Source organism: Mauremys mutica, chromosome 2, assembly GCF_020497125.1.
Source record: "Mauremys mutica isolate MM-2020 ecotype Southern chromosome 2, ASM2049712v1, whole genome shotgun sequence".
NCBI lineage: Eukaryota > Metazoa > Chordata > Testudines > Geoemydidae > Mauremys > Mauremys mutica.
This window is the reverse complement of record NC_059073.1, coordinates 237,117,416-237,261,594: the sequence shown is the minus strand read 5'-3', so window position 1 is coordinate 237,261,594 and position 144,179 is coordinate 237,117,416. Positions and strand designations below refer to the sequence as shown.

At 46.0% G+C, this 144,179-nt stretch overlaps 2 protein-coding genes and 1 long non-coding RNA gene across 3 annotated transcripts; 2 read left to right on the top strand and 1 right to left on the bottom strand.

Annotated features, from left to right (window-relative positions):
• The first annotated feature begins 43,193 nt into the window (after positions 1 to 43,193).
• Positions 43,194 to 47,377, top strand: LOC123363277 (phosphatidylcholine translocator ABCB4-like). The gene is made up of 6 exons (XM_045004145.1): positions 43,194 to 43,294; positions 44,718 to 44,805; positions 44,896 to 44,944; positions 45,801 to 45,954; positions 46,922 to 46,988; positions 47,182 to 47,377. Exons 1-6 carry the CDS (start codon positions 43,246 to 43,248, stop codon positions 47,375 to 47,377), a joined length of 603 nt encoding a protein of 200 aa, XP_044860080.1. The 5' UTR covers positions 43,194 to 43,245.
• A 429-nt stretch (positions 47,378 to 47,806) lies between these two features.
• On the top strand, positions 47,807 to 110,956 carry LOC123363276 (ATP-dependent translocase ABCB1-like). Its single transcript, XM_045004144.1, has 23 exons — positions 47,807 to 47,828; positions 48,535 to 48,629; positions 49,355 to 49,479; positions 51,610 to 51,787; positions 53,687 to 53,800; positions 56,216 to 56,326; positions 58,739 to 58,864; positions 65,772 to 65,975; positions 79,299 to 79,469; positions 82,786 to 82,947; positions 83,871 to 84,110; positions 85,573 to 85,719; positions 86,674 to 86,778; positions 87,699 to 87,776; positions 88,812 to 88,895; positions 92,424 to 92,627; positions 101,526 to 101,626; positions 103,526 to 103,666; positions 104,169 to 104,325; positions 106,564 to 106,761; positions 107,639 to 107,845; positions 108,772 to 108,918; positions 110,414 to 110,956. Exons 1-23 carry the CDS (start codon positions 47,807 to 47,809, stop codon positions 110,609 to 110,611), a joined length of 3,315 nt encoding a protein of 1,104 aa, XP_044860079.1. The 3' UTR covers positions 110,612 to 110,956.
• A 1,148-nt stretch (positions 110,957 to 112,104) lies between these two features.
• Positions 112,105 to 116,397, bottom strand: LOC123364003. Its single transcript, XR_006576966.1, has 3 exons — positions 116,280 to 116,397; positions 114,718 to 114,752; positions 112,105 to 112,465 (listed from the first exon to the last, which is right to left on the bottom strand). It is a non-coding gene; the product is annotated as an uncharacterized LOC123364003 (long non-coding RNA).
• Positions 116,398 to 144,179: the final 27,782 nt, after the last annotated feature.

Below are 144,179 nucleotides of genomic sequence, written 5' to 3'. Positions count from 1 at the left end.
AATTTGCACCCACATTCTCCCCATTTTTGTTTAATATTTATTGAACTATTTCTTTGTGCCACTGAAATTTGAAGATGTTGTTAAACCTCACAACAGAATTCTGTCACACCTACTGACAGTACACCAGTCTATCCTGAGATGTCATTTATTATGTTAGTGCCAAAATAATATGTGCTGTACAACACACAGAGAAAGACATTGTCCCTTCTCTGAGGAGCATAAAATATCAAATAAGAAAAGATACCATGTATAGGATAACAAACAGTAGATGGTGAAGGGGGAAGGAAAGATGAGGATTATAATAGTAAGGTCACACAGGTACTCCATTTAGTTACACACTCATCTTGGTGTTTGAATTCAAAGGTGGCTTTTAAAGACAATACTCAGTATTTGTTATAATTGACTCACGGATTGGGGGATCATTCTTTCATTGTTCATTTACAAAACCTTTTCAGTTCACCCTTAAAAGGCCCCGGGTGCTCCAACTGTGCTGACTGGAGAGGAAAGAGACATTGCCTAAAATTAAAATAAAATGCCTGTGTTTGAAAAAGGGACAGCAGGGAAGTAATCAGAATCGCATTCATCTCAAGTTGTCTAGAATCAACCCAAATCAAATGGGCAAAGTATGAGAAATTGTATTTAGTATTATGTGAAGCATGCTTCATCTTAGAGAAATAATGGTTTAGATTTTAAAATAATATATATTGTTATAGTAGCACATATTGAATCCTGTGGATTTAGTTAACAGTTAATTAAGGCCCCCGATTTAATTCCCCTTTAAGTCTGGGCATCTTTCCATTGGTTTTGATGGGAGTTGAATTGGGTCCCAAAAGAAGGTATGTTTTCTGAGTGACCTTTAAATGAAGGAAACTGGATGGCTGATGCTATGACTTGTGACTTTTTGCCTAACATAATATTTCTCCAGTTAACATTCCTGCTCAGTAAATACCATGAGGTAGATTTTCAAAAGCAGCTAAAGGATTTAGAAGACCAGTTGCTTTTGAATATCTCCTTCACAGCTTTATTAACCAGGAGTAACTGTGTGGGACTCTGAATAGGATTTAGGCTCCTGCATTGCTTAGACGTGTTTGAAAATTTTACCAAGTCCCAGTGGAATTTGAGCTCCTAAATGTCCTATTTTTTGAAAATCTCCCCATGTAGTTTAGTGAGCACCTGGGTGAGCAGGAACCCAGCTATCCCCAAGAGGTGGTGGGACTCGTTGCAGAGAGGGGGCAGCATGAGGACATCTTCACTGCTAACTTGGACAGTGTCTGGGTGGCCTTCTAACAGAGTCGGCTCTAGACATTTCGCCGCCCCAAGCAGGGCGGCATGCCGCGAGAGGCGCTCTGCCGGTCACTGGTCCCGTGGCTCCGGTGGACCTCCCGCAGACGTGCCTGCGGAGGGTGTACTGGTCCCGCGCGGCCACCGAAGCCGCACGGGACGAGCGGACCCTCCACAGGCACGCCTGCGGGAGGTCCACCGGAGCCGCCTGCCGCCCTCCCAGCGACGGGCAGAGCGCCCCCCGCGGCATGCCGCCCCAAGCACGCACTTGGCGTGCTTGGGTCTGGAGCCGCCCCTGCCTTCTAACATCATCCCCATGAGCAACAATAGCTCTGTGTGATTTATGAGCTGGCAAGGCCTACGAAGTTTAGTTTCTAACCATTGCAGCCTGGCTGCCCTAGATATTGAATGGCGCTTGGGGAAAAGATTAGGTAGGTTGATGGAGTGATGTAGGTGAAAATCAAAGGCAAGTTTCATAGGGACTGAGGGTATGAAAGAAGGATGGAACACCCACCGTGTGGTCAGCAATGACATCACAGATCTCACAGATTCTCTAAACTGATATGTTTATTAAGAATTATGTATTCAGTGAGAGATGGTGCAGGGAGCATGGTCTGTTTCCTGGTAGGAAGTATGGTAGTTGGGGCATTAGCCTGAACCTCTACAGACAGGGATTCAATTCTCTGCTCCACCACAAATTTCCTGTCTCACCTTGGGCAAGTCACTTGGTCTCCCTGTGCTGCTGTTCCCTCTCTGTAAAATATGGATCTCAGCTCTTCCCTACCTCACAGGTGTATTGTGAGGATAAATTGAAGGGTAAAATCCTTGTGCATTTTATATAACAACCTGGTATATGGATTCTGCCAGCTCTTTTGCAGACCCAAAGTTCAGAGTTTGGTCAAGGGACCAGAGGCCTAGCAAATAGTGATTAGCTAAGAGAAAGCAGAATAAACAAGATAACATTGCCTTTGCTAAGATATGCTTGGTCAGTAGAAATGCCAGATGTTGAAGCAATAACTGAATAATTATGTTTCATCCAATGTTTCAAATTGAACAAAGAATCCCTGATCCTATTGTGTTCGTTTCTTCTGTAGGGAGATGTTCTTCCCTCAGATCCAACCCTGAGTTTATGAAAGGTTGGCACATGTCAGTATAAGGCATCCTCCCACCTCCCTTTCCCAGGGACCAATGCCTGCCTTAAAACACAAAGGAGACCATCTTTATTGTCATATACTCTCACTGCTTCTTTGTTTTAACCCCTAGGAATGTACCTGTTGGACAATCAGAGGAGGTACTCCATTCCTATGGACTCCAAATCAGAATTCAACATATATATTTTATCCTAATAACATTCTGTCAAAGTATTAATTAAATGTTAACTTGCTAACTTCAGCGGAGACATTATGTAACCTGTTAACCATTGGTTAATATGCTATCTTGTCTTGCGGCTAGATCTATCCCGGGATGTCGAACTGCCTACCCCGTCACTTTCCCCCGCCTATAGAAAATCCATATATTCCATTGTAATCAATTGATTGACAGTGTCTCTGAGCCTGATAAGCAAGGTGACATTCCACCAGCGCTGTGTGTAATAAACTCCTATGCTTGAACCTCTACACTGTGTGGATTTATGTTCCTTCATAAATGAATTAGACTCATAGACTTTAAGGTTAGAAGGACACATCATGATCTCCTAGCATGACCTCCTGCACACTAGAGGCCACAGAACCTCACCCACCCATTCCTGTAATAGACCCTGAACCTCTGCTCAGTTACTGAAACCATAATTTAAAGACTTCAAGTTACAGAGAATTCACCATTTACACTAGTTTAAACCTGCAAGTGACCCGTGCCCCAGCCTGCAGAGGAAGGCAAAAAAACATAGGGTCTCTGCCAATCTGATTCAGGAGGGAATTCCTACCTGACCCCAAATATGGCCATCAGTTAGACCCTGAGCATGTGGACAAGACCCAGCAGCCAGACTCCTGGGAAAGAATTCTCTGTAGTAACTCTAGCTCTCCCCATCTAGTGTCCCATCTCTAGCCTTTGGAGATATTTGCTGCTAGCAGTCGCAAATCAGCTACATGTTATCGTAGACAGTCTCATACTATCCCCATTGAAGACTATGAGGTGATCAGATGTAGTGGTACATTGTATGTACCTTAGATTGCGACAATGGCTCAGTAGTTCTGCGTATGAGTGAAAAGAAAGCAATGTTGCTATTCCACATTTCTAACTGGCTGTAGCCAAAAGCCTTTCAAAACAACTACAGGCTGGAGTTGAAGAACAATAGCATTCATTGGAGGCAGATTTTCAGTGAGGTCTGTACGTACCGCTCTAGCATATCTCATTGGCTTTATGTAATGTATTGAGTCTGCAGGTCTCATCCAATGAAGTTTCTCCTTCTTTTTTTGCCTTTCTAGAGCCAGCTGTCATTGCAGGCAAAACGCTCAGAGTTGTAAATGCAACAAAATTCGTATTAGTTAGAGAGCTTGATTCACTCTTGTATTAGTCTAGTTTACATGGGTCTAACCCAGTAAAGCATATTGAGACCTCTGCGCCATGGTATTTTATGTGTATTTGCTACAAAACTGCACTGTGTGGAGGTATCCCTGCCCCCACACCCCCACCCCACACACATAGCGGAAGGCAGAACAGTTGAGTCTGACCCTTCAGGAGAATTATCTTTACCTGGCTGAAATGATTTATCTTTTGGCTTGCCACATCAGAGTGTCTAGATAAAGTGAAATGTAAAATGTTGTCTATAGTGTTCTGTCTGTAGTGTCATGTTGTCAGTAGTATTGTTTCCTGGCTCTGACTGCTATGTGGCATAGTGTTTGCAAAACACTATGAAACCAATTGCTCTTCAAAATGAATTGCTCTAACAATCTGTGTGGTGAATGCCAATGGTACAATGCCTACGGTAGCTGTGTCTCATTAGGCACAAGTAATGACTGCACATGAATTGAGACCCTTATTCACACAACTTTAAAAGCTGATGGTAAGGGCATGAATATTTGAAGATGACAGCACATTTACTGACATTTCCTCGCTGGAGCTGTGCCTGTCTGGCGTTACTTCATTTTTGCTCACCATTTGAGGGTACAGTAATATCATTTTTCCTTCTTTGTAGTATAGTAACTCCTCGCTTAACATCGTAGATATGTTCCTGAAAAATGCGACTTAAAGTGAAACGATGTTAAGCGAATCCAATTTCACCATAAGAATAAATGTACATTAGGTTCCAGGGAATTTTTTTTTCACCAGACAAAAAATTATATATTATATAGATATACACACAGTATACGTTTTAAACAATTTAATACTGTTCACAGCTATGATGACTGTGAAGCTTAGTTGAGGTGGTGAAGTTAGAGGGTAGAAGAGGGAGGGATATTTCACAGGGAATGCCTTGCTGCTAAATGATGAACTAGCACTCAGCTGAGCCCTCAAGGGTTAACACATTGTTGTTAATGTAGCCTCTCACACAAGGCAGCAGAAACAGGAGGGAGGGGAGACAGCATAGCAGACAGAGACAGATACACACCTTGTGTGTGGGAGAGAGAGAGAGACGCACACTGCCTCCTTAAGTATGCTGACCCACTCTTAAGTGCATTGTCTTTTTAAGTGGATCAGGAAGTTGAGACAGCAGCTGCTGCCCCCAGCTCTCTCTGTCTCTCTCCGTCTGTGTTCCCTCCCTACTTTATATGGAGAAGGGGTAAGCGGGGTGCAGGAGCAGGGGGGCAGGGGACACCCTGACATTAGCCCCTCTCTTCCCCCCCTCAGCTGAACTGCTGATTGATCACCTGCTGGGCGGTTGCAGCACAGGGAACTTAGTGGAGCAGGGAGCTGATGGGGGAGTTAATGGGGGGCTGCCGGTCCACCCTCGTTACAAGCCCCCACTAGCTAGCTGCAACGGGCTGCTCATCGTGCAAGCTGTTGAGAAAGCAGGCGGCTGCCAAACAATGTTAGCAGGGAGCATTGCACAACTTTAAATGAGCATGTTCTCTAACTGATCAGCAACATAACAACGAAACAATGTTAACCGGGACGACTTTAAGGGAGGAGTTACTGTATTGTAGTTCCATTTCTCATTATGTTTTCCAAGTTAGTCGCTTAGGCCTAAGAGTCCATTAGCTAATTGTCAGCATTAATAAGTCAGCTTTTTGAAACAAGGGGTTAGTTTAGCAAGTCTTCAGTGTTATGTTTCATAAAAAAAAATACGATGGATGCAGCTAAAAGTCCCTTTCCAGTTCCAATTAAGTTAAAGTGATTAGAAAAAAACTTGGGAATGGGATTTTTTTCCCAAGTTCTTTTTAGTGTTTGTTTATCTAGAAATATTTCAGTCTCAATTACTATACCTAATGGACTCCTCGTTTCTCATTATGATAACCAGGGAGGGAGGCAATGCTACTAGACAAGCAAATTTACATTAAGGGTAGTCATGGAAAGTGTTTACGTTATTCACAACTGACCTGACATAACTCAGCCATAATCTCATGCTCAATGACCTACTTCAGGAAATTTTATATTAGGATTTCGAACTATTTCCAAAACTGATTGATGATTCTCCTCCTCCTGTGTTGATAGCATATAGTTTGACAGAGAAGAGAAAAGGCCAAGCAAACAAACTACAGAACATTAAAAACATGTGTAATCTTAAAGTAAATAACCTTTCATATGCTATACAAAGCGTAACCTTTCGTTGGTTTGCTGGTATTATAAAGAGACAATAAAAATTTCCAACAGGCGTCCCTTCTCTGACAACAATATTGGACATCCTATGCTTTAGCAAGTAGATTGCAGGTCTTTTCATACAATGAAATATTGAGCACACCAGCTGTTCAGCCCTTGGTATTTTATGTTTGCTCATGGGCTAAAAAACAAAAAAAGGTTTAGCATTCCTCTCTTCACCCTGGTCTACTCCAGGCAGCGGGGGACACAGTTGCAGGTGGATATACCCCCAGTCGTAAAGGTGACGAGCAATTAAAAAAACCCTTAAAAATCCCCACTCCAAGCAACAACAAAAAATCCTTGGTGCATACATCCTCAGCTGTAGCATAACTAAGCATAAAGAAGAACTTAGGGTTTCTTGCTCTGCCCGGGAAGGGTTTTGTATTTGATGTATGGACCCTTGGTGGTAGTCGGCCAAGTAATACAGGGGAAGGCTTAACGTTTCTCCCTCTGGCCCAGGCTGGGTTAACATTGTAAGCCCCGGTGCCGGCATGGGCAACGTAAAATCTCAAGTAACTAAAAAAAACCTTAAAAGTTGTACTGATGAATTGTGACAATATGTTCAGGAAACAGAAGGGTACAAGAGCAGACTTGAAAGTTCCGCATTCGTGTGTGATGGCATCAACAATGGGTTCAAGGCTGGACGGACGGGCATTAGGGAGCTCAGACATGGGAGTCCCGCTGCCTGGCTTGCTGGTGTCATGGGAGGCTGGTGGACTTGAAGCCCGAGCCATGGAAAGGGCGACAAGAAGGGATGGGACTTTGTTACCTCTTTCAAAGGGGGGGTAAGAACCTCAGCAAGGTGGGATACAATCCCTGGGGTTCCATGGCAAAGTTTCAAAAAAGCGTCTATACATGGCACAATTTGTTAAACCTGTATGCCAAGTATGAAAGGCAGAAGGGTGAAAATTTAGAGGCAGTTATGGGATTGATATAAACTGCAGTGGCCATGTGGTACCAAATGTTGTCAAAATAAAAAAAAAAGTTGGAGAAAAGTGAAGAAATGTGTACCCAGAAGCTGGTAAAAATTAAGCCACTAAAAGCGCAAATTACTACCCAGGCGGCAACCCAAGGTGGCAAGGCAATGTGCCCATGAAAAGGGACAGTTCACCACCACCACCACCAACAACAAATTGGCCCCAAACAAGCAGGCAGGCAACAAATAAAAATAAATAAATAAATAAATAACAGGTTGGACGCCCTGAGGGCATAGTGGCAGGAGTAAGGAAAAGAGTAAGTGCAGACATGGAAAATTCAAATCCCTAAAATAGTACTTAAAATGGTAACATCTAAGTTAGGTAAGGTATCATTTTAAAAAATAAGCAAGTAATTATTAAAAAAAAAGTAAAACGTGAACTCTGCAAAGGTTAAAAAAAGTAAGTGGTTAAACTTTGTAAAAATGTTTTTTTTAAAGAGTTATTAAAAAAATTCTTGGTTTCTTTGCAGCCATTCTGAAGAAAAATAGGCCCTTTTACCAAAAAAAAAAATGTTTTGGGTAATATCAAAAAATACTAAGGTTTTAATACACTTGCTAAAGCAGAAAAAAAAAATTTAAAAAAATCACTGTTTAATACTTATCAATACAAATAAATGCAGTATGTTTCTAGCATAGTAAGGCCAAACCTTTTAATTAAAAAAATTGTTATTAAAAATGCACACCAAGCTCTAAAAGCAAAAATATAAAAAGTTAGCCCACGCCGTATATGGCACATAAAATCCTTCTGGCTACCCCAAACCTTGAGCCAGTGGGCTGGGGAGGGAGGGAAACTGATGAACATCAGAGATTGTACCAAGTAAACTTCTCAAAAGTGGGTGTGCTTGTCCTTGCTTGTTGCTCCAAAGCCCTATATTAAAAACATTTTAGTAAAATCGTATATATAAAATAAATTAAATAATAAAACCAAAGTACTGTATAATGGGCAATGTGTATGTGTTAATTCTTAAAAAAAAGTGTTTTTAAAAAATAAAAGTGTTAGCAACCCGCTAGCAAACAAATGTAAATGTAATGTAAATACTGTGTTTACCAATCATCACATTTACTGTTTGCCACAACCAAAAAAGACTCAGCTTTGCAAAGTTAAAAAAAAAATCTATGTAAAACCCTCTAAAGCCGTAACGGCCACTTTAAATCCTGGTCTTCATCTGCTCATGGGATTATCTGGATAATTATATTTATGAGGAGGGAAAGTACCTCCAAAGGCTCTCCCTGGTTCAAGCAACTGATGGGGCCCAAGCCACAGTCTGGCGTAAGGCTGGAGGGAGGAGCCATAAAGGCAATGCATAGTCCAAACAAACACAGCAGGGCCACAGCAAAATACCTGGTGGGTGGCCCCGGACCTCCCATGGACCCCCAAGGGGCAGACCCTGTTCCTCATGTGGTGGCCTGAAGCAAAATAAAAGGCCTTTTGGTGGGTAATAGCAAGTATTAATCCCTAAATGCAATATCATTGTAGTGACCTCCTACACCAGGCAAACAACATCCATAACGGAAGCCAGGGTGGGCTGTAACAGGACAACTAATGACTTAAAAAGTTTTTGTATGTGTCTCAGTTTTCCCAATAGGTGCATTTACATTGTCCTTTTTCTTTCCTTTGCTTTGTTAACAGAACAGGCAGTAATAGTGAAAGCCCAGGAACACCCCAAACAAAAATGGTAAAACTGCTCTTGCTGCTTCAAGACTTCAAAATCCTTCACTGTAATACAATGTATCTATGGTGGCATATTTTTATAAAATTCCTTGGGTTTCTGATGTTTTTGTCCTCCTTTGTTAATTTTACCATTATCCAAAATTTTCCATGGTAAAAATAAAAGGTCTATTGTCCATTGGCAAGGGGGCAGTTGCAGCGCGTCATCCTGGAAGTGTGGCACCATGTATTACCTGGGCGTTTTTCCAGGGACGGCCCCCTGCTGAGAGCCCCAGGTCCCCTGGCCCTGTGTCTCCCTCCCTAGTTGGGTCCCAGATGGGGTTAACCCCAAAAATGCCAAACCCCACAAAATAGAACCACCCAAACCAATATTGCGTCCCATCTCCCTTCAAGCCTCCCTCCCAAAAAGTGTGTTTCGACCTGGGAACAATGGCCCCTACCTTTAAAAAAAAAATCTCTATCCATACTGCCAGCACTTGTGGTTCCACCAAAAAAAATGAAAAATCTAAAAGCAATGGCTCAAGTAAACCACTGATGGGAGGGTACATGGGGAGGTTTTCAATGTCACAAAAAAGTTCAGTATTAAAAGCTGGCATCGGGATGTAGATGCAGTGTTGGTCCCCGGATGGAGTAGGGTTCAATCTAACCCCTGGAGTTCCAAATGTTAGTATATCACATATATCACCCACTCATCCACACACACAGCCCACCAGTGTAAAAAGGTAAATATTACATGCCACAAACAATTTCCAGCATCCCTTTTAAATTGTAGCCTCCTCCGCTTAGCTCTGCAAAAATAACTCTAAGAAAGCACCTCCACATCTCCCCTCACCAGCTCGGCATACTTGACATAATTGATGGTAAATGTTACCAGCCACCAAACACAAAGCAGCCACTCAAAGCTAAATCCTCCTCAATGCCACCTTAAAAGCTTTAAACATTCACCTGCTCCAGACACGCTTCCAGGGCCCAGCCTTCCCCCCAAACTTGCCCTCCTTACACAGACGTTGTCCTTGCCCCCCCCCAAAAGGTAAACCTTAGTAAGCTCCTTGTGGGATGGGGCCGATTCAGTGGCTAGTATTTAAAATATTCAGCAAGGGGACATAAAAACAAACAGTTAAAACAGTTAAAAAAGGCTATGGGGCTGGTCACAAGCGGGGCTCTTATCCACCTTACAGTGGCCACCTCCGCACTCAAACATACGGTTAAATTGGCCTTCCACACACGGGACACCTTGTGGGAACTGATTAAAACCATAATGGAGGCCAAGGACCAACTAGCGTGGGATTTGGTGTGTCCCAGCTCCAACAATAGTTAACCCAACAAGGCCATAGCAGCCATAAGGATGTGCTCCATGGAGCCTGGCCTGGGAAAATCCATTCCCACTCAGGGATTCCCCAAAGCAATGGCCTTTTCGCTATTCCTGGAGGCTCACTAACTGGGAGTGCACAGACATAGCCTGCTCCTGCCCGGCCTTTGGTCCTATAAAATGAGTGTGGGCCCCCGCTATAAAAATCTAACCGGGCCTTTGGGAAGGCTGCCTCTGGGACTGGGTGGTCCATCGCGACGTGTGGAAGGTGGCACCCCCCCCCCCCAATGATATGGCTAAGCGGTATGTGCTGACAACATCTTCTGACTATCAGCACATATGAATTGCAAAGGGCAACACCTGGCAGCTATGGCCCATAAACCCCCCTCAAATAATGTGTAAATAAAAAGCAATACCAGGTCGCTTTTATGAGGTGGGTCAACACATCTGCTGAAAACAGAAGGAATCGGGATATGCCCCCACTAAGGCACATATGTTTACCAATACCACCGCGTGTTTTTTAAGGACCACCTACCTCAGGGTGCCCCTTGATTTGCTGTTATACTCTTAAGTGCAAAATTTTTCAGTGCACTCGCCTGCAATTATGCCAAGTATGGTTAATATTTCTAACTATATTGTGTTTAATTTTTCATGGATTACGCCCAAAGTTTTTCTCCCGTTGACACACGTCCGGGAGCAACTCGGTGTATTCCAGACAAATGCCTCCTTCTCTACAGTGTTGCAGCATACCTTCAATGTGGAGAAAGCTGCCTTTGCCACCGCCATTTGGATGGGGCATCTATGTCAACAAGGGAATGTGTTATGCTGTGTTACTAAAGCCAGAAGCCATTACTGACTTGTGTGTGCAATTGTTGCTGCCCTAATAATTTTGTTTGGGTTATATTGCTGCTTGTGTAGGAGGCCAATGATAACACTGGCCCTGGTGTTGAAGGGAGGGTGGAAAACTAAGTGATGACCCCCTCAAAACATAATGTTGATTCAGGGTCAAGGGGGGAAATGTCACAATAAAATTGCCACCCCAAGGGGTCCCCTGGGTAAGCACCAGCTTTGTATATTGCTAATGCTTTTACACGCATTGGAAAGGATTTTGGGAATGGTTGGAGGTGTGAGTGTGGAGTGAAAGTTTCCTTCACAGATTGCGAGAGGCCAAAGGGGGAGGAAGGGAGAAAGGAATGGGTTAACTCAACGATTCAGCTAGGCTCGAAGCTAAGGAGCAAAACTGTCGCTGAATCCCAACACACACAAACAAGCTCCCTGCTGCCAAACAGCCAAAAACCTGTGGGAAAGGAGAAATGAACCAAACAGACCTGTAAAACAGGAAAGATTGTGAAGGCCAGTGAGTTAAAAAAACGACAGGCTTGCGACCCTGAAGCCAGTGTGTTTTGGAGAAGCTAAGGGAGCCACAGAAGGCCAGTTTGGACTGGTACAGAAAGCAGGATCCCTGGACGAAAACACCCCTGGAAAAACCCAGAGCTTAAAAACCCTCCCGAGAGCTGAAGCAAGTCAGAGATCAACAGCGGACGCTGGACGGCCTGTGCACAGGACAGAACTCTTGTCCACTCTCCACCCTCTTATTCTTATGTTACACCCAGGCATGGCCAGACTTGGGTTGTGCGTGTGTGAGTATGAAAGCAGGTGAGGGTTTGGGCATTAACACTTTCTTCCTTCCTTTGAGTGATGTGGGAAAAACCCAGAACTCACCACTGTTATTTAATTAATAAAGCTTTAAAATTAGTCACTTGGTGTGCTCCTTCATCTCCTCCCCTAACAATCCTGTGGCCTCAACCTAATCACCTAACGCCTCAAATAGACTGGTAACAAAAATATGTCATTATATGGGGAACACTTTAGAGTTCTCTACAATTTACACTCCCATAGGCACAGGGGCGGCTCTAGCAATTTCGCCGCCCCAAGCACGGCGGCACTCTGCGGGGGGCGCTCCGCTGGTCGGCGGGAGGGCGGCAGGCGGCTCCGGTGGACCTCCTGCAGACGTGCCTGCGGAGGGTCTGCTGATCCCGCGGCTCCAGTGGAGCATCCGCAGGCACGCCTGCGGGAGGTCCACCGGAGCCGCCTGCCGCCCTCCCGCCGACCAGCAGAGCGCCCCCCGCGGCATGTCACCCCAAGCACACGATTGGCGTGCTGGGGCCTGGAGCCAGCCCTGCATAGACAGGACTGTGGTGCCATGTAGTCAAGCGTTGAGATTTCTTTCCTCTCATTTTTAAGTGCTGTGGATACAGGACCGTCCTTAGGATTTATGGGGCCCTACGCAGTATAATTAAACTGGTGCCCCTATGCGTGACGGCAGCCTGGGCTCATAGTGTGGTGCGGGGGTGGACAAGGCAGAAAAGGATAGCGAGACGCCCAGCCCACCTCATGGTGGTGGGGAGTCACAGTTCCACGCAGAGACCCCCGTACCCTCTCCCTCATGCAGAATGGACATGCAGAAGATACGTAATTAAAAGCACTAAACTTGGGAATAAAAAATGTCACTGACAGGTTTTTTTATATGCCCTGAAATTTGTCAGACATTTCTTTGCAAAAACTTTGTAGTAAGGTCGAGTCAACTGTCTTCCTGAATACACCATTAAATATTATGGAATAGATGACACAGCACTTAACATAAGAACATAAGAACATAAGAAAGGCCGTACCGGGTCAGAACAAAGGTCCAGCTAGCCCAGTATCTGTCTACCGACAGTGGCCAATGCCAGGTGCCCCTGAGGGAGTGAACCTAACAGGCAATGATCAAGTGATCTCTCTCCTGCCATCCATCTCCATCCTCTGACGAACAGAGGCTAGGGACACCATTCTGTTATGTCCTTGGGGCAGCCGGTGTAGGAAGCAATCACTTGAGGCCAGAGAGCAGGCAGCTAACCAAAACCTCCATTTTATTTACAGAGACAGAGAGCTCACCCAGCCGGTTGAAACCGGCTGAGCTAACCCATAATAATCTAACTCAGTTGCCATAGCAACAAAAACCATGACAACCAAATACACAACATATTCCTCCCCCCCTAATAAGAACATCCCCTAAATAAACACACACTAGACTAGAGAAGGAGGGTAGACTGCCTCCATTCCCGGCTAAACCCTGGGGATTATTTTGCCCCAAAACCGTGGGTTCGCCCTAGCTAAAGATCCAGCCGATGAGGAGGCCTTCTGTCTCTAGGTGGATTACGGCGAACTTCTGGTGTTATTGCACCCGAAAGCACTAGGGGCTCAGGGTCCGCAGCACGAACAGGTGAGGAGGTGGTATCAGCTCGTGCTGGGCAAAGGGGTATCTCAGCCGCTGGCAGTAATGGAGGAGAACAGTCAGAAACAGGTGACTCGTGATTCGGTCCCTCACCAGAAGAGGTGAAGTCAGACCCCTCAACTGCAGATGGGTCCTGAGGACTGGCATGACCTGGCAACAGCTGATCTACATGTCGCCGCCAGGTAAGATTCTCTGCAGTCCGGACTGTGTAGGAAACAGGTCCTGTTTGAGTGATGACTGTGGCCGGAACCCATTTAGCTCTGGAAGTATAATTCCGAGCCAAAACTGGCTGTCCCGGGCTAAAGGTTCGGTCTTTTGCTCTGGGTGCCCATCTGATGACTTGATATTGCTGCTGATGTTGCACAATTTGTCGGGGTTCAGAAGGTTTCAGCAGATCAAAGCAAGTGCGCAGCTGTCGTTCCATCATTAGAAAGGCCGGAGATGCGTGGGTCGTAGCATGAGGTGTGTTTCTGTAGGAAAGTAAAAAGGTATCCAGACGCTTTTGAATGGAGTGTTGTCCCCTTGCTGATTTCAAAGCGTTTTTCATTGTCTGCACAAATCTTTCAGCTAATCCGTTGGTGGACGGATGATATGGTGCTGACGTGATGTGGTGTATCCCATTTGCCTTCATAAAATTTTGAAACTCCTGAGAAACGAACTGCGGTCCGTTGTCGCTCACAAGTTGTTCTGGCAGACCAAAACGACTAAAGAGTCCTCATAGTTTTTGGATAGTACTCTCTGCAGAAGTGGACTGCATTATAGAGACTTCTGGCCATTTAGAATGGGCATCTATTGCTACCAAGAACATGCTTCCTTCAAGGGGGCCAGCAAAGTCAACGTGAATACGTTGCCACGGGTTTTCAGGCCAGTCCCATGGGTGTAGGGGTGCCCATTGGGGTGCATTCCTCACACCCTGACATGACATACAAGCTTTTGCCTTCTCTTCAATAGCGCTGTCCAGTCCAGGCCACCAAAAATAGCTTCATGCAATTTCCTTCATGCGCACTATTCCACAGTGACCGGAATGTAGCTGTTCTAACATCTGTGATCTCAGTGGTGGTGGAATAATGACACGTCTCCCCCACAACAAACAACCAGATTGGACCGATAACTCCGTCCGCTTGGACATGTAGGGAACAAGGTCGGATGAGACCTGAGAGGTTTGTCGAGATTTTCCATGCATCACCAGGTCCATAACGTGAGACAATACTGGGTCAACGCGAGTTGCCTTCTTTATCTGAGTAGCAGTGATGGGTGTATTCTCTACCTGTTCAAAGTAGAAGATTTCCTTTTGGGCACTATCTTGGTGTTTGACCGGCAAAGGCAACCTTGAGAGGCCATCTGCATTGCCGTGCAGAGTGGATTTCCGATATTTGATTTCATATGTGTGTGCTGAAAGTAACAATGCCCAACGTTGCATACGACTAGCAGCTAATGGGGGAATGCCTGTGTAGGGTCCAAAAATTGATGTCAGAGGTCGATGGTCTGTGAGAAGAGTAAATTTTCACCCAAACAGGTACTGATGAAACTTCCGAATTCCAAAAACAATTCCTAATGCCTCACGTTCGATTTGGGCATAGTTAGTTTCTGATTTGCTTAGAGTGCGTGAAGCAAAAGCAATAGGTCTCTCTTCTCCTGAAGGCATAATATGTGACACGACTGCTCCCACTCCATAAGGGGAAGCATCGCAGGCCAATTGCAGGGGTAAGGATGGATCAAAGTGCGTTAGAACTTCAGAATTTAGCAATGCATCCTTAGCTTTGTTAAACGCAACATCACAGGCTTCAGTCCACTTCCAGGCCTTGTTCTGCCCAAGGAGCTCATGAAGTGGTTTTAGCAGTGTGGCTAACTGTGAGATGAACTTCCCATAATAGTTCAGGAGTCCTAGAAACGAGCGCAGCTGGCTTACATTTCGAGGTGGGGGAGCCTCCACAATAGCTTTAACTTTTGCAGGGGCCTTATGAAGACCTGCAGAATCAATGATGTGTCCCAAATATTCAACAGAGGGCTTGAAGAATTCACACTTGTCTTTGCGAACTCGTAGGCCATACTCTTCCAGTCTTTGTAGGGTAGCCTCTAAATTCTTTAAGTGATCCTCTTCATTTCTTCCAGTGACCAGGATATCATCCAGATAGCACTGAACTCCTGACAAGCCACACAAGATCTGGTCCATAGCCCTCTGGAACAGGGCGGGAGCTGATGTTATTCCGAAGGGTAGGCGACAGTATCGATAAAGCCCCTTATGAGTCACAATAGTCAACAGCTCTTGGGACTTTTCATCGACGTGCATCTGTAAATATGCTTGACTCAGATCAATCTTACTGAACTTTTGTCCCCCAGCCAGGCCTGCGAAGAGGTCATCGATGCGGGGAAGCGGGTATTGCTCTGCACACAACACTGGGTTGACAGTGACTTTAAAATTACCGCAAATCCGGAGAGAGCCATCTTTCTTCACGATTGGAACGATAGGAGTGGCCCATGAGCTATGGGTAACTGGTATTAGGACTCCATTGGTGACCAGGCGCTCCAGGTCTGCTTCAACTTTTGGCCTGATGGCATATGGCACAGTTCGGGCTTTCAGATATTTTGGTGGACTGTCAGGTTTAATGTTCAATGTCACAGTGATTCCCTTCATACTTCCCAAATCATCTCCAAAAAACAGCAGCATGTTTCCTTAGTATAGGGGTTAGACTGGTTTCTTCTTTAGTCATCCGGTGCACTTCTGCCCAGTTCAGCTGAATCTTCCCAAGCCAAGACCTACCCATTAAGGCTGGGTAGTTACCTCTCACCACAAACAGTGGCAATTTAGCCGCCTGTCCATTGAGCTCCACCTTAACATCAATAGTGCCCAACATGGGCACAGCTTCACCTGTATACGTCTTCAGAACAGTTTTTGTTGCCTTAAGCGGAAGATGCTGTGCTTTTCCTTATACACAGTCTCAGGAACCAGCGAGACAGCTGCACCGGTGTCTAGTTCCATGCGTATAGGTTTGCCCTCCAATAAGGGGGTTACCCAGTAGTCATGTGAGCCCGCTGCCAAAGACAAAACATGCAGTGGCACTTCCTCTTGTGATGAGGTGTCTCCTTGATCATCCTGGGTCTGCTCTAGAGTATGCAAGGTTCCTCTTTTTGTCGGCCAGACCACAGGCCTCTTTTTCTTTTGTTTACAGGCATACTCAATGTGTCCCTTTTTGCCACAGTGTCGACACACCAGGTCCTTACACCAGCATTCTGATGCCTGGTGTCCTGGCTTACCACAGCGGTAACATTCTTGACTCTGCACCATTTTGTGGGTCGGTTCTTGTGACACTTTTTGCACCCTAGGGGGTGCACCGATGTATTGTGCCTCCCTTGTAGCCAGTTCCATGGAGACAGCAATATCAACAGCCTTCTGTAAGGTAAGCTGAGCCTCTGTCAGTAGGCGCTTCCGTATAGCTTCACTGTACAGGCCACACACTAACCTGTCACGCAGGGCATCATTTAACATTTCTTTAAATTCACAGTGTTCTGCTAGCATTTTTAGAATGGCTACAAATTGTACAACTGTTTCATCTTCCTTTTGGTCTCTTTTGTGGAACCTATATCTTTCAGCAATTACCAGTGGTTTTGGGGAGAAATGAGACCCCAGGATTTCCACAATGTCACTGTAAGATTTAGTCTCAGGCATAACAGGGTGTAGTAAGCTGCGTAGCAGGGAGTAGGTTTTAGCCCCTACAACAGTTAAGAATATTGGCACCTTCTTCGCTTCTGTAATGTCATTTGCAATACCAAAAAGCTCAAAACGCTCAGTATACACATGCCACTGCTCTGTATTCTCATCAAAAGGCTCCAGGGGCCTGGTCAGAGTAGCCATGATTTTAGTTTCACTTTCACAGTCAGTGCAAACAAGCAGCTTTTTTTGTTTGTTTGTTCTTTACTTTAACTTCTACTTCCTTCTGTTACTGGAGCAGCACCGGAATCCCATCCTCGTCGCCAGTGTTATGTCCTTGGGGCAGCCGGTGTAGGAAGCAATCACTTGAGGCCAGAGAGCAGGCAGCTAACCAAAACCTCCATTTTATTTACAGAGACAGAGAGCTCACCCAGCCGGTTGAAACCGGCTGAGCTAACCCATAATAATCTAACTCAGTTGCCATAGCAACAAAAACCATGACAACCAAATACACAACACATTCTTACCCATCCTGGCTAATAGCCATTTATGGACTTAGCCACCATGAATTTATCCAGTCCCCTTTTAAACATTGTTATAGTCCTAGCCTTCACAACCTCCTCAGGTAAGGAGTTCCACAAGTTGACTGTGCGCTGCGTGAAGAAGAACTTCCTTTTATTTGTTTTAAACATGCTGCCTATTAATTTCATTTGGTGACCCCTAGTTCTTGTATTATGGGAATAAGTAAATAACTTTTCCTTATCCACTTTCTCAACATCACTCATGATTTTATATACCTCTATCATGTCCCCCCTTAGTCTTCTCTTTTCCAAACTGAAGAGTCCTAGCCTCTTTAATCTTTCCTCATATGGGACCCTCTCTAAACTCCTAATCATTTTAGTTGCTCTTTTCTGAACCTTTTCTAGTGCTAGAACATCTTTTTTGAGGTGAGGAGACCACATCTGTACACAGTATTCGAGATGTGGGCGTACCATGGATTTATATAAGGGCAATAATATATTCTCAGTCTTATTCTCTATCCTCTTTTTAATGATTCCTAACATCCTGTTTGCTTTTTTGACCGCCTCTGCACACTGCGTGGACATCTTCAGAGAACTATCCACGATAACTCCAAGATCTTTTTCCTGACTCGTTGTAGCTAAATTAGCCCCCATCATGTTGTATGTATAGTTGGGGTTATTTTTTCCAATGTGCATTACTTTACATTTATCCACATTAAATTTCATTTGCCATTTTGTTGCCCAATCACTTAGTTTTGTGAGATCTTTTTGAAGTTCTTCACAATCTGCTTTGGTCTTAACTATCTTGAGTAGTTTAGTGTCATCTGCAAACTTTGCCACCTCACTGTTTACCCCCTTCTCCAGATCATTTATGAATAAATTGAATAGGATTGGTCCTAGGACTGACCCTTGGGGAACACCACTAGTTACCCCTCTCCATTCTGAGAATTTACCATTAATTCCTACCCTTTGTTCCCTGTCCTTTAACCAGTTCTCAATCCATGAAAGGACCTTTCCTTTTATCCCATGACAGCTTAATTTACGTAAGAGCCTTTGGTGAGGGACCTTGTCAAAGGCTTTCTGGAAATCTAAGTACACTATGTCCACCGGATCCCCCTTGTCCACATGTTTGTTGACCCCTTCAAAGAACTCTAATAGATTAGTAAGACACGATTTCCCTTTACAGAAACCATGTTGACTATTGCTCAAGAGTTTATGTTTTTCTATGTGTCTGACAATTTTATTCTTTACTATTGTTTCAACTAATTTGCCCGGTACCGACGTTAGACTTACCGGTCTATAAACTTCTCTGCTTTACATTTTCTTAATCAGTATTTCTAAGCTGATTTTATATTTTAAATGTACTCTTACGCTTTCATAAAGTAATCATTCCAGATTATTATATATTCAATTTACTGAAACAAAGACATTATTTTAAATTAATCAGGCACAGAGGTTGTGTGTTCATAACAATGCTTATTGCTTTTAGAAAAAGGGAACACTAATTTACTTTGTGTGATCTCCCTAACAATAGACACGTTTATGAAATTTCACCAACTTTAAAAAGTATATTTCCAAAGATTTTAGATATAACAAAGGATTTTATATCTTACTAAAGTACTGATTTTTCTGGAGGGTTCTCTTAAAACTAGTTCATCAGATACTCAGAAGTAAAGAAAGGAAAACTCTTTGTACAGCTATCTGGAAGGAAAGGGGTGTTGTCCCTTTTAGGGCTCTCTTCAACTTGGGGGCAGGGGAGGTGAAGGGAAAAAGGGATGAACAGAGAGGACTTTGGAAGCAAGTATTTTTTAATATAGTAATTAAAATTAAAATGTGTATTTTTGATAAAGGTGGTGTTTTGAAAGATTTGTTTAAAAAACTATCTGTCTGAAGATCCAAACATTTAAGGCTAAAGATGATTGTGCATCTAAAAATCTAGGCAAGGATTTTTTAAAGATGTAATTTAATACCAACTCACTAATGACATTTTTTTTAAATCAAATTTTAAACTAAGGTTCTGTAGACTAACATGTTCTGAGTAAATATTACAGTAATACACACCTGTTTTTGTCAGTAAATTCAGAAACTGACAGTATATACCTGGGGGTTGGAAAATGCCTGTTAAAGGCTTCATTACCCCTTGAATGGTTCTTTAACAGTTTCAATGTTGTGCTAATAGGTCTGGCAGGCTGGAGGCTTTTTCACTTTTAACTTACTAGATCCCCTCCAGAGTGAGAGTGACCAGGCTGCAGCAGCCAGCTGTGGGAGCCTGCAGGTTCAGAATAGGGATAGGAAAGCTCAGGCAGGGCCGTCTTTAGGATTTATGGTGCCCTAGGCGGGATTATTAAACTGGTGCCCCTGTGCCTGTCTTGCTCTTAGCAACAGAAACATAAGCTTACACTACTTGAAAACTTGCCACATGCATGTTATTAAAACCAGTTTAACTTAATTAAGGACACTGTAATGCTGATGGACTAGCACTATAGAAAAAATTCTGATTTTTCAACAAATTACGAGAATGATGCAAATAATATAATTTTTTTAATTTGTCAACATTTTATTGGAAATTTCTATGAAGAGGTATTGAAACAAGGATTTGTTTTTAATTAAAAGTAATCTTTCTGGCTTTTTTGGCTGCAAAATCAGTAAGAATGTCATCGTATGACAAAGACAAAGTGATGTCTTGTTTGATTGCAAGAATAGCAAGACCAATCAAGTGTTCCTGACTCCTTGTAGGGTGGAGATAGTTTTTAATGAGCTTTAGTTTTGTGAAACTCCGTTCTCCTGATGCTACTGTTACAGGAATTGTCAGTAGAATACGAGTGGCAACGTACACATTAGGATATATGTCAACAAGTTTGCTGGTATGAGTAAACTGTACAATGTCCATCATCGATTTTGCATGTGGCAACATTGATGACAATGTACTCAATTCTTTGTACAGTTCAAGTCCATTTAAATCAAAACAATCGCCGTGCTTCAGGAGGCTCTCTAGGTCAGGGGTCCCCAACGCGGTGCCCATGGGTGGCTCAGTGCACCTGAGTACTGGCTGGCAGACAAGCATCCGCCGAAATGCCACCAAAATTTGGCGGCATTTCGGCGCCGATGCCTCTGATGACACTGCTTGCCGCCGATAAGCAGCGTCATCCAGAGGCATCGCCACTGAAATGCTGCCGAATTTAAGCGGCATTTCGGCGGATGCTCGTCCACCGCCACGGTCCTTCGTCTGGCGCCCGCCAGACAAAAAAAGTTGGGGACCACTGCTTTATGTTCTTGCAGTTTATCATTAGTTGTTCTTGTTTTCCTATTTCGTTGAATTTAGTCCTGCTCAGCCCACCTACCAGCTGAGTGAATGGAACCCCAGGCCGACAGCGGGTTGAGTGGCTCAGCCAGGGTTTCAGCCACCAGCCTGCTCAGCTTGCTGCCAGCCTGGGGTTTCTTGGGGGTCCCCAGGCCAGCAGTGGGTGCTGAATGGGGCCGGCGGCCAGGACTCTGTGTGGCAATGGGGCAGCAGCCGGAACCCCAGAGCAGCGGCGGGCTGAGCCGCTCAGCCCACCGCCGCATGCCATCAAAAATCAGCTCACGTGCCACCTTTGGCACATGTGCCATAGGTTGCCAACCCCTGCTCTGTACATTAGTAAGGAGATGAGCATATTACAGTTGTTGGAGGGCTTTGTTTAGCAGTAACAGGCCTATAGGAAAGTCAGTCAACATTTTTTGTTTCTCTGATGAAAACTGGCCCACTCCCTTCCCCATACCAAACTTGTCACAAATAATTGTCAACAAATTAATTTTCTGTTTTTGGTTCAGATATTGGTTTTTTTTAAAAAAAATATTGAAATTAAATTCAGGATTGTTAACAAGCTCTTTTGGTGAACAAATTTGTTAAATGACAATCTAAATGGCAACGCAGTACTGCTTTCATGCTTGGCTCACCCCTCAGCCTGCTGGTCCAACAGCTGCAGTAAAGGAGGAGATAGGTGGAAAACTGCAGGACCCCAAAATCCACCTCTTGGGGTGCAGAGTGGCAACAGCAGCAGTAAACCCTCAGATCTGATCACACACCAATGGGCACCATTGCCAGCCCAACAGACCATGGTGAAGTTAGCACAGCATCTGATCTCAGGGACAGGGCACCCATGGAGCCACAGCAGCTCATCCTGCCCTGTGCAGCTCCACGCGTGGGAGAGATGCGCTCCCCAGCTAGGATGACCAGATCCAGATGTCCTGATTCTATAGGGCCAGTCCCGATATTTGGGGCTTTGTCTTATATAGGCACCAATTACCCCCACCTAGGGTGACCATGTGAAAAATCGGGATGGGGGTGGGGGGGGAATAGGAGCCTATATAAGAAAAAGACCCAAAAATCGGGACTGTCCCTATAAAATCGGGACATCTGGTCACCCTACAGGTGAGTTCCTTCCCCCACCCCTTCCCAGAGACCCCAGCCGCCAATCCCCTTCCTCAGACCGTGCTGCATTCACCTCTCTCTAGGACCCAGCAGCCCTGCTCTTACATGCTCCACTGCTTCCCATCTGTCCGGGCTCCCAGCAGAGCGGTGCCCCCAGACCTAGTAGTGCCCTAGGCGGCTGCCTGTTCTGCCTATTGCTAAGGACAGCCCTGAGCTTGGGGGTTGGACACTAAAACCCAGTGGTGCCCCAAATTTTCAGGTGCCCTACGCAGCTGCGTATTTTGAGTATGCCTAAGGATGGCCCTGTGTGGATGCTTTGATGTTAGGTCTGAAGTGGGGCCTGTTCTGTATCTAAAACCTGTTGGGAACATGATTCTCTTTCTACCTTCATTTTTCTACTTTTTCTAGTTGCGTTCATAAACAGGGCTAGTGTTCATTGTATGTGTTCTTTTAACATCAAGCAGACTCATTGTGCACCTCTGTGTCTTGAAAAGCCCCAAATGGTACATGTTGTCAGTACTTAAAGATTCTCTACATGATAAAACAAATAAGAAATACACTTTTATAGACCCTATCCTGCAAATCTTCTGCATAAGGAAGTACCATTGAGTACAATAGGAGTTGAACACAGAGGTTTTGCAGAATCTGCATACATTTTAAAGATGGAGTTTAGTTTGGTTTCCTTTTATGGCAAGAGGATAACTGAGAAAACTCTCTCACATTCCTAAGTTAATCATAATGTCTCATCTCATCACACACTCCCTCCTTAGGCACCAACTCTTTGAGCGCTCCGGGTCTGGAGCACGGACAGGGAAAAATTGGTGGGTGCTTTGCATCCACCGGCAGCTACTCACCCTGCCCCTCCACCCCAGCTCACCTTCACCTCCACTTTCTCCCCGAGCGCGCCTTCCCTGCTTCTCCCCCTAGCTCTCAGTGCTTGCTGTTTTGTGGCGGCAAGAGCTGGCAGGAAGGGGGGAAAAGGAGGAATGCGGTGCGCTAGGGGAAGAGGCGGGGTCGGGCGGGGATTTGGGGAAGGGGTCCAATAGAGGCAGGGAGGGGGCGGAGTTGGGGGGGGACTTTGGGCAGGGGTTGGAGTGGGGGCGGGCAGGGCCAGGAGGAGGCAAGGCAGGGGTGGAGTCGGGGCAGGGCCAAGGCAAGGTTGGGGGGTTGAGCACCCACCGGCACTGGGAAAAGTTGGCACCTATGGGGGAGGGGAAAGTTGAAGCATAGTCACAAAATGCTGACTGCTAAATTCAGATGACAGCATTTAAGCAATGAGTATATCAGCTGTATAGCTCCCTTCGCTCCAAGAATGTTCCCTACCAATAATAATGGACCTAACATGGGCAATACCTTGTTGAGAATTGGCCCTTAATTAATCCATGCTGTAGGAATCGAAAATTGATTGCATGGGGTAGAAGGCCAATAGTTAATTATTTTCACATTCCTGAGTCACCTAAAATTGAAAAGGAAATATTATTATATTTATTACATATTATAAGCAAGAGGAAAACCAAGGACAGGATAGGCCCATTACTCAGTAAGGAGGGGAAAACAGTAATAGTAAATGTGGAAATGGCAGAAGTGCTAAATGACTCTTTTTGTTTCAGTTTTCACCGAAAAGGTTAGTAATGATGGGACATCTAACATAGTGAATGCCAGTGAAAATGAGGTAAGATCAGAGGCTAAAATGGGGAAAGAACAAGTTAAAAATTACTGAAACAATTTAGATGTCTTCAAGTCACAAGACCCTGATGAACTACACCCTAGAATACTCAAGGAGCTGACTGAGGAGATATCAGAGACATTCGTGATTATCTTTGAAAAGTCATGGAAGACGGGAGAGATTCGAGAGGACTGGAAAAGGGCAAATAGAGTGCCAATCTATAAAAAAAAAAATAAAGACAGCCCAGGGAATTATAGACCAGTCCACTTAACTTCAGTACCCAGAAAGATAATAGAGCAAATAATTAAGCAATCAATTTGCAAATAGCCAGAATATAAAGGGTGATATGTACCAGTCAGCATGGATTTGTCAAGGACAAATTGCATCAAACCAACCTAATAGATTTCTTTGACAGAGTAACAAGCCTTGTGGATAGGGGGTAAGTGGTAGATGTGGTATATCTTGACTTTATAAGGGTTTTGATACCGTCTCGCATAAAAAAGCTCGGGAAATACAACTTAGATGGAGCTACTAGAATGTGGGTGCATAACTTGTTGCAAAATCATTCCCAGAGAGTAGTTATCAGTGGTTCACAGTCAAGCTGGAAGGGCATAACGAGGTGGGTTGTGCAGGGATCAATTCTGAGTCCGGTTCTGTTCAATAGCTTCATCAATGATTTAGATAATGGCATAGAGAGTACACTTATAAAGTTTGCGGATGATACCAAACTGAGAGGGGTTGCAAGTGCTTTGGAGGAGAGGATTGTAATTCTAAATTATCTGGACAAACTGGAGAAATGATCTGAAATTAATAGGATGAAATTCAATAAGGACAAATGCAAAGTACTCCATTTAGGAGAAACAATTAGTTGCACACATACAAAATGGGAAATGACTGCCAAGGAAAAGATATGGGGGTCATAGTGAATTGCAAGCTAAATAGGAGTCAACAGGGTAACACTGGTGCAAAAAAAGCAAATATAATTCTGGATTGTACTTGTAGGAGTGTTGTAAGCAAGACATGAGAAGTAACTCTTCCGCTCTACTCCATGCTGATTAGGAACTGGAGTATTGTATCCAGGAAAGTATTCTTTTCAGGAAAGATGTGGACAATTTGGAGAAAGTCCAGAGAAGCGCAACAAAAATGATTAAAGGTCTAGAAAACATGACCTAGGAGGGAAGATTGAAAAACCTGGGTTTGTTTAATCTGGAGAAGAGAAGAATGGGAAGAGTGGGGGACTGTGATACAGCATGGCCAGAAGGCAGCAGGAGAGTGTTACAAGGGAGCCTCATTCCCTGTAAGGGGAAGAAAGTTTGCTATAGATTAACTAGAGCACCTGAAACCAATTAGAGTACCTGCAGTCAGTCACATGATAAAAAACCCCTGCTTCAATCAGAAAGTGTGGGAGTTGGAGCAGAAAGGATTGGTATTGGAGCAAAGAACAGTTTGAAGGAGTCGGAGCAAAGAACAGTTTGAAGAGAAAGCAGAGGAAAGTTTGGAGGAGTGCTGCGGTGGGCTAAGAAGTCCAAGACCCTAGGTAAGGGGCACCTGGCTTGTGCAGAGGGAGGGCAGGAAGCCCCCCCCCCCCCACAAGCTGAAGGGCAGGAGAGGGAAGTAGCCCAGGGGAAGGAACCGCCAGTTCAAGTGGTTCACCACTATCCTCAGGGCCTCTGGGCTGGGATCTGGAGTAGAGGGTGGGCCCAGGTCCCTCCCTCTCCACTCCCCTCCTCAAAGACACTAGTGGGGCAATTAATATTCCAATTCAGGGGCAAGAAATAGTGCCCTGAACCCCCCGCAAAGAAAAGAAAGCGCGAGACTCATCATAATAGTGCCGGCAATTTGCCACAGGGACATAACAGTTTTAAAGTACATAAAGATTGTTACAAGAAGGGAGGAAAATTGTTCTCATTAACCTGAGGATAGGACAAGAAGGAATGGACTGAAATTGTATAAGGGCAATTTAGGTTGGCCATTAGGAAAAACTTCCTGTTGGGTAGTCCTCCATGGCTCATCGTGTGGTGCCCGCCAGACGAAAAAGGTTAGGGACCACTGGTCTAGATAATACTTAGTCCTGTCATGAGTGCAGGGGACTGGACTAAATGACCTCTGGAGGTCCTTTCCAGTCCTATGATTCTATGCTTATTATGTACTGGGGGAATTGAGGTGTGTGTAGTGGCACTATGTTAAGGATGAAATTTATTGATAAGATATTGGATTGGATTGTAACTGCAGTGGATGAAGTGGAGTTCTTGAATTCAAGTCAGAAAACTTGGTCAATTTTCTTTTTACCAACGAAATAAGAATCTGCACCTCAGTGAATTGAACTCATGTCTGTATGTATAGTGATCTTTTAACCATATTGTCTCTTTTGTTTTTTAATAAATTTTAGTTTAGTTAATAAGAATTGTCTGTAGCGTGTAATTGAGTAAGATATGAAACATTCATTAACCTGGGTGCTAATGTGTCTGATCCTTTGGGATTAGTAGAACTTTTTCTTTTATTTGATGAAATAAGATTTACGGAAATTTTCATCATATTTGATGTGGGTACCTGGATGGAGGCCTGAGGCTGAATCACTTTAAGGGAACTGGTATGTTTGGACTTCCGAGTAACCAGTAAGGTAATAAAGAAGCTGTTTTATGCTGGCTGAGTAAATCTAAGACAGAGGTGGGCAAACTACAGCGGACCATGGGCCGTTTTTATCCAGCCCACAAGCTCTGCCCGGGGGAGTGGGAGCGGTTGCTTGCCGCACTCCACCTAGCGCTCCAGCCGGGGGAGCGGGACCAGGGAGTTTGCTGATCTTCGCCTGGGGCTCCAAGGGAGGGGGATTGGGGGCTTGCTGCGCTCTGCCCAGCGCTCCCAGTCCAGCCTCAGTGATGAGCAGTTCATTTTGAGCACCATCCTCGGGGAAGATTCTGCATGCAAAACGCCACATTGCGCAAGTATGACCTCACCACCAGTATGCTGCAGCGTGCCAAATCCCCTCCTGGTTTCCTATGGCCCCACCCTCGAGAGCCTCGAGTGGAGGGAAACTGCCCAGGGCTGCAGCTGCTCCCATCTGGGTTCCTCTGCCCGTGGCACAACTGCCTTGGTGTCACACTGTAAGCAGGGACCCTAGGAGTCACTGGTACAACCCTGTGAAGCCCCTGTATGCCACACCTCATAAGTCCTCTTGCCACACCGTGGTAACATCCCTTATTATATACAAACTTTTAATGAACACAACAGTGCAAACAGAACATTGGTGGGGGGAGGCTGGGGCATAAAGTTACAGGTGAGTTTACACCTGCATCTTCTTGTCCACATGGATTCTGGGATAGAGTGCAATTGCTCAAAATTGTCAGGACCACTCAGGGCCGTCCTTAGGATTTATGGGGCCCTATGCAGTATTATTAAACTGGTATATCTATGCCCGACGGCAGTCTGAGCTCACAGCTGGTGTGGGAGGGGCAGAAGGGATGAGACAGCAAAGGATAACGGGAAGCCTGGCCTGCTCATGGTGGCGGAGAGTTACAGTTCCCCACAGAGACCCCCATACCCTCTCCCTCATGCAGAATGGACATGAAGAAGATACCTAATTAAAAGCACTAAAACTTGGGAATAAAAAATGTCAGTCACAGGTTTTTGATATGCGCTGAAGTTTGTCAGATTTATTTGCAAAAACTTTGTAGTAAGGGTGAGTCAACTGTCCTGCTGAATACAACATTACATATAATGGAATATCAGGCCTGCACAACTCGTAAAGCAGCGAGGGCCATATTACTCCAAAGAAAACAGCTGAGGGCCAAATCCCCCCGCCCCCCCGAAACACCTCCCCAGCACTGCCCAATTCCCCCAAAATGCCCCCCCCACACCAGCACCTCCCAGCCCCATGAAAACAACCCCCTCCAGCGCTGCCAGCCCCCTGGAAACAAACCTTCCTTCCCCAGCGCCGCCCCACCGAAACAGCGGTATTGAACCTTGGTAATATGTTATAGCAGGCCCCTAAGGTGGTATAATTAAGGTAAAAGAAAAATGACTTTTTGCTAGAAGTAGAATAAGATCTTCCCCCCACTTTGTAATCAATTGCCCTGTTGAATGAATGAGGTGTGAATGAAGAAGGTGTGGAAGGCAGGCACCTCCAGACAGCTGCAAACCTTGGAGAGAGGATGGGAGCCAGACCTTGATCAATCAAACTTGCCAAGTGGGCTGACTAGAGAAGAGCAGACATAGTGATGGCCTCAGGGGTTAGAAGCAAGCACCTTCTTTTGGGAACACCCTCTTTTCAGCATTGGGACAACCCAAGCCCAGAGAAAAGCAGCAAAAAGGACCAATTTTTATGAGAGACAAGATCAGTAAAACAGGTCAGCCACCGACTATATGTCTGAAGATCCAAGCATTTAAGGCTAAAGATGAATGTGTATCTAAAAGTCTATGCAAGGATTTTTTTAGACATGTGATTTTATAATCTTCACCAACTCACTAACGAAATATTTGTAAAGCAAATTTTAAACTAAAGTCTTGTAGACTGACATGTTGTGAGTAAATGTTACATTAATGCACAACTGTTTTTGTCAGTAAACTCAGAAACTGACAGTACATAAATTTATTTGGACATAAGCTTTCATGGGCATCTGACAAAGTGGGTTCTAGCCCATGAAACCTTATGCCCAAATAAATTTGTTAGTCTCTAAGGTGCCACAAGGACTCGTCCTTGTTTTTGCTGAAACAGACTAACAGGGCTACCACTCTGAAACCTGTCAGTATATACCTGGGGGTTGGCAAATGCCTGTTAAATGGCTTCATTACCCCTGGAATGGCTCTTTAAAAGTTTCAGTGTTGTGCTAATAGATCTGGCAGGCTGGAGGCTTTTTCACTTTTAACTACTAGATTCCCTCCTAAGGAAAACTCACCAGGCTGAAGCAGCCAGCTGTGGGAGCCTGCAGGAAGGGTCAGAACAGGGATAGGAAACCAGGAGGGTGGATGCTAAGACCCAGTGGTGCCTCAAATTTTCAGGTGCCTATGCAGCTGCCTATGTTGACTATGCCTAAGGATGGCCCTGGGGGCACTGACACCCGACAAATCCAGTATAGAGGGAGCACCCAGTTTTTTCACAGTGCATGCCATCTTGTAAAACAGCAGTTTGAAATCATAAAATATGAGGGTTGGAAGGGACCCCAGGAGGTCATCTAGTCCAACCCCCTGCTCAATGCAGGACCAACCAACCGCCAGACAGATTTTTACCCCAGTTCCCTATATGGCCCCCTCAAGGATTGAACTCATAATGTAAGGCCAGTAATATGCATACGCGAGGCTGAGAAATGTGTTGTTGTCCCAGGGTAAGCCAATGTGTGGCTTAGGTCAGATCTATTGAATTGAGGGATTGTGATAACACCCTGAAATAATAACACAGGTGTGTTCAGTCCGGACAAAGGGGTTGTGGTGATGCCTCAGGTTTTGAAAAAAAAAAAAAAAAAGGAGAGGAAAAAACCCAATGCATTGTGGTAAAAATTTCCTATACATTAAAAAAGCCCTCCACCCCAAAAAACCCAAAACAAGCTCCCCCCCCCAAAAAAAACCCCAAACCAAAACAAAAAAACGATAGCTAGCAAGCTCAGTCCAAAAATAAAACGCTGGCCCTGTTCAAAGATGCTGCTCACAGATAAAACTTGGCTGAGAACCAAAAAAAAAAAAAGGATTTAAATATACCCAAGCAGCTGTAAAATCTGCAAAACACTGCCAAGCATTAATAAAATGTGTTAGGTTTCTTTTCTCACAAATAAAATAGCACTACCCAAAAACCCTAGCAGCCCTGCCATTCCTTAAAACCAAAACATTGGATCTACGTAAAGGTCCACCAACAAAAAACTGCTTTGGCTCCATGCTAAAAAGGCCCTTATCAAGTCTTGCTAACTACCAACACCGCGGTAAAGTGCCCAAAACGAACTGCCTGGACCCATGCTTCTCACTGCAAAAAAAACCCCTCCGCCTCAAAATAATTCCACTCCTACTATTAATACGCCTGTCTCTCCTTCTAGTATTTCTTTTCCTCCTTCTAAAAGCAAAAGAAAAAAAAACCAAGGTAATGTGCTAGTAACCTCTCCCTTGTCCACTGACAAAGCTAACCTGAATTCAGTATTTGCTACAAAAACCAAAGCACTACAGGTTAATGTGCTGGTAACCTCTCCTCGGTATAATGCTAAGCCACAATTCATTCCAAAAAACCCCAAAAAAGAAGAACAAAAAAACCCCTCGCTCTGCTAAAATTGCCGAAGTCCAAAAATTCCTAACTACAAAAAATATTAACTAACCCTAATGAAAAAAAAACAAAAAAAATTATACACTGGGGAAAAAAAATACTTGTAAAACTCATGCTTGAGAATGTGGTATTCATTAAATTTTGGGGTTTATTCTACAGGCTGCGCCCTGTGTTTTTAAATAAGTACCTTCAGCATGTATTGCCCTCCTTAATTAAATTTTAAATAACAAATACCAAAGGCACCTGGTAGCCACTGCCCCCGCCATCTCCTCCAATACACTATTACCCCTGTAATACATCCAAATGCAAACAATGCCATATATCTAATAAAACCCAATGGCCAAAGCCTTCACACTTTAGTAATTTATTTAAATATTGTTTTAAAAAATTATTTTTAAAGTTCAAAATATCCCATATAAGCAAACAATTAAATAAAAAAAAACTAATAAAAACAAATAAAAATATATAACATCACTACAAATAAGCTTCAAAAATTTAAAATTTAAGTTGTATAATGGGGTTAATATAATGGCCAAACCAAAAGTCTATAGTATATATATTTTTTAAAAAGTCCTTATTGTTTTGGTTACCCAATTAATAAATAATCAAACCCATACTCAAAGACTATGTTCTGCTACTAAAAATTTTACTTGTACTAAAATAATCCCATTAACTAATAATTTAACCTGTACCATATTACAATATACCCCTTCCTATGCTATTAATGTTAATGCCTCTCAAAAGTACCTACAAATATTTAAACAGTATATATAATATATATATAATATAATGCTATCCCCCGAAAAAATATACTAAAATATCAAACAATAATTACTGTAAAATTTACATTAAAACTGTAAAATTTACCCTGCCCCTATCCAGCTTTCAAATCACTCTCATGTATCCAAATTGCTCAAAAGGGTTGCTATTTGGCTAGCATAGCAAAAAGCACAGGCCTCCTCTTTAAAAAAAAAAAAAAGGCTTAGCAAAACACTTATAAAATGGTGCAAATAGTGCAGCAAAGCAATTTGAAATATTCTTAAGGGCCAATAACATCATACAAAATTAAAGCAACTAAAAAAAGCCACTGGTCTTATTACTAAAGGAGAGCTAACCCAAGTGCAAACTAAAGTTGGTAAATTACATGTTATTTCTGCCCTTAGTTTAATAACCCAAAAGCTGTTAACAAAAATAATATTAAAAATCACTAAGGCAAAAAAAAATTGCAATAAATCTAGCATGTTCAAAAATTCAAAATTTCCTAAATGACCAACTACTGGGCATTCAAAATAATCTCAAGCATCAAGCATGGCCCACTGCCCTTACTAGTGCTTCAAAAATGCCATCTAATTTGGGGCCATAAAAACATACTTAAAATTTTTCAGAATAAATGTGCAAGTACTCGCAGTGCTCCTTCCAAGCATATGGGCCGATAGGAGAGGTGTGGGCTCCCACATACCAAATCCTGCCAAGCCCATAAAAAAAATGCATGTACAATTAAATAATTCACTGTAATATCTAAAAAATTAAACCACCTAGTAATGCCTAGCCAATTTGTTATTAGTGCTCCTCAAATAACATCTAATATTTAAATTGCAATAAAAAATCAGTAAACATTTTGGCCCTTAAAACCCCTTCAGCTTTAATATGTAAAAAAAATTAAAGCAAAAAAAAAGGTATTAAAAAAAAATAAAACAAAAACTTCCCTAACAAAATAATTACTGTTCCAAGCTAATAATTGCTGCATATACATTAAGGCCAAATCTTTGCTAAATATGCATTTTAATTTCACCATAACTGCAAAAAATCACATTATTTATTGGCTTGCAAACAAGTCCTACAATCAAACCTTAGGTATCAAATTCTTTTAACTGAACCACTTTAATACCTAACCAATTTCAAAATTTGCGCTTACTCCTACCAAAGGTTCAAAACATTTCTAACTTACAGGGTCAAATCCATGTGCTTCAGAATATACCGGTATATTAAATTAAAAAGCATGCTTTTCATACAGCCTATAAAGTGTCTATGTACTAATTATAATGTAATGTGCTATATAACTAAGGTAGTAAAACAATCCCAGCATATTATTACAATAAAACATTAATGCTTTTATTGCTTTTATTTAGTCTAAAAATACGTTGTTGTTGTTCTTGTAATAAATGTAATAACAAAAATGCCTTTCATGTTCATACTCATCATGCATTATTGCTATAGCCAGTTAAAACTTATAAGGCTAATTGTAATCCTCCTAAAATAAAAACAAAAATACAAAGCTTAATGCAATTAAAAATTTAAAAATGTTAGTTATGCTAAAAAAAGCACAAAAGGGGAGTGTAAAAGCAAAAAAAAAACGGTTTAATTTGCCATTTAAGTATCAAAACCAAAGCAACTGTTAAGCTAAGTCTTAGCCTAATGCTGTGGAACCTATAAAAGCAAAGCTCACATCACAAGCAAATAAAAACAGCAAAATAGTCAATGTGACCCAGCCTTAAAATAGCAATATTTAAAAACAAAAATGAAAATTAGAAAAATATGCAAAACATAACATAAACAAACTACAAATGTTTTTAATTAATACATGCCACTAAAATATATAAATGCTTGTGTAATATTGTTTGTTCTTTAAAAAAAAACCAAAACAAAAATGCTCTCTGTCAGCTATGTTCTTCCCTTACAATTGCATGTCCTCAATAAAGCTGTCTTTAATTTTATTGCTTCCAACCCAAAAATAAAGTTTGTTTCTTCCACAACAGTTAAATACTGAAGCTTTATTTATAAGCTTATGTCCGTTCTAGTTACCATTGCATTTATTTCAATCCACTACTATCCGTTCTGTTCAACTTTTAAATAATTGTGGGCATCTTTTACTTATAAAGGAGGTTTTAAAAAATAATGCAATTTGCTTTGACTTCCCCTGGTCTTCTACCAAGTGGGGCCCTTATATCTCACCAGGTTACTGAAGGAAATATTTGCCAACTCTTGCCTTTCTCCTCCTCTCACTTTCACTTTGCTTCCCTGGTTTTTACTTTTTAAAGTTGCTTATTAACATTACAGCTGGTCAAAATTTTTCAGAGAGAACATTTTCCCCTCATAAAATGCCATTTCATCAAAAGTTAAACTTTCTGTGGGACTGTGTCAACCATGACAACATTTTATTTTGGAGGGGAAAAGCATTTTGATAATGCTGAACAATGTGTATTTACAATGCTTAGCACAATGTGGCTCCAGTCTTGGTTGGGGCTTCTACAAAAAGAGCAGAACCTCTGTTTTACAAACTAATTGGGGACTGAGGAGTTCATAACACTGAAAAGTTCATAAAATTGAATATCTCGAAATGACAATAGGTACAGTGCAAGTTGCACATGGTGCACTGAATCACTTTCTTCTTGTCCTTCAGATAGGGTGACCAGATGTCCCGATTTTATAGGGACAGTCCTGATTTTTGGGTCTTTTTCTTATATAGGCTCCTATTGCCCCCCACCTAAACCCAATTTTTCACATTTGCTGTCTGGTCACCCCACCTTCAAACCATAGCAAAACATTTTCCAATACACTGAAGGCCTCAAAATGTGAAGGGATGTCAACTTGATCTTCATCAGATCACATTCATGCTGTGATTTTCTACTTCCTCCCTGCAGTTGCGGAGGGGCATGATTCCTGTAACTGGTTGTTCATCAGACTGGTGGTCATAAAATCAAGGTTCTACTGTAATAGTAAAATGGCCTGATTTTCTGATGTGCCAAGCACCCAGCAACTCCTCGAGATTTCAAATAAGAGTTGTGGGTGCTTAGCATCTTCAAACTTCTGGTCAAGCCTTTCCTATTCAATTCTGCTTATATTCTTAGATAGCATTCCTTGCTATGGTATCTGAGATCAACCACGACTACCACTAAACCTATGGCCAGGTCAACTCTTGAAAAGTCTTTGCCAGTAAATCTATACCAGTCTACTACACCAGCAAAATGCTCCTAGTGTGGATGCAGGAGTTGTTCCTGTTCCCACTGAAATGGCAAAAATCCCATTGACTCCATTGGGATTAACACAGCTTGGGGCTTGGGACAATCATGTATTTGTGCTTCTCACCTTTCTCCCCTGCTAATCTACAGACACAGACTTCTGAGCTATGGAAGCCAAGGAGTTTATAAACTCTTAGGAAGAGTTAGTCCCTGTCCCAATGTGTTTTGTACAATGCCTAGCATAATGGGGACTGAAGTTGAGTCCTGTAATAAATTTGACAACAAAAAATAATGTAATGGTAATGAGAGCGTGGGGCCCTAGAAATAAACAGACTTGCGGTGTAGAGTTTTGAGCAATATCGAAGTCCAGCTGTAAAGTAAAAGGTAGTGGTTGGCGGTGTGAAGAAAGTGATGGGAAACGTTGCCTTTTCTTTCAAAGGGAATTATATCATTTTACCCTGAACCTTGGAGGTTGGGGGGTGGGGGGATGAAAAGAAGAATCATCACACAGGGCCCAGGCCTGAACTCCTTAATCAGGCAAAACTACCACTGCTTTCTCTGACTTTCCAAAACCCTTGGGCACTGAGTCCAGCATGATGAGGATGATATCAGCACCCAGATGGAGGGGAAGATAATTATGGGATTTTCTTTTTGCACAGTGGAAAGGGGTGGGGAGCCACATGGTCCTGTAAAGTCTGCATAAGTTTTCCCAGAGTAACTGAGGGTACGTCTACACTACGGGATTATTCCGATTTTACATAAACCGGTTTAGCAAAACAGATTGTATAAAATCGAGTGCGCGCGGCCACACTAAACACATTAAATCGGTGGTGTGCGTCCACGGTCCGAGGCTAGCGTCGACTTCTGGAGCGTTGCACTGTGGGTAGCTATTCCGTAGCTATCCCATAGTTCCCGCAGCCTCCCCCGCCCCTTGGAATTTCCGGGTTGAGATCCCAGTGTCTGATGGGGCAAATATCATTGTCGCGGGTGGTTCTGGGTAAATGTCGTCAGTCACTCCTTCCTCTGGGAAAGCAACGGCAGACAAGCATTTCGCGGCTTTTTTCCCTGGATTGCCCTGGCAGATGCCATAGCATGGCAATCATGGAGCCTGTTTTGCCTTTTGTGACTGTCACCGTATGTGTACTAGATGCCGCTGACAGAGGCGATTCAGCAGCGCTACACAGCAGCATGCTTTTGCTTTTGCATAACAGCAGACAGGGTTACTAGCCATACTGTACCATCTACCATACCATAAATTGGTAATAAGATGATCATGGTTACCAGTCCTTTTGCACTGCACCATTTGCTGCTGTCCTAAGTGCCCCTGGCTGATCTCAGCCAGGGGCGCAAAAGCCAAAATTGGGAATGACTGCCTGAGTCAATTCCTCCTTTTTGGTATCTAAAAATAGAATCAGTCCTGCCTAGAATATGGGCAAGTGTACTAGAGAACCACTGTATCATAGAACCAGAGAGCACAGCTGCTCTGTGTCAGATCCAGCAGAAATTATGAGCTGTATGCTATTCACAGGGGGTGCTCCTGCAACAACCGCACCTGTTGATTCCATTCTTCCCCCAGCCTTCCTGGGCTACCGTAGCAGTGTCCCCCCACTTGTGTGATGAAGTAATAAAGAATGTAATAAGTAATAAGACACAGTGACTTGTTAGTGAGAAATGAGTGGAAGGAAGCCTCCAGCTGCTATGATAGTCCAGACAGGACATTAAGCAGTGTGGAGGAGAGGAGCCCAGCATCCCGCTGCTAATCCAGGGACAATTGAATCTTTTATTTACACATGAAGGGTGGAGGCTGATGGAGCTCAGCCCCCTGTTGCTATGATGAAGACGGTTACCAGCCATACTGCACCATCTACCAGGAAAAATCAGGAGCTTTTTACACAGGCGCCCATGATTGACCTCACTGAATGCTAGTCGGCACGGTTACCAGTCTTTTTGCACTGCCCCATGTGCCAATAGGCTGATGATGACGATGGATATCAGCCATATTGTACCATCAACCACCCATGGCGGGGGGGAGGGGAGCAAGGATGTTGGTGTTGACTGCTGCAGCATCGCATCTATCTGCAGCATTCAGTAAAGATAGGGTGACATGTAAAAGAGTCAAGAGAGGATTGTTTTCCATTTCTCTTCTGGGGGTGGGTGGGGGTGTGCGTAAATTGCCGAGCTATGCCCTGAACCACCGCGGACACTGTGTTTGACCCTAGAAGCATTTGGAGCTCAGCCAAGAATGCAAATGCTTTTCGGAGACAGCAGGCACTGTGGGATAGCTTGAGTCCTCCAGTCCCCGCTCCAGTCTCCCCTCCATGAGCGTCCATTTGATTCTTTGGCTTTCCGTTACGCTTGTCACGCAGCAGTGCGCTGAGTCCCTGCTATGGCGTCTGTGTGGAGATTTTTTAAAAATGATTTTGAATTTCGTCTTCTGTAACGGAGCGCTGATAGAACAGTTTTGCCTGCCCTTACTGCGATCACATCCGCATGGTTCATGCTGGAGCTCTTTTTTTATTTTGATTTCGGACTGCATCGCCACCCGTGCTGATCGGAGCTCCACGCTGTGCAAACAGGAAATATTCAAAAGTTCGCGGGGCTTTTCCTGTCTACCTGGCCACTGCATCCGAGTTCAGATTGCTGTCCAGAGCGGTCAGTGGTGCACGGTGGGATACCACCCGGAGGCCAATACCGTCCATCTGCGGCCACACTAATCCTAATCCGATATGGTAATTCTGATCCTAGTGCTACTCCTCTCGTTAGGGAGGAGTACAGAAACCGGTTTAAAGAGCCCATTATATCGATATAAAGGGCCTCTTAGTGTGGACGGGTGTGGCGTTAAATCGGTTTTACGCTCCTTAAACCGGTTTAAACGCGTAGTGTAGACCAGGCCTGAGAGACGTCCCTACAAGTGTGGTGAAGAATCTGAGCTTCGGTGTGTTTTTCGGAATCAACCCTCTGAACTTCTTAGGAGACATTTAAACTCATTTACGCAGGAAAGAACCACAATGGGAGGCTTTAGTCCTTTTACCCATTTCTGGTCCCCACAGCAGCACGTCTTCACCAGAAATGGTTTTCTTGCTTTGGGCGGGGGTACCTGTGGGGAAGGAGTCACTGCCAGGAGATGTGGAAAGGGGGCCCCAGAGCGTTACCTTGAAACCTGATCCCCCGGGATGTGGCGGAAGGGAAACAAGGTAGCTGAAAAGTGGGCGGCCGGCAGCAGCCTGCTGTTTATAAGGGGCAGGGGGAAGCGGGCACGGAGGTTTAGGCAGAGCAGCGTCTGGGACACACCACAGCGGGGAGGCTGCCTGGGGCAGGGAGCGGAGGCAGGTGCGGGCGCTCCGCAGTCACCGCCGGGCTGGGAGCAGCGCAGGGAGCAGCGGGCAGGTGAGGCTCAGAACCGCTGGGACGGGGCCAGTCTCCTGCTGAGGAATCTCTCCCAGCCCCGAGCCCGGCTTCCCCTACCTGCCCCCCCCCCCCGCCCCGGGCAGGAGGCCGCCGGGGCTCGGCCCAGGGCTGAGCGATGGGGACGCTCCAGCCCCCCTGGCGCCAGCGGCGTGTCCGAGCGACCCCCTGGCCCAGCCCCTCCCCGCTCCCCGCTCCCCTCCCGCGGGGGCTCAGCGGCGCACGCGGGCAGCGGGGCCCCTTCCCCGGCAGGAGCGGGGCCGCGTCTCTGGGGGCTGCTCGCTCCGTGGCCAATGGCAGCTCGGCGTGACCCGCGCCAGGGGAGCCCTGCCTGCCGCCGGGACTGACAGCAAAGGGCTCGCGGGCACTGCGGGGGGGCGGAGGGGACAGTCAGCGGGTCCGAGCCCGGCGGCACCAGGCGGGTGTAGTGTGTTAAAGTGCTCTGGGCAGGAATGTGCTACTGGCAGCAGTTACCGGTACCTAATGTGAGAAACTGCTATTGGAGTAAACTGCTCCCGGCTGTAGCAGATGCCTACAGGTAGCAGTTTCATGCACTACTGTCCACGTGAAATTGCTACGTGTAGAAATGTGCTACCTGTAGCAATCGTTTATAGTGTAGATTGTAAGAAACAGCTTTTGTAAAAAGATGCTGCTTCTCTCATAGGTCATGTTCTAGACCTTATGTTTTTTCTCTTCTCTGGACTCTCTTCAACTTGACCACATCTATCCTGAAATGTGGCACCCAGAACTGGACACAGTGGCTGTCCAGTTTCAGCGGTAATTTGGCGGGGGGCGTCCTGGTTTGAGCATTGGCCTGCTAAACCAGGGGTTGTGAGTTCAATCCTTGATGGGACCCTTTAGGGATTAGGGGATTGGTTCTGCTTTGAGCAGGGGGTTGGACTAGATGATCTCCTGAGGTCCCTTCCAACCCTGATAACCTATGATTCTATGATCATGGGAGACTGTATCAAAAGCCTTACTAAAGGCAAGATAGACCATGTCGACCACTTCCCTACCATCCACAAGCCTTGTTACACTGTTAAAGAAAGCTATCTGTTTGGTTTTACATGTGAGACTACTTGAATTAGCTATATCAGGCCTTTTTTAGCATAGTAGAACTTGTCGCTGCTGTAGGTAGCCCAGTCCTACAGCTTGCAGTTTCTTACGTGTGTGTGTGTGTGAGAGAGAGAGAAAATGCAATGTGTAGGGATGTGCTACCTGTAACACTGCAATCTGATGAAGCTAATTCCTACAGATAGCAGTTTCTCACACCCTAGATATGTGAGACTGCTATCTGTAGCAGTTAGCTATGTCAGATTGCCCTTTTTAGCATAGTAGGATATGTCGCTGCTGAAGGTAGCCCAGTCCGACTGGTAGCATTTTCTCACCCACTGCACTCTGTAGGGATGTGCTACCCAGCGTACACTGCCAAACCAAAGCTTCCCAAAATACAGTGGGATATCTATTCATGGTGCACCTCACTCTAAATCTGTACAAGTGCTTCTGGTGAGTACCCGGAGTGCTGAGACAAGGAGTCCAGGAGGCATGCACACAAGTGGCATAGTGACTCTATGCTGACATAAGTTGAGTTAACCCACACATAAAGTGTAGATATGGCCCTAGGCATATGAAATGTTTGGGAGAGGTAACAGGAACTGTATGAGTGTAGTCTAAGAGTCATTCAGGGGTTTAGGCTCAAGGCATTGGAACTGGCCTTACTGCACCCTACAGGCTCAGGAACAAAGAGGCACATAAAAAAATCATTTATTTATTAAAATTTCTTGACTCAAGGGTGTATAACTCATGTTTCACTGAAGTAAATCTCAAGGATTATCTACACTGGCAAGTTAAAGTGCTCTAACTTGCTGGCTCAGGGGTGTGAAATATCACACACACACACACACACACACATCGCAGCAAGTTTGAGTGCTTTAAAGCACTATTGTGGACAGGCTCGGCCAGGGGTGGCTCCAAGCACCAGCCCACCAAACGCATGCCAGGGGCAGCAAGCCGTGGGGGATGGCCTGCTGGTCGCTGTGAGGACAGCAGTCAAGCTGCCTTCAGTGGCATTTCTGCAGGAGGTCCGATGGTCCCCTGGCTTCGGCGGCAATTTGGCAGCAGGTACGCCGAAGGCGCAGGACCAGCAGACCTCCCACAGGCATGCCGCCAAAGGCTGCCTCACTGCCGTGCTTGGGGCGGCAAAATACACACAGCTGCCCCTGGGCTCGGCTTCCAGTGCTTGGAGCTAATCCCCTCATTGAGGTGGATTACCAGGAGCACAGGCACCCACGGCAGCGCTTTGAACTTTGTAGTGTAGACATGGCCTTAGTAGGTTAGATCAGACAAAGAAGAGTTGCATTGACTAGGCATGGGAATGCTTGTGCCTTTAAGAACCCAGCCTTGTGCTTGTTCCTTTAAGAACCCAGCCCTGGGAAGCGGATGCTGAGAGGTGCTCTCTGTGAGAGAAGAAATTTAAAAAAGCCCCTTTGCCCCCCACCATTTTTGCAAACACAGGTGTCTCAATGCCACTGGGGTAACTGTTACCCCCTGTGCCCAGGGCCGGCTCCAGCTTTTTTGCCATCCCAAGTGGCGGGAAAAGAAAAAAAAAGAAAGAAAAACCTGGTTGAGCTGCTGCCAAAGTGCCGCTGAAGAGGAAGACGGAGTGAAGGACCCACTGCCGAATTGCTGCCGAACACTGAAGCTGACCGAGTGAGCTGCCGCTGAACTGCCACCGCTGACCTGGATGTGCCGCCCCAACAATGGATGGTCTGCCTCCCCTTTCTCTAGGCCACCCGAGGCACCTGCTTCCTTTGCTGGTGCCTGGAGCCAGCCCTGCCTGTGCCCCTGCCTGTGGCAGGTTTTGCCGTCTGTCATCCTCTGCCAGCACCTCACCTTGAGCTTAACTCCTGCTCACCCCCTAGCCCTGATTTTGCCCTTTAGCCTAGTGCTGCCTCCAGCTTCTTGACCTCCGAACCAGTCAATTTCCGCCCCCTGCTCAGACCCTGGCCACACTACCCCCCCACCCAGCTCCAATTTGCGGCCTTTGCCCCCTTTTAACCCCTGCAGATAGCAGTCAGCAGATTTATGCGGCTAATAAGGGCAGGGTGAAGGGCAGTGGCTTCAGCAGATGTTACTGAGCATGCTCAGTTCATGTGACCATACAAGAAAGCCACTTTGCCCAAATAAAAAAGCCTCTTGTCCCCTCAACAAGCTATTTTTTGCAAACACTGGTGTCTCAGTGCCACTGGGATAACTTCTACCCCCTCTGCCCCTGCTTGTGCCAGGGCTTTGCCCTCTGTCACCCTCTGCCAATGCCTCACTCCTGGGCTTAACTCCACCTCCTCCCCCCCATCCCTGATTTTTCTCTTTAGCCCCTCTCCTAATGATGCCTCCAGCTGATTGACCCCCCCCGACCAGTAAATTTCCACCCCCGCTCAGACCCTCCTCTTCCAATTTGCCCCCTTTGCCACTTTTTAACCCCTGTCAAAAGCAGTCTGTAGGATCCTGTGGCTAATAAAGGCACGGTGAAGTGCAGTGACTTCAGCAGATTAACTGAGCATAAGTAGGACATTACTACGGAGAGCACTTTATTACACTACACTCGCAGCGGGGCTCAGGCAGTGATTTAAAGGGCCCTGGGCAGTAGCAGTGGGCAGCCAGGAGCCACTGGCCCTTTAATTCACCCCAGGAGACCTGGGAAAGCAGGCGGTAGGCTATGAATAGATTGGCTTTCCCACTATGTGAGAGAGACCAGTTGGGAAGCAGAGGGGAGAGCAGGGCTGCCTGCAGTCTGCCAGCACAGCACTTCCAGGCCCAGCAACTGGCCTAACTTGTAACCCCAGCCTGCAGAAAAGCCCCAGGAGAGGACAATCCACCTGTCGCTGCATGCCAGCAACCAGAGGAGATGGCAGGAGAGACAGGCTTTCACTGCTTCCAGCCTGTCTGCCCTGCAGCCAGCCCACACCAGATCTGGGGTTTTAGAACCCAGGGGTTCCAAGCTTTAAAGACTGTCAGCACTGTTTCAGAAGGGAGTGGGCGGTTAGTCCATTTCCAGTGATCGCTAGGCAGGACCTGCTTGCCCGAATCAGTCTCCTGACCACTCAGCCAGAAATAGAACCTGAGGGAGTATCCGGCATTAGGACATGGCTACACTTGCAGATGTAGAGAGCTTTGAATTAAACCAGCCTTCAGAGAGCGCAGCAGGGAAAGTGCTGCATTCTGTCCACACTGACAGCTTCAAGCGCACGGGCGTGGCCACATTTGCAGCACTTGCAGCAACACTGGGAGCAGCTATCCCAGCATGCAAGTGACTGCAACGTGCTTTTCAAATTGGGGTGTGTGGAGTGGAGTGTGAGAGGGAGAGTGTTGTGTGTATGTGTTGGGGGAGGCAGAGAGTGGGTTTTTGGGGGGCTGAGAGCATGTCAACATGTTATCTTGTGCATTCAGACCGCAGCAGATCCCCACCCGCAGCATTCTGCAGTAATGGTTGCTTTGTCTCAGAGCAGATAAGAATGCCGGTTGTCAGAAATGGAGCTTTGAAAGGGCATATCCGCATTCATGCAGTGATTCCAAAACAATGACAAGAGCGGCCACTTGACTTAAGGGGATTATGGGATGTTTCTGCAGGCCGATCAGAGCGCAGTAATGCAACACCCTGTTCACACTGGTGCTGCAGCGCTCCAGCGGGGGCACATCAAACGTTATTCCACAAGCCGAGGTGGAGTACCAGGTCTAGTTGCGGAGTCAGAGCGCTCTACGTGCCTTGCCAGTGGGGACAAGTAGTGAGCTAAGGCACCCGTGCCTGGTTTCATGCACTCTAACTCACAAGTGTAGCCAAGCCCTTAGAGTTATATGGGCAGTTAGGTTGTAATTTTGCACCATGAAGGCACATTGCATCTGCAGAAGGATTTTCATCTACCTGGATCATCAAGACCCGCACTGCCAATTCCCAGTATAATAAAGTGTGTTTCTAACAGCATTTTCTTACCGGCCTGCAACATGTCTCCACATGCACCACCTGAGATGCAGGGAACAGACAGAACTGGGGGTGGGAGTGGGAAGAGACACTTTAGTTTAGGAACATTCAGAGAGTATGTGGTCACGTGACCTAGCATGTCTCTTGGCAGAGCCTTTAGTAATTACAAAGCATTATTGATCTCCAATCATTTTAATCATTTAATATTTTCACTGATTGTCTATTTCTCTTTGGTCATGTCCTTATATAAAGTTTATAGTTATTTTTTATAATGTGTTTGCTTATGTGAGTTTGAATTATTTGTGAGTTCAAGTGCTGTAGCCACAACCTTAGTGTGGTTATCCCTTGTCTTACTGGAAGCATCACCAAGTAGCTTGATCCTTTAGCATGCCAGGAGCGGGAGGCAGGCACCTACCAGCAGCACACACAACTGAGCCCAGGGTGACCAAAACTTTGGAACTGTCCAAAAACTGTGAGGTACCCCTCTCCTGTTTGCACTGCATTCACGTACTAAGCCAGCACTGACAGGGGGGTTACATCTCTACTTTGTTAAATAAACTTTTGCTCGTTTTCACTATAAACGTATCTAAGTGTCGTGTGTTAAGCAAAGAGGTGATCTGAGCTGGAACTGGTAAGCTGGGGTGTGCTGTTCCTTTCCAAACAGCAAATCTGTAAATACTGTGAGTTTGCAGTGGAGCAGGGAGATGCTCAGAGAGCTCAGGGGTTGGAATGTGCCTATCGCTAACCTGTAAAGAGACAGCAGGGCCTGCCTAGGCCTAAAGGGGAGTGCTTGTGTTGCCTGTGGCCACTGGAGTTGAGGAGCTGACCCCCATCAGGCACAGACAAGACTTTCTCGTGCTAAGGGCAGGTGGCCACAGCCCTGGGTATCCCCAGGAAGCAGGCCACATTGTTGTTCTAATTTTTAAAAATGAACATAGTACTTTAGAAAAGTAATTTACCCTGATGTAAAAATAGTATGTAATGATAATATTTTTTCTTCCCTGGGAAAAGTTGTTGAAAGGAAACAAATAATTAATAAAGAAACATAAACATATCTTAATGTGAACTCTTTGAATGGCTATTGTCTCTGAAAGGTTGTGCTGTTTTCTTGTGTATGCAGATTTTACACAAAGTGATCTACTTCTGCAAGTCTAATAACCATACAACAGAATAACACAATGAAGGATGACTTCATACATTACACAGAAAAGGAACCACTTAGTCCCAGTAAGTTTTTCGGTTAGTTGTTTCTTCTTTTGAATGTTAGGCTAGTTGTTGGAAGGATGTACTCCATTGCCACGAAACTAAACCACATGTTGAATCTTGTCTGGTAGCCATGAGGGATTTCTATGGAAAAACACATCAGCCCTCCCATCGTCCTCCACAAATCATGCTGCCCTGGCTATTAAGCTTTCTTCTGTGGTGTCTTTACCCAGCAAGTATGGACCCTTCTTGGGGATCTGTGTGGAGGAAACAGCATTCAGAAAATATTCATAGCAAGCACTGAATACACGTATTATCTTTTAACTTAATCACAGCACTGGCTGGGCGTAGCTCTGTGTGGCCTTTCTACCAACTTAAGTGACCCTGGTGTACCTAGAGAGTCACTCTAGTTTGAAAATAACTAAGGCTCCCATCCTGCGAGCATTTATGCACATGAGTAGTCCCATTGAGTTTCAATGTGGCCGTTCACATGCATAAAGTTATTGACATGCATCAGCAATGGGGTCTAAGTGTGCAAATGCTCCACTATGTGAGTCAGGAACCAGTTTACTGCATTTGAAGTATTTTATATAATCATAACAAAAACAATAGTGTCCTGTAAGTCTCTACAAAGATGTTCTAAAAACTAGTGATGGAAAACACAGTAGTTATAGTTCACGTTGAGAGAGGATAGACAGCTGGTGTGATGTGACCATCTTTTATCCAGTAGTTCACAGTCACCTCGCTATTCTGTTCTGATTCCTCTGCCTGTTTCTTTCATCCACTTGTTATTTCTCATCTTATTCCTTGATTATAAACTCTTTTGGGTGGAGATCCTCTTTTTTTGCTTGTGTTTGTGCAGCCATAGCACAGTAGGGTTGAGGCCTGTAGGTACTACTGAAATGCCAACAAATATGTCTGCCTGTTCCACTCTAAGGCCCCAATCCTGCAAAGACAAAGGCCTGGTCTACACCTAAAAGTTAAGTCCACCTAGCTACATTTCTCAGAGGTGTGAAAAATTCATGCTCTTGCGAGACATAGGTAAGCCGGCCTAAGCCCCAATGTAGGCACCATTAGTTTGACAGAAGAACTCTTCCAGCAACGTAGCAGGTGGATTCACTAATCCCTTCAACCATTGTAGTAAGTGTATATGCTACAGAGAGCATAGCTGCAGCTGTGCCACTGTCGCATTTCTAGTGTAGACATACACTTAGGCATTCCCTCAGTTTTTGCAAGGCTGAGGCCCAAGTTAATCTTTAATGACTTCCCTAAAAATTATTTTTTTGAGCTGAAAATAATGTTTGTTCTCAGCTTGGATGTGATCTTTGGGGAGGAAAAAATTGAAAGTTACTGACCTGTTTCAAGAGCATGAGACAAATGTGGTTTTCCTGCTTTAAAAAAAAGACCTTACTATTTGTGAAAGCAAAACCTACTTTCCCCTCCACAGAATCTGCAAGTAATGGCTATTACAATCCTGCTTTCCAACATGATGAAATACCAGAGCAGAATAGCGAGTTACAGAAGAACAAGAAAAAGTAGGGGTTCCTTGATCTTAATATGCTGTTAAATTTCTTGCCTTGCCTTTCAAGAAAGGATCTGGATTAATTTTTCATTAATCTTTTTAGAAAGAAAAATGAGGAGTCAAAGGAAAAGATGGTTGGCATTTTGAAATTGGTTAGTGCATAGTTTACTGGTTTGATTTATAGTTCTCATTGTTCCTTTTCTTTGCCTGTTGTACGTTATGTTGACAGACGAATGTGCATCCACAATACTGCATTTCGAAAGGGAAGAAAGAGGTCTGTGCAAAACTTAGTATTGCCGCACAGCCATTTTGTGCATTGATCTCAGGTCCACTCTTTAAAAATACGGCCTGTTGTGCAAAGTTCCCCCCACAGCTAACTGCCAGTGCTTGACGATATTTCAGCACTAGCACCATGACGGAGTGAAATTCACCCATGTTAAGGACTGAAGTGAAGCATGTGCGGTAAGTAGGGCCTTGCCCTGGGTCTCTCAACTGGAGATAATTTTACCATTCGTGCACAATGTCTTATGAATTATCCAGGGAAACAAGTGCCCTGTTTTTCTTAAATGTGATAACTGCTACATACCCATTTCTGTTGGTAGGCAGCAGCCAAATGTTTGTTACTTACCTGTGCTTGTTTACATTTTCAATGCACTGAGTAAATATGTGCTGTAGTAGAATGCACCCAGGGAGGCAGTGAGTTGCACAGGTGATGTTAGATACATTCTTTTTTCTGCAGATTAGGGGATTCATCCTGCCATCGTGTCCTAACTCTCTCAATAAAAACTGGCCTAAAATGGTGTGTAAGCTTTTTCTAAGTGTATCCCATGTGTTGTGTTTGCCTTCAGACTATCTAATTCATTGCTTCATAAAGTGCTTTGGGATACCCAAATTGCAAATGGTGCTATGTAAAAACAAATCCTATTCTGTGTGTCTTAGTAGGATATTGTCACAATTATGTGAATTTGTCAACCTTCAATTAATTCCTTTTTCTTTATATTCATGTAGTTTGCGTATGCCGATTGGCTGGATATCATTTTGATGATAATAGGCTTGATTGCAGCTGTTGCAAATGGAACAGGGCTGCCACTTATTTTTGTTGTCATTGGAAAGATGACAAACAGATTTGTGACGATTGGCCAAGCAGTAAATATGTCTTCAGGTAAATAAAATTTGTTCAACTTCTGAAAATATTTGGTAGGGTCTCTTATTTACTGGATTGGCAGAGGTTCAGGATGGAGTGCTGCTGTGGTGTTAAAAAACCATGAAGAGCAGAGTGAATTCTGAGCAGTCTTTCCTTTTTACCCTGCTGTATAGTACAGTAGCAAAACAGACACTTGATAAATTACAGAGCAGTACATTTGATAACTGTAAAACTATTTACTACTTTCTATCGCTTATAGTTAATCCATGGAATTCACTGCCCAACGAGGTCACAAAATCAAATTCTGTGATCGGATTTTTAAAACAACAAAATATGACCGTTAATTCTATTTTTCCTCTATATGAGCTAAGCTTATGAGAAGGGCAATCATAACTTACCCTAAAATATATGTGCTGACACCTGGAAGGGGTCTGCTATTTCTCCCAGGTCTGAAAAGTTCTGCACATTCAGTTAGGTGCATTAGTAGTGAAATTTACCCTTTTTGCAGACAGCCAGCAAAACGCTGAGCCACCACTTGGACCCTATTTGGGTCCAGTTTTGAGGCTTGGGTGGAACCTAAGTGGTGCATAAAAGTCAGCCTTATGGTGTCTGCGTGGATGAATTTTGCCTTGTGTGAGGTACAAGGGGGAGTTATCAACTTCTGAAAAATCAGATATTGGCCACTGTTGGAATCTGAAGGTCAGATCAGATGAAGCTATGATCTGACCAGTGCCCTTTGCGTAGTGAGCTAAACCTATGACATCACTCTACAGTAACCCTCTGAGCTGACTCAGAAGTTTGCCCTGTTTAATCTTCCACTGGAAGGATGATGGCCACCATGAAAGTTATAAAACTACAGAGCTGTTGCAGGGAGTGTAGCGTCATACAAAACACCCATAAGATTATGGCCTAAAACCGCCATGATTTCTTTTATGCCTGTTCTAATAAAACTGAATATTTTTCTTTGTTATAATTAATCTTTCAGCTGTGATGAATAGTAGCTCTACTTGTCCAGTAATGCCAGGTTTGGATATAGAAGCTGAAATGACCAGGTAAGAACCTCTGCAATTATTTTCATAAGAATAGCACAGTGTAGTTTCTATATTTTTTTGTCCATTAGACTGTAAGCCAAATTTGGCCCTCAATTACATCCCATTGGCTTCAGCAGGGTTGAATGTGACCTGATGTGTCTAACTTATCTTGCAAGATGCAATTGGCCTTATGGACTTTTACTATTTACTATAGGTTTGCCTACTACTATGTGGGTATTGGCTTTGCTGTAGTGATACTGAGCACCATCCAAGTCTGGACATTTCTGACCTCAGCTGCAAGACAGACAGCAAGAATCCGACAAAAGTTTTTTTATGCAGTACTTCACCAGGAAATAGCTTGGTTTGATATCAGCAAGATTGGAACGTTGAACACCCGACTGACGGAGTGAGAAGGGTTTATTTATCTATGCACCAGAAACCTGAGCCAAAAAGAAGTCTGATGTTTACCTTTATAGAATTAGCTACAGGGAATTTCCAGGAAACCTTTTTAACTAAGACCCAAAATATTTCTTCTATGTGAGGGAGGAATTCGTTTCCAGTTTTCACTTCACTTTCAGGGTTTCAGTGACATTTCCACTGCGAGGGCTTATGCTGTGAAATGCAATATCTTACTCCTCTGACATTGGCTTGGTAGTGTCTATGAGCTATTTTGCAAATTACTGTAGATAAACAGTTCTGCTGTCTCCAGCTAGTTTACAAACACTGAAAACCCTGACATTGTATGAAATGAAACTGCACTCATAGTTATAGGCACTGTTATCATTTTGAACCTGATCCAAAACCAGTTAAAATCATTAGGAATCTTTGTATCAGGTCCCATGTGCAGAGATTCAGAGGAAGGTATGATCAGGGTATGCAGAGTTTCTCCAGATTTAATGTTTGCAGGGAGGGATATGCCCAGTTTTTGGAAGATGTGAATCCTGAAGAGAATGAGAGAGGCTTGAATTTCACTAATCCTAGTTCCCACATATATAAATAACAAGAGAAAATTAGCATGACATACAATGATTTTTCAATTAATAATTTACTAACACTGTACTTGTCACTATATAGGATGGAAAAAGGAGATATTTCTTGCCTCAAAGATCGTAAAATCTAATAACAAAATTGAAGATGATCGGATACATAGGGGAACTTAGAGGAAAAAGTAATGCAAAGGTTTTGGGATGATTTTTTTTAATGGATTATTCCTTTTGGCTATTGCATGAATGAATTGGGTCACGTGTGAATGAGCAGGGGTAGCAATGGCAGAAGTCTATCTGGAGGTTACATCACAAACAATGAGTTGTACTCTGCTAGTTCCTAGCCCCACAAAGAGCCATTGCTGCTGTTCAGTATCCACGTCCAAAATTCCTACTACCCAATGATTTGAACAGTTAAACTTCTGACAAGCTTCTCTCCAGCAAAACAGAAAAATGTGTGAGGAGGAGGCATTCATCAATGTTAACAAATCTCTTTTTAATTAACAGTGACATTAACACCATCCACGAAGGCATTGGAGACAAGTTCTGTATATTTGTACAATTCTTTTCCACGTTTTTGACAGGGATTGTTATAGGATTCGTCTACGGATGGAAACTGACTTTGGTGATTTTTTCAGTTAGCCCTCTCCTTGTTGCAGCAGCAGCAGTTGGATCATTTGTAAGTGCTGAGGAAAAACAAATAAGAATTTTACCTCTAAAAACAGAGGGAATGACCCCCAAAGCAATATGACCCCAAAGTTTGGAGAGCATGGAAAGCAGCCCTTCTCCTACTCCACTGGCTCCTGCCCCAAAATTTGCAGAGCTCTGTCTACACTGAGCATGAGCGGGCAGGCATTAGCATGCCATGGAGGCCTGGACTGCTTCCAGTTAACACCACTCACCACATGGGAAGAGGATGATCAGCATTCATCAACTGTGAGCACATTAGTAGATATTGCTTGTAATGCACAGAAAAATTTACAAAATGTTTCCATGTATAGATTGTGTTGGTTTTTGCTCCCTCTTTCCCCCACCTAAGCACTGAAAATGGTGGAGGAAGAAACAGGATTGTGACCTGTAATTAAGATAGCTAAGTTATTTACATGGCCTCCATTACTATAGTTTCTGAGTGCCACACAAGCTTCATCATGTTTAGCCTCACAACACCATGCAAGAGAGGGGATTCTCATGTTACACATGGAGAAGTGAAAAACGGAGAAAAATTACTTACCCAAAGTTGCCCAGGAAAAGTGTATTGGAGTGGGGACTTGAACCCAGGTTTGCTAAATTCTAGGCTCATTTGCTAACTGTTTGATCACCCTTTGTATCAGTACATAATTTACACCATTTAAATAGATTTTCATAAAATACTTTCCCCTTCCCCCCACCCTCCCAATTTTCCAGTTCCTGGCATCATTCACTACAAAAGAGCTGACTGCTTATGCTAGAGCAGGAGCTGTGGCGGAAGAAATTTTGACTTCTATCAGAACAGTTGTTGCTTTCAATGGAGAGATGAAGGCATTAGCAAAGTGAGTTTTTTTTAACTAATTATTGATTGTACATAATATTTGGGAAAGTGATGTGGTTATTTAAAAAAAAATCAAAGATGATCAGTCAGTTTATCCCCCAGACAGCTGAGAAATTCAGATGAAGATAAATATGAGCATATGGAAGGAGATGTTTTCTGTCACTCATGAATATTTGCAATCACTCAATTGACCTACATTATGGAGGGACATTGTAAGGCCCAATTTCCCTCTGACACTAACCTGAACTTGAATTTGGAAGCTGAGGCTACAGAAAATGCAATCTTCTCTAAGGCTCCAGTCCAACAAAGCACTTATGCAAATACTTTAAGCACATGCACACTCCCACTGAAATCATCGATTAAAGTGTTTACAGTTAAGTTCATGCTTTACTGGATCATGAGCTTAGGTAAGATTTCCTATCACTTTCCTATGTCATCGACTTCAAGGGGGCTACCCACATGCTTAAAGTTAAGTATGTGCTTAGTGCTTTGCAAATAATCCTCCTCTTGATCTAATCTGAACAGCACCAATGATATCCCAGCATTATATGTGGAAGAAATTAATTGCACATCATTTTAGGATCCTTTCACTACTGCGTAAACTGTGCCATTCATTTTGGGCCTTCCCACTTTTGATCAGGGCATTTTTGTACATAATGTATGTGTCGAGAGGTTCCTACAAAGCTTCTGAGCATGTCATTGAACAATAAAATGATATGCATGTCCTCCTGAAATGTTCTGGGAACATTGCTGGGCTGAGTGGTGCTTTCTATAATGCCCTTCAGAAGCTAAAGGGGATTAGATAGCTAATGAGTGAACAGAAGCTGCTATTGATTGATGGAAAACCATAAGCTTGTAAAGGATCACAAGCAAAAAGTTATACTTTTGGCCTGGCAATGAGTTGTTGACTGCATTATGTGAAGAAGTACTTCATTCTGTAAGTTTTAAACCTACTACCTATTAATTTCATTGGGTAACCCTGGTTCTTATATTACATGAAGGGGTAAATAAGAATTTCCTATTCACTTTCCCTTCATTCATTTTCTAGACCTCTATCATATCCTCTCTTAGTCATCTCTTTTCTAAGATGAACAGTCCAGTCTTTTTAATCTCTCCTCAGATGGAAGTTGTTCCAAACCACTAATAATTTTCGTTGCCCTTCTCTGTACCTTTTCTAATTCTAGTATATCTTATTTGAGATGGAGCAACCAGAACTGCACACATTATCTGAGGTGTGGGCATATCATGGATTTACACAGTGGCATTATGATATTTTCGCTCTTATTAGCGATCCCTTTCCTAATGGTTCCTAACATTCTGTTAGCTTTTTAGACAGCTGCTGGACATTGAGCAAATGTTTTCAGAGAATTGTCCATGATGTCTACAAGATCTTTCTTTAATTGTATCAGTTAAACTAGGCCCGATCGTTCTTTATGTATAGTTGGGATTGTTTTCCAATGTGCATTACTTTGCATTTATCAACATTGAATTTCATCTGCCATTTTGTTGCCCAGTCACACAGTTTTGTGAGATGCCTTTGTAGCTCTTTGCAGTCAGCTCTGGACTTAACTATGTTGAATAATTTTGTATCATTTGTAATTTTTGCACCTCATTGTTCACCCTCTTTTTTCATATAATTTATGAATATGTGAACAGCACAGGTCTCTGTACAGGGTCCCCAAAGGATCTATAATTTTTCTCTCCCTGCTGTGAAAACTGACCATTTATTCCTACCCTTTGTTTCCTATCATTCTTATCCCAAGTCTTTGCTTAAGAGCCTTTGTTTAGGACCTTGGTGTGGACTTTCTGAACTGGATCACCCATGTCCACACGCTTGCTGAAACTCTCAAAGAATTTTAATAGATTGGTGAGGCACAATTTCCATTTACAAAGTTGTGTTGACTGTTCCCCAACATATCATGTTTATCTGTGTGCCTGATAATTCACTCAGAGCAGCCATGGGCCAGATCCTCTGTTGATGTAAAATCAATGAAGCTGTGTTGATTCACACCATCTAAGAATCTGGATAATTGATTTTTATGGCAGAAAACCCTGGAAGCATGAGAGGAAGCTAGGGAACTGAATGTCATCTGGGAACATACCAAATTTAACATTTATCATCTGTTTTCAGATATGATGTTAACCTGGAGAATGCTAGGAAAGTTGGAGTAAAAAAATCCATTACCACATACACATCTTTGGGTTTCACAGAGTTTATTTCATTTGGAGCCTTTGCTCTTGCATTTTGGTACGGAATCAAACTCACAGTGGAGGAGAAAGAGAATTATGACATCGGACATGTGCTAATTGTAAGTACAGCACAGTATAGTCTGATTAACTGAGGCAAACTTTTTAAAAATGGTCTATAAATTCAGTACTGCATAAAAAGATCTATAATTTCTGCTGAGGCACAACCTACCTATCAGACTAAGTCTTAAAACATGTTTTAATATAAATCAACAGAAATGTTGAATCTACATACTTAAGACCTCAAAGTTCCTAAACAAATATCTCATTTGGTCACTGTCATGCTGTCTGGAGTGATTCACGACCATGAGTGCCTACCTCAGGGCAGGCTGTCAGAAAACAGGGTAGACACCCTAAACTGGTGCTGTGTTCTATAATTAGATTTCACCAAGCCAGTAACAAATGTGATTTCCTGGATCATTACAGCAGTCTTACCATGGAGTCACAGACAGACTATCCAGTCTATCTTGCCATACAGACAAACCCGACTTTGTGATAAAAGGTCATTTACACCAAAAATCACACCACATTCAGGTTGCTTCCAGTCCCAGAGACTAATGACTTACCCCAGATCAATTGGTATCCTAGATTTTATACCAAAGACAATGCTGGTAGACAATTCTGTAGTAAACTAACTAAAGATTTATTAGCTAAAAAAAGGTAATACGAGTTATTGAGAGATTAAAGCAGATAAAATATATGTACAGATGAGTCAGTCTATAATTTCAAATGATAGCAGAAATGTAGTGATCTGCCAGTTTTGCAAAAGTCTCTCAGTGTTCAGGGAATCTCCATCTCTATGTTCATTTATTTTGCCCTGTTAGAATCCAAACAGTGCAGAGATGAAGGATTTTTCCCTGAATCCATACTCATAGTTTTCTTCCCAAAGAAAACAAGCTGACAGGGTCAATACCCATGTGGGCTTTTCCTTTGATGGCAGAGAGTGAGGAATACATTTGGAGTCTTTGACCTTTGATCATCACACACAATGACCACTTGCTTTGAAATTAACACTTTTCTGTTAAATTCTTCATTTGCATTCCACAAGACTTCTTTCTTATTTGATGGGTTGTTTGCTGACAGGGGCATACACTATGTGAATGTTTGCTACAGCATTATAACGGGATCCAGATAAGTGTTTAACTAATGCATTGTTTTCAGTGCATTAACATCCCATTAGTTTTCATGAAGTTTAAACACCAAATACATTCTTATACATGTAACAATAACTTTGCTCTATACTAATACACATGTGAATTGGCCTGGCTTCCAGCTATGCATCTGTAATCACTGAGTGAGGTCTGGGGTTTTGGCATGAGCTGGCGCCTGATCTGCTAGTGTCACAGCCATGGGACCATCTTTCATTTTTTTAAATCCCTGCAAGGGATTTTTGTACTTTATCAAAATTTTTAGATTATTTTTCCTTTGGAAAGGAATAAGGCCCTGATCCTGCAAAGACTTAGGTATGTGTGTTATGCACTGTGAGTAGCCCCACTGACTTCTGATGAGAACTTGACTTCAATGGAACTAGTCACAAGGCATAATGTTACGTGTGCACTTTGAAGGATTGGGGCCTCAGGAAACTGTGGATTAACTCTCTTTGAGGACGCTGAGGTTTTTATTATTGCAAAGAGATGGAGAGATGTCTAATTTCACTATTTATTCTCTTAATGGGAGTTAATGAAAAGAGGAGCAATAAAAAAAGCTAATCCAACTGTTAAAGGGCATGTGGGTGCACACAATAGCTACATTCACCACGTCCTGTGTCAAATCCAGCGAAAGAATAAAAACTGGGGGAGCTGGAAAAATGCAACCTGAAATCGTAGTTTTGATTTTCTTTTTTATATTTTTTTTTCTGGAAAAGCTCTTACAGAACCACCAGGATTACCATGACATTTAACACTAAGGAAACTGCAGGTCTGGAACCACTGTACACTAGCTCCTGTTTTGTTTCCCTGTAGGTATTATTCTCTGTGCTCCGTGGCGCATTCTACCTCATCCAGGGCTCCCCACACTTGGAATGTGTTGCCAATGCTCGAGGTGCTGCCTATGAAGTGTACAAGGTCATCAGTAAGGTACTGTGACAGACCCAGACCAGTGGGGTACAAGAGTCTGGTAGAGGGCAAATATACCGGCCACTGGATGAACAATTTTCTATTCCCTGAGTGACCAGAGCAGGGGCTTCCCTAGAGCAATCAGGAACCTGCTAGAACTAAATAAGACCAGCAAGCTAATCAGGACACCTGGAGCCAATTAAGAACTTTCTAGAATCAATTATGGCAGGCGGGCTAATCAGGACACCTGCTTTAAAGAGGACCTCCCATCAGTTAGTAGGGGTGTGTGCAAGGACCAGGGAGTGAGAAGCCATGCTGCTGGAGGAGTGAAGAGTTCAAGCGTGATCAGGCTTCAGGAGGAAGATCCTGCAGTGAGGATAAAGAAGGTGCTGGGGAAGGCCATGAGGAAGTAGCCAAGGGAGTTGTAGCTGTCATGCAGCTGATACAGGGACCATTATAGACAGCTGCTATCCATAGGGCCCTGGGCTTGAACCCCGTGTAGAGGGTGGGCCTGGGTTTCCCCCATCCCCCCAATTCCTGATAGGACACAGGAGGAGTTGACTTGGTCTGTGAGAAACACCAGAAGGGAAGGTCTAAATTGGAAAGGGATCTGGCCTGTCCCCAAGCCACTAGGTTTCCCCCATGCTGGCCACTGGTGAGGTTAGGTGAGTGGACAGCAGGTTTGAGCACTATCAAAAGTAGCCAGACTGAGGGCTGCCATGAATCTCTGAGGCAAGCAAATCCACCTGTAAGTGCAGGACCCACCAAGACAGATGAGGAACTTTGTCATTTAATGTCACTTTTCTAGCAGTCTGAAATTTCTGATTTATTTCTCAAAAAATTCAAAAAGTGAATGAACTGCATAGACTCAGACCACTGAAAACAAAAGTAAGATGACATTTCTCTTCATATTAAGGAGAGACGAGCCTTAACCAAAGCCCTAAATGAGCTTATTTCAAACTTGGGGGAAACTCAGATCTATAGCTCAACTTTACAGATTGGGGCCCTCGTTCCTGTTAGGTTTGTCACTCCCTCATTTATTTATTTTTTTAGAGTAAGTGGTGAAGAGCTAAGTGAAATGACATTGCTCTTTAAAACACAAGTATGTGGAGTGGACATGATTTCAGTTCAACTGCTTTTGATTTGGTGATTAACAGTACTGTTGAAGTATCAGAGGGGTAGCCGTGTTAGTCTGTATCTGTAAAAGCAGCAAAGAGTCCTGTGGCACCTTATAGATTAACAGACGTTTTGGAGCATGAGCATTCGTGGGTGAATACCCACTTTGTCAGATGCATGACAATGCATGCTGTTGAAAGCTCTGGTAATACTGTTGCTGGGGAAGAGGGATGCCACACTTTCAGTAACTAACTCTTAGAATTTTGTATAGCAGTTTGTTATATATCTGAAGTCCCAGGTTCATATTAGGTTAGAACAAAGGGCTGAATTTTGTCCTCTGTTATGGCAATAAATGCTGATGGGTGTCAGTGAGGTTGTGTGAATATAACAAAGGGTGGAATTTTGCCCAGAGAAACTGAATTAAGGGTGATCAAACTCTGTGTTAGTTGTTCCTGACCTATTACACTAAGCAAGTCATTAGGGGACTCACCTCAGACTACAGCAACAATGGCTATAGAGACTCAGAACTCTGTTTCCCAGATTGTCTAGAATCCTGGATGGAGATAGAACAAGCTGGAAGCTACTACCAGAAAACAGAACTCTGAGACAAAGGGTTTGGTTTTATTTTTGGTTTTACTGGTCTTAGAGTGGAGCAGAGAGAGCCTACGGGGTCCCCTTTAAACTTCCCATTTCTACTCCAAAGAGAAATTTTGAACTCTGCTGGTGGTTACTGGGTCATTGAAAAGTGTCAGTCCAGCAGAGATCAGCAACATGGGAAGTGGAGGAGCAATTGCAGGTCAGGCTATTTAGCGCCAGGCTAATTTTCCATTGGACTTCAGACCAGGGAGCCTCAGGATGATGGTATCTTTTTTAAGAGATGAAGACTTTGTAATAAATCCCCAGTTTGTTTATTTTGCTTGTGCATTTTAAGCCAACCAACAATTACAGGCAGCATCACTCCTCCAAGAACTGATTCTCAACCCACATTCTGCCTAGGCAGATGCTGGGAGGGAGCTAAGGGATTTGGGCCCATTGTAAATGTTGAGAGATGGATGATTTAAGGTATAATAGATGATTTATTATTCTAGTTACTCCTGTTCTTTCCTTGTCCCGTATCCCAAAATGCTTTGCAGGGTATACACAAGGATTGTATTTCACTGATAGGCAGAATCCTCTGGGGTGAAATACAGCAACCATTGATCAGTTAAACTGCTATGTAGTGTTGCAGTGTTTCTTTTTTCTGTCCTAAACAACTTATCTATCAAGACACAACTGTAAAATCACAGAAATGTGTAATACCTTTTCAAAATCTCTCTCCAGCACCGTCTTCTAGATAGCAGTGCCAAGGAAGGATACAGACCAGACAAGCTCAAAGGAGAAATTGAATTCAAAAACATCCATTTCAGTTACCCATCCAGACCTGATATTAAAGTAAGTGATCTTTTAAAATTCATCTTTGCAATGAAGAGCTGCTGCCATTATCTGTGTGACCAAAAAGAAAACTGATATTTTATCAATTTAATGTATTTGTTTTAAAACAGTATTTTTTAAAGTGCCCATCCTGTACTCTGGGTATTTATGTAGCACAGTGTAGTCTAGTTGAAAGAACATTGGGTGAGGACTCAAGAAACCAGGATTCTATTCCCAGCTCTGCCATTGTCCTGCAAAGTAACACTTGGCAAGTCACTTCACCTCTCTCTTCCTCCATTTTCCCCATCTGTAAAATGGGGATAGTAATACTGACCGCCTCTTTAAAGTGCTTTGAGATATATGGATGAAAAGTACTATGTAAGAGCTAAATGTTATTATACTAGTTATAAAAATACAACAATAAAGAAGGATGAATGTCCTCCCAAAACTAAAGCTTTGTCTTCATCCCCATCATCCACTTTTTCTTCATTTTCACTTGCTGGAAAAAGTAAGGGAGAACAAATGGGGCTTACAGCATAACCTGAAGGTGAGTAAATTTGGCCTCCGGTGAATTGAATCAGAAGCAAATTCTTCATTCAAGCTCACTCACCAACAATGCCTCACCTCCAGCCCTCATGTGGTTAAACCCAGAAAGCTGTTTGTGTCCGCGCTTCAGAAGATCTCAGCTGCTGTGATATCCCATGTGGGGAGAGGTAATCTTGGAGATAGCCAGGACTCAACCTATTTTAAGGCTTATTGGTTAAAGCCATTATTCTAAATCACTCCAGACAATGAAATGGAAGCCAGTGCAGATCACAGAGCATGGAGGCAAGATTCTCCCTACAGAAAATGCCCTCTAAGAAACAGACTGCCATGCTCTCCACCGGCTGAAGTTTGTGAGGGGAGGCATCTTGTTGTACAGTCCCATGTATGGTATTTTGCAGTAATCCAATATTTCTCTCTGAATTGACATCTGTACCGGAACTGAAAGTTCAGAACCTTTTGGCCAAGTGTAAAATACAAACAAAATGCTATTAGCCGCTACTGCTTCCTGCGTGCAAAAGCAGCTCTGGATCCAACAGGTTACGAACTCACTTGAGTGTGCTGCTGTTAGCTCTACCATTTCTTCTGATGGGTTCCTCCAACCTACAACCATAAACTCAGTCATCTCTGAGGTGAGTCACAACTGACTTGCCTGCCTCAAACCCACCCTGTAACTTGCTGGCTAAGCCAGTCAACTTCTCCCAGCTGGGTCTGATGAAACAGAGACCTAGAGCTATATTATCTGAATACTGAAGTCAGCGTAGTCTGTAATGTCTCACTGTCTTCCCCTAATGATCTTGCATACAAATTGAGCAGGAGGGTGACAAGACAGAATCCCACATCACTCTACACAAGAGAAATCCTGGGCCGGATGAGCCACAGTTTGGGGCTGTGGCTGGAATGGGATGGAGCCATTTCAGAATGATTCCATCCATCCCTTCCAGACTCCACCCTGTTTCAGCAGTGGCTCATTATCAATGGTATCAGAGGTAGCTGGCAAAGCTAAAAGAATCATCCTGGATACCTGGTTCTCATCAATCACCAGCCAGAGATGATCAACAGACCAGATCAAGGCAATGTCCATTTAGTACCTAAATTTGGAATGAACCGGGTCAGAGAGAGCTGAAGACTCTAGTTATTATCAGCATTACCTTGACATGCCCTTTCCTGCCTTACCTAAAAAGGGAGATTAGAGCTGGGATGGTCGTGATGAGAAATGATGTTAAAGGGGTGGAGAATGATGGTCAAGCAAACACCAAAGCTTATCCACTATTAGCTTACTGGAAAACTGGAGCTCTTCTGGTATAGTATAAGGAGACAAGAACAATATTACTGTTTTTATCTTCTATTACAAAAAAATGTGTAGTCATAAATCAGCCTAAATATACATAAGAGTTCCCATAGAAGACAAATATTTGGTCACTAACAATATTAGATATTCATAAGATGGGATAAACAGACTGAAGTAAAATGTTCCTAAATGTGAACATAGCAACAAAAGTGTCATTACTCCATAACTAATTCCTCCCTAGTAAATTCCAGAGATTGTCGAATCCTGACCCTTCATTCCATTGGGGATATTACAACACCCATTTTGTTTTCAGAGCCAAAGGGTTTTTCTTAGGGCAGTCTTTATAGAATAAGAATAGAACAAAGCAAGATTGTTATTAATAATAAAAACTTTTTCTTGTCATCTTCAAAGTGCTTTCCAACCCGGATTGGAACAAAGGACTGAAAGCAGGCCTGGGAGTTAAATACACTGTTAGACCACACCTCTCATTATTGGCTTGATCATGATGCCAAGCATCTTAATAGACCTTTTTCTAAACAAACCATTTATTTAAGCAGCTCTATATTTATTGGACTAACATATAAAGATGATATTTCCAGATTCTCAAGGGCCTGAACCTGAAAGTTCAATCGGGGAAGACCATCGCTCTGGTTGGCTCCAGTGGCTGTGGCAAAAGTACTGCTATTCAGCTGCTACAGAGATTCTATGATCCAGTCCAAGGAGAGGTTAGTTTGGATGAACTGTCGATATTCCAGGCTACTAGGATGAAGATTAATTTCCTGACTAGATTACACCTATACTTTAAAAGGATATTACACCAAACTGGATTCTTAAAATAACAAAAGATCAGGGAAGGCTCCAGGCCCCAGCACGCCAAGCACGTGCTTGGGGCGGAATGCCGCGGGGGGGTGCTCTGCCGGTCGCCGGGAGGGCAGCAGGCAGGCAGCCTTCGGCGGCATGCCTGCAGAGGATCCGCTGGTCCCGCGGCTCCAGTGGACCTCCCGCAGGCGTGCCTGCTGAGGGTCCGCTGGTCCTGCGGTTCCACTGAATCCGTGGGACCAGCGGACCCTCCACAGGCACGCCTGCGGGAGGTCCACCGGACCAGCGGGACCGGTGACCGGCAGAGCGCCCCCTGTGGCATGCCGCCGTGCTTAGGGCGGCGAAATGTGTAGAGCCGCCCCTGCAAAAGATACGTAGCATCCAAAGAAATTCTAAAACAGATTTTTCATTACTTGTATGCCATGAGAATGAGAATATTGTAAAAACTTAGATAGGACTTTACTGACATTAAGGGAAGTCAAAATTTGTATTTAAATATTCAGGGAGAAAAGGCAAATGCGTCACATTTATTGAAAATACAACAGTTAGCATATGCTTTTTAGTATCTCTCTCTCACACACACTCTCTCTGTCTCTCTCTCTCTCTCTCCTGCCAGTTGATGTTTATAGTTACCAGTTTGTTGTAGCTCGAGTCAATCTAACGGCCAGTTAGATTGAGCATGAGTCTCGATCCGATGCTCCCAGGCTTTGCAGGACTGAACCCAGAATTCTGTGGCACAACAACCCAGCTTTGTAGTTGTAAATTCCTATTTGAGTCCATGCATTTTGCAATGTCATCCTGTCCTTAAGTGGTGTTAATCCTGGGGTTTTCTGCTATTATCATTTGATGGTTATTGTCAGGCTTCCCATTGTTATCTCCTATTTGTTGTCTCACTTTTTGAGGTGTCTGCCTCACCTTAGAGGTTGTCAATGCTGCTAACATGTTTAGCATTGGATACAATGGATGTTTTCTGATTGTCTCCTGGTCTTTCCAAGTCTCTCACTTTTTCTTGACCATCTGGACCTTTGTGATGGCTTTCTTTGACACCTTATCTTTTCCTGATGCATGCATTCCTCATTCACGCAAACAATCTCTTACAGAAACCTTCAAAGGTATAGAGAAGCAGTATTTTATATTCAGCAGAATACATTATAAATCAAGCCTAGCTAAATCTTATAACTTAAACAATTCCCATTGGTGCTTCAGGCCCTCAACATCTCTCTAATCTCCTTAACATAGGCCTGGTCTACACTAGGACTTTAATTCGAATTTAGCAGCGTTAATTCGAACTAACCGCTCAACCGTCCACACCAGGAAGCCATTTAATTCGAACTAGAGGGCTCTTTAGTTCGAATTTGGTACTCCACCCCGACAGGTGGAGTAACGCTAAATTCGATATGGCTAGCTCGAATTAGGCTAGGTGTGGATGCAAATCGAACTTAGTAGCTCCGGGAGCTATCCCACAGTGCACCACTCTGTTGACGCTCTAGACAGCAGTCCGAGCTTCGATGCTCTGACCAGCCACACAGGAAACGACCCGGGAAAATTTGAATTCCTTTTCCTGTCTGGACAGTTAGAATCTCATTTCGTGGTTGGACATCGGGGCGAGCTCAGCAGCACCGGCAGCAATGCAGAGCTCTCCAGCAGAGGAGTTCATGTAATCTCTGAATAGAAAGAGGGACCCGGCATAGACTGACCGGGAACTCTTGGATCTGATCAGTGTGTGGGGCGAGGAGTCTGTGCTTTTGGAGCTGCGCTCCAACAAACGGAATGCAAAGACCTACGAGAAGGTCTCCAAAGCCATGATCCAGACAGAGGATACAGCCGTCATGCAATGCATCGCCGCGTGAAAACCAAGGACCCCAGACAAGGCTACCAAAAAATCAAAGCGGCAAACGGACACTACGGAGCCTGCCACCACTGCCCCACCAGTGACCATGGACTCTGATGATGGGACAGTGTCGACGGACAGTTCCTCGACGATGTTCACGGACGGGGAAGTTGAGGAAGTGTTTGTGGAGGACGAGGCAGGCGAGAGCGCTTACAACGCTGGTTTCCCCGACAGCCAGGATCTATTCATCACCGTCACGGAGATCCCCTACCAACCCTCCCCGGCCATGAACCCGGATCCTGAATCAGGGGAAGGAGCAGTCGGTAAGTGCTTTAACCATGTTAACTTTTATTCTTAATATAACAGGAATCTGAAGTGTGTGAGAAGGAGGTCTCTCTATATATGGTGATAGAACAGAAATCCTCCTGGGAGAGCTCCACAAAGCTCTCCTTCCGTTAATCGATAAGCATCAGCAGGAGGTTCCTGGGGAGAGCTGCCTTATTGGGTGCTCCGTGATAGCACCCTTTTCCGCGCGAGGCTTTCATGCGGTATTCAGGGAGCATTGCCTCCCCGAGCACGGCTGCATCGGTCCGTGGTTTGTGATAGATTTCACACAGCATGCGCTCTCTATCTCCTTCAGTGCCCGTCCTCACGGTGATCTTGCTAGGAGACTCATGCATCTAAGTAGTGGAATTACTGTTATGGTGCGCCTGGTCCAAAGTATTTTTAATAAATCCACGGACAGACGGCATAGCACAGACTCAGCACGCAGCTGCGTGACGAGTGTAACGGAAAGCCAAAGAATCAAATGGACGCTCATGGAGGGAGGGGGGAATGAGGACGCAAGGTATCCCACAGTTCCTGCTGTCTCCGAAAATCATTTGCATTCTTGGATGAGCTCCAAATGCTTCTATGGTAAAACACCGTGTCCGCGTTGGTTCAGGGCACAGCTCTGCAATTTACACCCCCCCCCCCGAACCCGAGAAGTTAAAGGGAAATCAATCCTCTGTTGACTCGTTTACATGTCACCGTATCTTTACTGAATGCTGCAGATAGATGGGATGCTGCAGCACTCAACACCAATATCCTTGCTCTCCCCGCCCCGCCATGGGTGGCTGACGGTACAATACGATTGATACCCGTCGTCATCTTCAGCCTATTGGCACATGGGGCAGTGCAAAAGGGCTGGTAACCATGCCGACTAGCATCAGTAAGGTCAATCAAGGGTGCCTGTCCCTAATTTTTCATGGCAGATGGTGCAATATGGCTGGTAACCGTCCTCATCATTGCAACAGGGGGCTGAGCTCCATCAGCCCCCACCCTTCATTGTAAATAAAAGATTCAATTGCCCCTGGACTAGAAGAGGGATGATGGGCTCCTTCATCCACACTCCTTAATGTCCTGCCTGGACTATCATTGCAGCTGGAGGCTTCCTTCCACTCATTTCTCACAAACAAGTCACTGTGTCTTATTCCTGCATTCTTTATTACTTCATCACACAAGTGGGGGGACAATGGTATGGTAGCCCAGGAAGGCTGGGGTAAGAACAGAATGAACAGGTGGTGTTGTTGCAGGAGCACCCCCTGTGAATAGCATACAGCTCATAATTTATGCAGGATCGGACACAGAGCAGCTGTGCTCTCTGGTTCTATGATACAGTGGTTCTCTAGTACACTTGCCCATATTCTAGGCAGGACTGATTCTATTTTTAGATACCAAAAAGGAGGGATTGACTCAGGGAGTCATTCCCAATTTTGGCTTTTGCGCCCCTGGCTGATCAGCCAGGGGCACTTATGACAGCACCAAATGGTGCAGTGCAAAAGGACAGGTAACCATGACCATCTTATTACCGTCTTCTTACCAATTCGTGGTATGGTAGACGGTGCAGTATGCCTGGTAACCATCGCTGCTGTCATGCAAAAGCAAAAGCATGCTGCTGTGCAGCGCTGCTGGGCCGCCTCTGTTAGCGGCATCTAGTACACATACGGTGACATACACAAAATCCAAAACAGGCTCCATGGTTGCCACGCTATGGCGTATGCCAGGGCAATTCATGGAAAACGTGCTCAAAATGATTGTCTGCCGTTGCTTTCCCGGAGGAAGGAATGACTGGCGACATTTACCCAGAATCCACCGCGAAAATGATTTGTGCCCTAGCAGGCACAGGGGTCTCAACCCAGAATTCACACAGACAGCCTAGACTCAGCTAATTGTTCGCAAAAAAGAATATTTGCAAGGAATTCACTCCCTGTTTCCCATCTCACAGCTGCCACTGTCTCCAGACCTGACACAGCATCCCCCTCGCAGAGGCTTGCAAAGATTAGGCGGCGAAAGAAAAAGACAAGGGACAAGATGTTCGAGGAACATATGGGCTGCTACCTAGCAGAGGCGGACCAGCAGAGCCAGTGGAGGGAGACCGTCTCTCTGTGCCAGCGCTCACACAGCGAACGGGAGGAGAGGTGGCGTGAGGAAGACAAGCAGGCGACTGAAACAATGCTTGGACTAGTGAGGGAGCAAACGGACACGCTCAGGCGCCTTGTGGATGTTCTGCAGGACCGCAGGAGGACAGAGCCCCCCTGCAGTGTATCTGCAACCGCACTCCCCCGCCACAAAGTCCCATACCCCCCTCACCGAAAATAATCAGGAGGAGGGGCGGCCGGGGACGTGAATACTGTCACTGCACCACAGCACAGTGCTCAAGTACCCAAAAGCTCTCATACCCTACAGTTGCCGAAGTCCTTCACTTCCAGACTCACAGTAGTCCCAATCCCAGTCCCATCCTCTAACTGTCTACTTAATTAATACAAATGTTTTGCTGTTAATTACTGTTTCCGTTATGTTTTTTCAAAGAAGACTGTGTTTGAATGGGGGGCGTGGGGAAGGGGGTGGTTAATTGCATAGGACAGTCACCTTTCCCAGGGTACAGACACGGGGGCAGGATCATCAGCGGGTCACACACACGGTGCAGTCAGTAGGCACCCTGGTCGGTATGGGAGGTGGTTTCCAGGATCTGTGTGGGCGGGGGAGATGTGACTTTGCAGCGGGGGAGGGCGGATACAGATCTTATACAGCGGTCCTTGTCCTGGACCGCTGAGTCACGCAGCTGAGGAATCTGTATCCGTCCTCCTCCACCACAAGGTCACATATCCCCCCGCACACAGAATTCGAAAAAGAGGGATGGCAGGCTCCGTTGAAAGAAGCATTCCGGCACTGCGGACCGCTCTAGGAGCAGGAGCCTGTCATTCCTTGAGTTTAGAGGCGGTCTTTACATCACCGCACACCCTACCCAGCACAGTCTGCCTCCCAGTTTCAACCCTTTAACGCAAAGTCATGAATAAAGAAACCTTTCTTAAGTAACAATGGGACATGTATTTTATTTTTACACGTGTGTTGGAAGTGGGGGAAACGGGGTGAACGGGGTATGTAACCGAAGAGGAGAGTCAACAGTAACTGGGTAAAGAAACAGGGGCAGGTTCAGCTTCTCTGTAAAGAAACTGAACAGTCACAGGTCACGCTGCTCGCTGCTCGCTGGTATTTGAAGAGTTCCTTGTCGCTGTCCCAGGTGCCTGTATAGGGCTTCATGAGCAAGTGCATTAGCGGGCAGGCTGGGTCCCCGAGGATGACTATAGGCATCTGCACATCCACAACAGTTATTTCGTGGTCCGGGAAGAAACTACCTTCCTGCAGGCGTCTGAGCAGCCCACAGTTCCTGAAAACACACGCATCATGAACCTTGCCCGGCCACCCGACGTTGATGTTTGCAAAATGTCCCCTATGGTCCCCCAGTGCTTGCAGCACCATTGAAAAGTAGCCCAATTTCTCATCAGCTGACTGTGGAAGAGGTGGACGATAAAGTGCGAGGAGGAGAAAACGGCGATGATCGCAGCGGGCTCCATGCTTGCAGTGCTGTGGCGTCCGCGCTGTCACTGACCAGAAAAGTGCACGAACAGATTGCCCGCCGGCGCTTTCAAGGAGGGAGGGAGGGAGGTTGTGATTGACGGTTGAATGACGACACTTACCCAAAACCACCCTCGACACATTTCTCCCCCCAGCAGGCATTGGGGGCTCTACCCAGCATTCCAATGGGCAGCGGGGACTGCGGGAACTGTGGGATAGCTTCCCACAGTGCACCGCTTCCAAAGTCGACGCTGGCCCCGTGAATGTGGACTCAGAAATTCGAATTAGTGTATTTAGTATGGATACACAAATTCGACTTCATAAGGTCGAATCCACAAATTCGAACTAAGTTGATTCGAAATAGTCTTGTAGTGTAGACAAGGCCATAGATACAATACAAGATCCTGTCTCTTACTTACTAAAACCTTAAAACAAAGAAATGTATATTTAACTAGAGTCCCTAATTTGTAATACATATAGGAAACTATAGTAGACATTATAACTTATCCAAAAACAAAAGGGTGACCATAATCAGTCATAAGGATTGTTCTGGTCTGTCATTCCTTTCTGCTATTCAAAAAGGGTGGCTGGCAGGATGAAATCAAATCATACATTAATTCTCATAGTACAATTATAAAACACTGCTCCTACAATATCCTTTTTGTTTAACCTTCTCCTTTCATTCTTCTAGTCTGAGGTGATTGTGAAGATATAGTTTTAATTTTTCCTGGTCATTTTGTTTAAATGTTATTGCTTTATTCTATGTGAAAAGCTGCTAAACAAATATTGAAGTCAATTATTATACATCTCTACCTCGATATAACACTGTCCTCGGGAGCCAAAAAATCTTACCGCGTTATAGGTGAAACCGCGTTATATCGAACTTGCTTTAATCCACCGGAGTGTGCAGCCCCACTCCCCCGCAGCACTGCTTTACCGCGTTATATCCATATTCCTATTATATCGGGTCTCGTTAAATCAGGGTAGAGGTGTATCATTATTATTATTATTATATCATTATAACAACTAATTATTTGAAACATAATACATTTCCTCTAACTCTTCATTTATGCCTTTCCACTCAGATTACCTTAGATGGACGAGATATTCGGACACTTAATATAAAGTGGCTAAGAGAACGTATTGGCCTTGTAAGCCAGGAGCCTATTTTGTTTGCTACAACAATAGCTGAGAACATTCGCTGTGGCAGAGAGGGTATTACTGATTCTGAAATTGAGAAAGCAGCTAAAGAAGCCAATGCTTTTGATTTTATATCCAGACTGCCTGAGGTGAGTTGATGTAATTTGAGCACCGTATAACTGTGACAAATTCTTTGGTTTCTCTCTCTCTCAGTTCTTCTGAATTTTTGTGGCCCAAATTCTCTGCTGGTGCAAATAGATGCTACTACACTAGCTTTTCACTGATGTTTTGTCATTTATTCCAATTGACAATTTGACCCACAGTGTTCTTAATTTACAATACTAACTGTATGTCATGTGGCAACATTTTTTAATAGGGTGTGCATCTATTGGGTTTCCAGGAAATGGGGCGGGCGAGCCCACCCCATGCTAACGGAACCCCCCCCAGCCTAAGGGGAGGTGCCACAGAGCCTCAGAAACCCACTAATTGCGGGGGACAACTAATAAAAGAACAGGGACAGGAGTGCGGTCAAAGGGTCATAAGAAGGGAGCCTGACGGTGACACCGAGCAGAGAACCCCGGACAGCGCCCACTGCTCCTCGAAGGCGTCAAGGGAGCCAGCGGACGCCGCCCAGAGGAACTCCGCCCGGAGACGTGAACGGACTAAGGATCGGAAACAAGCCCCACAGTCGCAGGAGTCTCCATTGGCCAACCGCCTCTCCCTGGTCGCGTAGATTGCCATTTTTGCCAGGGCGAGGAGGAGGTTGACCAGGAGGTCCCGCGACTTCGTGGGGCCACGGATAGGGAGTGCATGGAGAAGGAGGTGTGGGGAAAAGTGCAGCCAGAAACGCAATAGGAGATTAGTGAGGAGCCGGTAGAGGGGCTGCAGCCTGGCGCACTCTATGTAAATGTGCGCCAGGGTCTCCCTCACGCCGCAGAAGGGGCAGGTGTCTGGGACAGGGGCAGGTGGCAAGGGAACAGGAGGGGCTGCATCGGGGGCCTCCGCAGGGAGGGACTGCGGAGGAGGGATGGTGGTACCCTCCGGCGCTGCCACGTCTTCCCTAGCCGTCATCGGCAGATGGGTTGTCCCCTTGGGCATGGCGGAAGGCCCGGTGCCTGCGGCCCCCCGTCTGGTCTTACGGGGGGCTTCCGCCTCAGGTGGCACGGGCGGAGCCCGAGCCTTCCGCTTACCCCGCTTACCCTCCACCCGGGTCCAGCCCTCCATGGCATCGCCTGCGGGCTGGTCAATAAGGATTGGGTCAGGGGGCAGAGAGGACAGGTCGGGGGCTGGGAGAGGCACTGGTGGAACAACAGGAGGGAGGGATGAATCCCCCTGGGGAGAGCCCTCTCCCACGCCCGGCAGTACCCCTGCCGCACCCTCCTCCACAGGCCCCGCCAGAGTGCAGGCAGCGGAGGCGGGGCTCTCCCGCCCATCTGGGCGCCCCGGAGAACGTACCCCTGAGGCCCGAGCGGGAGCAGCGATGGACCGAGGGGGAGGAGGGGCGGCTCCGGGTACCGGGCGGTCAGGGGCACCGGCGATGGCGGGGCCGGCGCCCTGCTGGGGCTCGGGGGTCCCGAGAGCTCCTCCGAGCCGGGCCATGGGGCAGTCCCTCCGGACGTGCCCCGTCGCCCGGCAGAGGTAGCACCGGGCCTCCCCCGTGGAGTAGTGCACCCGGTACTGGGCCCCCTGATAGGGGACCAGGAAAGACCCCTCGAGCGCCTCTCCGCCACGCGCCGCCGGCGGCAGTTGAAGCTGCACCTGCCGGCGGAACGAGAGGACGTGACGGAGGGCGGGGTCTTGGCAGCCCAAGGGGAGAGGGCTCACCACGGAGATGGGCTTCCCCAAAGTAGAGAGGGCGGGCAACAGGGCGACATTAGGCAGGAAGGGAGGGACGGAGGTCAGGACCACTCGGACACCCAGGTCCTCCAGCGGTTCCAGGGGGACGAACACGCCCCCCACCGCCAGGCCCTTCTCCACCGCCTCCTGGGCGGCGGCCTCCGAGGCAAGGAAGAAGACCGCCTTGCCGTACATTTTGGAGGCCGCCACGATGGCCGTGGGCCCCACCACTCTCGCCAACGCCCGCACGTAGGTCTCCACGTGGGGCGAGGCGGGCACCAGGAGGCAACGGACGCCGTGCTTCCGGGTCAAGGTGGGGAAGGGGCCCCGGCCACTGTAGATGGTAGCGGAGGCGGCGGTCGGGGGAGATGACGTAGCGGCGGGCGGGGGGGCCGCCGCCACTTGGGCGTACGCTCTGGGGGCCGAGGGAGGGACGCCCGCAGAGCTGGTGGAGGGAACAGCGGGGAGGGGCGCCGTGGCCGGTGGCGGGGCCACAGCAGCAGCGGCAGGCTCCGCCATGGAGGGCTTAGTCTTTCTAGCGGGGCCCTTTCCCTTCTTTTTGCCCTGGCCCTTTCCGCCGGCTGGGGGGGCTCCCCCAGAGGCGGAAGGGGCCAGGGACGTGGCAGCAGCAGAGGGCACCCCATCGGTCGCCGCTGCCGGCGCCTCAGCGGGAGCGGTGGCAGGTGGTCCGGCAGCGGCGGGTGAGGTCAAGACCGGGAGGCGTTTGGGGGGAGCAGGCGAGGGAGGGCGGACAGACGTCGTCCCGGGAATCCCACCCGCCGCCCCTCCCGCCATGCTGAACGGGGAGGGAGGGTAAACACCGGAGAAAGGGGGTGGGGGTAAGGGACAGGTCACCTACTCCTCCCTGCTAGGCTGTGGGCAGGGAGGATGGTGCCAACAATGGGGGGGGGCAGATACGGGGACTATCGAGGACTTCGGGGGGGGGGGTCAGTCACCGACAGAGGATTGAAATCCGGCTCCTCTAGCTGCACTAGGGGAGGGGAGGGGAAACAAGAGCAATGGGGGGTGCAGTGCAAGAGGGGCAACTTAAACAGGGGAGAGGCACAAGCGCACTGATGGAGCTATGGGTGCACGAAGGGAGGGGCTAATCAGGGCAAGGGGCCGCGGAGGGAGGGGAGCAACCAGGCTGGGAGTGGGGCGGAGGGACCAAGGGGCTGGCGTCAGGGCCGGGGCAGGACAAACAAAGCTGCAAAGGGAGATGGGCGGGGCAGGCAAACAAACTGAAGCTGGGTGCCGGGGGAGGGGGGGCCACAAGGGGCGAACGGGGCAGGCAACAAGGGGCAAAGCTAGGGGGCCTGTTGCAGAGGGAAAGGGGTCAGTCCAGGGGAAGGGGGGGGTGCGTGCACCCACAAGCACTTGTGCAAAGTCAATGGCTGGCTGGCTGCCGCTGGAGGCCCAAACGGTGGCAATAGGGCGTGGCAGGCCAGGCGAGCAGCTGAGTCCCAGAGGCAGGAACTGAGGCAGATGGTAAGGGACTGCAGGGATGGTGGAGGGGGCAGCGGTGGTGGTGGGGGTTGGGGGGGGGACACAGATGGACCAGGGGGCAGGCTCCACGCCACACCCCCGTGTCCCCACAAACACAGTCTAAACCCCCACCACTAGAGCACAGTCAAAAAGTTACTCAGTTTTTAAGGCCCCCTCCACAGTGGTCTTCAGATTCCTGTGCACTTCCCAGCAGCCGGTGGTCTTCTCAGTCCTCCTCCAGGCTCCAGCAGCTCCCCGGGACAAACACAGCTCCAGCAGCAGCAGCAGCAGCAGCCTCCCCTCCTCCAGCAGCCCTGGTGGCCAGGCAGGAAGGACCCCCCAGGTGGTAGCTGTAGTGGTGGTGGTGGGGTCCTGGCTTCTCCCTCCAGAGGTGGGGGAGTGGGGGCTGGCCAGCAAGGCCCCCCCCACCCCTCACTCACCCACTCAGCAGCAGTTGTAGCAGGAGCAGCAGTCCTGGGAAGAAGCACTCCAGCCAGCAGCAGCAGCCCAGGAAAGGAAGAAGGAGCTCCAGCCAGCAAGGCAGCCAGAGAAGGGGGAGCCCTCCAGCCAGCAGGGCAGCCCAAGCGGGTAGGCAGAGCGCTCCCTGTACTATTGGGTTATCCGGGAGAGGGGGCGAGCGGAAGCCCGCCCCATGCTAACGGATCTCCCCCCCAGCCTAAGGGGAGGATCCACAGGGCCACGGAAACCCACTAAATGCGGGGGACAACTAATAAAAGAACAGGGACAGGAGTGAGGTCAAAGGGTCATAAGGAGGGAGCCTGATGGGGACACCGAGCAGAGAGCCCCGGACAGCGCCCACTGCTCCTCGAAGGCGTCAAGGGAGCCAGCGGACGCCGCCCAGAGGAACTCCGCCCGGAGACGTGAGCGGACGAGGGACCGGAAACAAGCCCCACAGTCGCAGGAGTCTCCGTCGGCCAACCGCCTCTCCCTGGTCGCGTGGATGGCCTTTTTAGCCAGGGCGAGGAGGAGGTTGACCAAGAGGTCCCGCGACTTTGTGGGGCCACGGATAGGGAGTGCAAGGATAAGGAGGTGAGGGGAAAAGTGCAGCCAGAAACGTAACAGAATGTCGGTGAGGAGCCGGTATAGGGGCTGCAACCTGGCGCACTCTAGGTAAACATGCGCCAGGGTCTCCCTCACGCCGCAGAAGGGGCAGGTGTCCGGGACAAGGGTGAACCGCGCCAAGTACACGCCCGTGCTCACGGCCCCGTGAAGGAGCCGCCAGCTGATATCCCCGGCGGGCCTCGGGACCAGGGTGGAGTAGAGGCTGGCCCACCGGGGCTCCTCACCCTCCACAGGTGGCAAGAGGTCCCGCCACTTGGTGTCGGGGCGGGACACGAGGGTGAGGAAGTGAACGGTATGGAGCACGAGCGCGTAGAGTTGTTTCCTTGGCGCGGTTTGGAAATGGACCGGCTGCAGATCGTGCAGCCGGCTAGCGGAGAAGGGGCGGGGGGGCCGGTCGGGTCCACGGGGCAGGGGCCCGATGAAGAGGTCCGGAGGGCTCGGGGTGGGGGGTGGGCGGGGCGTGCCCTTGCGCAGGACCCGGTCGAGGTAAACCCGAGCAGCGGGCGGCAAAGCGGCCTTCACCTCCTGTAGTACGCGCCGGGGAGTACAAGGTCTGGAGAGCCCCATCCGCCGAGCGAGCGTCAGGGGATCCAGCCAGTCTCCCCGGTCGTAGTCCAGGAGGTCTCCGACCCTGGTGGCTTCTGCCAGGACCAACCTCTGGCGCACCGCGGGGGACTCCGCCACCTGCACACGAAGCTGTGGGTTGTGTAGCAGGGGCTCCGCGAGGAGGTCTGCCCCCTCGGTGGCCGCCACAGACCTGGTCGCAGAGAACAGCTTCCAGGTCCGGAGGAGGTCCTGGTAGAAGACCGGCAGCCCGGAGAGGTCTCGCGGAAGGCCCCTCGGGTCGAGATAAAGGAGCTGCCGGTCGTATCGGAGCCCTCGGAAGCGGCGCAGGAAGGCGTGCGCCAGGGCTCTCCATGCCGGACTACCCGCACCATAAAGGAGCCTCTGCAGTGCCTGGAGGCGGAAGACGTGGACCTGAGTGCGGAGGCACTTCAGGCCCTGCCCTCCCTCCTCCAGGGGCAGGTGGAGTACCCCTGCAGGGACCCAGTGCAGTCCTGGCCAAAAGAACTCCAGCACCACCCGCCGGAGGTCGGTCAGGAACACCGGGGCCGGGACCAGGGTGTTGAGCCGGTACCAGAGCATGGACAGGACCAGTTGATTGAGCACCAGTGCCCTCCCTCGGAGGGAAAGGCACCGGAGGAGTCCCGTCCATTTCCGGAGCCGCTCCGCCACCCTGCCCTGCAAACCTTGCCAGTTCTCCGGCGGAGAGGGATGCGTGGCAGAAAGGTAAACGCCGAGATAGAGCAGCGGACCCACGCTCCAACGGATGGCCTGAAGCGCGGGTGGGAGGGAGCTCGCCTGCCACCCGTCCCCGACCACCAGGCCAGAGCTCTTGACCCAGTTGACCCGGGCGGAGGAGGCCGCCGAGTACACGGCTTGGCAGGCCTCCACCCGCGCCAAGTCGCCCGGGTCCTGGACCACGAGGAGCACATCGTCGGCGTACGCCGACAGGACCAGTCGCAGCTCCGGCTCCCGAAGCACCAACCCCGTCAACCTCCTGCGGAGGAGACAGAGGAAGGGCTCGATCGCCAGGGCGTACAGCTGGCCCGAGAGGGGGCACCCCTGCCGCACTCCCCGCCCGAAGCTGACCGGCTCGGTCAGGGTCCAGTTGAGCCTGACCAGACACTCTGCGGAAGCGTACAGCACCCGGAGAAAACCCACAAACTGGGATCCGAAGCCTAACGCCTGCAGAGTGCCCAGGAGATACCCGTGGTCCACCCTGTCGAACGCCTTCTCCTGATCCAGGGACAGGAGGGCGAACGACAGACCATCCCTGCACCCAAGCTCCAAGAGATCCCGGACCAGATACAGGTTATCGAAGATGGTACGGCCCGGGACGGTGTAGGTCTGGTCTGGGTGGATCACGTCCTCCAGCACGGACCCCAGCCGAATCGAAATGGCCTTCGCGACAATTTTATAGTCCGTACTGAGGAGCGAGATGGGACGCCAATTCCGTAAATCGCGGAGGTCCCCCCTCTTCGGCAATAAAGCGAGCATGGCTCGCCTGCACGAGAGAGGGAGGACCCCGCTCCGCAAGGACTCGGCCCAGACGGTGACTAGGTCTGGGCCGAGGACGTCCCAGAACACGCGGTAGAACTCCACGGTCAGCCCGTCCATGCCCGGGGATTTATTGGTGGGCATGCGACGGAGGGCTTCCGAGAACTCGGCCAGAGTGAGAGGCAGCTCTAGCCGGTCCCGGTCGCCCGCGCTGACCGTCGGGAGTCCGTCCCAGAGCACTTTGCAAGCGGCAGGATCGGTCGGATCCGGGGAGAAAAGGCGCGCGTAGAAGGTCCGGGCCCTCTCGCACATCTCCGCCGGATCCGTGAGGGGGGAGCCGTCCTCCGCCAGGAGGCAGGTGACGTGCTTCTTGGCCCCCCTCCGTTTCTCCAGGGCGTAGAAGAAGCGGGAGCCGCGATCCATCTCCCGAAGGAGGCGGATGCGGGATCGAACAAAGGCGCCCCGGGCCCGATGGTCTTCGAGGACCCGGAGCTCCTCCCGCTTCTCCCGGCACGCTCCGCAAAGGGATGGATCCTCGGGGCTGGCGGCCAGACGCCTCTCCAGCTCTAAGACCTCCCGCTCCAACTGCCCTATCGCCGCATCCCTCCGTCGGCTGGCGCCCCGGGTGTAGTCACGGCAGAAGAGCCGGGCGCGCACCTTCCCCACATCCCACCACCGCCGCGCCGAGGGAAAGGCGCGCCGCTGCCCTCGCCAGGCCAGCCAGAACTCCCGGAAGGACGCCACGAAGCCCCCATCCTCCAGCAAGCTGTTGTTGAAGTGCCAATAGGCCGGCCCCGGCCTCTCCGCGCAGAGAGAGGCCGTCACGGTGACGAGGTGGTGGTCCGAAAAAGGGGCCGGCCGGATGCTGGAGGACTGGGCCCGTGAGAGATGGAACCGGGACAGATAGATGCGGTCCAACCGGGAGTGGCACGACCGATGGGCTTCCACCCGGACATAGGTGTACGTGGAGGCGTCGTCCGGGTGGTGGTCGCGCCAGACGTCCACCAGGGAGTGATGGGCGACGATCTCCCTGAGGACGTCCGCGGCGGCCGGGCTCTGCTCGGTTCCCGAGCGGTCCCGCTCCTCGAGGACGGTGTTAAAGTCCCCGCCCAGGACCAGGCACTCGCGAGGATCCAGGGAGCCGAGGAAGGCAGACGCCTGCTGATAGAACAGCAGCCGTTCCGGGGCAAATGCCGGGGCATAGATGTTGATGAGGTTGACCACAAGCCCCGCCATGCGGACCCGGAGGTGCAGCAGGCGGCCCGGCACAGCCTCGGCGACCCCCAGCACCTCTGGCCGTAGGTCGGGGGAGAACAGGGTAGCCACTCCAGCCTGATGGGTGGTGAGATGGCTGAAGTAGACCCCGTCCCCCCACTCCAGCCGCCAGTTAGCTTCCGCGGCCGGATCCGTGTGGGTCTCCTGCAGGAAAACCACGGAGTACCCCCCCTCCCGAAGGAAGGAGAGCACCTGGCTCCTGCGGAAACCCACTCTACAGCTCCGGGTGTTTAGTGTGGCAAAGGTGATGACTGCCATGAGGAGGGCTGGGGGGGATCCACGTCAGCAGGGGCGCTCACGGCCCCCATTGGGCCGCGCAGCAGACTGTGGCCCACCCCGAAGGCGAGCAGGGAGTCACGGAAGCCGCGCGCCCGGTGGTAAGCCGCGACATTCTGCTTCCCGGTCCCCTTGCCCTCCCCTATGAGGGCTCGCGTGGCCAGGAGGATCTGGTGGAAGTCCCCCCAGCGCTGGAGAGCAAGCACGACCTTGTTGCGGGAGCCCCGGACATCCTCCAAGAACTCCCGCAATTCCTCTCGCAGCGTATGGGGGGGCGGGGTCACTGGCCTCCGGGGGTCCACCGGTGGGGCCTCTGGCGCAGCCCCGTGGCCCGCTGGGATGGGTAAACAAGGGGCGGACCCGCGACGTGGCGCCCGATGGACCGGCGCCACCTGGTCCGCCCCGGCTCAATGGGGGGGGGCGGAGGGAAGAGCGCAGCCCCTAGTGGGTCGGGACTGTGGAAACCAAAGGCCGCACCCTGGGAGTCATCCTCCGGGAAAGGGAAGGAGACAGCCCCAGGGGCGGCAATAACAGTACAGGAGGTGGAGGGGGCAGGGCTGGGGTCAGGAGCAGTGTTGGGGGGAGGGACAGAGATGGGACCCTGGGCCGCAGGAGCAGGACCATCGGTAAGTGGCTCCTCGCGGCCGGGCACGGGGGTTTGAGGGGTAGGGAGGGGGTCCCCAGTGACACCGGGCTCGGGCTCAATGGCAGGCAGAGCAGCCTCGGCACGGGGAGATGTGGAACCCTCAGGGGGGCCCCCACCCGGGAAGGGACTCGATTGCTCCGCACCACCGAGGGACACCTCCGGTAGCCCATCTCCCTGCCACGAGGCACCGGCCGTCGCCTCAACAGGCTCGGCGGCCAGCAGCAGGATGCCATCCGCAGCCGGGCAGGTCGAGGAGGCCAGGGGACCTGCAGAGGCAGGAGCGGACATAGCAGGAGGGATGGTGGAGCAAGGGGAGGGGGGAGCTGGGGTGAGGTCGGCCAGGTCGAGGCCCGTTGGCAGAGGGTCGTCTTCCCCCGGGGTGACCGGGGTCAGACCCAGGGCCTCGATCTCCGCAAAGATGGAGGGGAGCTCACCTTCCACCACCCCGGGGTCCTCCCCACTCGTGCCCGAGGCGACGCTCACCTCGGGTATTGCGGGGGGCGCAGGTGGCAAGGGAACAGGAGGGGCTGCATCGGGGGCCTCCGCAGGGAGGGACTGCGGAGGAGGGATGGTGGTACCCTCCGGCGCTGCCACGTCTTCCCTAGCCGTCATCGGCAGATGGGTTGTCCCCTTGGGCATGGCGGAAGGCCCGGTGCCTGCGGCCCCCCGTCTGGTCTTACGGGGGGCTTCCGCCTCAGGTGGCACGGGCGGAGCCCGAGCCTTCCGCTTACCCCGCTTACCCTCCACCCGGGTCCAGCCCTCCATGGCATCGCCTGCGGGCTGGTCAATAAGGATTGGGTCAGGGGGCAGAGAGGACAGGTCGGGGGCTGGGAGAGGCACTGGTGGAACAACAGGAGGGAGGGATGAATCCCCCTGGGGAGAGCCCTCTCCCACGCCCGGCAGTACCCCTGCCGCACCCTCCTCCACAGGCCCCGCCAGAGTGCAGGCAGCGGAGGCGGGGCTCTCCCGCCCATCTGGGCGCCCCGGAGAACGTACCCCTGAGGCCCGAGCGGGAGCAGCGATGGACCGAGGGGGAGGAGGGGCGGCTCCGGGTACCGGGCGGTCAGGGGCACCGGCGATGGCGGGGCCGGCGCCCTGCCGGGGCTCGGGGGTCCCGAGAGCTCCTCCGAGCCGGGCCATGGGGCAGTCCCTCCGGACGTGCCCCGTCGCCCGGCAGAGGTAGCACCGGGCCTCCCCCGTGGAGTAGTGCACCCGGTACTGGGCCCCCTGATAGGGGACCAGGAAAGACCCCTCGAGCGCCTCTCCGCCACGCGCCGCCGGCGGCAGTTGAAGCTGCACCTGCCGGCGGAACGAGAGGACGTGACGGAGGGCGGGGTCTTTGCAGCCCAAGGGGAGAGGGCTCACCACGGAGATGGGCTTCCCCAAAGTAGAGAGGGCGGGCAACAGGGCGACATTGGGCAGGAAGGGAGGGACGGAGGTCAGGACCACTCGGACACCCAGGTCCTCCAGCGGTTCCAGGGGGACGAACACGCCCCCCACCGCCAGGCCCTTCTCCACCGCCTCCTGGGCGGCAGCCTCCGAGGCAAGGAAGAAGACCGCCTTGCCGTACATTTTGGAGGCCGCCACGATGGCCGTGGGCCCCACCACCCTCGCCAACGCCCGCACGTAGGTCTCCACGTGGGGCGAGGCGGGCACCAGGAGGCAACGGACGCCGTGCTTCCGGGTCAAGGTGGGGAAGGGGCCCCGGCCACTGTAGATGGTAGCGGAGGCGGCGGTCGGGGGAGATGACGTAGCGGCGGGCGGGGGGGCCGCCGCCACTTGGGCGTACGCTCTGGGGGCCGAGGGAGGGACGCCCGCAGAGCTGGTGGAGGGAACAGCGGGGAGGGGCGCCGTGGCCGGTGGCGGGGCCACAGCAGCAGCGGCAGGCTCCGCCATGGAGGGCTTAGTCTTTCTAGCGGGGCCCTTTCCCTTCTTTTTGCCCTGGCCCTTTCCGCCGGCTGGGGGGGCTCCCCCAGAGGCGGAAGGGACCAGGGACGTGGCAGCAGCAGAGGGCACCCCGTCGGTCGCCGCTGCCGGCGCCTCAGCGGGAGCCGTGGCAGGTGGTCCGGCAGCGGCGGGTGAGGTCGAGACCGGGAGGCATTTGGGGGGAGCAGGCGAGGGAGGGGGGACAGACGTCATCCCGGGGATCCCACCCGCCGCCCCTCCCGCCATGCTGAACGGGGAGGGAGGGTAAACACCGGAGAAAGGGGGTGGGGGTAAGGGACAGGTCACCTACTCCTCCCTGCTAGGCTGTGGGCAGGGAGGATGGTGCCAACAATAGGGGGGGGGGCAGATACGGGGACTATCGAGGACTTCGGGGGGGGGGGTCAGTCACCAACAGAGGATTGAAATCCGGCTCCTCTAGCTGCACTAGGGGAGGGGAGGGGAAACAAGAGCAATGGGGGGTGCAGTGCAAGAGGGGCAACTTAAACAGGGGAGAGGCACAAGCGCACTGATGGAGCTATGGGTGCACAAAGGGAGGGGCTAATCAGGGCAAGGGGCCGCGGAGGGAGGGGAGCAACCAGGCTGGGAGTGGGGCGGAGGGACCAAGGGGCTGGCGTCAGGGCCGGGGCAGGACAAACAAAGCTGCAAAGGGAGATGGGCGGGGCAGGCAAACAAACTGAAGCTGGGTGCCGGGGGAGGGGGGGCCACAAGGCGCGAACGGGGCAGGCAACAAGGGGCAAAGCTAGGGGGCCTGTTGCAGAGGGAAAGGGGTCAGTCCAGGGGAAGGGGGGGGTGCGTGCACCCACAAGCACTTGTGCAAAGTCAATGGCTGGCTGGCTGCCGCTGGAGGCCCAAACGGTGGCAATAGGGCGTGGCAGGCCAGGCGAGCAGCTGAGTCCCAGAGGCAGGAACTGAGGCAGATGGTAAGGGACTGCAGGGGTGGTGGAGGGGGCAGCGGTGGTGGTGGGGGTTGGGGGGGGACAAAGATGGACCAGGGGGCAGGCTCCACGCCACACCCCCGTGTCCCCACAAACACAGTCTAAACCCCCACCACTAGAGCACAGTCAAAAAGTTATTCAGTTTTTAAGGCCCCCTCCACAGTGGTCTTCAGATTCCTGTGCACTTCCCAGCAGCCGGTGGTCTTCTTAGTCCTCCTCCAGGCTCCAGCAGCTCCCCGGGACAAACACAGCTCCAGCAGCAGCAGCAGCAGCCTCCCCTCCTCCAGCAGCCCTGGTGGCCAGGCAGGAAGGACCCCCCAGGTGGTAGCTGTAGTGGTGGTGGTGGGGTCCTGGCTTCTCCCTCCAGAGGTGCGGGAGTGGGGGCTGGCCAGCAAGGCCCCCCCCATCCCTCACTCACCCACTCAGCAGCAGTTGTAGCAGGAGCAGCAGTCCTGGGAAGAAGCACTCCAGCCAGCAGCAGCAGCCCAGGAAAGGAAGAAGGAGCTCCAGCCAGCAAGGCAGCCAGAGAAGGGGGAGCCCTCCAGCCAGCAGGGCAACCCAGGGACACAGAGAGGTCCCTGTGGCAGGGTGGACCCTGCTCCTGCTGTGAGGGGTTTAAAAGTGGCCTGGCAGGGCTTGAGAAGACAGCCTTTAGGCTGGGCTGATTGGGGAAATGGCTGCAGCTGGGGGCCACGCCCCAAACTGAGCCCAGGGCCTTATAAAAGGCAGGAAAGCCAGAAGCCCAGACAGTCTTCCTCTGCATGTAGAGGGAGATGGGCCTAGCTGCTGTGAACTAGAGACCAGATACCTGAGTGAAGCAGGGCTGGGGAAGGCTAAGGAGCTGGGGAGCTCCAGCCTAGAAAGCCCCAGGCTGCGGCCTAGCGAAGGGCCAACAGCTACTGGGGGTTGCAGAGGGCAGCCCAGGGGTAGGCTAAGGCAGCAGGTCCAAACCCCTTTTGCCTGTGATGAGTGGGCCGATGCTGCAGTCTGCCCCAGGGTGTGGGGCTAGACAATGACTGACAGTAGCCACATATTGAGGCAAGGTGGGGCTAGAGGGTAGGGGTTCCCTGAGGAGGGGAGACCCTAAGAGAAAGGGGTTACTGCTAGGGGGTAGCACCCCATGTAAGAGGGCACCGGGTCCAGGGAGGGACACGGGGGGCCAGAAGACAGGTGGATCACCAGCCTGCAGAGGGCGCTCCGTTGCCTGGAACGAGCTAATTCCCCAGAGCAACGAGCAGGAGGTGCTGCAGGGGTGAGTCCAACCCGTTACAGGGTGGATAAGGAATTTCTATGGACAATGAGAGATTTTTTTTCAATTTATCAGATTGTTTTTATTCTGTTTTCTTCTGCTAGGTATTATCTATTTTTTTCCACTTCCAATATTCCCATCTTTTTTTTTGTTTTTTTTTTTGTTTTTGTTTTTTGTTTTTAAACTGGTTTTGCTTGGCAAACAAAATTGCTTTGTGTCCTGAGTAGTCACTGGTTAGTATTGTTAGCCAAACAAATGGCTGGATTCCTTCAGCCAGTTCTAGTTTGTCTGGTTTTTTTCACTTCAATTGCTGCTTTTTATAATAATTGAAAAATCTAATTTTAGAGTTAAAATTAAAGAGTACCTTCTTTAAGCTAATAGAAAACCATCACACCACATACTAATTCCTAGCCAACTAGAAGGTGAGACAGAGACAAAACTGTAAACCAATCGTTAGGAATTTTAAACTGTCCTCTGCCTCAAGGGGGGAAAAAACACTGAATGTAATTGGCCAAGACACTTCTTTAGAAGTAATTATTCTTAAAGCGTTTATTGGAGCATCCATCATAAAACTTTTAAAAGAGGGAATTTCTGTATATGATAGTAACAGTAAGACGGGGGTGGGGGTGTAAAAGGATTTCAACTGACCCCTTCTGCAATCTCGATACTCCTCTCTCAGAAACTTAACACCATGGTGGGGGAAAGGGGAGCTCAGCTGAGCGGAGGGCAGAAACAGCGAATTGCTATTGCCCGTGCCCTGGCAAGGAATCCCAGGATTCTGCTGCTGGATGAAGCCACGTCTGCTCTGGACACTCAGAGTGAATCTATTGTGCAAGCAGCTCTTAATAAGGTAGGAATCCTGTTGCTAGAGTTATCAATCAGTATTAAGAAGCACAACAACCATATGGCAAGCTTGACATTAAAGGCTATAGCATGCCATCTGTTTTTAAGCACAGCTCTCCGTTGGTTTCGAGGAGGGCATTGAAATCAATAGGGATGCATGCTCAAATTTTGGTGTCATGATATGACCCTGTAATATTTAATCAAAACTCCATTAAGCAATCTCAGGGTGCTGAGCCTTATATTCTACATAGATAATATCAATATTTATACTGAATTACACACACACACACAGAGTCACTCTACATGAAAAGAACATTAAGGTTCCAAAGTCAAGCCCTCAAAATTTAGGGAATGACAGAATTAAAGTTTCCTGGTCAACATTAATTTGGTCCCCTTGTGCGTCTGCATTAGGGGACAGTCGTCAGTTACATGATCCCATACTATTTTTTCCACAAGACCCCCTGCTTCATTCAGTGCAGAGGATGGTGCTATTCAACATTCAGTGCTAGTCAATATTTCTTTTCATCCTCAGCATTCAGTGGATGGCCCCATGCCATTCAAACCCTGCTGTGAAAACAGAATTATTAACTTCCTCATGGGCTTTTCTATACCTCTCATCACTCTAGTATCTGAGTGCTTCATAAACACTAATGAATTTATCTTCACAACACTCCCAAGAGGTAAGGTGGTAGTATTACTCCCATATTAGAGAAGGGGAACTGAGGCATGGAGACGTTAGTGTTGAAAGTGCATACTACTTTTGGGTGCATGATCTGTGATGCCCAGGACTCAATATTTCAGAGAATTTTGCTTTATACAGTGCTAGATATGTTAAAAGCACATCTCCCATTGACTTCAGTTGCAGCCGTGAATGCTCAGCACAGAGACATGTCTAGAATCCAATTCTCTAGGGCAGTATTCAGCTGCTGCAACAATGAGACCATCCTTTCTTTTCTTGCAATCCCCTGTCTCATTCACTACACACCTTAAAACAGGGCCTCCCAGAGGTGGGGAAAAGTGGGTCAATTTGCCCCAGGCCTCGGGCCCCGCAGGGTCCCCCAGGAGAGTTTTTCAGGGCCCTTGGAGTGGGATCCTTCGCTCACTCCGGGGGCTCGGAAAACACTCATGGAGCCTGGGCCCCCGGAGATTCTGCTCCTGGTCTTCACCGGCAGCGGGTCCCTCCGCTCCGGGACCCGCCGCCAAAGTGCCCCGAAGACCTGGCTGCACTTCGGCGGCGGATCCTGCTTCGGCGGTAGTTCGGCGGCGGGGGATCCTTCCATTCTGGGACCCGCCGCCGAAATGCCCCGAAGACCCGGCTACACTTCGGCGGCGGATCTCGCTTCAGTGGTAATTTGGTGGCGGGCGGCCCCCACTGCGGGTCTTCGGGGCACTTCGGCGGCAGGTCCCAGAGTGGAAGGACCCCCCGCCTCCGAATTACTGCCGAAGCCAGGGCCCCCCACTGCCGAAGACCCCAGTCCCCCGGAATTCTCTGGGCGGCCCTGCCTTACAACTTCTGCAACAAATAAGGCAGGTTTCCTGCAGACAAGAGCATCCTTTACTGCATAACTTTGATTCCTTCCATAATCACTGTTCATTCTGCTCTCCCTACTCTTGTTTCCTGTGCTGGTGTCACAACCCAATGGCCCTCTCCCCTTAGGGAGGTCCCTGGGAAGGCAGATTAGCACTGTATATTGCTAATGCTGTTGCAAGCATGACAAAGCATTTTGGGGAGGATTAAAGGTGTGTGAGTGGAGAGTGGAAGGGGTTTTTTAGGTCACAAGAGGCCGAAGACGGGGAGAAGAAAAAGAAAAGAGCAGAGAACAGGTTAATTCAACACTGCAAATAACAAGCTCAGTTCGAAGATAAAACACTGTCCTCCACCCAACGACACTGCTCGCAGCCAACTACACAGACCTGCACCTGCTGGACAGCAAAACCAGCAAAGAGGAAAACAAAGCCCTGGGCTGCAGAGGCTAAAACACAAACAAGACAACACGAGTGGGAGCCAGACAGGCGTCCCTGGAGCTGGGATGCTTTGGGAAAGGGAAAAAACCATATCAAGCCTGTTTGAACTGGTACAAAGAGCACCGGAATAGAGGGCCCTGACTGAAACCACCCCCAAAGAAGCCCAGGACCCTCCTGAGAGCTGGGGCAACTTGGAGATTACAGTGGATCCCCGGGACGACCTGGGCCCAGGGCAAGAACTCCCGTCCACCCCTACCCCTCTTCTTCTTACGTTACACCCAGGCCTGGCCTGCTTTGGGTAGTGCTTGTGTGAGTGTGAAGGTGGGTTAGGGCTTGGGGCCCTAATGCTTTCTCTCTTCCCCTGAGCGACGTGGGAGCATTCCCAGCACTCTCTGCTGTATTTTATTTTATTAATAAAGCTTTAAAATTTAAACACTTTATGTGTTACGTCATCTCCTCCTCCCCAAACAATCCTGCTGCGTCAGCCCGATCACCTGACGCTCCAGGTAGATTGTCATACTGGGGACCACAACTCCCCCTGACTATAGGGAGGAGAAATTGCAGGCAAAGTCCTGCCCAGCCCCTACAATCCTGGGCAGGAACATGCTTAGTCACTGTGTGGGGATGGTGCATGTGCACTCCTGCCATACAATGCAGCGAGCTCAGACTGTTTCTTTGGGGAATTTAGCTGCTGAACTCTAATAAGTCTCTACTGAGCACATGCAAATTGAGATGTTCAGAGCCTCATATCTCAGCCCCCCCAAATTTGGGCAGATTTTCATGGGAATGGTAAAAGGCACCTGATACCAGTGAGCCATGCTCATCTCCTCCAAATTTCATATCCCTGCTCTCAAGCATTTAGGTGATAAAGCTTCTCAATTAAACAGTTATAAGAATTTTTTAATATGGGCAAAACAACATTATTTTCTCTAACCTCATTCTGAGAAATCATTGAACCATTTTTGCTAAAATAGGTGGGCGGGGGGAGGAGAAGAAGGTGAGGCAGATATCAGCATGGAAAGTTTCATCCCAAATAATTAAATCTTGACAAAGTTATAAGCATCTGACAACAGGTCTTACAATTGGAAGTGTCAGGCAACCTTAGCTATAGGCAGTGAGTACCTGCACAGCCTATAAAATTAATCCACTTTCCCCTGTCATTATTATAAATGTGGATTTTGTAATCAGAAGTGTCCTTTGGTTATTAAATCAGACAGCAGGCATGGAAATATTGATCAGCTATAGAGGATCAGCAGGGCTTTTACGCTTGTATTTTCCACACTGTTAGGTAGGGATTTTCTGGGGCGGGGGGTTCACCACATTTTAAAATAAATCTCTCTGGTTTTTTCCCCGGTAAGGCTAGGGCTGGACGTACCACCATTGTGATAGCTCACCAGCTCTCCACAATCCGAACAGCTGACATTATCGCTGGATTTCACAACGGTGTTGTTGTTGAACAGGGAGCACACAATGAACTCATGACACAGAAGGGTATCTACTATTCTCTTGTGATGCAGCAGGTAATGAGATGTGATAGAGCACTCCTGACTAAATGCTTCAGATTTACTGGCCATCTCTCTACTCCAGAACATTATCTGCATATCTCACTCACAGGTGCTGATTTTTGAATTTGCTGGAGGGTGTTCCTCTCCGTCCCCCTCCCCCTCTCTTGTGACCTGTGGGCAGGGCTTCGGGGGTGAGAGGGAGGGAGGCTGAGCAGGGGTGGCACCTCTGGGCAGAGCACAGGTGGGCCTCGGGGAAGAGGCTGAGCAACAGCGGGACCTCTTGTTCGAGTGCGATGGGGCCTTGGGGAGGAAGAGGCCAATCGGGGGAGAGGCCTTGGGGTGGAGTGGTGGGTGGGCCATTGGGGAAGGGCCACAGTCCAGGCGCTGGGGCCCACAAAAGATTATCCAGCCCTGCAAGTGCTGAACACCCCCTATTTTTTTTGGTGGCTGCTTGAGCCACAGAGCACCCACAGTGTTGGCGCCTATGATCTCACTGATACTATTGCTGACACATGCAAGTTCTGCATTCAAACAGCTGGGCCATTTTCACTTTGCAGTTTCTGCATATTTTCTAGTTTAGTGAAAGTTGATCAGTCAATCTTGTTTCTGAGTTGGAAGTGGTTGGTTTTTCACCGGTAGCTTCACATTTACACAGTGTAATGAGTCAAACATAACTGAGCAAAAGAGGTGGATGACATCATAACAGAACTATATAGATAGTGCGGGGGGACATACAGAGCCAAATTCTCTGCTGGTGTAAGTTGCAACTGCACCAACTTATACTGGCAGAATACTTGGTCTATACAAACTACCATATGAAAGTGACAATGTAACCAAAGTGGTGGTGGTTTTGTTTGTTTCCATACCAAGTACATGTTCCTTTCCCTTGCTACAAACTGTCTTGTGACTGTGTATCACTGTTCCTTGCTTGTCACTAGGGTCATGGTGGAAACACTCAAAATGAGATGTCAGAAAGTGATGAAGAGACAGAAGATGAAGACTATGAGGAAGAGGATTTAGATGATCTCAGGATGGAGAATCTGACTGATCTTGGTGGTTTTGAAAAACCAGGAATCACTGAGATGGGAAGCATTCCTAAGAGATCCGGAAGGCATACAAGCAGAAAGACTTCTTCTAAGAAAACGTCGTCTGAAAAGAAGAAAACAAAGGAGAAAGAGGTTAGTGTTACAATTCAGTTTAATCCTAAAGTTTAGTGATAGCTTGTGAGAATAGGAATAAAGGTCATTCTATTTTCTTTTTTAAAAAGATCTTAATCCGTGTCATCTTTGCTATGATTCTGTCATATGCAGCATTGACCTGGGCGAATACTTGAATTGGGAATCTTCAGGGAAAACACAGGTGTAAACAAATCAGTCTTGAGACAGATCCTAGCTCCTGTCCCGCAGGACTAGCTGGGCTTGGCTCCCTACTCCTCAGAGGTTGAAGCACTGCTCAGATTTGGCCTGGCTCCCCTGATGGGCCAAATTTGTGAGAGTGGTGTTGTGACCATGTGCATCTGGTCAGAAAGCCCAGAGTGGGAAGCTGAGCCCAGCCAGCCCTGTGATCCTTCAACATATTCAGATGACCCAATTTTGTGTCACAACCCACCAGTGAAGAAACCCTCTTCTAGGAGTTCTTTTTATATTATAGTACAGTCTACTGATAGAACATGATGCGAACAATAAGCAGCAACTGGATCCATTCTTACAATGTATCATCCAGAAGTCCAGAACACACTTTTTTTATCAATTCATAACTGTTGCATTTGGGCCTTGTCAGAGGAAATACGGTAGATGGCAAGATACATGGCTTCAGAATTCATACTGTTTGCAGTAAAGTGAAGAAATCAGATTGAAAGCCATGAAATTATTGATGTCACAAAGTTCAGCAGGCTTGTATGGTTAAAGTGTGGGCAGGCTTTTCCAGTATCTGTAACACAGGCAAAGATAATCAGGCGAGGCCATCACAACTGGCTCAGAACCTCATTTAATAATTTGTACCAGTTCTTATGTTTTCATTTCATTTTCCACAACTTCCTCAACAAATGTATGGACATTTTGAATAGCTCAGTGAAGCTGAATTGAGCTGCCATGTGTTTTTCAAGGGAGATGAAGCCTAAATCACTGTTTCATATGTGTTTTCCATGCATATGGTAATGATTCATGGTCTGTATTTTGTAAAAGACAAAACAGACTAACTGACATAAGTCGACCCAATTGTATTACTGCAAACCCACTAGCATTTAGCAGAGGCTGAACTAGACTGATTTTTTTGTGCTCAGAACAGTGAGACTTTTTAGGTCATTATAATGATTCATGTGTTAGGGTCAGTGACCATGGACTGCAATTTTATCTGACATTTCACTGAACTATATAGTCCCCATCCCACCCACCACCCAGTGAGCCTTTTGTTAAATTGATGCCTGCAGATTTTTTTTTTTATTTACAATTGCAGTTTTAAGACCTTAAATTACAGAGCGGTAAATCTTCAGTACGTTTGCTCATTCAGTGTGTACATTGGAGGCTGGGGTGAATTATCTGTGAACAGTTGCTAGGACAGTTTACTGATTTACCCCCTAGCTGAGGAAATTGTCATGTTCCACAACTTTCAGTGAACAGCTGAATTTTATCTCTTATATAGGAGGAAAATCTCCCTGCTGTGCCTTATTCCAGAATCCTGGCTCTGAACAAACCTGAGTGGCTGCATATATTCTTTGGCGTGATTGCTGCTGCCTTCTCTGGTGGCGTCCACCCTGCATTTTCTGTTATATATGGAAAAATAATTGGGGTAAGTATCAAAACTGTATGGTAAACTAACTTGAACCAGGCACAAATGCAGAACTTTAAATCCTGCCCGACCCTCCAGCTAGTCCTCTTTGGTGATGCCTTAGAGCCTCCTTCTACTCCCACTGTCACTGAACTCTACTGGAGTCTTTCCATTGACTTCAGTAGGAACTTGATCAAGCTCTTAATCTCCTCTCCCCACTTGGGACTTCTTGCCTATTTTCCAGCCCCGTATTTGGAATGACTTCACCTTTCCAGAGAAGCAAATCACCTTCCCTTATCAAACTCAGTTTTCATTTACCCTGCTCCACTGTTGTGCAGGCTCCCTGCCTTGTACTTGACCCTGCTCTTTGCATTGTACCCGTTCTCTTCGGACAGTAAGCTCCTTCAAGGTACCTTGCATTCCAACATGTTTGTAAGTACCAGGGACATCCATGGGACTGTCTGAATAATTAACCCCTTGATTCCTGAATCATTGCAGGGAAGAAATGGAGTCTTCCTTTGGATTCCAGTATATGATTGTTGGAAGCTGTTGGGAGTTGGAGCAGCAGCCAGGGAGAATGGTTGGAGCAAGATGTTAAGGGAATCTTTTATCTTCAGGCAAGAGAAGAGGGGTGTTGTAGTCAGCTGGAGGGGAGGTTGATGGTCTGACGGAGTGACGATATTCAGTGGAAGGCAGATGAGAGCTGGTGAAGTGGCAGCCTGGAGGCAGGGTTTAGTGGAACTGCAGCTCACAGGCAAATGAGGGGAGGGTCTGGTGGAGGGTTGGAGAAGGAGCAGCTGATGAGAGGCAGGTCAGCTGGGAGAGGTGGAGTGACCTCCTGGCCAGCAACAGAAAGCTGAGGGGTGGCAGAAGTCAGGTGCTGAAGAAGAGCTGAGAGAAGGTGAAGTTCAATAGTTTCTACAGTGTTTCCTGAGCTATTGTAACTGGTGGTCACTTTGTGCTCTTCTTACATAGGCTTTTGAAGAAACAGATCCTGAAAAAAGGAGCAAAAACACCACATTGCTTTCTCTAATGTTTCTTGTCCTGGCAGTGATCAGCTTAGTAACACACATCATCCAGGTAAACTTCACTACATTGAAAAGTCAAAGCTGAGTATCTGGTCACATACATTATAGTCCAGATTTTCAGATCTCGTTGAGAGGTATGTTGGGGACATAATGCAACTTTGTATTCACTACAGGGCTACCCAGAGGATTCAGGGGGTCTGGGGTCTTCAGCGGCGGGTCCCGGAGCAGAAGGACCCCACCGCCGCCGAATTGCCTGTGACCCGGAGTGAAAGAAGCGAGAGTTTTCTGGGGTCCCCGGAGCAAGTGAAGGACCCCGCTCCAGGGCCCCCAAAAAACTCTCATGGGGGCCCCTGTGGGGCCCGAGGCCTGGGGCTAATTGCCTCACTTCCCCGCCCCGCCCCCCTCCCCCCCCGGCCATGATTCACTATGTTTCTTATAAACTGTTCCAGAGTCAAGCCACTGAATGGCTCAAGTGGCTGGTATGGAATACAGAGCCTTACACTTCCCGATTGCTAGTTACCAAGCAGCCCAAGGCAGCAATGCCTGAAAGATGCTGCTGACCATTCTGTGTCCTAGGGGAAATGCGTTTGGGCACAGCCCAGTTCCACAACATTGCTGTGTACGCTACAAAAAACACCATCCCAGTTGGCAGTGTTAGATAGCAGAGTGAGTAGTGAGGCTAAGGAATGAGTAAGCAGGGAAGGTGACTCCACTGCTGACCTCTGCAGCTGGCTGCGGAAGCATGTGGGTGGGGCAGTACGATGAAACTTCAGTTTCCAGGAATGTGTGTGGTACCTTTCACCAGCTTTAAACTAACATCTGAAACCATCTCCCAAAACACTGTGTAGGTTCTGTAAACTGTGTGGCTGAACGGTTGAAATATCATCACATTTACAGCAGGTTGTTCTAAATATGACTGTACAGCCCAGCACATACAATTCAACTGTTGTATTTCCCATTCTCCCTTTTCAGGGATTCATGTTTGGAAAGTCTGGGGAAGTTCTGACCAAGAGATTGCGATCTTTGTCATTCAAAGCATTGCTTCAGCAGGTACGGGCCTCGTTTCTGGGTCAGAGCGATAGACAGCAAATATGCAGCACTCCTGCCATGTGATCCAGGTGGCTTTTGTGGGGTGATATTTGTATAACACCATGAAAATTCCTGGTTCCCTGCGGCCTGTGTAGAGCCTCCCTCCAACATGGCTTCGAGAGAACCCATCCTTTTAGTGACACTTCAACACTGCGCAAGCGGCAAGTCTGTGAGCACACGTGCGAAACAAAATAAAGCAAAAGCATGTAAAAATTAACTCAGTGCTGGTAGGAGAGCTGTCTAATTTTGATGCCATCTCTTTCACTATCGACCATACTGAAGAGTGTATAAAACATGCATGTATCTGAGTGCATTGGTATATTTGCAAAGATTAACAAAACAGAAGATAAATCTGTATCTGACCCTGATGGTCATGATATAAATGTGTAGATAAATAGGTTTAGGTCTGTTTGCATCCAACTCCATAGCAAACAGACCATATCATAACAGGTGTAGGTTCTCAAAGCATTATCTTTGCTCACTAGAGTGGTTTCTCTAGTCAAGATGACCAGCTGGATCAGGAATGATTTACAATAATACTATTGCAACATGACTGTCCTTGGATACTCCCTCCTGATGGATCCCTGGGAAGGGACACACCTCTCTTTGTTCCTTGCTGAGGATTCTCTGTGGATGAACACTTAAGCACCCTGCACACCCATTGGTAGAGCTTGGTATCACAGGGTTCTGCATATGCACAGGAGCATTCTAAGGGGATCCGGGAGGAGAGGGAAAATGACCAAAAAACCCAAATGTTCTGCGGGTAAGAATAGTTTATTTTAAGATTGTTTTCAGTTTATCTGACAAATGTTGCTCATCACAGAAGAAGAGTGAGTATCTTAGTGCTTATGTTGGCTCTCTCTCTTCCCCACGCACACGTGCTAGTCAAGCTTTAAATGTCCATACATTGTACTAATGACCCTGACCAGTCTGAGTTACGGTAAGAAGATTTCACTTGCAAAAGCAAAAATAACGGAACCGTCTGTTCCCTTGCAGGAGATTGGCTGGTACGACGATCCTAAAAATGCCATAGGGGTTTTGTTAACCAGAATAGCTACGGACGCTTCACAAGTCAAAGGGGTATGTTTGTTTTTGTTTTTACATTTTGCTTGCAACTATGAATTGCAGTGTTGGCAAGGGGCAATGAAGTTATTTTGGAAAACGAGTTGGTAAATCTACTCTAGAGGCTCTCTGACACATTTAAATAGTCTTGGAAACAGTTTCACTGGTCCCAATTAATGACGATTACTAAAGCTTCAGCAGATGTTCTTACACCTTCCATTTCCTTGCTGTAAGCGACTAAGTAAACAACTTAGTAACTTTAAAAGTAAGCCATGTCCAAGGGCCAGTGTAAGCACTTCTGCACCACTTAAACTGCCTGATGGATCAAAGTCTTCCGTGTATCAAGTGGCCCTAAAGTCCCACTTCGGTTGCTTGGAGAGGCTGTAGTTGTGGGAGAATTGCAATGCAGTCAATGCCCTGAGCTCATGTTGATGTGGGTAGATTTGTTCTTCCCAACTCTGTCCACTACTCTTCATACACAGGAAGCCTGTTTATGTGGGCTTTCTGCGGTGAAGTGAATTGTCATTAATACAGAGTATCAGTGATGGCAGAAGCACAAGGGACTGTGTGACTTTTGGGAGTGGAGTAGGATAGGAGCCACTGAAAATCCTGCATGTAAGTGGCAAATTCTGCAGAATTGGCCAATCTCCCCTTTCCTCCCCACCACACGACCCCATCAAAAAAATTCTGAAGAAAAAAATCAGTCATACTTTTTAAAATAAATTCGCTCATGAGCAAAGAGTAATAAGTTTCCTGATTTATTCAATAGTTTAAAATAAAATTTAATTTCTACTTCACTTGTATTAAAAAAAAAAAAATCCCTAGCTCTCGGATTCACTAGACTAACTACATCCTCAGGTTTCAGAGTAGCAGCCGTGTTAGTCTGTATCCACAAAAAGATCAGGAGTCCTTGTGGCACCTTAGAGACTAACAGATTTATTTGAGCATAAGCTTTCGTGGGCTACAGCCCACTTCATTGGATGCATAGACTAGAACATACAGCAAGAAGATATTTATACATACAGAGAACATGAAAAGGTGGAACTACCCATACCAACTGTAAGTCTTTTTTTCTCCTGCTGATGATAGCTCAGGGTTTCTCAAACTGGGGGTCAGGACCCCTCAGGGGGTCACAAGGGTATTACATGGGGAGTTGTGACCTGTAACCTCTACCCCTAACCCCATTGTGGCTTTAGCATTTACAATGGTGTTAAATATTTAAAAAGGTGTTTTTAATTTATAATGGGGGTTGCACTCAGAAACTTGCTATGTGAAAGGGGTCACCAGGACAAAAGTTTCAGAACCACTGTGATAGCTCATCTCAATTGATTGGCCTCTTACAGTTGGTATGGCCACTTCAACCTTTTCATGTTCTCTGTATACATAAATATCTTCGTACTGTATGTTCCAGTCTGTGCATCCGATGAAGTGGGCTTTAGCCCACAAAAGCTTATGTTCAAATAAATTTGTTAGTCTCTAAGGTGCCACAAGTACACTAGTAGATTTCATACTCCCTCCCATCTCCTCTTTACTGGCCAGCACAGAGTGGGAATCACTCAAAGATTTGACTGAACGTACAATTATTTGAATCTTTAAAAACTGCAACTTAATTCTTGAGGATAAGGTCCATCATCCCAGCTGTCAAGGTAAAACAGGTGCATGGGATCCAAACTATGAAAAAGCTTAATAGATCAAAATGAACATGAGAACACTGCATTCCCTGGAGCAGTGGTTCTCAACCGGCTGCGAGCAGGTTTCAGGGGGTCCGTCAAGCCGGGCCAGCATTAGAGTCACTGGGGCCAAGGGCAGAAAGCCAAAGCCCCACCTCATGGGGCTGACGCCCAGGGCCTTGAGCCCCACCACATGGGGATGAAGCCAAAACCTGAGCAATGTAGCTTCATGGGGGGCCCTGTGACATGGGGCCCCAGGCAATTGCCCTGCTTGCTACCCCGTAATGCTGGCCCTGGCTTTTATATGCAGAAAACCAGTTATTGTGGCACAGATGGGCCATGAAGTTTTTACAGCATGTGTGGGGGGCCTCAGAAAGAAAAAGGGTGAGAATCCCTGCTCTGGAGAACAAATAAATATCAGTGAGTGAGAAACAAGGTGGGTGAGGTAATATCTTGTATTAGACCAACTTCTGTTGGTGAGGGAGAAGCTTTCGAGCTCACACAGAGCTCTTCTTTAGGTCTTCTTCACCAAGAGTAGTTGGTCCAATAAAAGATATTACCTCACCTACCTTCTCTCTCCTATAGCCTGGAACTAACACAGCTACTGCTAAGTAAGTGGGCAGCCGTATGTTGTGCTAGCTGAAGTCTCAAAGTGATCTTTATGTGTAAGCCCCTAGAGTATATGGCAATAATTCATCTTGGCATTGGTTTGGTTGTATAACTTTATTGAACACAAAAGTCTCTTGAGAGCAGGAGAACTTCTGGCTAGCAAAGAAAGTATCATACTTCCCACCCAAGGTTTTCTTGGTTTGTCCACAGTGCGATATTTGAAAGATGGATTGTTTCCACAAAACTTTCCATTTTATCTGCAGGCATGAGTAGAGCTGGCCAACATGTTTTCAGTGAATGGTATTTTTAGGAACCCCAAATCTATTCATTAATTTGACTAATAGTCAAAAGAGATAAGAAGGGAGATTTGTTTTAAGTCTAAATGTTTCATTTTGAACATTTAAAATATGCCATTTCCACTTTTGTTTTGAAATGGCATTTCATTTTCAAATTTGACCAAATAAAAAAGAAGAGAAAAACACTGCAAAATGGCCAAATCAATACAAAAAAAATTGTGTGGGGAGGAACGGGGGGAGTTTTTAGTCAACCAAAATGTTTTGGTCAATTTGAAATTATTATTTTTTATTTGACACCCCCCCCACCCACAGCCAAAAAATGATTTCAGATCTAATCAAATCAATTTTCCAGTTTGGCCCCCAGCTGGAAAATCCACTATTTGCTCAGCTAAGCCATGAGTATTGTCACAGTTTACACGGATCCCATGTGCCAATCATCACTTTTACATATCTTGATGACATGAATGTGCAGATCCTCAGGGAGAGAAAAGCTCTTTGGTGTGAACGCTCATTTCCTGCTGCTAACACTGCTGAAAACAAAGTGCCTAATTAAAGGAACCTGCAGCTTCCATTATCTTTAGCTGATGTACAGCACCTATGAAAATCAGGCCCTAGATGCCTTAAGCTGGGCACCCAATAACAGAAATGCCCCAAATTAGAGGCTGTTGGCTCTTCATGATTTCTGTGCCTTGTTGTGGCACAGGAGGGCCCTGATATTTTTTTGTTGAATTGAGCCCATGTGGCCACATTTTCATCAGGCTTCCTGAACCTCACCCACAGCTAGAGATATTTGCATATGTAATTGTCCATATGGGTTTTTGCATATATAATTGTCCATTTTAAATGCACAACATTTATGATTGTTCTCCCTCTGAATATTTGATCCTGAGTGAACAATGATTTCATACATTTGATCTCTATTTAGTGTGTCAAGAATTAACTCTAACTTCGGACTCTTTTGCTTTTAATAGGCTACTGGAAGTCGACTTGGCTTGTTGACTAAGACTGCCTGTACCCTTCTGACTGCCATCATTATTGCTTTTGTATATGATTGGCGATTAACTTTGCTTATCCTGGCCTGCATTCCTTTCATTATTCCTGCAAGTGCTATTCGACTGAGCTCTGTGGCTGGTCGTGCGTCAAAAGATCAAAAAGCTTTGGAAGAGGCCGGAAGAGTAAGATCTCCAATATAAACTAAATGGGTATAATGTTATATCGTTTTAAGGACAACATTGTCAGTGATGAGTATCTACAGAAATTACTCTGAAAATATATTAAATAAAACAGTGATAAAGAGAGACATTCAGTTATAGTGGGATGCTAGTTCCACTATAGTTAAGGTTCAGGATGACTTTTCTTATTGCTTTAAAATCCACACAGTTACTCATATTACCTTCAAATTCAATGGCAAAACAATTGTTAACACAAAGTTAAGGTTGCTTGGTGGCAGGTCGTCCCCTTGGTGAACCTTGAGTTGAGCAAAACTCAAACTTCTGAACATCAGGAATTCCCCAATGCTTTCAATAATTCCCCAGTGCTCCCTGTTAACACACAGACCTTTACTCTGCCAACCTCACAGTTGCTGAAATGTTCAAGCTCTTCACTTTCTTCTCCAGTCCATTCAATGTCACCCACAGGATTCCAGCTAACAATATGAAAGGACAAGAATGGGTAGGGGAAGGTTGACCATGCTAGCTTCCCTCTAGGCTCTTTCAGCTATGCCTCACTGTGCACGTACTCTAAGTGGCCCTTGTCACTTTGAAAATTCAGAAGGTTCCAGATTGTGGTGTACACTTACCAACTCCCCAGAAAGAATATCAGACGTACAATGTGAGAACTGCTTTACAGCTTTTTATAGCTCCCATGCCCTGATGGTACGTCTCAGCTGGGAGGTGATTCCCAGGTCTCATAGACACACCCATGCTAGCTCTGCTTGAGCTAGTGCACTAAAAAGAACAGTGTAGCTAGGATGGTGGCTTGGGAGAGCCTCACAAGTAGTATGTGCCCAGGGGGTCTGGGTGGGTTTGTACTCATGTGGCTAGCTCAAGCCACTGCTCATGCCACCCTGGCTATGCACAGAGGGTACATCTATGCAAGCTGGGACTCACACCTCCCAGCTTAAGGGTAGGGCTACTGTTACATACAGGATACCATCTCAATCTACACTTTCCTTTAGCCATCCTGAAAGCATTAGAATCCTTTCAAATTCCATCTCACGGCTGGCAATATCCTTTGTAATTAAAGCCCCGTGCCCTGTTACTGACATAACCTACACAATTCCACATAGAACTCAGACATACTTCATCCTGCGCACCTGCATCTCCTGCCTTTCCACACACACACAGATCTCCTCATATCTCAGTCACAGCTCTGTCACACATCTCCAAGTCATCCAGAGATCTTGCTAACACACCTACCAAGCAGAGCTAACTACATCCTCCGTTCTTCAGTACAGTTTCATTTGTCATTGAGCACACTCACTTTTCCTGGAGTGTGCATAGATAATAAATGCTTAGATTGCTCATATGGCAGCTCGCTACTGAAAATACCCTGTGCCCTGCTAATGATATAAGGTACGCAATTCTGCACTGTTCTGATGCACACAGGATCCTGGAGGTACATAGATTAATAGATTCATTGACTCTAGGACTGGAAGGAACCTAGAGAGGTCATCGAGTCCAGTCCCCTGCCCTCATGGGAGGACGAATTACTGTCTAGACCAGGGGTCGGCAACCGGTGGCTCGCGGCTCGCCAGGGTAAGCACCCTGGCGGGCCGGCCCGGTTTGTTTATCTGCCGCGTCAACAAGTTCGGCCGATCACGGCTCCCACTGGCCGCGGTCCCAGGCCAATGCGGGAGGCAGGAAGCGGCGTGAGCCGAGGGATGTTCTGGCCGCGGCTTCCTGCCTCCCGCATTGGCCTCGAACCGCGGCCAGTGGGAGCCGCGATCGGCCGAACTTGCCGACGCGGCAGATAAACAAACCGGGCCGGCCCGCCAGGGTGCTTACCCTGGCGAGCCGCGAGCCACCGGTTGCCGACCCCTGGTCTAGACCATCCCTGATAGACATTTATCTAACCTACTCTTAAATATCTCCAGAGTTGGAGATTCCACAACCTCCGTAGGCAATTTATTCCAGTGTTTAACCTCCCTGATAGTTAGGAACTTTTTCCTAATGTCCAACCTAAATCTCCCTTGCTGCAGTTTAAGCCCATTGCTTCTTGTTCTATCATTAGAGGCTAAAGTGAACAAGTTTTCTCCCTCCTCCTGATGACACCCTTTTAGATACCTGAAAACTGCTGTCATGTCCCCTCTCAGTCTTCTCTCTTCCAAACTAAACAAACCCAATTCTTTCAGCCTTCCTTTGTAGGTCATGTTCTCAAGACCTTTAATCATTCTTGTTGCTCTTCTCTGGACCCTCTCCAATTTCTCCACATCTTTCTTGAAATGCAGTGCCCAGAACTGGACACAATACTCCAGTTGAGGCCTAACCAGCGCAGAGTAGAGCAGAAGAATGACTTCTCGTGTCTTGCTGACAACACACCTGTTAATGCATCCCAGAATCACATTTGCTTTTTTTGCAACAGCAGCACACTGTTGACTCATATTTAGCTTGTGGTCCACTATAACCCCTAGATCCCTTTCTGCCCTACTCCTTCCTAGACTGTCTCTTCCTATTCTGTATGTGTGAAACTGATTGTTCCTTCCTCAGTGGAGCACTTTACATTTGTCTTTATTCATCTAGTTTACCTTAGACCATTTCTCCAATTTGTCCAGATCATTTTGAATTATAACCCTGTCCTCCAAAGCAGTTGCAATCCCTCCCAGTTTGGTGGTATCTGCAAACTTAATAAGCGTACTTTCTATGCCAACATCTAAGTCGTTGATGAAGATATTGAACAGAGCCCGTCTCAAAACAGACCCCTGCGGAATCCCACTCGTTATACTTTTCCAGCAGGATTGGAACCATTAATAACTACTCTCTGAGTATGGATATCTAGCCAGTTATGCACCCACCTTATAGTAGCCCCATCTAAATTGTATTTGCTTAGTTTATCGATAAGACTATCATGCAAGACCGTATCAAATGCCTTACTAAAGTCTAGGTATATCACATCCACCGCTTCTCCCTTATCCACAAGACTCATTATCCTATCAAAGAAAGCTATCAGATTGGTTTGACAAGATTTGTTCTTTACAAATCCATGCTGGCTATTCCCTATCACCTTACCACCTTCCAAGTGTTTGCAGATGATTTCCTTAATTACTTGCTCCATTATCTTCCCTGGCACAGAAGTTAGACTAACTGGTCTGTAGTTTCCTGGGTTGTTTTTATTTCCCTTTTTATAGATAGGAAAAGGGCAAATATAGTGCCCGTCTTCTGGAATCTCTCCCGTCTCCCATGATTTTCTAAAGATAATAGCTAGAGGCTCAGATACCTCCTCTATTAGCTCCTTGAGTATTTTAGGATGCATTTCATCAGGCCCTGGTGACTTGCAGGCATCTAACTTTTCTAAGTGATTTTTAACTTGTTCTTTATTTATTTTATCTTCTAAATCTACCCCCTTCCTATTAGCATTCACTATGTTAGGCATTCCTTCAGACTTCTCAGTGAAGACCGAAACAAAGAAGTCATTAAGCAGCTCTGCCATTTCCAAGTTTCCTGTTACTGTTTCTCCCTCCTCACTGAGCAGTGGGCCTACCCTGTCCTTGGGCTTCCTCTTGCTTCTAATGTATTGATAAAAAGTCTTCTTGTTTCCCTTTATTCCCATAGCTAGTTTGAGCTCATTTTGTGCCTTTGCCTTTCTAATCTTGCCCCTGCATTCCTGTGTTGTTTGCCTATATTAATTCTTTTTAATCTGACCTGGTTTCCTAAGCTCTGCTCTGCTCTCTCACATACCTTAGAGTGATCCACACATCCTCACATCACCAAGACACTTACCAAGCAGGCCCAGCTACTCTTTCCACTATTTAATGTAGGCACACCTAGAATCCTGATTGCAACTGGAGTATATGTAAATAATTCCCATTCGCTACTGCCAGCTCTATGGAATAGATGGAACGTGGGGTGGGCAGCCTTTGTTTTTTCTTTTTTCTTTCTTGTCCTGTAATATTGTTAGATGGAATCCTGTGGGTGACAGAGAATGGGCTGTAAAACAAGATGAATGTGCATGTCAGCAGCTGCGGGGTTGGCAGAGCAAAGGTATTAACTGGGTTAACTGGGTTAACTGGGCACTGCGGAAAGCGGGCAGAGGTAAGCTTGCCTGCACAACCTGACTTGTGCATCTCCTGGTTTTCAGTAGTTTGAGTTTTGTTCCATACAGCATTCTGCAGGGGTACGATACCCACAAACAACATTAACTCTGCATTTAACGGCATTCTTTGCCATGGAATTTCCAAGTTTTTTTTTTTTTTAAACAGGAAAAGCTCTGGTGGTATTAGAAGGTTGTGGCTATATAGGCAGTTATACATATAGTGTTCCACAATTAGCATACTGAGCAAGCTGCACCCCCCTGACACACACATTCATCAGCTGTGCCTCAACGGCCCTGCTTCAGCAAACCTCCCCGCCATACCTCTGACCCATTCACTGCATTCCCCCATCCCCACTACCATACAGAGGCCTCCCTATTGCAAGCAGGGAACACGTCTCCGTGAAGTTTTCACTCCCTGTGAAAACTTTTCTATTGCTGTCACTTCCTCCCTCCTCTGATCTGATTCACATGCAGTGCCTGGGGTGAAGGACAGCTGTGTTCCAGTGGCATAGTGTTCCTGGTCGTGTTTCAGAATGGCTAGAGGGTGGAGTTTGTATCAGGCTGGTGGGAGAAATCCCAGATAGGGTTTGTGTTCCAAAACACAGACAATTTTATGTTTGAGAGAAAAATCCTCTGATCCCTTTCTAATAGATGTACCCCATCTCCAAGAACAGTGAGGTGTCAGAGCTTGTAATGGTTTCTGGTCAGCCGTGAACCCTCCAATTTCCCTATGAATGTGCATCCAGTAGCTTTCCTGTAGTGTTGGGGTGCATTAACAGAGCTGGGACATGCAACGGGTCAGGTGCATTGGTAGAACTGGGATATAAGAAGGTTGGGGTATACTGGAAGGGCTGGGGCTGCAGGAAAGTTGGGGTGCATGAGGGGTTGGGGTGCAAAGACAGCTGTGGGATGCAGAGGGTTAGGATGCCAAGACCAAGCTGTGGGTTGGGGTGCAGGAAGGTTGAGGTGCAGGATGGCTTGTTTATTGGCAGAGAGGGCACAACGGGTTGCGGTGCAGGGCTGGGGTGCACTGGTAGAGCTGGGTGTCATGTGCCTCCATCACCTGAACCTCTTACCTCCCCTACCACCTATTCCTATTCACCCCAATCCTCCTTCCCAGCAGGGTTGCCAATTTTTGTTGAACCTATTCCTGGAGGTTTCATCACATGACACAATCTTTAAAGATTAATCTTTAATTCCTGAAAAACAACGAGGAGTCTGGTGGCTTTGTGGATACAGACTAACATGGCTACTCCTCTGATACTTTAATTCCTGGAGACTCCAGGACAATCCTGGAGGTTTGGCAACCTTATTTCCCAGAAAGTTTACACATCCAATTTTCCACCCAAACGCTTTGATTGCATTTCTCCCAAAATTAAATCACCTCCTATGACTCTCACATTGTAGCAATCTCCAGCCACTCAGTTCAAAATTCCTTTTGACTTGGGAGTGTGTGTGTGTGTGTGTGTGTGTGTAATTAACTTATCTTTAGCAGTATTAATTGAAGGGTGAGTTCACAGCCATCCAGTGGTTTGTGATTCATCTTCCAGTCCTTAGTACCTACCTATGAACTCTAGCTCTACAGTTCTAGCTCTAAGTTTTTGTTTTTGTTATTTTTTTAAAAACACCCACTACCTAGAAACTTTTTTTTTTTAAATGGCTGTTTTAGGGCTGTTTTAGGGCTCCAGAATGTCTGGCTCAACAGATGTCAAGTTTGGGTCATTAACCCTGCCCTGCCATCTCCTCAGATGCACCACTATAAATTGGTGAACCTTATGGGGGTGCAAGATATGTGTAGTGATCCAAATTTGGGGTTATTTGACCAACGGGTTCATGAGATGCCATTTCCCACCAAATAATCAGCTTTTCTAAAGGTTCGTTCTAGTAATGGTTTTTTTGTGCACATCTAGAGATCAGACCATGGGTCTGATCCTGGCACAAGGGTCTCACTCACTTGAGGGTTAACCCCAGAGAAAGCATGGCATCCACTAGCCACTTGGGGGAAGCAAGATTCAGAACATTATTAGCAAGAGAGTTTAGCCATCCACTTAGACTCTTGAGTAAAGGTCAAGCACTCCACAAGTTACATTGAGCACGTACGTAAAGCGAACCCCAAAGGATTTGCAGGTAGACTATGGTCAAAACGGCTGGATAGACTGAAGAGATGTACAGTGTTTGTTCTGAACTCCCCCAGCTACTGACAGTTCACGGTCCCCTTTGCTGAAAACCTGGGAAAGCTTGGCTGGCATGTTGCTAAAATCTGGTACTATCAGGCTTTTATTTTGGAGGGGGGTGTAATGTCATCAAAGTATTTTTGTTTAAAAAAAATAGGCGTGCAAATGCTTGCTGGCAAAAGAGGAGCATTTTATGGGATGGAGGAGTTAGGGGAATGGGGTGAGAGGGGTTTGGGGCTGCACGGAGAAGAGGGGGGATTATGGGGAGGGAGATAAATGGGGACGGGTGGTAGAGGAGGTTGCGTTTGGGGAATGGATACTGGGAAGCAGACATGGGGGTTTGTTGCAGAGAGTCTGGGGGTAATGGGGGCAGCTCCACATTCTCCCTTTCTGGCCCTTTTGTGTGTGTGCTTGAATCTGGGGGACCCCCTAGCTCTCTAGGGGAGTCTTAGCCCCTCTCCCCACCCCCTGCATATGAGGTGGAATTTTGGGGGGGGCACTTGCCTCTCTGGGGGTGTCTGAGCCCTGCACCTGACCCCCCTCTGTTTGCCAGGCTCTGAAGCTGCCTTGCCCAGCCGTGGGGATCTATCTGCCTTCCATGTCCCCTCTCCTGTGAGCCAGGGTCTGCAGTAGGCATTGCTTTCTGGGGACATCTAAACCCCTCTCTCTACCTCCTCACATGAGCTGGAATCTGGGATGCTTTGTCCCTCTACGGGAGTCTGGCCCCCTCTCTCTGCCTCTCCCCATGTGAGCTTGGATCAGGGAAGTGTGGGTCCTCTGAGTGGGAAGCTTAGAACAGGCATGCTCAGAGCATGCCCCAAGAACACACTGCTGAGAGAGGGGTGAGGAGCTGAGAATGGGCATGACAGAAACTCTACAGTACTAGGAAGGGGGAATGGGAAAATCCACTGGCATGAATGGAGCAATTCATATGTCTCAGAGCTAGGTGACCAGGTGTCTCAATTTTATAGAGACTGTCCTGATATTCGGGGCTTTGTCTTACATAGGAGCCTATTACTCCCCACCCCTGTCCTGATTTTTCACACTTGCTGTCTGGTCACCCTCCTCAGAGCTAGATTCTAGCTGAATTCAGGCTGGGTGTTCACTTTCAGTTGAGAACATCCCATTGAGATGAATGGGCCACTTCACAGCTCTCTGAGACTATTATGATGCTGATGGATGTGTGGAGCACCTCTGCTCCATTGGCCTTCTAATTGTATACAGCATTATAACTGAGCACCAGCTCTGCTCTGGCTAAGGTGGGGAAGCCCTTCCTGTTTAAAGGATGACTACTAAGTATGCTAAAATCTGTGTGTTTACACAGATTGTCTTGAAATTTGCTATGTGTCATGAAAATGTAGGGTAGGGCGAGTGATCCAAAGATGGGGTCATTTGAGTGTGGGGTTCCCCTCAGCCTCGAGGGGAAAAAAATTAAGTTAACAGATTCTAGCAGCTTTGAAGTTGTACGCCCACCCTGAGCAGAAATCTGAAAACAAAATGTAAACTTTTGTTTTAATTTGGACAAATGGACTCAGAGCACAGCCAATAATTAAGAAGACTCTCAAACTGTATTTGAAAAGAAAATTAATTACAAGGGGTGATTGCAGTGTAAGAGTAAATGGGAAGAAGGGAGTTGTTTTGGGTCTAGAGCAAGGGATGGGGGCATAGGTGCAGAATCTGTGGGTGGAAAAAAATTGGTGGATGCTTAGCACCCACTGGCAGCCAGCTCCCTCCCTTCCCCCACAGCGCCTCCCACCCACTGGTGGCCCCACAGATCAACTCTTCTCCCTCCCTCCCAGTGCTTCCTGCCCACCACAATCTGCTGTTCCGCAGTGTGCAGGAGGTGCTGGGGGGAAAGCGGAAGCAGGGGGATGAGGTGAACTCGGGAGAGGGGGAGGAACTGGGCGGGAGGAAGTGGGGTGGGAAGAGGCAGGACGCAGGTGGGACTTTGGAGGAAGGGGTGGAGTGGGGGCGGGGCCTGGAGATGAGCAGGGGGGTTGAGCACCCCTGGGGAAAGGAGGAAGCTGGCACATGCAAATTTAAATATCTGAAATCCAGAAAATGAGAAGTTAAGATACACGTCGCCCCTGTGGCAGTGCTGGTCGAAGCTTGGGGGGGAAGGGCCTGGTTTGGAGGAGGGGTGGACTGAGTGGGGCTGGCACATGGCTGGGGAAGCCTGGCAGAAGCAGGAACAGGAGTCCCCACTGGGGGTGGGTAGTAGGAGTGTGGGGCTCACCCAGTTCCATGTGCCGCTCAGGCTGCATAACCAAGGTAGCATGCAGCCCTCCAGTGAGCTGCTGCCTGGGAGATGGGTACTCAGAGCAAGGAGCAACTTCTTACCTTTTAATGCTTTCTATAGTGCCAGCTAATGCTGCTGTACAACAAAATTTACAGGTCGGGGAGGAGTACTTAGGAATCACATAGCAGCCATGTTAGCTTAGCAGAAAGACCACGGTGTGACCTTAGGCAAATAATTTAATGGTTGTGCCCCGGTTTCCCTGAGAATGATACTTAATCACATTTTTTTTAAAAAGAAAAACACTTGGAGAGCGAAAGATGAAAAGTGCTAGAGATGTGCTAACTACGTAGTGGTAGGAGTAGACTCAAACATAAGAGAATATTTCATATCTGTCTTGTCTCCCCATTTAGATTTCAGTGGAAGCAGTTGAAAATATAAGAACTGTGGCTTCATTAACTAGTGAAGATGCATTCTATGAGAAATACAATGCAAGTTTGAATGGTCCATACAGGTAGGATTTGCTCTCAAACAATTCTGTTTTTTAAAAGCAATGAATACATATTTTCTTAATTTAAAACAACTCAGGATTTAGTCATATTACATTCATTTGCAGACTGAAAATATTAAACACATAAATGATTTGAAAAGATTTTGTCAGAGTAAAATGTATTTACTCAGTTTCTTTAAAATCTCTTCTTAGACGCTATTGTGAGTGATGTAATATTTGTGTGAGAGAGAGAATGTAATGACCTGGTATAAAGTTGTTTTAACATGAATATGGGATGTTTACTTGCTTCACAAGTACTGCAGCAGAATGAGTTTCATAGGTCAAGTGGCAAAGACTTTATACTACATAACGTCACCATGTATTATGACTTGTACTACAAGTAAGGACTTGCAGGTCTTGAAATAAGGTGCATTTCTTTTTCCCATTTGGCCTTTTCAGTCACACTCGACAAGCTAACCACTGCAGGGGCTAATTTCTAATATCCAAAATGTCAGACATTTTCCTAGTCTCCATTTTATTTAAATGAAATGATCTACTATCCATTTTGTTTCTTTCTCCTTAAATATGTTTTAAGTAAAAGCAGGGATTGAAAAATGACAGTCCGCTGCCAATGACAGTTTTATGGCTCAATATTCTATAAACCATCTGTATGAGGGGGAAAAAATCTATATTTAATTGGAGAAATAGGATTCTTAGATTTAGCACTTATCTCAAGTCCTTGCAGGTCATTGTATCACAATATTATGAATTATAGAGAAACTATTTTGGAAAACATTTTTAAAATGTATGAGCACTAGAGATGAGTGAAAATCTGAATTTCTATCCTGTGGGAAATTCTAATATTTCAACCTCTGTTTTGCTCTGAAGTAGGATAAAATGTGAAAATATATCATTTTTTTTTCACAGAAAGAAAAGTTTTTGAAAAATTTCAATGTAGAAATGGCAAATCATTCCATTTTTGCATTTTTTCTCCCATCAAAATATGTTTATATTCTCAAATAATTGTAATATTTAATTTTTTTTTTGTTTAACTGATCTGAAAGTTTTTGTTTTTATCTAGTTCAGCATCAAACTGCATATCCCTGTTTTGGAACATTGCCTCTCTTACGGGACGGCCTCCCTGGTTGGACTACATCTCCCATGATGCAGTGTGCTCTCCCCTCTGACTGAGTGGCATAATGCATTATCGGAGTCCCATAGCTATGGGCGCAAAGCAGAAATATTCAGATCAAACCAACCCAGAATAAAATATTTTGTTACTTTTTTCCCAATGGAAAATTTGAAATGAGCAGAAATTGCATTTTCTGTTGAAAAATCGTTTTGTCAGAACTAGTACCAGAGTCTGTCACAGCAAGGTCTGCACATAATTAGAGTGATTTAGTTTTACCATCCCACACAACAACATTGGTCACCATTTAAAAGTACTGTGGGGTCTGAGTTGCTACTTTTTCCCCTCTTGTACTCAGAGCAGGCAATATCTGCAATGCTTCAGTTATGCTGTGTTGTAGACATTGACTTTTCCCTGGTGACCACTACATTTATACAAATTGTCCAAAAATCCAAGCATTCAAAGATTATAAGACATTTATCGAAATTATCAATTTGCTTTGTGTCAGATTGCTTTGGCCATCCATAAACATTTTATTCTGGAAACCAGCATTCAAGTGTTAAAACAAAGAAGCTAGTTGGGATGAAGGGATCTCATTTGCCATAAGTTCTCTCCAGCGGCACCTTCATGGAGGTCCTAGCATGCAGCTTTATTAATTATTATTATGTATTTGAGTGAGTGACGTATAGGGTTTGCCTCCCCTAATCCAAAGGTCTGACCTTCTCCCAGCCAGTCTCTGCTCTTTGCATTTCATGACAATTTTTTCCTTTAACATAAATCTTTTCTTTTATCAGGGACTCTCTAACAAAAGCCCCCCTATATGGACTTACCTATGGAATAGCTCTAAGTGCAATCTACTTTCTTGAGGCAGCAATCTTCAGATTCGGGGGATGGCTCATTGCTAATTGTTATACAAACTTTGAAAATGTATTTATGTGAGTACACATCAGTCCAAAGGCAGTGATTTCAACACATGGTTATTGTGCATAGTCTAGTTACTGAGGCAATAGTGCAAGAGGTCCAACAGTTTAGAACCTGATGAGGAGTTCAATTCAGGCAGAAGGGTTATTTCTGGGAGAGGAAGCTTGAAATAGGTGTGTTGGCATGTATAGAGCCTGGCTCAGTTTATTTACTATGGAGAAACTTTTACTGCTGATAGTTCATTGCAGACAACGGGCTTTGTGAAATGCTTCTGTGTGGAGAAATTACATACCATTAGTCACCCATAAAAATATTGATAGCTGTAAACATCTGTTTCTAATCCTGTGTGTGTAATTTTACTAAGACAAAGTTCTAAAAATGTCACAATTATCAGATTTATAGATAGTGTTATGTCTGTTTGTTTTAAATAAGGAAAACAATATTTGTAATGTCTGAACAAGAATAAAAAAGTCTCTCTTTAGATGAACTGAAAGATGTTTTCTGTTTGGTTTTCAGAGCCTTTTTTTCAGTTCTATATGGTGTTATAAATGTTGGCCTGTCCACTTCTTTGGCACCAGATTTCGGCAAAGCTAAAGTTTCTGCCCAACGAATCTTTCAGCTTTTGGATCGGAAACCATTAATTGACAGCTATAGTGAAGAGGGTACAAAACTGGTAAGGCCATTCAGAAAGTCCTCGAAACTAACAAACCTGGTGGTACTGTATTGTCCTTAATTGTATTAATCTTGTTCAATTGCCTTTTGCAATGTCACAGAAGACAGGACCAGACAAGTAGGGTAAAATTTAACAGCAATAACTAAATAATTTTATATTTGCCCAGTACCATTTAATACCTTTTTGCTTGAGAAATTAACAGAATACTTTTAAGTGCAGTTCTGTTTTGAAAAATGACTGGAAGAATGACATTTCATTCACCGGTTCTGTCCGTTGGGTGTATTGTGAGGCTTTTTCTACACTACCAGGGTAAGTCGACCTAAGTTACTCTACTCCAGCTACGTGAATATTGTAACTGGGTTCTATGTAGCTTAGGTTGATTTACCGCCGTGTCTTCACTGTGCTGTGTTGACAGGAGATGCTCTCCCATCGACTTACCTTACTCTTCTCATTCCGGTGGAGTACCAGAGTCGATCAGAGAGCACTCTGCTATCAACACCTGCTGAATTAATTGCAGCAGTATCAATCTTCCTGGTAGTGAAGACAAGCCCAGAGTTATAACTGCTTTCTTTAGCAACACAAGTATGTTTTCACTGGTTTTTACTTCTGTAAACTAGGCAGCTGTGGGGGAGAGTGAGTTAGATTCTGTTCCTTCTTGTGCATCATCAGCAGACTTGTTTGCTAAGTTCCAGTCAGTTACATCTGTGTAACAGAGAGTCAAGGTGGGTGAGTTGATATCTTTCATTGGACCAAATTCTGTTGGTGAGAGAGACAAGCTGTCAAGCTTACACATAGCTCTTCTTCAGTTCTATATAAGCTCGAAAGCTTGTCTCTCTCACCAGCAGAAGTTGGTCCAATAAAAGATATTAACTCACCCATGTTGACTCTCTAATATCCTAGGACCAGCACAGCTATAACAACACTGCATACAACATTTGAGTAACCTCATTCAAGTCAAACGGTTTGTGCAAGTATTAATGAGGATGTAACTTGGCCTGCAGAACCTTTTATTGCTGGTGATTATACGAGAGATGGAAAGAACCCAGCTTGTCTCTCAAAGTCCAGCGTTGACAGTTAGAAACTCATCTTTGTATTTGTAAACTGAACACCTTTCATATTGTCTTTCGGTGCTTTCCATAAATGTTTTTACAAGCAGAACCAGCCATTCAGAAACTTGAAATTGCTTTAGAATTCTAGCTTTTGGATAGTGGCCTCGGTTCAGAAAAGGACTCAGGCACATACTGTAAGTATGCCAGTAACTCATGTGCACAACTTTAAGTCACACATGTGCTTGACTACTTTCCTGAATCAGCTCCACGTGCCCAGACTGCTAATGCTTCCGGGGAAATATCTTCTTGCGGAGAAAGACGTTAATTGAAAGTGAAACCACTCTGGGCCAAATCCTGATGCCAGTGAAGCAGCTGCCTCTGACTTCAGTGAAGCTAAGATTTGGCCCAAAGAATTTAGACCTTGAAAGTCCAGTTCTCTAGGCGCTGTAAGAGCCCATTGTACTCACAGTGCTGGTATTGTGGTCCTGAAACTGTCTCATCCCCCAGGCAGCAGAGGAGGCTCCTACAGTCTCTCCTAACATCTCCTTCACTCACTCTTGTCTTCAAGTCTTCTTCCTTGCTACCTCATACTCAGAGCTCCCTTCCTACATAAAAGAGCCAATCAGCTACCCTTTCCCTATTCAAACCTACACTGAAAACATAGTTGTCCTTGAAAACTATGAATAATCCACCAAAGTAAAAATGTTTAACCCAATCTGAGATCTGATGTTCACCTTGTACTATGTTCATCCTGTGTACTATGTGTTGAACTTACACTATTTAGAGAGTGAACTCCCAGGGGCAGGAACTGTGTTTTCCACACACAATGATAGTGTCTGGATTATATGCATTGATGACATCAAAGAGAGGGATTAGGGTTGTTTACTTACCTAAAGTAATGATAGTCCTTGCAAACCAGGCTGAAAAGGAATGATATAAATGAGAGAGAGAAATGCAGAAAAGAACCACTCAGCAAGGAGGTCCTGTACACAGAAGATACCAATCCAATTTCACTGCATATTTAAGCAACAATAAATTGACAAAAATGCTCTGGGTTTGAAAATGCCATACCATTTCCAACTGACTTGTCAACGCCTTCATTTAAATGACCATACTGAGTTGTGTTTGATGCTTCTGTACAAGATAGACAGGTCTTCTGTCATACATTTATATTTTCTACCATTTCTAGAGTCAGTTTGATGGCAACATTGAATTCAGGGACATCCATTTTGTATACCCTACAAGACCAGAAGCTCATGTTTTGCAAGGACTCAGTGTGAAGGTTAATAAAGGACAGACGTTAGCCTTGGTGGGGAGCAGTGGTTGTGGCAAAAGCACATCCATTCAGCTGCTGGAGAGATTTTATGACCCTATGGCAGGACAAGTGGTAAGAAGAGATTTGTGAAGCTGTTAACGCTTAGAGCTTATTAAACTGTTCTTCAAAGTATTTTACAAACATTAAATCATCCGCACAACACCTCTTTGAGGTGGATAAGTCTTGTTACAGGTCCGGGTACTGCAAAGAAGACTTGGGACTTGCTTAAGGTAGAGCTGGGAGTAGAACTTTGGATCTTCTGATTCCACATCCTGGCTCTAGATCACTAGATTGCATCTCTTTATTGATTTACTTGATATATTGGAGGGGACATTAGAATATACTTTCCATAATGTAACCTTTGTCAATAGTCCTCTAGTCATGTTAACATGACACAATTTGAGGTCTAATTCATCACTTGATGAGACTTTTGATGCAAGTCCTATTAATGATGATGGGAGCTCCAAGAAGAATAGCCTAGAGATGGTGAGTCAAAGGATGTTTGAATAAATGCCCAAAGATGTGGATTCTTATTGGAGCTCTTCAACCATCTAGGTCTAAGAAGACCATGAACAGACTTCCTCATGAGATCTCTGGTACCTGACATCATCAGTAAAGATGGAAATTCTGTGGGCACAACTCATTATAGATTGGCAATTCCACATCTATTATGGAAGCTAGAAGAGTAGATGTGCAACAAAAAAAATTCTGAGAAGAAAAGGTTATCTGAGCTTCTTTTGAATTTTCAGAGTTTTGGTTCAGTTCAATTTTGGATGAAAGATCTGATCTATTATTTGATCAGAAGTGGTTTATTGACCACTTTACATTTACTGCAACTCTAACACAGGTCAGAGGATTTTCACAGATTCGTCTTTCACATTTACATTGTACACCTGAAGAGGAGTATTGCATTCTGCAGGGAATGATTTTTCTCTTTTTCTGTTTCTAGTTTGCAGATGGGTTAGATACTAAGTCTTTGCACTTGCAATGGTTAAGGTCCAAACTGGGTATTGTGTCCCAGGAGCCTATTTTGTTTGACTGCAGCATTGCTGAAAATATCCAGTATGGAGACAACAGTAGGGTTGTCAGTCAGGAGGAAGTTGAAGAGGCAGCTAAAGCAGCAAATATTCACACCTTCATAGAAAATCTCCCAGAGGTAAGAGAAAATATCTTTCCGTTCTCAGTGTGGGGTAAATATTCACCATGACCTATCTAAGCAACTCCCATTAATGCAAAACAATATGCTTTTTCGTTTATTTTCTTGTGTTTACTGTTCTCAAAGAGGAAAATAGGAAGCTAGTGTTTAAAAATGTAACTTGCAATAGGTATTAACACATATGCAGTCGTAATTAGCTAATTCAAATGCAAAATCTGAGCTCCAGTTTTCTTATTTCCTCTATCACAGTGATGTTATATAACAACTATAAAAGAGACATTCAATTCTTAACTTTGCCAATTCTTTTTCCTTTTTTTGGCTGAAACTTTCTGTAGTTTTAGTCTTATCTGAAAGGTAAAATGTTTCAAGTACATTTTAACCTTCATGTTTGCCATGGACTTAGTTCTCAAAATGGAGAAATACCTTGGAAAAGCCCAAAGAAATTGGGCTTCCTTTAAAGTTACATGAAATTGAAGACAATTGAAAATTGAAATAAAAACAATATTTCTTTTTCATTACCACCTAGTTTTTGAAAATGTACTTAGAAGAAAGTTTTGGACGTGTAAGAATTAAAGGTTCATCTCCTGAGTGTGGGTTTCTAGGGCCTTGAAATTATAAAAGTCTCTTGAGATCTATATTTTTAAGTACAGGTGTCTTTGACTAGACACATCAGTGGTTGCACCACTTGGGAATTAGTCTTTTTCTAAGGCTGAAATGAATTTTCATTACAGAGCATTTATCAATATATGTAGCTGTAGATATGTATTTTGATTCAAACTGTTAAAATTGTTATAAGATATTATTAAAAATAATTACATTATTATTTTCCCTTCATAATGGAAATGCTTAATATAGTACATTATCTGCTATTAAAATATAACTTACTGTTTCTAACTTTCCTTGACAATGAATATTTACTTATACAGAAGTATAATACCCAAGTGGGTGACAAAGGAGCACAACTTTCTGGAGGTCAGAAACAAAGAATAGCTATTGCTCGTGCTCTAGTTCGTAAGCCAGCAGTTCTGCTTCTAGATGAAGCCACATCTGCTCTTGACACGGAAAGCGAAAAGGTTAGTAATATGCATTCTACCATTTGTAATACACACAAAATACCTGGTTCGAATTCTTCACTGCAAGAACACAGGCACTCCATCTACAATACAATTTTGAAAGTTCCACAGAACAACCCGTAGCTCCCTCTGTGTCTACGGCCTGCTTTTGCAAGGTGTAGAGTGCCTTCAACTCCTAAATTGGGAGCTGATGGTAGTCAGCAACACTTGGGGCTGGAGAGAAAGTGGGATTTTCAGAACTCCTCATTTTTGGCCTGCCTCAGTTCCTTCAAAGTCAGTTATGAAGTCAATGGGACTTTTTTAATGGGTTCACAGTTAGACCAATGCTGAGCACTTTGGAAAATCCCATTCATAATTAGCAACGTTGAGTTTGAGACAGGTGTCTTCAAACCGTAGACTGTAATCTACTAGAGGAGGCCTTGTAAGACAAGTCACCAGCTCCTTCCTCTTTCCTTCAGCCAGCAGCACTAGCAGCAAAGTGGGTCTCTTTCTGCACTATTTCCTGCTCTGTCTGGGGGAACAGGTGTTGCTACAAAAACCGAGAGGGATCCACTCTGCCAGTAGAACTGCTGGCTGTCAGGACAGAATGGAACAATGAAGAAGCCTCTGTCCGCTTCCCAGTCCTTTGAGCCATCTGCATTCAGAGGGTAAGAGGTGACATGCAGGAGCAGCTGGCTTGGAAAAAAGGCTTCAGCAACACCTCCTACCTCTCAGGAGATGTTGTGAAGGGAAGAGAGAGTAATTAAGCTATCCTCTGCTGCTCAGCTGGCTGAGCTTTCTCACTGCATCCACCATCTCCAGGAGAGGGGGCAGACTCCATAGGGACGAATAAACTGTTCATTTGGATGGGTCTGCATTAGAAGTGAAAAATGCCACCATGCAAACCACCATCCAGTTGTGAGCCAGATGTCAGGATCCTGAATTTTGGATTTTTATGGCTAACAAGAAGTGTCTGGCATTGCTGGTACTATCAATGAACATGCAAGTTTTAGTCATGTCTATGTATTTGGCTGGTCTGCTTTCTCCAAACTGATCTAAGTACTGTGCATGTCTAACTGACAAACACCTGGACAAGTGCATATGGCGGGGAGGACAGAGGAGGTTAGTTTCTCTAAATTTGGCATGTAGTTGGAAACAGACAGCATGCAGTATCAAATATAACACACACATTTGGTAAGTAGCCGCTATCACAGACAATTCATTACACCTCTGCAAATTAGTTGTGTTGGTCCAAACTAGATCCTTATGGACCTCATTCTGCTAGCCTTTGTTCATGAGAGTAGTCTCAGTGACTTCAGTGGAATTACTCACACAAATAAAGGTTGTAATATCAGGCCCCTGTGTTTGAGGCCTCCTTCATGCATGGGAAGTCCTGACTCCTAAACCCTAGTGAGGAACACCGAGGTGATTATGTGAACTATAAAGGCAAAGGTGTTACCTATGAAAGGGAAGATTCTCCAAGTAATAGCAAGTTTTTCACTGCATCTGTCTGCAGATTGTCCAGAAAGCCTTGGACGATGCCAGGAAGGGTCGAACCTGCATTATTATTGCTCACCGCTTGATGACCGTCCAGAACGCTGATGTCATAGCAATGATTCATAATGGAAAAGTAGTGGAACAAGGGACTCACAGCCAGCTGCTGGCAAAGGAAGGACATTACTATGCACTTGTAAATGCACAAGTTTCTCATTAACATTAATGTTACAAACGAATCTATTTATATAAATACACACACAACCACAGATAAATAATATTAATGAGGTGCATCCTTACTGAGATATCTGCAGGTTTAAAACACGTAGTAAAAAACAGAGCAGAGACATTTATTTCTTCATTGTCTCACAGCTTTAAGAATCATAGAATCATAGAATTCAAGATCAGAAGGGACCATTATGATCATCTAGTCTGACCTCCTGCAAGATGCAGGCCACATAAGCCGATCCACCCACTCCTTAAGCAAGCGACCTCTGCCCCATGCTTCGGAGGAAGGCAAAAAACCTCCAGGGCCACTGGAGTTACTTAGTCCTATTGGTAAAATCCTTTGGGGCGTGTTGGTTAATTTTAAACTGCTTTTATATTAATGATTACAAGCCTTTCATGGAAATATATATTGACAAAATAGATCACAAACTGTTTGTTTATAAAGTATTGCTAAAACCTGTATTATTGACCTAACAGAACTTACTGGTTCTTTGGAAACCATTAAGGCTATTTCCAAAAGATTTAAAAATAATTATTATTGGCCCAATGACCATGATGGCTCCTTTTGGAGCTGATTAATGTCAACCATGTAAACAGCTATTTAACAAACAACTGTGTGTGGGGGGGTAGGGGTTACCATAGATAGATTTAAACATTTTTTTCAGCTTTTTCAATGGAGTTTTAGAAATGTTGATTGATCCATGTATAGTCATAGTGGTTTATTCAGCTCTGTTATAATATTATATTATCAGAGTGTTTTCCCTTTAATATAGTTAACCATCATGCTTAAACAACAGTTGAGGAACATATCTCATCTACTTATTAAGAGAGAGAGAGAGACAGACTCGGGCAGCCCTGTTTTGGGTTTGCTTCTGGCAAACTCACCTTTTGGTTTGCCAAGGACAAAATCAAAACCACTTTTGGTTTTTGTTTAGTATTTACACCCTACAGGAGCTTGGAATATTTCACACTTTCAGATGCCTCTGCTTACTTGTGACAGACAGAAATTAAAAATAATTATAATGTCTTTTGCCCCTTTGTTTCCCTGCTTCAGGGTCTATGACGGGAAACAAAATATAAAACTTTTAAGCTTTGCTCTCACCCTCGCCAAAATACATGTGGTCACTCTTCCCCAATCAGCTTTTCTCAGCAGCTACCAGGAAAGGCTACTCCCACTATCGGCCATTGAAACCCTGTAGACACATTGGGAAGAGCTGGTCAGTTTCTGCTGGCATCACCATGACCTATGCAGGAAAGTGACTTTTCACTTCTGGTTATAGAGAAATCAATAGCTGTTCTCACAGTATTTCTCCATTATCCAAACTGGAATCAAATGTCTCCCTTTGTCTGGTTTTGTTTTTACACTGGAACCAATTGTTAAGTCTGTTTACTGTAAAGGTGAAGCGTATAATAAAGAATGTGGAAAATCATTCAGATATTACACGGAGAGGATTGCCAAACTTAGTTTATTTTAAGGCCATGCAATGTATGAACTATAGAACATCTGTAGTTAGTTAATGGGATCTCATAATCACATCAATACAGATAATGTAGAGTAGAGGCCAAAATGCTTCACTACTCAAGCTGCTTCCAATTTGATAACTTTGATCTTGTTTTAATAGAGCTGGGCAAAACATTTGAGGAGACATGCACAATTGGACATTAAAGGTTTAGAAAAGGGCTTTGCTTTGGTCAACTGAGAGTACATATGAGCTGCCACATCCATTACATATGCTGTACAGGAAGATAATTGTACGTATACCTTTCTTGGCATGTTGCTTAATGTTGTTCATCAGTGCATTCTTCTGTGGCAATATTCAAGCCAAATTCAATCAAGTCTGTACTGCTGGAAAAATCATTTTGAAATAAAAGGCCAGCTGGGGTCAAGTATCAGGTCATTCTTTAAAGTATTGTGGGATTAAAAGTGGCTAGGGCTAGAACAACCAGCTCTTGCTAGTTAGTATATTTTGGTCTATGCTTGGAGTGTGCTTTCAATGATGATGCTGATCTTACATGTGGAGAAAGGAAACGGCTCTGTGGCTGCACCTCACTTCTTAAAAAATGAATCTGGAAAACCTAATAATAATAATAGGAGATATACCAACCTCCTAGAACTGGAAGGGACCTTGAAAGGTCATTAAGTCTAGCCCCCTGCCTCCACTAGCAGGACCAATTTTTGCCACAGATCCCTAAGTGGCCTCCTTAAGGATTAAACTCACAACCCCGGGTTTAGCAGGCCAATGCTCAATTGACTGAGCTATCCCTCCCCCCTGTATACATCTGCCTATAACCTCCCACTGTACACATCTGGCCTCTTCACTTGTATTTCGAAGGAGGAACTTTAACAGGAAAATGGCAAATACAATGGAGGTAACATGGGTTGGTTCACTTGATCTTCCACAATTCGTCCACAATTCTACACTTCGTCTTCTACAATTCAACCAATATTTATTTATTTTCAATGTAAACATAATAAAACACACCAGTATCAGTCTCCCATTATAATTACAATCCAGAGCAATAAAACACAATACGACAAAAGCAAATCCCAGACAACACAAAACAGCCAGTTACCAAGAAAACAGAACAAACTCTTCACTTCTTCAGATTTCCAACAGAAACCCCACACAATCAAATGCCTGTTCAGGTGTGTGGGCTGTGCTGCATAAATCTAACCAGATCTCTGTGTTGCAATCTTTGGTAACAAATGATGGCCAAACACTCCCACTCATGTGGGGAGTCCCATAATCAGCCATATTCTCGGTAGCTTCTCCCAATCCACCATGATCACTCTCCACCAGCTTGCAGTCATTTTTACCCCAGTCTTACCACACCACTGAAGGATACCCACCTGCATTCCAGTCCAGATCAGCTGGAGAGACAGGCCCAGACAGTCTGCAAACTGGCCAAGATACTGGCCAGCAGTGAAGAGGCAAATATGGTATGAAGCCACCTTTGCAACTGCCAAATTCTGGACCCAACAGGCAACAACTGGTACAAGACAGAGGAGCCACGCCGGAAAAGACCTGTAGGCTAAAATGGCATTTTAGCCCCACCCGCTTCTGTCTGGCCACAGCTGCTACACTAGGCAGCATCTTTGCCACTCTGCAGCACTAGATAGTATCTTGGCCAGTTTGCAGGCTGTCCTAGTTTTATAGGGACAGTTCCGATTTTGGGGTCTTTTTCTTATACAGGCTCCTATTACCCCCCAACCCCCATCCCATTTTTTCACATTTGCTGCCTGGCCCACAATGCTGGGTGTCATCAGCATTCCTGAAAAAACACCAGCCCACATCTACTCAGCGGAATTGGCTCTAATGGCGTCTCAAACCCATTGAAGAAGGGGGAGGGGGCATAAAACATGTATGTCACAACGTATGTTATGTTAGTGCTAGGATGACCAGACAGCAAATGTGAAAAATTGGGACGGGGGTTGGGGGGTAATAGGAGCCTGTATAGGAAAATACCACAAAATCGGAACTGTCCCTATAAAACTAGGACAGCTGGTCCCCCTAGTTAGTGCTTATCTAAGATGCTAGGTTATTGCTAATATATGAAGTCCTGAGAGAGCAAACGTGTGCCAAGATTTTGGAGAGCAGCCACAACATAAATAACCATTCAACTCACCTGTAAATTCAGCATAAATTGCTGTCAAATTTGATTGACTCTTTGTGGTCAGGAATCAAATTTACATGGATACATGCGAATTCAAACTGCAGCCATGGTGAGGAGCATAGTATAAATACTTAGACACACTGACAGTAGGAGATGCCAATTCCGCTGGTGTTAAGGAGTTAAATGTCCTTGTATTCTTATTTGTGTTAGTGTAGGACAATCCCAATGGGTGCTGAAGTTCCCCATTCCCCTGATATCCAGACTTTTGGATTACCTGTCACTAGGTTGTCAGCCAAACAATTTCCAGAGCGGTAGCTGAGTTTAACATTTAGCATTGTTTCCTTCCCAAATGTTTCACCTCCTCTACAGTCTATAAAACTCCTATTCACACCAATCTCAAAACTGCAGAGGACTGTATAACGCCACAAAGAAGCTACTTCGTGACGGCCTTACGGGGATAAGGAAGAATTTCATTGGACTCACCATTTGCAACCTTCAGATCCTTAGAAACTTTCTCCCTGTTAAAACAGATTTGCTATAATTTAGAGAAATGAAAAAATAATGAGTTTAATCAATTCAGCTTAAATGCTAAATCAGTGTGTCTTTGTTTTCCAGGGATTAGCTTTGTGAGTCTAATTTAAATTCTGAGCGAGTTTATGAAATTCTGTGACACAATCCATGACAGGCAATAAATAATCTGTCTAGTCTTGGTTGTAATTGACATATATTGTGCCAATGACTTTTTTGCTTATGTGTTTATAATTGTGAATATGTCTGGCTAATGGAGAGCTTTTCGGTCTTATGTCATACCAGTAGTTAGGAAAATTCCTATCACACAAGAGCTGGCCTGTTTAAATGTTAATGGGATATGAATTTACCACTTACGGTGAACCATGAGAATATTCTGCAGAATCGTTAAGGTCTATTCACCTGACGTTGCTGGAGGGTTTGAAGTGAAAGTGCTCTCAATGACCTTGTATGTCGTGTTGTTGTAGCCGTGTTGGTCCCAGGATATTAGGATATGTCTACACAGCAACTAGACACCCTCAGCTGCCCATGTCAGCGGAAACAGGATTGCAGGGCTCAGGTTGCGGAGATGTTTCATTGCTGTGTAGACTTCTGGGCTTGGGCTGGAGCTCGGGCTCTAGGACCCTGTGAGATGAGAAGGTCCCAGAGCTCAGGCTTCAGCACAATCCACACAGCAATGAAACAGCCCCGAAGCCCATGTCCTGCAAGCCTGAGTTGGCTGGAATGGGCCAGCCAAAGGTATCTAGTTGCTGTGTAGACATAGCGTTAGAGACACAAGGGGGACGAGAAAATCTCTCTTATTGGACCAACTTCTCTTGGTGAGAGAGACAAGCTTTCAAGCTTTGACAGAGCTCTTCTTCAGGAGGAAGAAGATCTCTGTGTAAGGACTGTGTAACCTCGAAAGCTTGTCCCTTTCACCACCAGAAAATAGTTCAATAAGAGCAATTATCTCACTCATCTTATCTCTCTCAAAGCCCTTGTCTACACCAGGAAAATAGCTACCCTTGTGACACAAAAATGCCTGTTCTTGATCTACATTAGAACTTACGCCATGGATAATAGATGCAATGGTGCTGAAAAACAGCTACAAAATACCCTAGTGCATCTACACTCCATACTTTAGTAAACGTGTTACAATAACTGCTGCTGCACCAGTGCCAAGCTGCTACTGTAGACTGAGATTGGGAACTTTTTTTACCACCTGTTCAGAGAAGGTTTTCATGGCATTGTGATAAAAATGCCCAAACTCATCTACACTAGCGCTTACAACATTGTTACAACCACTAATGCCGCTGCATTGTTAGTGCCAGTTGCTATCATACAGATACTAATTGTTCTGGTCCTAAAGGAGAAGGGGGTTCAAATGACACATACAGAGATCTGGCAGTGTCTTGCTTCATTCTCCTACACCTGGAGAAAAAAGGGACACAATGACAGAGCAAAAGCTTTTCAAAAGGAAGAGTCTCCATTTGAAGACTGGCTTTGCTTACAGTAGAGAAATTTATCAGGCTGCTCACCCTGTAGCCTCGCACGCCTGTAACTTACTTCATGTCCACCCATATAAGTACTCCCACCGGGCACAGGCACTACAGCTACCATTTCATTTAGACTTATTTCAAGCAGAGTTAACTGTTGCATGATTGCCACTGTTCCAGCACCTGCCAGTTAAATGCCAGTTGATGTGGAACTCATTGCCATAGTAACCCTAATGGTAGAAACAGTCCTTTCACTACTAACACACACACTGTACAAGTCAGTGGTTAAGGGGCTTGGATGGAGTACTTTCTGCAGCCCAGTGTCTCCCACAATTCTGGGCATCCAGGCTGCTCTCTCTCTGCAGCTTTGTGGAGGCAGATCAGCTCCACACACTCTGGCCATACCTCCTCTGCTCCTGCTTGCTGCCAGATTCTCTGCCTCCACTGCACCAGACTGGGGCAGTTGCTGTTGCTCCTGCCTGTACTTTGCAATTTGAGCTGTTTCTGCCCAGCTTTTGGGCAGTGGGGAGCAGCCTTCTCCTTCTCCAAGATTCCTCTCCTTCCTGGATCAGTTAACTGCTTGGGGGATTAACCTCCCCTTGCATGCATGGCAGAGTAGTCAAAATGCACAAGGTTTAATCCAAGAAGTGCTCTATGGGTGAGGCTGCCTGCTTCCAGCCTTTCCCTTCCTCCTTGACTCTGTTGGGTCCTGAGGCTAGGAGTCGGACAGTTAGGTGGGTTCCCTTACCCACTGTGGTGGGGTGCCTGCCCCACACTGGTCTCTAAGGGGTTAATAGAGCCCAAGGAAGGCTGTAAAAGAGGCAACCAATCAGAGAAGGGCTGCAGGGAGCAGCCAAGCAGGGCCAAGCAGGCCCATATAAAAAGGGAGCTGCAGGGCAGAGGAGGGCAGTTCTCTGCTGGGAGGCCAGTGGGGAAAGACTTTGTCTCTGGAGGGCTGAGAGAATTGCCAGCACCCTGGACAGAGCAGTGCTCCAAGCAGGGACTGGGGAGCAAGAGACAGCTCCTGGCTGGCTACTGGAGTTTACAGGCTGAGGCCCTGAGACAAGGGCAAAGAGGATGCTGGGGCCACGAGTAAGTGGCCAGAAAATTTGCTGCAGTTGCCAGTAAGGGAAGTGGCTGAACAGAGGACTGCAGGTTCCCCAGAATGGGGGAACCCCATGTGTGGCAAGGCCGGAGGGCTGTGTCGCTGAAGAGGTTGCTGTGGTCCTTTCAGAGATGTGGGTCCTGGAGCAGCAGTGACAGCTGTGAGGCACCACCCGAAGAGTGTGCACTACCATGAAGGGTTAATTCAAAAGACCTCCAGCAGGAGGTGCCAGAGTGGTGAGCAAACCCCATTACACCCACCAAGGCAGCCACAACCCCAACAGGGATAAAATGGAGCAGGAACCTGGGTATAGACCAGTGAGAGGCTCCATAAGCAAGGAGGGGGGGAGGGATAGCTCAGTGGTTTGAGCATGAGCCTGCTAAACCCAGGGTTGTGAATTGAATCCTTGAGTGGGCCATTTAGGGATCTGGGGCAAAAATCTGGGGATTGCTGTGCATGCTTTGAGCAGGGGGTTGGACTAGATGATCTCCTGAGGTCCCTTCCAACCCTGATATTCTGTGATCCTATGAGGATTCTCCCTGACCACTCTATTCAGGGGGTAAGTCCCAGAACAAAGAGGGGAAACTTGGAGGGCCACAAAGCCCTCCCAAAGTCTAAAAATGGGTTCTCAGAGCCCCAGGGAAAGAAGCAGGGCTTCTAATCAGCTCCTACTCCCTCCTAAGCTGACCAGGAGGAACGGGTCCCAGCAGGAGAGGATTCTGAGGCAGACCTTTCAAGAGTGCTGCAGAACCTATGGGAGGCAAGCAGCAAAAGACTTCTGCAGCAGAGCATCTATGCTCCCAAAGCACCCTAAAAAGGTTCCAAAGAGGGAAAGAAAAGGCACACACAAAAAAAAATCCAGGAGACAGACTCCTCTGACTCTCCTCCTCCACTGAGGAAGGTGAGCTGTCTGGTTCTGAATCCAGACAGAAAGGGTGGGAATGCAGCAATTTTCCCCCCTTTGAAATTTCAAGCTGTGTGCAATAATGTTTCCATGATTCACATCCAGCCTGAGCAGGCTCCTGAGAGTAAGCCCTAGAGTAAATTCCTCCCCTGAGGCTGCAAGACCACTTCACTCCTCCTTTAAGAAAGTGATTAGGGATGAATGGAACAAGCTGGGTCAGGGCACACATTAACAAGAGTGACTTCAGGTTCTCTAAATATTCAGAAACCAAAGGGTATCTATTGCTGAGACACTGAAGGTTGGCAACACTGTAGCATCCCTCACCAGAGATATGGTTATTCCCTCAGAAGGGAGTTCTACCCTAAGGATCCCAAGGATAGAAAGATGGAGGCCACCCTCTGAGTGTCCCTGGCAGCTACCTGCTTTGCAAGAGCAGCTCCTTTCCTGGCTGGAAGGGCTCCAGGCCTAAAGGACAGAGATCACCCTGACTTTGGCTCCACTTTAACAAAAGTCTCCTTAGCAACAGCATTTGTACCTAATGCTTCAATGGATGCAATAAGTTTCTCTACCCAAGCCATGTAGCCAGCTGTCAGCTATGACTCTGACCCTAGAAGATGGACACTAACTCTAAGCAGGTCCTATGCTTGGCCAAGTTTGCAGGCTTCCTCCTTTTAGGAGAAAATCTGGAGAAGCTGCTGGCTGACAATGTGGCACAAACCAAACAGTCTCCCTGTGCCCCACTAAGTGCCCACTGGAGAGCGTATAGACCAGCCTTCAGACTGAGATGCTTCTTTCATGCCTCACAGAGGTACCAGCAAAGGTACGACAGGTTCCCCAAAGAAAAACATTGGAATAAAGGTCCAGGGGATAGTCTGGAGGGACCTCAGCCCTTTCCCCTCCCCCAAAATTTACTTTGAGAAAGATCTTGAAGAAATTTGCCCAGAACTGAAGCTAAGGGGCAGGATTCCTCATTTGCTGGAGGAATGGTTTTCATCAACCACAGATAAATGGGTCAGAGAGCTAGTGACCTAGGGATACTCCCTCAAAAGCTAATGAAGCAGCAATCAATTTGCAAACGTTTAGATGACAATAAGGTGATGAGTAACCATCAGCATGGATTTGTCAAGAACAAATCATGTCAAACCACTGTGATAGCTTTTTTGACAGGGTAACAAGCCTTGTGGATGGGAGGAAGTGGTAGACATGGTATATCTTGACTTTAGTAAAGCTTTTGATACTGTCTCACGTGACCTTATAAACAAACTAGGGAAATACAACCTAGATGGCGCTACTACAAGGTGGATGCACAACTGTTTGGAAAACTGTTCTCTATGCAAAAGAATAAATGGACACAAATCTGACAGCAGGAATCATAACATTCAAAAACCAGTGGAACAACACTTCAACCTCTCTAACCACTCAGCGACAGACTTGAAGGTGGCAATTTTGCAACAAAAAACCTTCAAAAACAGACTCCAAAGAGAGACTGCTGAACTCAAATTAATATGCAAATTAGATACAATTAACTTAGGTTTAAACAGAGACTGGGAATGGTTGGGTCATTACACTAATTGAATCTATTTCCCTTTGTTAAGTTCTCCTCACATCTTCTATGGGTCATCTCAATTATCACTTCAAAGGTTTTTTTCTCCTGCTGATGATAGCTCATCTCAATTGACTGGACTCTTCCAGTTGGTATGCATACTTCCACCTTTTCATGTTCTCTGTATGTATAAATATCTCCTGTCTATGTGTTCCATTCTATGCATCCGAAGAAGTGAGCTGTAGCCCATGAAAGCTTATGCTGAAATAAATTTGTTAGTCTCTAAGGTGCCACAACTACTCCTGTTCTTTTTGTTCCCAGAGAGTAGTTATCATAGTCATGCTGGATGGGCATAAGAAGTGGGGTCCTGCAGGGATCAGTTCTGGGTCCGGTTCCAATCAATATCTTCATCAATCATTTAGATAATGGCATAGAGAGTACACTTATAAAGTTTGAGGACAATACCAAGCTGGGAGGGGTTGCAAGAGCTTTGGAGGATAGGATTCAGAATGATCTGGACAAAGTGGAGAAATGGTCTGAAATAAATAGGATGAAATTCAATAAGGACAAATGCAAAGTACTCCATTTAGGAAGGAACAATCAGTTGCACACATGCAAAATGGGAAATGACGTCCTAGGAAGGAGTACTATGGAAAGGGATCTGGAGGTTATAGTGGACCACAAGCTAAATATGAATCAGCAGTGTTACACTGTTGCCAAAAAACTATCATTCTGGGATGTATTAGCAGGAGTGTTGTAAGCAAGACACAAGAAGTGATTCTGCTCTACTCCACACTGATTAGGCCTCAACTGGAGTATTGTGTCCAGTTCTGGGCACCACATTTCAGGAAGGATGTGGACAAATTGGAGAAAGTCCAGAGAAGAGCAACAAAAATGACTAAAGGTCTAGAAAACATGACCTATGAGGGAAGATTGAAAAAAATGGGTTTGTTTAGTCTGGAAAAGAGAAGACTGAGAGGGGACATAACAGTTTTCAAGTACATAAAAGGTTGTTACAAGGAGGAAGGAGAAAAATTGTTCTGCTTAACCTCTGAGGCTAGGACAAGAAGCAATGGGCTTAAATTGCAGCAAGAGTGGTTTAGGTTGGACATTAGGAAAAACTTCCTAACTATCATGGTGGTTAAGCACTGGAATAAATTGGCTAGGGGTGTGGTGGAATCTCCATCATTGGGGATTTTTAAGAGCAGGTTTGTCATAACTATCAAGGGAAGGGTAACAACCCTCCTGTATACAATTCTATAAAATCCCTCCTGGCCAGAGGCACCAAAATCCTTTTACCTGTAAAGGGTTAAGAAGCTCAGGTAACCTGGCTGACACCTGACCCAAAGGACCAATAAGGGGACAAGATACTTTCAAATCTTGGGGGGTGGGAGGAGGTTTTGTTTTTGCTCTTTGTTTTGGTATTGTTCGCTCTTGGGACTAAGAGGGAGCGGACATCAAGCCATGTTCTCCAAACCTTTCTTCACAAGTCTCTCATATTTCAAACTTGTAAGTAACAGCCAGGCAAGGCATGTCAAACTTTACTAATTCTGGGTCACTGAGTACGAAAATGATGCTTAAACATGTTGATTGACTCTAGTTTTTCTTTTTAGCCAAAGTGAGCAGAGATGCCTCGTACTTGTGTGAACAGTGCAGATAACTTCTGCTATGTTTGTGGTGAAGTGACTTTTGCATCACAAAAGCACAGTATAACCACTATGGTTAAGAAAGCCTACCACCTTTATTTTGGCTGCAAAATTGGAGATCAGGACAAGAGGTGGGCCCCACACATATGCTGCAACACTTGTGCAACAAATCTTCGCCAGTGGTTGAACAGGAAAAGGAAATCTATGCCTTTTGCAGTGCCAATGATTTGGAGAGAGCCAACAGATCATACCAGCAATTGCTACTTCTGCATGGTGCCTCCAGTTGGGAAAGGTGTGTCAGAGAAGAAAAAGTGGACTGTGCATTATCCAAACATTCCATCAGCTATACGCCCAGTACCCCACGGAGAAGGACTTCCAGTTCCTGATGCACCAGAATCATTCTCACTTCAGTCAGACGAGGAAGAGGAAGAGGATGAAACTTCTGGTCCTGAAACATCAATGTCACAGGACCCACATTTTCTCCCATCCTCCTCCTCTGAACCACACCTCATAACACAAGGTGAACTGAATGATCTTGTCAGGGAGTTGGAACTACCCAAGAGTAAGGCAGAGCAGTTGGGCTCCAGACTACAGCAGTGGAATCTCCTGGCAGGTGATGTTAGGGTTTCCATGTTCCGTGACCGTCAAAAGGATCTTCTCCCATTCTTCTTCATGGAAGGTGATCTTTTAGCCTGCAACAACATCGATGGTGTGATGGCAGCCCTCAACATCGTTCACGATCCAGATGAGTGGAGACTGTTCATTGATTCATCGAAGACGAGTCTTAAAGCTGTTTTACTGCATAATGGCAATGTTTTGCCATCAATTCCAGTTGGTCATGCAGTCCATATGAAGGAAACCTATGACAACATGAAACAACTTTTGAGGTGCATAAACTATGACCAACATCAGTGGCAGCTTTGTGGTGATTTGAAGGTTGTTGCTCTCTTGCTTGGTCTGCAGACTGGATACACAAAGTACTGCTGTTTTCTCTGTGAATGGGATAGTCATGCAAGAGATTCCCACTACAACAAGAAAGATTGGCCACTCTGACAGTCATTGGAGCCTGGGAGGAAAAGTGTTCAGCATCCACCACTTGTTGAATCAAGGAAGATTTTGTTACCACCCTTACACATCAAGCTGGGTCTGATGAAGATCTTTGTCAAGGCCATTGACAAAACACAAGCAGCTTTCAAGTACCTCCGTGGAAAATTTCCACGGTTAAGTGAAGCTAAGATAAAGGAAGGTGTCTTTTTTGGTCCTCAGATTCGTGAACTTCTTCGAGATGATGCATTTGACCATGCACTGCGTGGCAAGGAAAAGACGGCATGGAAAGCCTTCCAGTTAGTGGCAATACATTTTCTCGGAAACAACAAGGCAGACAACTACAGGTTGTTGGTGGAAAACCTCTTCAAGGCATACAAAAGCCTTGGTTGCAACATGTCACTAAAGATACATTTTTTGCACTCTCATCTAGATTTTTTTCCACCGAACTGCGGAGCAGTGAGCGACGAGCACGACGAGCGATTTCACCAGGACATTGCAACAATGGAGAAACGCTATCAGGGCAAATGGAGCCCATCAATGCTTGCAGACTATTGCTGGACAGTGACAAGAGATGCTCCATTTAATGAATACAAGAGACAAGCCAAGAAGCGCCGAGTAGACACTGAATAGGACAACACTATGTACATAATAGTTTTTTGCCTTTTGTTTCATAATAAATTTTATTTATATAACCCTTTTGCTGATTTTAAAGTGTTACATAAACAGGACAGGTGAAATATTATCATGTAAAGCAACCATAAACACATGAAAAGACCTAGGTTTACAATGTATTATTAAAACTCTACTATATGTAAAAACTTAAATATCTTAGAAACAGTAGCCAATCAGTTGTTTTAATTGTCATATTTGAATTCAGCACATCAAAATACATAATAAATAGCACATTTTATCTCTGAAGCAGACGACTTCTCAAAAATTGTAGACCAGTGAATTACAGACCAGTAAGCTTAACTTCAGTACCATGCAAATTAGTTGAAATTCTAGTAAAGAACAGATGTATCGGACACCTAGATGAACACGATTTGTTGGGGAAGAGTCAACACAGCATTTTAAAAGGAAATCATGTCTCACCGATCTATTAGAATTCTTTGTGGATAAGATTGATCCAGTGGATATAGTGTACTTGGACTTTCAGAAAGCCTTTGATGAGGTCCCTCAGCAAAGGGTCTTAAGACAATTAGGCGGTCCTGGGATAAGAAAGAAGGTCTTATCATGGATCAGTTAAAAGATAGGAAGCAAAGGTTAGGAAAAATGGACAGTTTTCACAATGGAGAGAGGTAAATAGCAGGGTCCCCCAAAGATCTATACTGGAACCAGTGCAGTTCATCATATTCATAAATGATCTGGAAAAGAGGGTAGATAGTGAGGTGACAAAGTTTTGTACCTGTCTGTAATTATGGGAGGAAGCAGTACATTACAAGGGGAGCAGGTGTTGAACTTCTGGTATGCCAGGAAGGGATTTCTGGGTCAGAGTACCAGCCCCTAGAAATAGTCTTTGGGGTCCACCTTGGCACCAAAAAAAACGAGGCACAGACCCCAAGTGCAATAGGGAATAAATGGTTTCACACATTTTACAGGCAAGTTGCTGGTGAGTATTTCTAGGATGAGGAGAAATCCATTTCCTGGTTTCTGGAGGGGTAGATGCAGGAGTAAAGCTCTGAAAAGCAGGGTTATTGTTGTTGAGTATATAAAATGGGAAAGTTATTTGTAGATTACAGCAGCAGTAGCACCCAGAACATTTTACAAGAATGACTGAGTGAATAACCAGAGAGCCTGGGATACAGATTTTTTTTCCTCTTGGGTGTGGTTGTGGGACATTATTTTGATTTCTGAACAATTTTAAGTAAAACTTTTGTTTACAACAAACGGCTTCTGTGACAGTTCTTACCCACACCTTGCCTGTTCCTATGAACCTTCCTCTCAGGTGATAAGTAGAATTCTCATTTTCATATCTGCTATTCATATGAACACACCTGGCAATTTAGTTTTTTTGTTGCTTCAGAGAAAACTGGATCAAACCACTATCACTTTATGCAGCATTAATGGGCTTAGTGTTTTATTTACTATAACTGAAGTGCATATCACATCGGTAATCAGTGAGCATGAAAACAAAAATTTAATGGGTCTCTTTTATGATGCAAGAGTGAAGTGAAGAGACATCTGTCTGTAATGTCATTTACTTTTAATACTTGGTAAAGTGGTTTTAGTTGGAATAAACAGAGTTCCCTATTAAGACTCACGTTCCTATTTTTTTTAACACTTTCTTATTTCACACATAGTTTGAGACCTGAAGCAACATTTTTCATGCTTTTGTGCCAATCCTCTTGGAGGTTTTCCACTGTTATGTTTTTCATTTCCCCACCTCCACCCCCCCCACACACACCTCATAGGAAATTCCTACATTTTTTCAGTGGATTCTTTTAATCATGCATAGGGTCTTAAGAAAATAATTAACCTTTGTTATTACAAGTTGTCTATTCAGTCTGGTCAGTTGCGTAAACCATCACACAGAGATGTCATGTGAACATGTGCTAACATGATGTTAGTTACCTATACAGAGCACATCTATACAGCAGCTGTGAGCTGTGATTCCCAGCTCGGGTAGATGTACACATGCTAGCTGAGCTTGAGCTAGCTCCTAAAAATCACAGCATGGTCAGGGCAGTTGCCTGAGTATGTACCTACGGGGTTGGATGGGATTATACAATTAGTTAAACCAGTGCTGCCTCTTGTATGTAAGCCCTGATGACCGGCCCTCCTGGGAAAAGGTCATATTCCCTGCACTTACATAGCCAAGCTAGTTCATTTCATGATGGGGATGGAGGAAATGTAAGGAGCCCAGAATTTGCCCCTTGGCTTTAATGGGAAATTGCATAATAAAAGGCTGCAGAATTCAACCCTAACTCTTCAGAAAGCATTTCCTGCCACAAAATCAGAGCCTCTCATGTGGTCTCATTTCACAGACTTTCCTTCTTCCAGAACAAAATACAGCTTTGCCTAGAAAGTCACATATTTTCATTCTCCACTCAGCCATCCCACAAACACATAGCACCTATAAAGTACTCAACGAAAACATGAAGCCCAATTCAGATCCCAACTCCTGTATGCCACTCTAGTGGCATATAGGGAACAAAAAGGAACCACAACTGGCTATGGGAGGATTCTCCCTCTGCAGGAACAGCTTAGGACCACAGACACCAAACCACAATTTCTTAACCATAATGATGTGGTTGTTGCCTTCTATAGGACAAAATAAGATTGCTTGAGTGCCTTACCTGAGCATTTCCACACTTTTAACAGGTTTTGATTTTTTTAAATGGAACTTTAATTATGACTTTCTTGAGTTTCTCTTGCTTGTTTTGAGGATAATTACAATTAAGTTGAGGTTAGGGTTGGGAAATTAAGTTCACGTTGGATTCAGGCCTAATCTGATGGTATCCAGTTTGCAAATCAATTCCAGTTCTGCAGCTTCACTTAAAAAATGAATTCCAAAGTGAAGCTGCAGAACTGGAATTAATTTGCAAACTGGACACCATCAGATTAGGCCTGAATAAAGACTGGGAGTGACTGGGTCATTACAAAACCTAAACTTAATTTCTCCAAAACTAATTTCTCCCTACTGTTACTCACTCCTTCTTGTCAACTGTCTGTAATGGGCCATTCTCTCACCACTTCAAAAGTTATTTTTCCTCCCTTGGTATCTTACTGTTAATTGGTTTATCTCATTAGACTTACCTCACACTTGGTAAATCAACCCCCATCCTTTCATGTATTTATACCTGCTGCTGTATTTTTCACTCCATGAATCTGATGAAGTGGGTTTTAGCCCACGAAAGCTTATGCCCAAATAATTTTGTTAGTTTCTAAGGTGCCACAAGGACTCCTCCTTGTTTTTGCAAATATGAACTAGTGGATGTTCAAAAATACTGTATGTAATATGTGTACAGTATTATTTACATGGATTTGCACTGTAGTGTAAACAACTGCACGTACTGTTATATTTATTTTATGTTTTACATCTTTTTTGTATTATTATGTACATTCTAAAGATGAAGAAACACTGTATAATCCCCTGACAACACTGTATAATCCCCTGACAACAGCCAGTAGTTATTAACCACATCATTCAATTTCTTGGATGTTTGCATAGCCTCAGTCTGACATGAAGAAAACACACTGCTTCTGATAACATGTGGCTACGTCCGGCAAGGATAGTCTGAGTCTACACACTATCACAGCAATGCAAAAGACAAGACAATCCAAAAAACATTTCTGAAAATAAAACATTTGTTGGCAACTTGTGCTTCTGGGTATTTCTGTACATTTTTGGGGAGATCTAAAACTGCCTTGATTATGCCTTCCAGCAAATATAGGTACACAAAAAATGTTGTGTTATGTTTCATTTAGGGCCAGATCATGCCTGTTAGCCATAGTCCACAGCTATGGGACGTGCACAGCTCCATCAAACCAGAACAATCACCATGAGGCATTCTGCTCTCAGATGGGAGAATTCCCTCTGGAGCTCCATTGAAAGCAAGGGAAGTACACCCAATTCTACATTTCTTAACAGAGTGCAGTCTGCTCACAACCCCCTCCCCAACACACACATAAACTGGTCTTCCTTGGAATTTCTTAGTGGAGAACAGCCGGGTATGGTGGACTTCTTCTGGTCACAAAGGGAGTTCCACACTTTGTTGAAATGTTATCTCAGCCTTTTGAAGCCAATGACAGTTCTGCATAAATTCAAAATTAGGCCTGTCGCCTGTTTTCCCCATTTCTAGAGAAGTTATTTTGTACTGTTCACCTTGACTCGAAAAATTAACTCCTCATGGGAAAAGATAAATATAAATAATATGACTAAATTGGACAGTTCTGAAAACTTCACCATCTGAAGAGGCACAGTGTACAGGACCTTAGCCTTGATGGCAGGTCAAACACACTGCTAGTTATTATTATTATAATTAATGATTATTAGGGCTGTCAAGCGATTAAATAATTAATCACCATTAATCACATGATTAACAAAACTAGTCACAGTTAATCGCGCTGTTAAACAACAATAGAATACCATTTATTTTAAATATTTTTGGATGTTTACTACATTTTCAAATACATTAATTTCAGTTACAGCACAGAATATAAAGTGTACAGTGCTCACTTTATATTTGTTTTTTATTACAAATATTTGTAATGTAAAAAAACCAATTTTTTTCAATTCATCTCATACAAATACTGTAGTGCAATCTCTTTATCATGAAAGTTGAACTTACAAATGTAGAATTATGTACAAAATAACCTGCATTCGGAAATAAATCAATGTAAAACTTTAGAGCCTACAAGTCTACTCAGTCCTACTTCTTGGTCAGCCAATCACTCAGACAAACAAGGTTGGTTACAATTTGCAGGAGAGAATAATGCTGCCTGCTTCTTGTTTACAATGTCACCTGAAAGTGAGAACAGGCGTTCGCATGGCACTGTTGTAGCTGGTGTTGCAATATATTTACGTGTCAGATGCGCTAAAGATTCATATGTCCCTTCATGGTTCAACCACCATTCCAGAGGACACGCGTCCATGCTGATGATGGGTTCTGCTCAATAACAATCCAAAGCAGTGTGACCTGATGCATGTTCATTTTCATCATCTGAATCAATTGCCACCAGCAGAAGGTGCAATTTCTTTTTTGGTGGTTTGGGTTCTATAGTTTTCGCTTCAGAGTGTTGTTCTTTTAAGATTTCTAAAACCGTGCTCCACACCTCGTCCCTCTCAAATTTTGGAAGGCACTTCAGATTCTTAAACCTTGGGTCAAGTGCTGTAGCTATTTTTAGAAATCTCATATCGGTACCTTCTCTGTGTTTTGTCAAATCTGCAGTGAAAGTGTTCTTAAAATGAACATGTGCTGGGTCATCATCCGAAAGGGCTATAATATGAAATATATGCAGAATGCTGATAAAACAGAACAGGAGACATACAATTCTCCCCCCAAGGAGTAAAGTCACAAATTTATTTGACACATTATTATTTTAATGAGCATCATCAGCATGGAAGGATGTCCTCTGGAATGGTGGCTGAAGCATGAAGGGGCATACGAATGTTTAGCATATCTGGCATGTAAATATCTTGCAGTTCCAGCTACAGAAGTGCCATGTGAATGCCTGTTCTCACTTCCAGGTGACATTGTAAATAAGAAGCAGACAGCAGTATCTCCCATCAATGTAAACTAACTTGTTTGTCTTAGCGATTGGCAGAATAAGATTTAGGACTGAGTGGACTTGTAGGCTCTAAAGTTTTACACTGTTTTCTTTTGGAGTGCAGTTATGTAACCAAAAAAAAAAATAATCTGCATTTCTAAGTTACGCTTTCATGATAAAGAGATTGCACTTCAGTACTTGTATGAGGTGAATTGAAAAATACTATTTCTCGTTTATCATGTTTACAGTGCATATATTTGTAATAAAAAATAATAATATAAAGTGAGCACTGTGCACTTTGTAGTCTGTGTTGTAATTGAAACCAATATTGAAAATGTAGAAAAACATTCACAAATATTTAATAAATTTCAATTGATATTCTATTGTTATAAGTGTGATTAATCATGATTAATTTTTTTACTTAATTGCATGAGTTAACGGTGATTAATTGACAGCCCTAACTATTATTATTATATTATTTAGATTATGGTTGCATCCAAAATATGCTAGTCTCTTTCCAAAAACAGAGTTTTGGCTCAAAGAATAATCAATCTAAAAAGACAGACACATGAGAAACATAATAAAATGGACATACACAAGTGGAAATGTTTCCAAATATTTTCTCAAAATTCACTTCTGCTGTAAAACTTTTAAAAAAAAGTATCCAACCATTGATGACTTAGTTGAACGACAGTCAGGTACAGGTGATTTTCACATGTTCAACAGGGGAACAGAGCTACTTGAGATGATTTGGAAGTTGTGTAGGGCACTAATGGTGTAACCATGTATCCTCTCTGCCCGCTTCCCTCTTCTTGTCTGTCACACCCACTTTCCATGTCTTGGCTGTTTGGGACAGGAACGGTCTTTGTATGTGTTTGTACAGTACCTAGCACACTGCAGTTTCAATCCTGACTGGAGCCTTTAGACACTTGCACAACACAAACTATTATTATTATTATTTTTATTATGAATGATAAAGCATCTAGGTTAACCAAGTCCTGCAGCTAAAAGCAATTGACAAAATTCTACCCGGCATTTCCACATGCAGTGAATAATGATCTTTGGGAAAAGCTTTATGGGGGAAGGATTGAAAAAAAGAGAGCAAATTGCTGATGGGAATTCTTGGTCACCCAATGACTAGGAAGAGAGATGTCAGAAGGCTGCATATTAGTAAGAAGCCTTGTTCTCTTTGGATCACACGGCTGGGAGTTTCTCCATTCAGTGACAGCAGAGGTGAGCAATGTGTTAGTTCAGTTCCAGCTTTCAGAAGCATGAGAGTGTGTCAGCCTTTTTCATAAAGCTCCCCTTGACCTTCATGTGGTCTCTACAGGAAATTGTACAAATGCCATTAACAAGTGAGTCGTAGGGGAACAACAGGGAGATTAACATAGGTTGAAGACCTGGTTATTTTGTTAGCTCTTGCAGGATCAATACTAGACTATGTGTCAGAAGCTGCAGACCCACTGGTGACAGGCTGCATCTGGGGTGGGAGGGACCCCTCACAGGGAGGCAGTGAGAAAGAGTGTTCGGCTCCTGCTCCTCATTTCCCCCCTCTGTACTGCACGCAAAGGGACAGTGTGAGCAAGCTGAGCTGAACCTCTCGCTGTATCTTGAAGACTCAAAACCCTTCTGGCTACTGTCCCTGCCAGCAGGTATATGGGATCTTGGGGAGCAATTACCACACGGGTGGGGTGCAAAATAAACTTTATTAAAGGAAAAAGGGAGTGGTGAGAATTTAACAATGAGATACGATGGAATGGGGTGTATAGGGTGTTTACAATAGACAATGATGGTGTGTGTGGGGGGGTTCTTATTGAACAGTGTAGGGAGTTCTAACAGTGGGATACAGTAAGTGGGGTTTAGCACAATGGGATACAGTACAGTTAATAAGCAATTCAACTTTATATAGGAACAGCTCTAGATACAATGTGGAATGTAAAACATACCAAAAGGAAATGCAAAATAAAATAGTAGCTTCTATATAGAATGGTCAACAATCTTAGATAGAATGTATCAAGTGGTAGGTGGCCTTATACACAATGTAACACAATAGTATTAATGCAAATACAAAGTATAACAGAAAGGTGGAAGTAATATGTGAATCACAGTGCAATAATACAATATGGGTGATAAGTGAAATTATGCAGTGTAGACTTAATTTGTGAGGCTGTGATAGCAAGAGTGTACCCAAAGGCTGGGTCAAGAAACAGGGGGGGGGGGAAATGATAGTGGCAACTGATGAGAGATGCAGCTGCAAGCAGCGAGAGACTCTGAAGCCCTGCGAGGTAAGGACAACAGAGCAGTGTGTGTGTGTGTGGGGGGGGGGGGGTTTGGGAAGTTCAGAGGTGATGCAGACACAGGGGAAAAAAGCAGCAAGGGGTTTGGGAAGTTCAGAGGGGAAGATTGGAACAGCAAGAACCTTATCTATCCTCTAACTTAATCAAACTTATATAAAATGACAAGCAGCTTCTACAAAGTAACAAAACAGGTACAGAATACAATCAGGCAATGACTTTTTAAATCTATCTTAACCAATGACTAGGCAAAACAACAAATATCACAATTCTAAGCAAACTGCAACAAGCAGCTATATGGAGCAACAAAACAACGAACTATAGCAAGGCAGGTGAGACTTACAAGCTTTACAATCTTAACAAACTATGACTTATTAAACTAAAGAAACAAAATCTATGGTGCACCTTATGCTATGGGGAAGTTACAGAGGGCAGAGTGGTATGTGCCCCAGAATACAGCTCCCAAGGCAGCCCCCAAGGAAGCCAAGGGAGGTGGCTGCAGCAGTGGATACAGCTGAAAACCGTGAGTCCAGGGCAAAGCCCACAGGAGCAGAGCTTAGCAGCAGCACCAACTTACTTTCAGTGGCAGAGTGCCACAGGGTTTAAGAGAGAGATTTTAAAACACAGACCAAGGTTTAGCTTGAGTCTGTGTGCTGGGGAGACAGAGCCAGCAGCCAGGATGGGGGGGGGGTAAGAGAGGTTTTAGGACACAGACCAAGGTTTAGCTTGAGTCTGTGTGCTGGGGAGACAGAGCCAGCAGCTAAAATAATAAAATAAAAGTACAGAAAGTTTCACAGAGGGATTCTTACCATCCCCCAAGGCAGCAACAGAGGCAGAAGCAGCATGAACATCAGAAGGCTCGGTACAGTCTTGATAATCAGGAGATCTCTCAGGCAGCAATTCGTTCTTCGTGGGAGGGGGTTCAAAAAACGGGGGTATGCTCAAAAATAAAACGAGAGCGGAGAAAGGACCCCCAGAACCCCTGGCTGATCAGACCAGGCAGCAATGCAAGAACCTTTCTGAAGTCTGTTCAAAATGTCTGTTTTTAAAGGCAAACCCTGGCAGCTTCCCGCCAGTAACTCTGATTGGTTCCCCTTCTCACAGGGAGGAGAGCAAGCAGGGAAAAACTGCAGGTAGCCACAGAGGCATGTTAGGACTAGTCCTGAGCCCAGAGGTATGACTCATGCCCAGGATCTTAAAAACACAATAGTCTTGCAGCTCTGGATAGAGCCTACCCTACACCCAGCCCAGGTTTTAACAAGGTGATAACAGGACTAACCCTTTGAACAGGGCAGTGGTCCCACTTAGCAAGTGGCCATCCCTTTGAGAAGGGCAATGGCTTTTGTTAAACAACTTAAGGGGCCCTCCCTTTGAGAAGGGCAGAGGCCCTGGTAACAACTTAACAGCCAGGGAGGGGCGGCCACAGAGGAGAACAAGAACAAAATGGAGTAAGGGGACAGCTTTAAGAAACAAAATGGAGCTGTAACAGGCATGCCCCCCTGGCCGACCTGAACGGGCTGTGAGGGGGATATCCCATGCAAAGACCAAAAAAAAAAAAAGGTAAAAGAGAAAAGAAAAAAAATAGGTGTTTTACAAGTCGTCGTCTTCGTAGTATGGAGGTGGTGGTTTGCTGCTGTCCAAGGGGATGGAGGAATACCTCACCTGCAAAGGCAGGGCTGACACAACCTTACGAATTAGCTGCTTGACCACTGCCATCCCCAACAAAAAGGCTACAAGAACAATAGCAACGGTAATAAGCCACTGCTTAATGGACTGGGCCCAGGATCCCACTGCTTACGCTCCTTACGAATCTGCATGGCGAAGGAGGACAGTTGGTCAGCCACAGCTGAGATGTTGTTCCACCCAGGCTGAAGGTGCAGGCAACATTGTCCCTTAAAGCGAGGATCAGGGTCCTCTAAGGCAACACAAAAGTCCTTCTGTAGGTTGGTCTGGATCAGAAGACGGTTCTGCACGGCGTAGCTGGCTAGGATAGTGAGGGCGTCACTGGTGGTGTGGCACGTGAACAGAGGCCGATGAACCCAGTCTGTGTCGTTGCAGGCTGAAGCTGGATGCTGTGGAGTCAGGTTCGTGAGGGGGAGGAACTCCCAGAGGAAGGGGGACCCTCCCTCTGAGGCCTCTGGTCTTGTACAGGCAACGCAATCGTGTGATGGGGGGACATCTGACAGGTTCCCGATGAGGACCTCCTGTAGGGCGTAGGCTCTCAACCAGGCAACCAGGGGGTTTTCTCGAGGCGGGGCGGCAATCATGGCGACTGATTCCCCCCACTGGGACGCCGTCTGGTCTATAGCTCTACTGGTGAACGGTGGCCCTCCATTGGTCTGGATCTCTTCGGGTGCCCCCCAGGCAGCAATTACCTGGAGAAGGGCTACAGAAACAGCTGGTGCAGTAGATCGCCTGAGGGGAGAACACATTAGATACTGTTTTGCCCCCGGGAGGGGGCCAATGAGGTCCATCTGCCAGGTTTTACCCGGGCTAAAGTGCTCAGGGCTATAAGCACCATGAGCATAAACAGGCTTGTTAGTGACTCGTGCCTGTTGGCAGCTCAGACACCCTTGGACAGCTTGGGTGCACTGCTGCCTAGACACACTCGATGTTCGTCTCCCTCGGTCAGTCAACAGCTGATGTAGGGCACGGGCAGGCAGGTGCCCCCACTCTTTATGGAGCCAGGTGATGAAGGGATCGCTGCAAGAGATAATGTTAACCTGGGATGTGTTACATTTATATTCTCGGAGTTGTAGATCCAGGCTGGAATGAAGAGGGTTACTGTCAGACCTGTGTGAAGGACAATGGGTAACAAACCATGGCAGCTTGGGCTGTGCTGCCAGTTGAGTAACCTGTGCCCATATTTCTTCATGAGCGGTGGGCCGTCCTTCTTCCACCAGGATGGACACGCAGAAGCTTGAGTCCACTCCCAGGACCACACGTGTTTTCGGGCGGGCTGCCACAATGTGAGAGGCTGCCAACAGGACGCCTTCTGCTTCGGCCTTCTGAGCTGAGCTGCAAAAATCTAAGAGTTTAACTTTGAGGGTATTACAGGTAGCACACAGCATTCCTGCTCGGGGAGAAGGCGATGTGACCCCATCAGATACAATCAAAGGGGCATAGGCACTTAGTTGGCCAATAGCCCCCGGCTCAGTGGGAGCTGTGGTGGAGGAGGACTTGAGGGCCCAATGTCCAAATACCTCTTGGGCCTGGTAAACAAGTCGCTCCCAAGTAGCAGGGGCTCCCTGGAACTGGGGGGCCGGGGTGAAGGTGAGGTATGGGAGAAGCTCCACATGAGGCCCCTTTAGGGGGCCTGTGGCAGATTTACCCCATGGGAGAGCACACTGGACAGCAAGCATGGCAATGCCCACAGGCCCATCTGTGGATATGGGTCTGTATTTCCAGGGTGTGGGGTTGAGCAGTTCAGGCTCGTGGGGGGCACTGGCACCTGATAGGGTGACTGGTAGTGCATCGAGCATGGCTTTGGCCAGTTTAAAACGCCGTAGTTCCTGAACCCCAAGGAGGGGCGTGGGTCCCACTAGGGCCCGAAATGTTATTGGTGTGTGGTTTATGTGTGCATGAACCTTTACCTCTGAGCGGGGCTCTGTGCTATTGAGGCCTTGCACATAAATGGTGTGTCCTGTGGGAGTGTGAGGGATGTGAGGGGGTACAATGGACACCTGTGCCCCCGTGTCCAGCAAAAAGGGGATGACAAGACCCTTGTCAAAAACTAGCGGATAATAGGGACGGGGGTCCCCTGGCCGGGTGCTGGCCGCCGCCAAGCACCCGGCCGCTATCCGTTTTTTGGCTGGGAAGGTTTTGGGCGCTCTTCCCATCCCAGAGCTATGGCCAAGGCTCTTTGCTGCTCACTATTGAGCTTACGTACAACCTCCTTAGTGAGGCCCTTGTACAATAAGAACCCAAAGATTTTGCGTTCTGTAAATGAATGCTGTGAGTACTGGGACCTGGGTTGTGAACTGGCGTGTGGTGGGGGTGGACTAGCGTGTGGTGGGGGTGGACTGATGGGTAGAGCTTGGGCTGAGGGCCATCTTATTTTCTCGAGGGCTTCATAGAGTTGCCCAATGGGGCGCCTAGCATACCCCCTTAGCCACAGAACTGCCCCAGTGTCAGGGGTGGTACTGCTATCCATGGCTAAGTTAATGGCAGCTTCGGCTATGGGTATCTCAGTGGGGTCAATAACATGCCTGAAGGCATTGACCTGGTTAATCTGGGCCTGAGTAAGTCCGAGAGGGTGTTGGGTAGGGGACCACAGCATGATGGACCCCCCTGCGATGGCACATCTCAGGGAAGGGATATCCTTGACGCTTCCTCTGGGGACTTGGATCCCTTGAAGGGAGTGCTGTAAATGGAGGAAGGCCAGGGCTGGGGCAGTCAGGGGCCATGCGGTGTTAGATATCACCGGGCTCCCTGAGAGACCCTGGGACCAGCTACTGGTCCTGGCTAGTACTATGCCCTCTTCTCTATTTACTAGCTCCTGTCCATGTTCCAGAGCCAAGCGGCCTAGCCACAGTAGTGGTGGCTCATTGGCTTCCCTAGCAGTGTCTGAGATGAACTCCTTCATCTCTGCTTTGGAGCGGGGTCAGAGTTCTGTCACCTGTGTGGTGTTGCCCTGGTCATCAATCTTTATACGACTGATGGATACTGGCAGGGCTTCACCAGAGGTGACAGTGGGTGCAGGTTCATGGGCTTGGGCCTCTAGAGGGGCTGAAGGTAGGGCTGGGTATAGTGGGGTTTTCTTGAGGGGAGATGAGGCCTCTGGGCGGGTATATGGGTGTGGTTTTTCAGGGGATTTATTGGGACTCGGCAGGCTAGGGGTCAGTGGTGGTCCCTCCTGGCTAGGCTGGCTAGTGGCCTCCTTGGCCAAGGTCATTAGGGCCCCATGGAAAACAGTTAGTTTATCAAGGGCCTGAGCCAGGATCTCATAGGTAACTGTGGCTACCCTTTGGGGCTTATATATGTCATGCCACAGTTTCTTGGGCTTTCAAATTTCATCCAGCTTCTGCACCAGTTCTGTTAATATCTGGTGGGTGGGGGACCCCTGCAAAATTCGAGGTTCAGGGGTGAGCTTAGATGGGGGCCCCCCCGCAGGCTTTCATGACCCTTCCCACCTCTCTCCAGAGGCGGGTGGGGTCTGAATCTGCAGCTGGCTCTCCTGCCTTAGTGCAGACTGGCCGGAGGCTGGAATCAGCAGGGCTGGCCCTGAATGTGGGGTGGCAGGTTAGGAGGCACCCCACATCAGTGAGCCCCAGGTGGGCGGTATACACCCTGGAGCTCTGGCCATTGCCAATAGTACAGACCCATTCTAGGGCCTCAGGCTGCTGTTTGCTTTGCAGCAAGTGGTATTGTAGGTGGTCGGTCTGATCTTCCTCTGTCCCAGAGGTCTTGGCCTCTTTCCAGGGACAGGGATCGCAGTAATTGTTACCCCAAGATCCTGTTCGTGACGCCATGTCCCTGCCAGCAGGTATATGGGATCTTGGGGAGCAATTACCACACGGGTGGGGTGCAAAATAAACTTTATTAAAGGAAAAAGGGAGTGGTGAGAATTTAACAATGAGATACGATGGAATGGGGTGTATAGGGTGTTTACAATAGACAATGATGGTGTGTGTGGGGGGGTTCTTATTGAACAGTGTAGGGAGTTCTAACAGTGGGGTACAGTACGTGGGGTTTAGCACAATGGGATACAGTACAGTTAATAAGCAACTCAACTTTATATAGGAACAGCTCTAGATACAATGTGGAATGTAAAACATACCAAAAGGAAATGCAAAATAAAATAGTAGCTTCTATATAGAATGGTCAACAATCTTAGATAGAATGTATCAAGTGGTAGGTGGCCTTATACACAATGTAACACAATAGTATTAATGCAAATACAAAGTATAACAGAAAGGTGGAAGTAATATGTGAATCACAGTGCAATAATACAATATGGGTGATAAGTGAAATTATGCAGTGTAGACTTAATTTGTGAGGCTGTGATAGCAAGAGTGTACCCAAAGGCTGGGTCAAGAAACAGGAGGGGGGGGGGAAATGATAGTGGCAACTGATGAGAGATGCAGCTGCAAGCAGCGAGAGACTCTGAAGCCCTGCGAGGTAAGGACAACAGAGCAGTGTGTGTGTGTGTGTGTGTGTGGGGGGGGGGTTGGGAAGTTCAGATGGTGATGCAGACACAGGGGAAAAAAAGCAGCAAGGGGTTTGGGAAGTTCAGAGGTGATGCAGACACAGGGGAAAAAAGCAGCAAGGGGTTTGGGAAGTTCAGAGGGGAAGATTGGAACAGCAAGAACCTTATCTATCCTCTAACTTAATCAAACTTATATAAAATGACAAGCAGCTTCTACAAAGTAACAAAACAGGTACAGAATACAATCAGGCAATGACTTTTTAAATCTATCTTAACCAATGACTAGGCAAAACAACAAATATCACAATTCTAAGCAAACTGCAACAAGCAGCTATATGGAGTAACAAAACAACGAACTATAGCAAGGCAGGTGAGACTTACAAGCTTTACAATCTTAACAAACTATGACTTATTAAACTAAAGAAACAAAATCTATGGTGCACCTTATGCTATGGGGAAGTTACAGAGGGCAGAGTGGTATGTGCCCCAGAATACAGCTCCCAAGGCAGCCCCCAAGGAAGCCAAGGGAGGTGGCTGCAGCAGTGGGTACAGCTGAAAACCGTGAGTCCAGGGCAAAGCCCACAGGAGCAGAGCTTAGCAGCAGCACCAACTTACTTTTAGTGGCAGAGTGACACAGGGTTTAAGAGAGAGATTTTAAAACACAGACCAAGGTTTAGCTTGAGTCTGTGTGCTGGGGAGACAGAGCCAGCAGCCAGGATGGGGGGGGCGGGGTAAGAGAGGTTTTAGGACACAGACCAAGGTTTAGCTTGAGTCTGTGTGCTGGGGAGACAGAGCCAGCAGCTAAAATAATAAAATAAAAGTACAGAAAGTTTCACAGAGGGATTCTTACCATCCCCCAAGGCAGCAACAGAGGCAGAAGCAGCATGAACATCAGAAGGCTCGGTACAGTCTTGATAATCAGGAGATCTCTCAGGCAGCAATTCGTTCTTCGTGGGAGGGGGTTCAAAAAATGGGGGTATGCTCAAAAATAAAACGAGAGCGGAGAAAGGACCCCCAGAACCCCTGGCTGATCAGACCAGGCAGCAATGCAAGAACCTTTCTGAAGTCTGTTCAAAATGTCTGTTTTTAAAGGCAAACCCTGGCAGCTTCCCGCCAGTAACTCTGATTGGTTCCCCTTCTCACAGGGAGGAGAGCAAGCAGGGAAAAACTGCAGGTAGCCACAGAGGCATGTTAGGACTAGTCCTGAGCCCAGAGGTATGACTCATGCCCAGGATCTTAAAAACACAATAGTCTTGCAGCTCTGGATAGAGCCTACCCTACACCCAGCCCAGGTTTTAACAAGGTGATAACAGGACTAACCCTTTGAACAGGGCAGTGGTCCCACTTAGCAAGTGGCCATCCCTTTGAGAAGGGCAATGGCTTTTGTTAAACAACTTAAGGGGCCCTCCCTTTGAGAAGGGCAGAGGCGTTGGTAACAACTTAACAGCCAGGGAGGGGCGGCCACAGAGGAGAACAAGAACAAAATGGAGTAAGGGGACAGCTTTAAGAAACAAAATGGAGCTGTAACAGACAGCTACATTTTGCCACTTCCCAGCACTGGGGCACCAGCCCAGCCACACGCACACAGCTGGTGGGATATAAATGAAAAGGAAGATTTAAGAGGAAAAAAAGAGGGTCAAGGAGAAACGCATTAAAATACTACCTAGGAAGAGGCTGTGGCTTCTGCTTCCCAGGTGCCTTACCTGATGCTACTATGGTAGCCATTGGCTGAGGAGTTTTTCTACCCCCTCCTGTGACTGTTCCTGCCTAATCAGAGCCTTTTACCAGACCCTTTCTGACAAGGCTGATCCACTACCAGGGCTTCCTTTGCACTTCCTCCCCTCTTCCCCCCGCTGCCCACCTCCTGTCTCCACTGGGGTTTTCTGTGACAGACGCCGCCCCCCACAACCTTCCTATCACCTGCTGACCTCAAGAACTTCATGATTTGAGCCAACCTCTGCCCAAGTGGCTCCTGCTGCTCAGGTGAGAAGATTCCTTCTGGGTCTCCTGTCATTTTTGCTCTCTCCACCTGATGGCACCTGTTGCCTTATTGTGGCAGTTCCCTTCCCTCAATTCTGGCACTGCCGCTCAGAGCTGCTTGCTGCTTTGTGCTCCTGCTGCTTCCTCCCTTCTCTCCACAATGTTTCTCTGCACCTTCAACCCCACAGCTTGCTCAAAGCTGCGCTTTTGTACGTTTCCCTCGGCTGCCCTTCTCTCAGCCTCCCCACCAGTCCACTTCCACACCCAAAATAGTAGCTTTTTATTTCAGCCAACATACAGTTTTAATTATAATCCCAGAGGCAGGAGGAAAAAAATATTACATAGGGAGGAGGGGATAAACCTGAGGTGATTTTCAGGAGGCCATGGATGTGCTTGAATCAGCCCTGCACTAACGTATATAAATCAGGAAGCAAAGCTGGTGTTCTAGCAAGAACCAGAGTTAGTGATGCTGGATGGCATCCCCTCCCAGAGGTTGTCTAAATCCCATTTTCATCATTTCAAAAAAGGCATCAGGAGATTAGCAGCTAATATTAAATAAAACTCCACTCTTACCCACCTCCTAAAGAAAACCCACAAACCTCTCGCTGCCTTTTAATTCTTCAGCGGACAGTTGAAAATATTTTAAAGTTGCCATTAATCAAGGAGATGTTTTTAGTCTAAATAAATGAGAGTGGTGCTTTCCTGAGAACTCCCCAGGCATCCCCAATCCGGGAAATGTCCTAGAATCCTGAGGAAAGAAGAACTACAGGGGAGGATAGTCTGCAATTTTGTAACTTCACATTTTGTTATTGTGAGGAAACCAATTATCAACTAAGAATTCAGTCTAAAAGTATTAATTCATTTAGGACACTTTAATGCCAGCTCCTCCAGCCTGAGACATTCTGACTTTTGAAATATATTTAACTATTCACTTGTTTAAAGCTACCAGCTTTGCAATATCTTACTAGAAGTTTAGTTCTAATTAGTAACTGGCAAATGGATTAAAAAACATCTTAACCTTGAATCAAATCATTAACTTTGTTACCAACCCTCCCCCCCCCCACACAAAACAAAACAACAACATCACTAATATTTTGACATTATATTTACTCAATAATAAAATTGCAAGGGGAGTTACAAGACAGAATTAATCACCACTTGTTCTATCGTGGTTTATTTAAATTGTGATTTCCTCATGTCAGTGACTTCTGTACACAGATTTTCTTCTCCAGTCTTCAGAGAGAGAGAGAGACTCTCTAGGGACACAGAGACTACTGCATCTCCAGAGTAAGTCCATCATCTGGTGAGAAAGAGTCCACCTCCCTCAAGCCCCCCATGGAAATACCCAGCACACAAACCAGTATTTGGGTTGTGTAGGGAATGGGAGGATTCAAGATGAAATGATTTGGCAGGCATGATGAGGAGTTTTTTAATGAGTCAATGCGATGGGAAGGAGTTATTAGTCATATCTATTACACCTGTGCCATAATTAATTAATAGAGAGACAAGATGGGTGACGTAATATCTTTTATTGGACCAGCTTCTGTTGGTGAAAGACACAAGCTTATGAGCTACACAGGTTATTTTTCAGTACTGCAAATAATAATTAGCTAATTGCTTCTCAGCCAGAAGAAAAGAACTAAGAGGCAGTAAGTGATGCTTATGGACACCTGGTCCTCATAAAAGGGGGAGAAAGTTCACTGTGAAGGGAAGAACCACAGAGAAAAGAGGGACTCCTGTAAAGGAGTTGGGTGGGTAGGAAAAACACAAATCTCAGGAAGTCTCCTCTGGTATGGGAGGAAGGCAATTGAAGACAGAGTCCAAAAAAGGGTAGATTTGTTGAGAAACTTTGGGTGCTGGTCTGAGTTTGTGTTGCCCTGAAAGGTGTTGGACTTAGATGCTTCTCAGTTGGAGGGCTGGATTGTGTACAGACAGAAGACCTGCAGGTGATTCTAGAGGCTTAGATTCCTGGAACATCCCACCCTGACACAAGGGAGTGCCCTAATGGTGTGCTGTAAATTTGGTTCTGACAGTCTTGGATCCAGATTGTTACAGGTGTGGAATGGACAATAATCTAATGAGATGCAGGGAATTCAGGGACCCCCAAAAATCTCTGGGATCTTATGAACAGCATCCGCGGATGGAAATATTGGAAGCACTGGTGGGATCAAAATCTGCCTTGTGTTCTACCTATCAGCCTTACTGGGAGCATGTTTGGCATAAATAAAAAGAAAAAGGTTGGAACAAAAGTATTAAGGCATTTTCATTCCAGGAATAAAAAGTGGATGACTCATTAGAAAAGAATGAGAGAACAAGGAGGACAAGACTAGTAGCAAGAAGTTAATGGTAGTAGCATTTTCTATTTCTGAAAGCCCCCTGCCCTGTAACCAGGGCCAGAGGACAGTGTGTGTTTTGAAATGAGCTGGTCAGAGCAATTCAGCCAGAAATTAAAGTAGCGATCAATCTTTTATTAGAAATACCAGCTCCCTCTATTGAAGGATTTGCTGTTTCTCCACACAATCAGATGAGTCTCCCTCTGATTACTGAGACAGCTGTGACAGAGGGTATTGCTGATAGCTTTGTTTGGTGGCCTTGCCAAATGCTCTGTGCTAAATGTGTCTCTCAGTTACCGTCATACAGCCCTATTGGCCTCAGTGGGTGCAAGTAGAAATCTGCCCAGTGAAGGATACCGTGGCTCATTTATAATTGAGTTATTGGAGTGTGTCCATACTATGATAAGTGACTCTAACATTGACATTGTGGGGGCCATTGTTTTTCAGTAATATCAGATCACCAGTTTACAATTAAGGTGTTTTTTCTAGCTACCAGCTTCATAAATTAAAACTGAGATCAAAAGTCAAGTTGCATTATTTTTTCACCATCTGAAATATGGGATTCGGTTAACAATTCCGGAGGTTGTGCATAAGCCCGAAGACCATCCTGCTCACATTCCTAATGTTGTATTGGGTAGCTCTGTTACAGTAAGAGTAGCTAGATCTACAGAGGCCAGATCTGTAGAGTAAAAATGGGGCCCTTTATATAGTCACTTTTCTGAGCCCAACCATGCTGTAGTGTTTGCAAGAAATGTGTAAGCGAGATGGCATTACATACACAACAGTTACCTCTAATAGCTCAAGAAGGTACCCTGCACTTGTTTTTTCTGCTTAAAATGTCTAGAGTAATTTTTAGGTGTATTATCAATGACATGAATGTGTTTAGCAGTCTGTCTTTAACCTGCAGTCTGTCAAATAATAGTATTTAACAACGTAAAGTGGAATATAACCATGGGAACTAAACCCTGAAGATCAGCGAGATCCAGACATAAGTGCTGGGCTGGTTTGTTTACCTGCCACGGGTTCAGCCCATCGCAGCTCCCACTGGCCACTGTTTGCCACTCCAGGCCAATGGGGGCTGTGGGAAGTGGCGCGGGCTGAGGGATGTTCTGGCCATGCTGGCAAGTAAAGAAAGCGGCCCAGCCCTAGTGGGCCATGTGCTGAAGGTTGCTGATCCCTGGGATAGGGGAAGCGGGGGTCCAGCATGCGGATCCCCTTGGCAGCAGCTGGGAATCCCCAGTTAAGCAGGCCCATCAAACCCTCACCCTGACCAGCCCCACCTCCCCTGCATCTGTACCACCCCGATGACCCCCCCGACACCCTTCCCACGGAGCCCCAACCACCTACGCCTAAACCCAAATGAACCCCACCTCCCCTGCACCCAGACTCCCCCATCCCATTGAGCTCCAATCACTTTCACTTGGTCCCCCCCTGCAGACTCCCATTGCCCCTGCACCTTGCACCTCCCTGTGCATCCAAATCCCTCACTGAGCTGCCTGCACCCAGACTGCCCCTCACAGAACCCTCTCACACCCCCCACAGAAAAATGCCAGATTTAAAAAAAAATAGTTTCTTTGCACAGATAGACAGGTACATAGATATATTTAGGCCAATTCAAATTGTTGTATCTTTAAAAATGAAGAAACTTTTGAATATTTATTAATATTAGAAAATCTTTTCATTTTGACAAGCAAATTATCCAGATAAACATTGTGTTGTCTTTATTAATACCAAAAAAGCTGCCACTGGGCTCATCAGAAGATGATAGGAAAGAGAACTATTCTCCTAGCAAATCCAGTAGGTTTTATTAATTTGTTAGAGTGGTAAATGAAAACTCTGATACAATAAGCAGCTAACATATGTTCAGTGCCATTTGTTTACTCTAAATACATGTCATAGTTTGGATGGCTTTGAATCACATACAATATGGGTAAGAGTGTCAGATTTCAATGATTAACATGACTAGAGAAGTTTAAGAATTTTAGACAAGAGATACCAACACAGGATAGCTATTGATCACATGTACAGAGCACATCATGTATGACATGTAAATTCTGACCATGCTACAGCCAGTTTAATGTGCTTAAACCCAGTTAAATTTCAGAGTAAAAAAAAAGAAGACTCTCAAATCCATCCAATCAGGTCCTTATTGAAGGCAGTGCTTCAATCCAGATGCATAAAGACATAACAAAATGGCTTGAGATGATGGAATTGTTAGCATTAACACTGCAATAAATAAAGATTGGTTTTAAGGCCACATGATTACTGCTCAGGCCTGATCCTGCATTAGGATATGAACCCATATCCTCTTTGAAGGGTGTAACCTATGGCAGGATAGATCCCTAAAACAAGCTCAGGTGCCCATTCCAATTATTACTCTACCTCCGTCTCATCTTCCCATTCCTATACAATGTACACTTTGCTGTCTTGCCCTGAGATAAAATACCCAGTTTGATACCCAATTTGCAAATATTATCCTGTCTCTGACCCCAACATTTATCAAAACCAGTGAAAACTTTGAAAACTACAAGCAGCATAATTGTCTCGTGCCACTTTCCTTCCTGTTATTCCCAGACCTCTTGAGTTATTAACTTTTGACATTTTTTAAATTTCTAGACTATCAGTGTATGAACGGATACTCTGACTCCTAACAGCTGAATGTTGTCACTTTTTGCTTAGTAGCTCTGAGACAATTTATATATAACTTTAATTCCCCAGAGGATATTCTACCT

Bases quoted from the DNA above. Each gene is read 5' to 3' on its own strand.
- LOC123363277 (XM_045004145.1), top strand. From the start codon at position 43,246: ATGAAGGATGACTTCATACATTACACAGAAAAGGAACCACTTAGTCCC. The intron at 44,945-45,800 runs GTTAGTGCATAG...ATATTCATGTAG, and splicing joins TGGTTGGCATTTTGAAATTG to TTTGCGTATGCCGATTGGCT. The intron at 45,955-46,921 runs GTAAATAAAATT...TTAATCTTTCAG, and splicing joins AGCAGTAAATATGTCTTCAG to CTGTGATGAATAGTAGCTCT.
- LOC123363276 (XM_045004144.1), top strand. From the start codon at position 47,807: ATGTGCAGAGATTCAGAGGAAG. The intron at 53,801-56,215 runs GTACTGTGACAG...ATCTCTCTCCAG, and splicing joins TGTACAAGGTCATCAGTAAG to CACCGTCTTCTAGATAGCAG. The intron at 107,846-108,771 runs GTAAGAGAAAAT...TTACTTATACAG, and splicing joins TCATAGAAAATCTCCCAGAG to AAGTATAATACCCAAGTGGG.